Source organism: Perna viridis, chromosome 11 (assembly GCF_037379345.1).
Source record: "Perna viridis isolate PV_CMFRI_1.1 ecotype Kerala chromosome 11, ASM3737934v1, whole genome shotgun sequence".
In the NCBI taxonomy this organism is placed as follows: Eukaryota; Metazoa; Mollusca; class Bivalvia; order Mytilida; family Mytilidae; genus Perna; species Perna viridis.
Genome location: NC_142455.1, coordinates 659,010 through 796,302, shown reverse-complemented (window position 1 = coordinate 796,302; position 137,293 = coordinate 659,010). Strand labels below are relative to the sequence as shown.

Here is a 137,293-nt window from a genome sequence, read left to right as displayed (position 1 = left end):
AAAATACAGATTTTAAGCCATTTTGGTACCCCAGGTAGATACAAATGGACCTCAATATGACAGGAAAAGGATTTATTTCTTTAAAACAGATAACTATGATGCAAGAACAATAGTTTACTGGTAAAAATATTGTAATAACATTTGTCTGCTTTAGATAATTTTTGAAAAAAATCAGTTTTTATATAAAAAAAACACCATTATTTTTCTTGCCGCATTAGAATCTGTCCACTTGAAAAACTAAAACAAAGTCCACTAAATAATTGGCTGTTGTTTTTTGTGACATTTCTGTGTTTAAATCAACCACACAGTTATATGGCAACTCATTTTAGCTATTTATTTGACAGAAAAACAAAAAAATAAAAAAAATATTCATTTTTTCATATATAAGAGGCAATGTATGGAAAATGACTATTTTCAAGTCCTAACCACATACTTAAAATGTGTTGTAACTTGAAAACTATCCTTTATGCAGGAATATTACTTGCTTCAGGTTACCTGAATATAGATATGCTCATCATAAATAGTCAAGATAATAATTTTATTGAACTGATATCCTACAAATTCATGAAAACAAAATGCATTTCCAAATTTGGTAAAGATTTGGCCCTGTGTTTCTTTTTTATCACACGATTTATTGCTATGTTATATCAAGTTCAAGATCAAATTCACAAAATTTTTAAAAATATTGATTAGTAATTTTTCGTTGGCAGAATATCATTTTATCAATTTCATGTATTTGTGCACTTTTCCAAGTTATCTACTGAGTTTACAACTTGATACATGGTTAGACATGAATGATTTTGCCGTAATGTCAATAGTGTTTGATAATGATGGTCATTAATGTGTCTGTTAGTCGTTGTTTGACTTTAAGGTATATTGTGAAGAAGTTTTCATCGTTCCTTTACCGTGGATTTTAATACTTTTGTTGTTTGGGCCTTTCAGAGCTTACTTGAAGGTGTGCATATTGCGTTTCACAGTATCTGTTTTCATTATTATTATTATTTTTTGTTTTGTTTTGTTTTTTGACTTGTTTTGTTATGTTTGTTTTGTTTTTTTTTGTCCTGTTTGGTTTTGTTTTCTTTTTATGAATTTTTAAGTAAATCTATATTGTCAGATCGGTTAGGATTTGACAGGCATTTTTTTTTGTTTTGATACCAATCAAATGATTTCTTACAAAATTTTCACTTTATTTTAGAAACAAAGATACAATATTAAAAAATGCTATCTTCGAATATGATCAGACGTCTTAAGCTGTAAGAAATTCCCTTTTTTCTCCGCAAGTTTTGAACTTTAAGAATAATAATCCAATAACTCACAATGTATGTCAAAACATTCTATGACAATATGATATAATATTAATATGGTTCCTTAAGGCAAATGTCTCTATTCTTTACATTAAGACTTTTAAAAGCAGTTAGACTCTTTGTCTTCAATTTCAACAGTCTTACTGGTCTGAAACAATTCACATATTTTATCTTCATCTGATCGAAACCCGAGGCAGTTTTCACGCTGGACACACAACCATGAGCACTGTACATCTGTGACATTAAACTGTAATAACAAGTGTTGAAGTGGTCTCTTCTTTGTCTCCTTACAGAACATGGCGCCTAAACAAAAGACGGAACAAGAGACATAATATATGTATAAATATATGAATATATATTACCTTTTGAAGAAACTTTTTTTTTAAGTTCTAACACTAATTTTCTTCATGGAGAGACATACACAATATTTTCAATAGATTGTAAAACATATCGAAGGCACAACGTTCTCCGTCAGTTGCAAAACAACAAAGGCCAACGAATCAACTCCCCCTCCCCCAAAAAATATCCTTGTACCCATTGTGTTAGACATCACAAATAACATTCTAATTTGTTTGCCCAAATTCGGTAGCTGTTAATACCAGTATGTGTGTGGAGTGTTAATGTACCGAGAACATCGGAGCTTACAAGGACTGTTTCTTTACTTGTTCTGGTATGTGCTTTAAGAAATCCACAAAATTTCCTAAGAAAACGTGTTAGTTTAGATTAGGTAAAAAATTCCAAACCAAATAGCTCTACCATTCCCTTAACACTGTGTATTAGGAGGTCTGAAAGTGGTACTAGTAAATTGTACATGTCTATTTGATAACAAATATGTCCTCTTAATTAAGGGAACAGTGTTAGGGACAAAGTTGCTCCTACGTATGCCACGTTAGTGGTGACATTTCTAAAGAATAAGCTTATTAATATTCTCAAAGATAAATGTGATAAAGAATTTAGCTTACATTTAAAACAGAATTGGAAACGTTTTCTTGACAACTGTTTTGTATTTTGAAGAAAAAACCGGGAAGATCTCAACAATTCTTTAACACCATTAACATAAAACGTATAACGAGAATAGGTATGGCGAATGTAAAAAAGAGACAACATCAGGATGAAAATGTCAGCCTAAGGTAATCTATTTGTCCCTTTTTTTGAATGGCGAGGAAACCCAAGCAGACCGCAGCTCCAACTCCAACACATCATTATACACAGGTACAGCGAAGGAGTTGCAACTTTATACTCAAGTAACATAAAAATAAACGAAATATGAAAACGAAACAAGACATACACAGGCCAGAAATTTCAGACTTTGGACAAGCACAAAAAAATGCGGCGGGATTTTAAGAACTAAGGCGTTATCACAACTCTCCCCTTTAAAATCTGTCCACTGTGGACAAATATTACACAAACTACCTAAAATCATAAACCACTTGCAGAATTAAGGTCACTACAAGACAAATAATAACACCAACACAACGTTTGTCGTCACCCTTAATACATGAAATCATTGAATTCTTAAATTTGCTAAAAAGTATTTTCCATTTTACCAATCCCCAAAAATGAAATTACATGTGCTGGAATCATCTGTCATAAAAGTCGTAGAAACCTCTAAATTTAAAACAGAAGCGGAATTCTCTTCTAATGGGAACAAAAGCGTATTCTTATGTCATAACCTGTGTTATGACACATATCGTTTCTTGATGAAGGAAATATACTATTACTTAAAACTGGAGAGGTTTGTCAATGCAAACATGAACAATAAAACACGAAACCTGATATATTGTGCAACAGGTCCAAAATGTGGAGAGCAATATGCTGGCAAAACTGGGGATGCAATATTAGAGATATCACAATGTAGCCCTATGTCTTAGTTATACAATGGTATCAAGACAGTTGTGTTACAATATACTACTTATGGTTTTGGAGTTAAATGAACAATATATTATTACGCCAACGAGAATCATTTAAATTGACATTTTGTTTTCAATATCAAAGGCCTTGGAGTATTTATTCTTTAGTTAAAAAATGTCTTATTTGGTATTTTCTGTTTAGTGCTATAATGATTAATAATTTTGGGGTTCTTGTGAAGATTTGTGTCGATTTTCTCGAGACTGAGGACTTCAAGGCTAAACCACCTGACTTTCTTGCAAAACCTCTCCATTCAAATATGGTCCTTCTGGTCACGTCGATACGGGAGATTTAACCATTATCGATAACGAATCTCTGTGTAATATTCTCTCTAAAGGTCCCAAGTACCGTGAACCACGCTCCATAAATTGGAATTATAACTTTAAAGTTCTTATGGATGCCGTCGAGGACTATGCAAGAAAATGGATAAAACGAGAACAAGAAGACATTGATTCTCTGTCAGAGTGGTTAAAGGCCGTGAGGTCTTTAATTTTGAAACGAATGAAAGTTTTAAGTAGGTCAATAAGTGCCAAGGCTACATCAGTTTTCAAAGACCCCGATGTAGCAAAAACATTGTCTACTATACATGACAAGTTGTCGTACCAGCAGACAAAGCGCAAAACGACATTGTTTTTGTCTGCAAAACGTTTTATATCCAATGTTTATTATCAGACGTAGACACAGAAAATAATAGCAGTGATAAGACCTATACTGCTACCACTCTCTCCAAAGAAGAGATTGTGGAAAACCATAAATCTGTGCTATCCTCTTTTGGGGTTTCTACCAAGGACGATGATTGTGATTTACCGTCTATGTACTGGATTCCTAAACTTCACAAGAATCGATACAAACAACGTTTCATAGCTGGATCTGCAAAATGCACCACCAAACCTCTTTCAAAACTTTTAACTTCTATACTCACAACTGTCAAAGAGGGTCTGCAGGCCTACCACAACACTTGTTACTCCCGTAGTGGTATTAATTCAATGTGGATCCTTAAAAATTCGAAAGATCTTTTGGAGACAATCAGTTCAAGACTATTATCTGAATATAATAGCATTAAAACCACTGTATACTTCTATTCCCCATACTTAGTTAAAATCCCGACATAAAAACATTATACATCGTTGTTTTTCCGAAAAAAAAGATGGTATATCTAGATACAAATATATAGTTCTTGGTAGAAATTCGTCATACTTTGTAAGAAATAATTCCAAATCATCTTCCAAATATACAGAGGAAGATGTTTACAAAATGATGGAATTTTTAATCGACAACATATTTGTCCAGTGTGGTGGACGTGTTTTTTCAACAAAAGGTCGGCATTCCAATGGGAACAAATTGTGCTCCTTTACTTGTTGACCTATTCCTTCACTCTTATGAGGCTGACTTTATAGCCGATTTGATTCGAAAGAAAGAATATCGTTTGGCTAGATCCTTTAATCTCAGTTTCCGCTATATAGATGATGTATTATCTTTAAACAATCCGAATTTGATACATCGCATCTACCCCAAAGAACTTGAGATAAAGGATACTACAGACACTGTAAGGTCAGCCTCATATCTTGACCTGCACTTAGAAATCGATGATAAAGGAAAACTTTACGACAAACGTGATGACTTTTCATTCAGAATTCAGAATTTCCTTTCATCTATGGCAACATCCCTTCAGCACCTACGAACGGAGTGTCCATATCATACGTCAAACGTTATGCCAGAGCTTGGCGAAACTACACAGATTTTTTGTATCGCGCTAGAACTCTAACAAATAGGCTTCTAGAACAGGGTTATGTTGATACAAGATTGAAGTCATCACTACAGAAGTTTTATGGTCGTCATCATGAACTCGTGGATAGTTATGGTGTATTCATCTGCACCATGAAAAATGACTTATTCAACGGTTCATAGTTTTCCTTTCCTCGTTTGTCTACCCCGGACTTAACTTTTTATGAGCAACTCGGCGGATGTTTCTAGAAAAGCAGAGGACGCTTACTCTACCTGTGCACCTCGTCCATGCTCCCAGTTTTAATTGCAGTCCCAGTTACTCATTTGCTTTTGTTTTACTTTGAATGTAAGATTTAAGTTACTTTATGTTCTTTGTTGTGTATGTCTATTTTTCATGTCTGGTCTTTGTCCATGGATTACATTCTTTTGATTAAAGCTATTACCTTGGTTCCCTTGATTACACCTTCATAAAAATAAATATTTCCAAAACCTCCGCATTCAAAATCTCCATCACCCATTACACCATTCCCTTCTCTCATCCCCATTCCCAATCTCCTTTCCTCATTCCGCATCCCCCATACAACATAGCATGTGAAGCTTTCCCCATATAAATACTGTAACGGGTACTTGTCTTCTGATTTTCAACAAGTTTCTCATACACTGGTAAGTTTGTGTTGGACGAAAGAGGAAAGGAAAACTATGACACGTTGAACTAATCGGTTCTCATGATCCAGATGAATAAATCGTAACGATGCATGACATTATGATTACTGTCATCATGTCTCAAGGAGAGACACTGTCGTTACTGTCGTCCCTGCTGTTTTTTGAACGACGTTTTGTTTTGGCCTATCAAGGCACGAGGAATGAAAACAAATGTAGTACCTATATTCCTCTACCATGTCATATTATAGAAGTATTTTTTGTATTATGTGCTTACTTCAGGTAGAAATGTTGTCTGACCGATAATATCTCTTTAGAATAGAGGGAAAGTGTAAAACGATTGAGTAGAAATGACTTAATGTATTAATCATGCAACTAACCAATATTTTATTTTATTATTTTGCCTAATTATTACTTAATTTCCTTTAAATGTCTTAAGTGAACCATGTATGGGGAATTGTAATGCATTATCATTCATTCTGAGCCTGAGACCTTTCTTCTAAAAATGTTTTCATTTTCAATTTAAGTAATTATGAGTTACAATAACATGTACAATGACCGAAGGGATATATAACATGCCTTCACGCAAACCCTTTAAGTAAACATATGTTGAATGCTATTTAAAATAAATGCCATTTTTACCTAACCATACTTTTTACGTTGTGCTTGCCAACGTTTTATTAAGCCATATTTTGTCTACCTCGACGTACAAAGTGTTGTATTAGATATTTAATGTCCAAGTAAACATTATATATATTATTATTGCTAACTAACTGGAAAAAAAAGAGTCATCTCGCCACTATGCACTAAGTGCACGACACTTATGTCTGGCCTCATTACTCAGAGCCAAATTGAAAATTAAAATATACGAACTTTCAACCATTCACTTCATACATTATTTTTGTTGTGAACACATTACATTATTTATCTATACCTTGTCATTTGCACATTTTAACTAAGGACAGGACTTATGTCAATACATTAGTGTCAGTCCTTGTCAGATAAAGCAGTAGGTGAAACATGGCATGAAGAAATCCAACATTTTGATGGTGTAATTTGACTATTTGCACCATCAGATTCAAGGACAACTGGCAAGATTTTCCATATCATACTGGACCATTGAGTTACAAGTTCTTTGAAATGCACTGCAAATGAACATTTCAGGGGCAGATAATCCTGTCAAAAACTTTATTTTTCCAAGATTCTATTGAAAATTGTCTGAGCAATTCCAATGATGCAGATATGAAATAATGGTCTTTTCAGATAATGAAAGCATCATTGAGTGATAATTGATTGTCAGATCAATGGGGTTTTGACATGCATGTTTCTAATTTTTTTTCATTGTGCCTTAACACTTATAGTTGAATGGTAAATATTATATCCGTTAATTGAACAGTTAACACGGTTATACAAGGCACACCTTTAACTTTTTAAAGTTTAATTTTTGTTTTAAATGTTGTACGAAGCGAAGGCACCAGGAATCGAACTAGAAAATAAAAGAATATAATACAGGGATAACGACTGGGTAAAGAAAATAGACACACACATCAAAAGAAACACATAAAAGCATATGGAAACGAAGTTAATGAGCAATCCGCACTCCAAGTTTGGAGCATTCACCTGGTGCATTATTAAAAGGGAATTCCTTGCTTGTCTACAAACATGTGCTAATAAAATGTCACTAGAAGACGATAAATAATACATGATACCACGAATAGATTGGTTCACATTGTGTAAATGAGTACACTGTAGAAATAATCTTAAAAATGTGTTAATTAATATGAGTTGTCCTGTATTACTGAACCTTTGATGTTTTGTTATGTACACCAGTCTTTTCTTGATACATGTATATTTATTTGTACTAAGACAACATGAAAGACATTGACCTTTTTGAAATATTGTAATTGAAATGATACCATCCTTTCAATCTTATAATTTGGTCACATCTTTTTCTCTATGTCATTATCATTTCTAATTAACACTTACGATCTGGAGGTATGCTGATACACTGAATGTATACCAAAATACTATATGTTATTAGATTCTAGCGGAAATCAAAAGAATGTAATTCAGGGACAAATACCAGATATGAAAAATAGACGAATACAACAAAGAACAAAAAAGTTACTAAAATGATGCATATCATGTAACAAAAGTAAATGAGCAATTCAGACTCAACTAAAAACTGGGAGTATGGACCAGGTGCTTCGGTAGCTTAAGCGTCCTCTGCTTTTCTAGAAACGCCCGCCGAGTTGCTCATAAAATCAAGGGTAAAAGAAATAGGTAAGGAAACTATAACACGTTGAGCAAATCGGTATTCATAAAGCATTTTATATCATATGTATAAGTATGGCTATTTTGGTATAAAATCAAATAATAAAAGAACAAAAACACACTGATCAGACGTTTACTTAGTATGTTTAAACTAAGTTCCTTCTGAGGTCTTGTCGTTTAATATGGGTTTTCCCCAATCTGGCTGTGTATCTCTGTTTTGTCGTCCGTGTACAAAAAATTTAAAAGATCTAAGTATCGTTGTAAATTAGTAAATCTTATTTATCGTGAACGTGGTACATTCGCCTAAACCAAATTGAGTAAAATATTGAAATGTAAACAGACACTATTTGCATCTCTGTCTACTAAGGAACATTTTATCTATGAAATACAATAATAATCATGCTATATACACAAAAAGGCACATTGTACATCTGTAATATATTTGCTAGCCTAATTTTAGCTATTTGATTTATAGACATGTTCTTAAGCCATAGCCACATCAGTTTCAGAGAGGAAACATTATTTTGGTCCCAAAAAAAATGAAAGATTTGTACATCAAAGTGTCTAAATACAAGAAACTGACGTTAAAAAAAATCCTGATTTTGAAATTTCCGTCCGATTTTGTAGGAGCCGGAGGTGCAAATCTACGAACTAATTTTATTTAGTCTTAACAAAAATAAAATATCTGATTGATCTTAATCTATACTCCCTCGATATTTATATAATATTTCCAATTTTTTTGCTGTTCGTAAATTTGACTTGCAAAACAAATCTGCCGTATTCTTGAGAAAAAATTCTTGTATTATTGAAAAAAAAAACATTTTAAGAAGAACAGACAAAAAATATTAAGCAACACTAGAAATGTCAACTCCCCCTCTCAGTATAAAAATGGTTGGTGCCAAATAATTTACTGGTAATGCAGCTTACAGTCACCTCGAAAATTACAATTACTGAAACAAATTGTTACATCAAACGGGACGGGCATTTTTTAACATTCTGAAAAATGAAAGCAGTATCTCATTCGTATAATATTTTAAACAAATATTTCATTAAAAACATTAATACTTCTGTATGCCTGACAATAAATATAGCATGGGTACTAGAATAAAAGAAGTATATAACAATACATTTGTATGAAATTCAGTATGATTGCCAATGAGGCAGTCATCTACCAAATGCCAAGCAATTTCTTCCCGTTAGACATGCACATAACGTATATGGTGGGGTTAAACATGTTTTTAAGCGACCAACCCTGTCCAATAGACAAAACGTCAACCCGCTGCGCCGTCGTCTAAAGAATACTCTCTGTTCCTGTAAGCTAGCTAGATCAAAGACCAAACGCAGCTGATACGCACACCTAGTTTACTAAAACAAAATCAATAAAAACAGGCCCAATATTATGTAGTGAAAGCATATCATAGAACGTCTTAGAAAAACAATGTCTTCGCACGAATGTAAAGATAAAAGTAATGACAGAACGTACAATGAAATGTAATACAGTTCATTTGTTTTTAATTTATCAACAAGGGAATCAATATAAGAACCAATAAAACATGATTAAAAAATTTAACAGTGATGATAGGTTAATTCAAATATTTGTCCAGGCTAAAAGAATTCTGTTTACACTTTCGAGCCTTATTCATTGCATTGCCATACAATTTTGGAAGCAAACTTCTTTTTTTGTGAAGTAACGACAACTACAACCAAACCTCATCATCAAATCTTTGTATTTATGAAAGATTTTAGACATAGAGTTAACTTATTTATGGTAACGAAAACCTTAAGTTAACAATTTACTGGTAATGCAGCTTACAATCACCTCGAAAATACAATAACTGAAATAAATAGTGAAACCAAACGGTACGGGCATTTTTTTTAACATTCCGAAACCAATGTAAGCTGTATCTCAATGAACCATTTTAGAATATGATTTGAAACCTCAAACTGTCATTAATTCTTTCATTTCCGTCAGTTTGACGATAAAATTGGAAATTGTAATATATATAATATCATGCCATAATATCAGAAAGTATTGTAAAACCTTTGGAACACATTTCTTTTAACAAGTTTCTATGCGCTCCACATTAACACTTCATACTAGTGAGACACATTGTCTTCATTGTCGACAGTTTTTCTTGTCTGATGCAGGCTACATATTCTATCTTGATCTGTTTGAAACCATGCAGTTTTCAAGCTGAATACACAAAAGAGCACATTGTACATCCGTAATATATTTGCTGGCCTAATTTTAGATTATTTGATATTTTATGTATAAACATGTATAGACATGTTCTTAAGCCATAGCCACATCAGTTTTATAGAGGAAACATTATTTAGAAACTTCTGCCCCATTTTTATGATTAAAAAAAGTGATTTGGTAGGAGCCGGAGGTGTAAATATACGAATTAATTTTATTTAGTCTTAACAAGAATAAAGTATCTGATTGATCTTAATCTTTACTCCCTTGATATTTATATATTTCCATTTTTTTTCTTTATCGTAAATTTGACTTGCAAAAAAGAATCTGCCATATTCTTGAAAAAAATTCAATACTTTTGTTATTGAATAAAAATAAAATAATTTTAAGAAGAGCAGAAAAAAATCCCAGGCCCTCCAACATTCAGTATAAAAATGGTTGGTTTCATATAATTTACTGGTAATGCAGCTTACAACCACCTCGAAAATTACAATGACTGAAACAAATTGTGACATCAAACGGTACGGACATTTTTGAACATCCTAAAAATGAAAGCAGTATCTCATTGTATCAAACTCATTGTATGAAACCGCAAACTGTCATAAATTCCTTCTTTTTAGTCAGTTTGAATTTAATTTGGATATTGTAATGTAATATATAATGTCATTGCGTAGTATCAGAAAGTATTGTTAAAAGTTTGGAACATGTTTCTTTTAACAAGTTTCTCTGCGCTCAACATCAACACTTTTCATAGTAGTAAGACCCATTGTCTTCAGTGTCGACAGTTTTGCTTGTCTGATACAAGTTACATGTTTGATCTTGATCTGTTTGAAATCCAATGCAGTTTTCAAGCTGAATACACAAAAGGGCACATTGTACATCTGTGATATTGAAGTGTGATAACAAATGTAGAAGTGGTCTTTTCCTCGCCTCCTTGCAGAACAATGTACCTAAACATTACAGGGCAACAGAAGCTGATATGAGTATATATATATATATATATATATATATGTATTATCGATTATAGAAAAAAATAGTTGACAAATTAATATTTTCTAAGAGGACAATACGGTTGACTGTGTAAAAAATTGTGAGGTGAGTTGAGTTTAAACATTCAATCCTTACACTTATTATAAATTGAGTATAACTCATTAAATTCTTATCCTCAATTGAAGTCCAGTTTAACTCATTCAACCCCTACACGTTTTCTTAGTTTCGTTTAACTGATTCAATCATCTATCTCATTCTTGATAAAGAACAATCCGAAAATTAGACGCACAAAGACTTTTAATTATATTATTTAATCATCTCGATGGTTTCAACATTTATGTATCTTATCAATATCATTTTGCATGATTCTTGCAAATTAATTATATCAAATTTTTTGTATTGTTTCTAATCATTAATCCATGTATTTATTTAACAAGGAATAAGAACCAATGTGAAAATCTATACTCTTTCATGACTTAAGAAATGTTCTTTCAATGATTAAAACAAATGTTGTTTAATAAGTTCAAAATGAAACATAATGAACATTCACCTGACTGTGAACTGGTTGGGAAAACCAGAACTTCACACAATGTCAAAGCATCTCTGCCTTCTAACCATCTGTACGTTTTATAGATTTGTAGGTAACGGCCTGAAGTCTTTCTATCACATGATAAATTGAGTATGTCGGGACTTCTTCCTGCATGGAAATAGCAATGCAGTCTCAGACCGGCATTGAAAGTTGGCCAAGAAGGTACGGCAGGGTTGTACATATCGATGGAAAAATCATATAGTCTTTCACCTAAAATACGATGAATACAGTTCAATGAATATGCAAAAATAAAATTCATTGAGAACGAATTTTAATCATTATCATAGAGTCGTAAACTTGACATAATTATATAATTGAAAAAAAATTGCATGTAAGAACCATTATTTTAACATCTGCTCCGATGGTGTTATATCTATTTTGCCAAATTTATTTTCGACTGACTTGATTTATGGGTCGGATGAGTGTTCAGTAATTTTGTTGTTATCCTTATTCTCATATGACCAAATTTATTTTTCCATCAAATTTTCATTGAATATTGTTATTTCAAACAATTATCTAAAGTATTATACTTTTAGTCGTCCACATATATGTATAACATTTTTCTTTTTAAATTGATTAAGTATTTTTCAAATAAATGATTTTTTACAAAATGTATTACACAATCCAAAAATTTTAAATTCTCCACCCAATACAATGTTTCCCTTTTCATTCCCGTATTTTCACCATTCGCTAGTGTATTTGGTCCATGAACAGAGTGGAGTTCGCGAGGCTTATTTCCTTTTGTTACTTTGTACGTATTATATTGATGATTTAACGTCCTTTGTTCTGTATTTCTCTTTCTCATGTCTGGTCGTTATCCTTGGTATAGAGTTTTTTTGATAATCTGCACGAAGTTGAATTTATATGACATCTAAATGTTAAATACTCCACACTAGTACTGTCATGTGGTACATGATTAACAGTTGATAGTTAGTGCTCGAAGAAACCATTACAAGTTCAATTAATCAAATACTTTATATACACACACGCTATACTCAACGAGTTTCAAAAAAAATATTGCTTGGCCCATTTCATTATCAACTTAGCATTTACGGAATAATTCCAATTTCTTACCACAACAGTCCTTCCTATTATAAATGGTTATACTGTCGACATCATATAAGTGTCCAAGATCAACTGCCCACCAATATTCAGACTGGTCTAGATGAGTGTTAGTGCAGAAATCAGGACCCCTTCCGAGGTATTGATTTAATATACCATCATTTGCATAACTTGCAGAAAGAGGATAGGTCAAGTGTATTGCAGTTGTGCTCTGACTTGTGTCTTTCGAAAATGCAATATTCCCTCTACCACATGCTGTAACAAAAGTGAACGAAAATATACTTTCAAATTAAAAAAAAATGTTTTTCATCCAGGAATTTTGGAGAATAAATATTACATACAGTTTTGTAATAAGACATAATTTTCATCAAAATGCGTCAAACGTCTGTAAATGCATTTAAAATTCAGACTCATGCGTTCTACAAATAAACATTGTGCTTAGTATTTTCAAATTTAGAGTTTATTGTTAAATACATTTTCTGTAAGAGTTACATGACAAAATATTGAAGTAATTGTAAAGTCGGTAGTTACCATTGTATATAATTTTGACTGACCGAGAAATAAACATATGAATATTAGGAAAAAGATTATTTTAAGAAATGCATTTTCTAATGCGTTTGTATAGACATATAGACGGAATAGATGATTTCAAGTTTTCTATTTAAAGTAAAGATTAAGCTTGTAGGTTGATAAAGGTGCACTACGTAACAATGTTACTGTCGATAATCAGTGTTGTGAGAGTATTATTTACCCTCTGTAGTCTCGAAAGACAGATTTATTGAGGGCGTCGCTGACTAATTTCATATATCAACTTAATTTGTGTAATTCAATATTATCCTTTTGAGCAAATAATTGTATTTTAATGTGTCATGCAAAATTATCCAAATTAAATATTCGCTGCAAATCTTATATTCAGATGTGCGGCGTATACAATGAATCACTTAACATAAATGACTGCCATACAATGATTATCATTACATGCCAAAATAAATACAAAATACAATAAAACAAATGAATTATTAGCCGATTAAAAAAGCATCAAAATTTACTATTCATAAATACTTACAAACAATATTCATTCGTCCTAAAAATAGTAGCATCCATTTTACGATTTCCATTTATGTTGTTATTTGTTAACTATTGTCGATTTCTACCATTTAAAGTATAAACAGTTGAAGGTGTCTTACATCATTCAACTGTAGATTTATTATTGGAAAATTATTGTTGATTAACATATGGACCAATGATGTATTCCCAGAACAAAAACAAGAAAAAAAAACTAAAAACAGTGAAATAGACATCCGAAATTGACACTAACATGGCGGCATTCAACTGTCAAATTGACATGGTTGTCACTTACAGTATTCGAAGTATTTACAGGCTACTGATAACTTTAAAAAATATTTACTTGAATATACAATGTCGAATTTGATTGGATTAACGCAGATTATACCGTTTTGAACACTTCCCTGTCTAAGAATCGCACAAAATGTATGCACATTGTTGTACATAAAGGAACAAACACAGAGTTTATTGCATTAACCAATTAATTATACCTTCTAACCACTAGAAATAACCATCAAAGAGTTTGTAAAATTTGCCTTTTTAAGATATTGAAAGGTCAAATGTAGTTGCAGTACACTACGGAAAAATGGTTGGAAAATTGTCCCGCACTTTTTCCCTATATAAGCAGTAAACAAAAGTCTACGTAACAAATGCTTCAGGATGAACTTAAATAGTTTTTTGGTTGTTTGTTTAGATGTACTGAATATATTAAAGGTAAAAATGAACTAGTTATGGAAAATGATGTGCCCCCGATTGCATGATTCTTATACAGAATGGTACTTAAGCCTCTAAACTGCTGTATATTTTGTTGAAGCGATGTTTGATATGCTATTAACGATTTGTACATGGAATTTACACTGTCGTCACTGAGATCGTTAAAAGTGAACAACCAATCATAATGCACGAAAAGGCATATGCTAATTAACTTGACATTATCATACATTAAACACACAATTGAGGTAAAAACTAATACATGTACGCATAATGACATATCGTCAGTAAACTTATACAATCAAGAAGTAGCAATAGGGAAGGCCTAACGAGGTATATTGGCAAAAATACCGAAAAGACCGACGCGTCATTTCAAATACGTCACAATCCGAGTGCATTGCTTGAAAGTGAAAACAGGAAAGAGAACGAAATGAAATAACAACCGAAGATAAGGTAAACAAGAAGCCACAAAAATAAAGCATTGGCAAATTAATTAGTATAACATATCACCCCTTCCAAACTGAATAAAAAAATGGAATACCTAGTTTTTATGGTAATAAAATAATTTTATGGTAATATAATAAATGAAGCTTGAAAATTTAAACAGAATCCATCTAGTATGGATGGAAAATATTTGAATAAACTTCGTATCGCTGTGAAATCTTTGAATAAACTTCGTATCACTGTGAAATCTTTGAATAAACTTCGTATCACTGTGAAATCTTTGAATTATGTTTTATTGGTTCTAATATTAACTTCCTTTTCAATGAATTAATGTTATTGAACTTTTTCACATTACGTCAGACTTCCTGAAAGTAAGCTTTAGCTTGGCATTTGCATGAAACCATTGTCTTTCTTAAACATTTATGTTCCCGGCGGGTGTTGCGAGAAAAGCATAGGATGCTTACCCATACAAGTGTAGCTGGTCCATGCTCCCAGTTTTTAGTGAAGTCCAAGTTACTCATTTACTTTGTTCCTTTGTTTGCATTATTTTGATTATTTCGTGTATATCTGTAACAGGTCTTTGTTCCTGGGTTACATGCTTTTGATTTTCGCTAGAATCATGATTCCCTTGATAATTTTTTTTATTACATCCTTTTTGATCTGATTTTTAAGGTTATCTTTGCCAGAGAAAACTAGATGTGCTTATCAGTTGCTTTTGGATTTTGAACTAGCTTACCGAAACAGCAAGTACTCTTTCGAGGTACAACTTGTTGTATTTTGTCTTAATGTGTTAAGGTGTTTGTATTCAGTACCAATCTCAAGAGTTTAATCCGAAATTGACAGATTGTCATGGTTCGTACTATTATTGTATTTACAATCTACTGACCCGGGTTAGTGGAGGGTTGAGAACTAACAAACATGTTTAGCATCGCCGCATATTTCATCAGCCTTACTCAAGTCTGGAACCTGTAGGGTTTTTTCTTTCTTTTTTGTATCTTTTATTGATGGTAACACTTAATTTATTTTGGGATATATTACAACTTCTTTTATTATATTGGATACTCACATCATTCAAGACCGCGTGGGGTGAAACGTAGAAGTTAATTGTCATTTGGTGAATGCCTATCTTATGGGCAATCATGCCACATTTCCATTTTTATATCAGGTGCTTAGAACCCAACAAAATCTTTTTCAAGGGTTTTTTTTCGGTTACAAGGATAACTAGATGTTTTGATATAAATTCTGTGGAAAAGAACTGAGGATTAATTCCTGCAGTTCCAAAGGTTCAGGTTTTGGCTACAAATAATGTATGAATTAATACTTTATGTAGCAAAATTAATATAAACTGAAACTTTTTGCGATCATTTTGCGATATTTTGATAGTAGCTTACAATAGTTTCATTAACTTTGTTTAATTTCTAATGTTTGTTTCATTATATTTTATTTTGAACTCTGAAGAGGAAAGTTGATAATGAAAATCACTACACTATACTTTAAGTATTTCATATGTATGAAATATAGGTCTACTCTGGTTATAATTTTCACTTGTAATTTTGAATATTTAAATAGTAACTCAAAGAGTTTCAGTAGAAGACGAAACATTCATTTCTTGGATATTACATGGTTTTTTTTTAAATATGTCATTTTAGAACTAAATAGGAAGACCAAAATAATACGTGCAAAAACAAAGAATAAGCAATTCGGACTCCACCAAAAACTGGGAGTATGGACAGAGTGCATCGGTTGGGTGATCGTGCTTTCTTAAAATTTGCTTTTCTAGAAATATTCACCGAGCTGCTGATAAAAAAGTCAAGTATAGAGAAAAGGAAAGCTTCGTCATGATGAACAAATCGATTCTTATGGTGAAGGTGGATACACAATAACATTTCACGAGTTAACGACCAAAAAATTTGTAGTGATGAGTTCAATCTTTCTAGCAACATAGCCCTGTCTCAGCAGGCTGATTAGAAATCAAGCGCGGTACAAAAAGTTTGCGTAATTACGTCAAGCTGTATGAGTTGTGATATGAAAACTCCATACGCAGGTGCTGAAGGGATGTTGCCACAAATGAATCGAAAGTGGACAATACGTAATGAACAGTCGTCTAGTTCGGTCAATGATTTTTTTTTGTACAATTTCAATGATGAATGTTATGAAATTAATATAAGATTTTCTGAATTCAAATGTGTTAAATTTTTGAATAACTCCACCACTTGTAATGTGCTTACACTAGATCAGTTCCTGAAAAAGACTTGGAATTAATTGTCTACACTCGTAAGTCGTTATTCTGCTTAAATAAATGTTAAATCAAATGATATTTAGCACGTCTTTACGGCATGACATTAGAAACATTTCAACTACATTTCATCAGAGTGAATAGATGTTTTATACATATATGATGTTGTCTTTTTTTTTTTTATTATTTCCGACCTGTTTAAATATATGTTATTTGCGTGCAATAATTTACTTTTTTAACAATATTGACATTAAATAAGTTTTTTTATTATTAGACTTGCTTAAAATGTCATTAAAAAGTCTAAATCTTAACATTCACAAAGATAATGGGGTCGACAAATTTTGATTGCCACTGGAAGTAGGGAGAGGTGGGTAGGGTCGGTCAATTTAGCCTCCTGTGGCGGAGCCCTATGGTTCCTACTCCGGGAGAATACCACAGTAGGGTTCTTTAACGTGCGAGGAACGTGGAATCTTTCCCAACACGGTGCACCACTATGGTTTGCGGTCAGGTATTCAGAATTTAAATGTTATATGTAATTTATTTCTTTTTGAATCGTTGAAATTAATCAAAAACCAATTTTCAACTTTAAGTTAAGAGTAAACAAGGGAATCAAGGTTATAGCGGTAATCCAGGGACAAAGACAAGACACGGAAAGCAGACATATACAACAAAGAACATAAAGTAACTAAAATCATACATATAAAGTAACAAAAGCAAATGAGCAACTCGGACTCCACTAAAAACTGAGAGCTTGGACCAGGTGCACCAGTAGGGTAAGCGTCCTCTTCTTTTCGAAAAACATCCGCCGAGTTGCCCATAAAAAGTCAAGACCGGGGTAGACAAATGAGGAAAGGAAAACTATGACCCTTTGAATAAATCAGTTTTTATGGTGCAGATAGATACACCATGACGATCCACGAGTTCATGATGACGACCATAACACTTCTGTAGTGGTGACTTCAATCTTGTAGCAACGTAACCCTGTTCCAGAAGCCTATTTGTTAGAGTTCTCCGTAGTTTCGCAAGCTCTGGCATAACGTATGAGTTGTGATATGGACACTCCATACGCAGGTGCTGAAGGGATGTTGCCAAAGATGAAAGGAAAGTTGACAATTCTAAATAAAAAGTCATTACGTTTGTCGTAAATTTTGGTCAATAGTTTTCCTTTGCCATCGATTTCTAAGTGTAGGTCAAGATATGAGGCTGACTTCACAGTGTCGGTAGTATCTTTTATCTCAAGTTCTTTGGGGTATATGCGATGTATCAAATCCCCAAAATTATGATTGTTTAAAGATAATACATCATCTTTATAGCAAAAACTGAGATTAAAGGATCTAGCCAAACGATATTCTTTCTTTCGGATCAGATCAGCTATAAAGTCAGCCTCAAAGTGAAGGAATAGGTTAGCAAGTAAAGGGGCACAATTTGTTCCCATTGGAATACCGACCGTTTGTTGACAAACACGTCCACCACACTGGTCAAATATGTTGTCGATTAAAAATTCCAGCATTTTGTAAACATCTTCCTCTGTATATTTGGAAGATGATTTGGAATTATTTCTTAAAAATTATGAGGAATCTCTACCCAGAGCTATATATTTGTTTCTAGGCGTATCATCTTTTTTGGAAAAACAACGATGTATAATGTTTTTAAGTCGGGAATTTAACTGAGTATGGGGAATTACATTCAGATAATAGTCTTGAACTGATTGTCTCCAAAAGATCTTTCGAATGTTTCACGATCCACGTTGAATTAATACCACTACGGGAGTAACAAGTGTTGTGGAACACTACAGACCCTCTTTGACAGTTGTGAATAATAAAGTTTTGAAAGAGGTTTGGTGGTACATTTTGTAGATCCAGCTATGTAATGTTGTCTGTTTGGATTCTTGTGTAATTTAGGAATCCAGTACATAGACGGTTAATCACAATCATTGTCCTTGGTAGAGAAACCAAAAGATGATAACACAGATTTATGGTTTCCACAATCTCATCTTTGAAGAATGTGGTAGCAGTATAGGTCTTATCAATGCTATTATTTTTTACGTCTACCGCTGAAAATAAACATTGAATGTAAAACGTTTTGCAGACAAAAACAATGTTGTTTTGGGTTTTGTCTGCTGGTGCGACAACATATTTGTCATGTGTAGTAGACAATGTTTTTGCTCTATCGGGGTCTTTGAAAACTTATGTAGCCTTGACACTCATTGACCTACTTTAAACTTTCATTCGTTTCAAAATTAAAGACCTCACGGCCTTTAACCACTCTGACAGAGAATCAATGTCTTCACGTTCTCGTTTTATTCATTTTCTTGCATAGTTCTCGACGGCATCCATAAGAACTTTAAAGTTGTAATCCCAATTTATGGATCGTGGTTCACGGTACTTGGGAACTTAAGAAAAGATATTATGCAGAGATTCGTTTTCGATTATGGTTAAATCTCCCGTAACGACGTGACCAGAATGCAGAGTTTTTGCAAGAACAGTCAGGTGGTTTAGCCTTTAAGTCTACAATAGCCTTTTATAATTGATAATATTGGATGCAATGGGTGAAGTATAGGAATATGAAATAATTGGTATGGATTTGTCTTTGAAATATGAGGGAATTTTGTCGGGAACGTTTTTGTGATGGAGGATGTTAGCCAAATCAATTGCATCTATACATTTGTTGACAAACGATAGTGGAAGAAATGATCGTTTTTCTTCATCTTGATATTTCACACAAACTGGTTTAAAGAGTCTGTTGAAACCAATATCCAAAATTATGGCAACAAATCTGTATAATGATGGATGGGTCAGAAACAGGAGTGTCAAGACTTGTTTTGTACAGGGAGTGTAGTAAGGATGCATTTGCGACATGAATTGAGTGAACATTGTTGAAAAAAAAACAAAACAAAATTTGTAATATGCCATCCTCTGCCTGGCGTTTGCATGTACACCTCAAAATATAAACAGAGAAATAATCAATGGGCCATTTTATAGAATGGTAGGTTATACTTATGGTTTTTATTGCTGTATGTGTACCTGAAGTACATTCTATAATAATCAGAAATATCTATATTACAGATTCACTCTGTAACCTACACATGCTGTCATTTCATACAGGACATGCAGTGTGATAAATCGTTACGAGTTTTATATGTAGTAATTTATGACATGGTATATTACATTGATCTGTAGTTATTTGAATTGTGTATAAGTTTAATAGGTACCTAACATCCTCTCTAAAATTTAATTTGCTCGGTTTAAATTTCCCTGAATTTCTTGAGTGTTCTAATTTGATTAAAGAAGCATGATATATAAATTCAAGAAATTTTTACCTCATGTTTTATATGAATAATTTATACTTACAAAGTTATTTTTCGGGTGATATGAGTTCACCAACAGCATTTTAAAAACTACTGATTTATATTCATAAACTGTCGGCTTCTGATTTACAGGTTTGAGTTTGAACAAATAGATAGCTTTAGGTGACTAACTCTGAACACAATACCGTATATTTGCACCACATATGGAACTAAATGCATTTTTGTTTTGTGTGTTGTCTGCTGTTGTTTTTGTTTTGTTTTTGTTTTGTTATGCTTTGTCTACAATTTTGTGAGGGTAATTGTGTTCTATGCTGTTGTGTACTATTCACTACTTGGAACCTCTTTTCGACTATGTTTTCACGTTATTGTCATGTATTTGGCGTTTGATGTCCCTGAGCTGTCCTTTTTTGGATGTAGAGTTCTTGTTCTATACTTAAATGCATCTGTTAATGAAAAACGATAACGAATAAATAGAAAATACAATGCTTGTGAATAAAAAACAACTTTTTTCTAGATATTCGTTAAATTTCGTTTCCATATTACACTGTAGGTATGAACACCAGTGCACGGTATGGTATTCTACATGGATTTATACTCACATTAAATCGTTAGAGTCAACACAAGTGCACGATATCGATCGTGGTGTTGGTAATTGATGTATCTGCCTGTCTTCATCTGATCTTTTTTGTATATTTCAACATAGTTGTTTCTTTTTCTAAATCTTAAATTACATTCGACGTCTTAGGAGATTGACTATCCACAGACACCTGCCAACCCACAACAAGTAAATTATTTTACACTATACTAAGTAGCCAACATACCAACATTATAATTCCCTATTACTTTTTTTAATATATAGCTACTCTGAGATTCCGTTTAAATTACTTAATAACGTTTTATCTAAATTTACATGCCAACGTCTTAAGATGTAGATTTATTTTCTCTACTGGAAGTGATTGTGTTTCCGTTCTTCTTTTATCATAGTGTAGTTCAATATATGTATGGCTTTGCTCTTGTTTCTAGGCCGTGGTTTTTATGTTGTTTTTCTTCTTTCTTTCTTTCTTTCTTCATTTTGTTTGTTTGTTTGTTTGTTTGTTTGTTTTATTTTTGTTTGGTTGTTTTTTTTATCAAGTTCAAAATCAAATTGATATTTGTCCACTATTTTCAATTTATGTACTGCGATTACAGTATGATACATTGTTAGACATGATTTGGAGTAATGTCAATAGTGTTTGATAATGTTGGTCAGTTATGTGCCCGTTAGTCGTTGTGTGACTTAAATGTTTATTGCGAAGAGGTTTCATCGTTCCTTTACCGTGGATTGTATTACTTTTGTTGTTTGGGCCTTTCAGAGCTTACTTGAAGTTGTACATGTGTTGCGATTTCACTGTATCCACAGTCTCAAGCCTATAGAATTCTCTTTCTCTTCGCAAGTTTTGAACTTCATGATTAATAATCCAATCACTCACAATGTATGTCAAAACATTTTATGACAATATGATACAATATTAATATGGTTCCTTAAGGCAAATGTCTCTATTCTTTACATTGAACACTTTTCAAAGCAGTTAGACTCTTTGTCTTCAATTTCAACAGTATTACTGATCTGAAACAATTCACATATCTTATCTTCACCTGATCGAAACCCGAGGCAGTTTTCACGCTGGACACACAACCATGATCACAATATTTTCATTAATCTTCAACGTTAATAAAAAAAACCAATCAAACAAACGTCATAACCTTGTATTAATACATCACGAATAACATTATTGCACGATTTGCTTAATATCATACAGATTGTTCTGCATACGCGTACCATTGGCATCAACATATGGAAGAGCTATATCAGCTGTATGAAATGTACTACGAATACATCAGCACATTATTTATAAATCGAAACAAATTGGTAAGGTATTTTCGTGTCAACCACTTTGTACCTTTAGACGTAAATACAATTAAGGATATTACAGCAACATGAAGTCAGTCTTATATCTTGAAAAACAACTAGAGTTCGATGGTAAAGAAAAAATATTGACTAAACCACACGAAAAAGGCAATTAATTTTCATTCCATATACATGTAGTCAACTGCCTTTTCACCTGTGGCAACATTCCAGCGTATAGTGTTTTCATATCAAAGTTAATGCGTTATGCCTGAGCTCCCCATGACTGCGCAATTTGTTTTGTATTGAGCTAGACTTCATTCAGTTTTAGCTTCTGGAAAAGTTTAATGGTCGTCATCATGAACTCGTAAATTGTTATGGGGTATCCATCTTCACTATAAAAACTGATTTATTCAATGTTCCATAGTTTTCCTTTCTTTTTTATCTACCAGGGATGACTGTTTATGAGCAACTCGGCGGGGATCTCCAGAAAAATAGAGGACATTTACCCAGCTAGTACACCTGATTTATGCTCCCAGTTTTTTAGTACTCATTGCTTTTGTTACTTTGTATGTATCATTTTGGTTATTTTATGTTCTTTGATGTGTATGTTTTCCACGCCTGATCCCCCGGTGCAGGTCCGGATGTCAAAAGAATAGGCCTGCAGCAGCGCTAAGCTTGTCGTAAAAGGCGGCTAAATATCGCTCAGAAACCTAGCCGGGGGCTAGGCGCTCTGCCCATAGAGCAACTGGGATGTGTGTCCCAGGTGGTTGATGGGGTGTTACATGCTGGGGTTGTCCGGCTATAATACAGAAAACCTGTCCGAAAACCAAGTGGTGCACCGTGTTGGGAAAGATGCTGCTTTCCTCGCACGTTAAAGAACCCTGCTGTGGTATTCGGTTGGAGTAAGAACCTTTGCGCTCCACCACAGGAGGCTAAATTACCCGACCCTACCCATCCCCCCTTTTTCTAGTGGCAACCAAAATTTGTGGACCCTATTGACCTTGTGTCCCACCCCTTGTTTCATTTCATCATCATTCATATTCATTTTGTCATCCATTTCATATTCATTGCCTGAATATAGCTAAAATATTGCTGCTCGGGCGTTAAACCCCAACAATCAATCAACCATGTCTGATCTATTTTCCATGAGCTACATTTGATTGAATTTTGCTCCCCTGGATCAATTTTACGGACGAATTTGTCATGGAATGGTAATAACTAGATCAGGAGGTAAAATGTGACGAGTTGATAGAAAGCTACTCTTTAAAAATTCTAATTCTGTGTACGCAGTTTATCGTGCGGTTTGTAAGCATGTTGTTTCATAGGAGAACGGATACTAAATGAGCGTATTCAGAATCGTCTGTCTAATATAAGGAAAGGTAAATAGTGCAATAAGATAGGAATGTTTACACGAACTTAAATGTGATACACACCTCTGCCAAAAACTCACAAAAAAGATAGTTCTGTACGGCTTATAGTTTCTGCCAATAACCATCCAACCAAAAAGAAATTCTGAATTTTTTATTACCGTCTCAGACTCCTTGCTCAAAAGCTCTCATCATAATTACAAGACACCACGGAGTATATGAAAAAAATGGAATCAATGAATCCTCTACCTTCTGAAACACTTCTGGACTCCCTTGATATCACTTCACTCTATACTAATATCCCTCACTATGACGGTATAGAGGCTTGAGATTCACAAAAACTAACAAATCGTGATGCATTACTTATATCTATTAAAATCATGATGAAAAGAACATTTTACTTCAGTAACACAGTTGCATATTTTAATAATATATTAATAACAAGTCAAGTCAATGACCATTATTAAGGCTAAAACTATATAGTATATAGGCCTGATTTCATTCTTTAAGATAATTGTTTTTAATCATGAATTTTTATCGAAGAGAATATTCACAAAAACAGCTCTGAAGGGTGCTGAAAAATATCATCTAGCTCTGTTGGCTACGGACTTAATACAGGTCAGGGAAATACACTAATTGACATAAATATCTCAATTGACATGTAATCCATCAATTGGTATATGCTTGGATAGACCTATAGACATGTTATTCACTATTTTTTAAAAACAAACATCTTTAATATAAAATGGGCCAATATTTTCAGGAAACTATGCTGAGGTGTGATGACATTCCTATCATTTCAGGTTCTTAATGTTAAAAAATCTTTCGGCATTAAAATAAAAATAGCATTTTTGTGATCACCTATTATTATTTTATCCATTACTATCACCTTAATCACCTGTCAGTGTCAACCAAAAATGTTTGCGGTCAAGTGAACATGAGTTCAACTAAAAAGACAAAAGCTAGTATTGTTCAAATGAATAGGAATGTAATGAAGGTCATTGTGACTGTTGATACGAAACGAAATATTGTTAACAGGCAAGCTCAAGAAATGCGGCATGCTTCAAAAGGAAGAAAACATTTTTTTTTAGTTTTAGTAAGGGTCAGATATTGGGTTTTGTTTTGAAAAGAGATCAATCATTTTGTCATATGTTATTTTGTGGAATTGGGAGTAAATATATATACAATAGGAAGTGAGTGTTTTGATCCCATTTTTAATTTGAAATAAAGCAAGAATATCCGCGTAAATGCGTTATTAAGAATCATTTTATGAATTAAATTCGTTCACAGTTTATACATATATAGTTTCAAGAATATTTTGCATGATTATTTCTCATGCAGCTCGGAGTAGCGAAAATATACAATGCAAGTATGGCGTGATTTCAGTAATTCCTGTGGTCGGCTGCGAGATTCTTAATTCGATATTAATTGCAGAGAACTTTTAGCATTATAATGCATTATATGTGTTTATAAAACATTTACTTAATATTTTCTTTTCGGAGTAGGAAATGGGCAATGGAAAACAGGAAACAAAGCGAATTGGGCTATGGGAAATGAGACATGGAGCAAAGGGGAATGGTGTATGGGGCAATTGGGAATGGGAGATTTGGAAGTGGGGAGTGGGAAGTTTATCCAATAAAGGACTGTATTTTTTTATCCAAAAAGGTTCAACACTTTGCCAAAAGAACATAATCAACCATCGCTTTTAGAAAATTGCGTCTTCCCTCAATCTTATTTCTTCACAGATGTGCATTTATAGTAACAATAAGGCATTTTCTACAGATTCACATATATGAACTGACCTTTTCCAGTTGATTGACTTGGTTGCGTTTTTGTGTTAAGGCTCATATAAAGTTATCCGTCATTTTTAGCTGTTTTTCAGTACCTCCGTTTATGATGGGCGAATTTAAATGTTTTAAACATGTAAAAACGTTCTATTATTTCCTGATTTTAAAACCTCGGCGTAAAGTTGACTTGATATATTCCCTACAATAAATTAATTCACGATTGGTGAATTTGAATGCTTGGTGTAGTTTTCTGGTTTATAAAAGATCGGATTTTCTCAAAGATGCAGGTATTTATTAGATATTCACCATGTTGTTTTAAGACCGAAGAAAGAAGAAAGAATTGAATGTTGATGTCTGTTGACAAATAACCAAATCAAGTGTGTAAATAAATGAACTTTTTATTAATGCAGGTAGTACTAGTACTGAAGTGAATGTATGGTTAGTTAAGGCTGTTCTCATCATAAAAAGAATGTTATTAAAAAGATAAATATGAAGAATATCTTTACATGAACTTAATAATCGGTCATATTACATGTTACAGTATGATATGAAGTTAATACTTGACCAATCAAACATGTACATAAAGAATTGTGAAATAATATCCCACAAAATTATATAGAACTAGAGGATGCCCGCAAAATCGCAGTCGATTGAGCAAAGTGTGGACATAGTTCTAATTTGATGAATCCAAACAAAATGAGTAATCGTTGTAAAGGATCTACGGTAATCTTCCATACATCAATGGTGTATAGTCTTGTTTAAATTGCTTTAGTGGTTTAAGAGGAGTTGACCATTAAACTTTCAGGGGGACTTGGATTTCGTTTGACTGAGAACGCCCGTAACGAATTATTTTTTTCTCTTTTTATCCACATTACTTGTTTTTTTAACAAGGGACTTAAGAGCTGCTATATTGGTCTCAGGTTTAATTCGACGACGATGGCGACAAACGCAAAGAGAAAACTTTAAAAGTTGATATGGCCTGTTGACGAAAACAAACTTCATTGAAATATACTTGCAATAAACAATCTGTCTGCTCCAGATATGCGTTGCATCAATGACGTATTTTTGCAGCGATCGATTAATTCAAGATAAGCAGTCTCTACCTGTAACCCTGGTGTTATAAGCTGGTTATCCTGATGTTTCGCCCAAGTTTTCACTCCATGGCCAGTTGGCAGCAAGAGAGTAATCTTGATTTTTATTTTATCAAGAATTCTCCTTCTGTGCACATTATAGGGGACTTCTTGGTCTGGTATGAGTGTGTTCACGTTTTTTTCACTGTAACATCAAGAAGCAGAAGAGGCATTCTTAAAGCCCTGTTCCTTGATATTGGATGTTTGTGCTCCTCTACTTGCTGACCAATTCCTTTTCTCTTATGAGGCTGACTTTATAGCTGATCTTATCCAAAAGAAAGAGTATCCTTTAGCTTTAATCTCAGTTTCCGCTATATAGATGACGTATTATCTATAAACAATCCTAATTTCGGGGATTTGATACATTGCATCTACCTCAAAGAACTTGATTTAACGGATACTATAGACACTGTGAGTTCAGTCTCATATCTTGACCTACACTTAGAAATCGGTGGTAAAGGAAAACTATTGACCGAACTTTACGACAAACGTGATGACTTTTCATTCAGAATTGTCAACTTTCCTTTCATCTGTGGCAACATCCCTTCAGCACCTGCGTATGGAGTGTTCATATCACAAGTCGTACGTTATACCAGAGCTTGGCGAAACTACGCAGACTTTTTTTTTATCGTGGCAGACTTCTAACAAATAGGCTTCTTAAACAGGGTTATGTTGCAACAAGTCATCACTACAAAAGTTTTATGGTCGTCATCATGAACTCGTGGATCGCTACGGTGTATTCATCTGCGCCATGAAAACTGATTTGTTTAACGTGTCATAGTTTTCCTTTCCTTTTTCGTCTACTCCGGTCTTGACGACTTTTTATCAGCAACTCTGCGGGTGTTTCTAGAAATCTAGAGGACGCTTACTCTGCAGGTGCACCTGGTCCATGCTCCCAGTTTTTAGTGGAGTCCGAGTTGCTCATTTTGTTTATTTGTATGTATGATTTTAGTTACTTTATGTTCTTTGTTGTGTATGTCTGTTTTCCATGTATGGTCTTTGTCCCTGGATTGCATTCTTTTGATTACCGCTTTACCTTGGTTCCCTTGATTACTCTTAGATGAAGAAAATTTAACAAACAGTTCTTTAGAACTTGTGGCGAAACTTCTAAAATTTCCTACAGGATCCATATGAAATATAGTATAATATTGGCTTTAGTAAGGCTCGATTATCAAAAAAATTCTTAGTTCAGTGACCTAAGTTTTTAATATTAAAAATGTGAGTTTTTCAGATTCACATTCACTCCGATTGATTGATTGATTGTTGGGGTTTAACGTCCCAGCAGCAATATTTCAGTTATATTCAGACGATAAACATGAAATGGATGATAAAATGAACATGAAATGATAATGAAATAAAAAAGGGATGGGACACAAGAGCAACAGTGTCGAAAAATTTACATTGTCAGTAAAACAGGGAGGGATGGGTAGGGTCGGGCAATTTAGCCTCCTGTGGCGGAGCGCAGAGGTTCCTACTACTATCGAATACCACAGCAGGGTTCTTTAACGTGTGATGAGCGTGGCATCTTTCCCAACACGGTGCACCACTATGGTTTACGGTCAGGTTTTTCGTATTATAACCTGACAACCCCAGCATGCAACACGCCAGGGGTACCCCATCCCACCACCTGGGGCACACATCCCAGTTGCTCTGTGGGCAGAGCGCCTAGCCCCCGGCTAGGTTCCTGATCACTATTTAGTCGCCTTTTACGACAAGCTTAGGGCTGCTGCAGACCTATTCTTTTGACACCCGACCCTGCTCGGGTCCACACACGTCACCACCCAAACTGGGATTTGTTCGCTCGTAATTTTTATTGGTTGAATTGACAAGAGAAAGTCGAAAAGGGACTTTCTAGCATTTTGTTCTATTATTCTGCGAAATTTCCTGTTAGTTATCAATGCTTTCAAGTAAGTTATGAAAGTGGTCTCTTGCTAACTCAATTTTTTTTTATCTAGCTCAAAATCGACCTTGAATATATTTTGTGCATAATAATTGTACAAAGTCTTGTTTATTAAATGGAAAACTCAAGTAGACAGACCAACAGACGGACACTCAACTGAATGTTTATGCATAATGAAAAGTGTAGGCATCATTCACACTTTATCCGAACTGTGCATTTAGCTCGAAGAGAATTTTTATCATATACCATGTAATAAAAGAAAGACATTTACATAAGGATACTACAAGCTTTTATGACTTGAGACTAGATTTTAAAGTCATTCTAAATGTGTCATTTCCTGTTTGTTTCTGATCGATGAACCAGCCGTTTTTTGTTTGTTTGTTTGTTTGTTTGTTTGTTTTTTTTTGTTTTTTTTTTGTTTGGTTGCTTTTTTTTGGAGGAGGGTGGAGTGGGATGGAAGAAACTGGGTTTGTAATCCTTTCCGAAAGTCCTGCTCCACCCAGTTAAAAGGTGCATAAAAAACACATGTACACATAAACCGGACAGCACGTCGATTAAGCATGTGCGAAAGTTAAATAACACACGGACCGATGACGATCTCCGAAATTGGATATTTTCCCAAAAATTTGCGTTTTCCGTAAATAAAAGATTGTTTCAAAGACAAATTTAGGAAGTTCACTACATTTATACCTCATATCACAAATATATTCGACCTTTTATGGTTTCAGAGGAGTAGTTGCTCAAAGAAATCGGTCTCTTTATTTAGTAGTTTTGATAGAGTTCACTTCAGACAGAGACAAGGGATCATTATTGCATATGCAAATAAAAAAAAATCTCCAAATTGCAGTCTTTTTAACTAGGTATTAATATCGATAAAGTATCATGTACCATCAATAACAAAATTTGAAATTCCAGTTTTAAAAAAACTCACAAATGCAGTAATTGCCTACAAACAAACATCAAAGTACATCATGTCTGGAATTAAAGCAAGATATTTATTGTTAGTCGAATACTTCATGGATTGTTATTTGATGACCAAGCTAAAAACAATACAATGAAATCTGTCAAACCGAATCTCTTCCGGACTTTAAAGGTGTTCGGTTAAGAAAGGAGTTCGGTTTAGTCAGGTTAAACATTTATTAAAATTGATATAAAGTTACTTAAAAAGGTGTCTGGTTTAGACCTTTTTTTTATTATACTATACTATTAATATCTATATATGTTTTTTACAGAGGCCCATTAGTATCAGAGGGTGGTGGTTTTTTTTTCAATTTGTTAAAGCAGCTAGAGATAATTTGATATAACAATTCAACTCTCTTGTCATAGTAACTAAAGCTAACGTGTTATAACACCTTCACTTTCGGTAACTTGATATAACAATTTATTTATTTGTTATAATAAAAAGTTACTTAAGTTGTTTTTTAACAAGTTAATAAGCTCTTGTGTGGGACAAATTTTAAAATTCCTTTTAATTGTTATTATTATCAATATTTTGCATTATTAACTTTTCAGAAAAATGATAAATACTAAAGTAAACTCAACCATGCTTAGTTCGCCTCAACATAGTTGTTGAGGAACAATTGGAGTCGTCCCGGTGTCCAAGGACCTGCCCGCGTCCACACCATCCTGACAGATTGTTTACACTATCAGCCATATTTTACGGTTCATATATATATAAATTCCCAACGATGTTAGAACTGTCAAATTTGCGAAGCAAATATTTGGTAGTTTCCTCCGCCGGACTCGAACTCGTACCGCTGTGACATCTATAGCAACACCGCCTGCACAAAGTCCAGCGCCCTTGACCACTCGGCCAGCTAGGCTTTATAAAAATATAGCTTTTATTGGCTGGGTTATTGCTCCGCGTAGGAAACTCTATGGTTGTATCAGTTCATCTTAGAGTTGTTATGTAGGAGAGAGTAATCAAGGGAACCAAGGTTATAGCGGTAATCAAAAGAATGTAATCCAGGGACAAAGACCCGACATGGAAAACAGACATACACAACAAAGAACATACAGTAACTAAAATCATACATACAAAGTAACAAAAGCAAATGAGCAACTCGAACTCCACTAAAAACTGGGAGCATGGACCAGGTGCACCGTAGGGTAAGCGTCCTCTGCTTTTCTAGAAACACCCGCCGAGTTGCTTATAAAAAGTCAAGTCCGGGGTAGACAAACGAGGAAAGGAAAACTATGACCCATTGAATAAATCAGTTTTCAAGGTGCAGAGGATATGCAAATTAACGATACATATCAAAACAAGTCATTATCATACATGTCTCAGAATGTGACGCCTCTACTTGCTACACTGCTGCTTCGGATCAAATTGATACAAGGAAAATAACATATACATAGAAGGGTCTGAAAAATTCCCCATGATGTTAGAACTGTCAAATTTGCGAAGAAAATTTTATTCTGTTGTAAATGATAACACGATTTCCACAGCCTTAGTTGACACTTTAAATTTAACTGTATTCATTTCGAAGAAGGAATGTAAAAAGGCTCATATTAAGTTACAATATCTACGAAGTCACACATGAAAAATTGAGAGGAAAGCGATGACATAAAGTGTGACGGTTCTAAATGATTCAACATGCTAACAAAGAAATTATGATGCATTAATTATATCTATTCAATAAACATAAAAATCATGATGAAAAGAACATTCTACTTCAGTAACACAGTTGCATATTTTAATAATAATATTATTAACAAGTCAAATCAATGACCATTATTAAAGCTAAAACTATATATTATATATATCTCTGTAGCAAATATTATAGCAAAACACTATCGAAATGCTTTAATTACATGCTCTTCAAGAACACAAGCAAAACTTTATATCATTTTCGTCGTTGCGTTATGGAGATATTTAAAGATACATATAAATTTCCATCATTTATAGCTCTCATTATCTTGTAAAAAGAAGCGGTGAACTTTATAGATGTTTAGATTTTCATCCATTTTAATCTTACTTGAATGTCATAGACTAAACTGTGTATTGTATTTATATTTGACATGAGCTTTTAGGGGAAAAGACTTCTGAAATCATATTTATTTTTCTTTTTTCAATTAAATATATTAGTATTGAAACAAATGTCAAGTATTTAGTATGCTTTGAATCCAGCCTGAACATCTCTATAAAGCACTAAAAGACATTTTAAAATACGCACAAGTTTAATAGTCATATAGCAGGTACCAAAAAATGACATCTGTTTGTATCTGCGTAAATTGCCGTAAAAATAGCGTCGACTATTCCATAATCGTTTTCTACCAACTTGTGTGTGCTTATTTATGAAGAAACTGACAAAGGCTCAAACAAAGAGTGCTACTTGTTTCGTAACGACAGCATGAATAAATGTGTATAGATCTTTTTTCTTCTAATCGTTAATGTTTTATTTGTTTCATATTTCATATGACATTTTTTGTATAAGAAACATAAGAAAAGAAAACAAAAATATTGTGTTATTGAAATACTTTTTCTACAGAGTTCCTTAAGACAAAGGTCTTATCATAATACGTTTATAGTAATGTTACGTTTCCTCCTTCATAGCATCGTATTAAGTAGCCTCCGAGGAATTTCATTATCAATGAATTACCAATATGGCAGAAATGCAAAGAGACATAAGTGCATGTACATACATAGACATAAGTATGTTTAGGAAAATGAATTCGTGACAAAACGTTTCACGAAAAAACCAGAACGAAACAAAAACAAAAGAAAATCAAAACACAAAAAAAGGATTGTATAAATTAAATATCTTAAAGAAAAGATTTATGTAAAGATAGAAATTTAACATTTACTGTTAATGGTCAATTATATCGATTAAAGTCTGGAATGTTACCTTCATGTCTGAAGTATTGCTTTGTAGACTCGTTTTGGGTAACGTGTTATTTGCTTATGAACTGCACGTTCAGTAAAATGTTTAAATTGACCCTGGTTGTATAATGGCTACAACAACTTATTATATAGTAGTTTATTGTTCGGTCCCTATTAAAATTTAAAAATATAGCGTATAAAAAGAGAAAATATTGCATGGAAATGATAACTTATTAATAGTTAATAATCATAAATAAAGTTGAATAATATATAATGAAACTTGTTCTCAAGAAAAGCTGCTGAAAATGTCATACAAAATTCGAATATGAACAGTTTATAAGATAAATCTGAATAGCGTGTCTGACTTATACGATATTAAGTACATCTTAACAACGTGGTGTTAGTATCATATCTGCAAAGTTTCAATACAACAGAGAAGTATCGCTTCCAATGCAAAAATCATACTTTTTTGTCAGTATCCATTTCACCTTGAAAGTAATTGCACCGATACATTAATAACAATAAACTTTGATTTCAAATCAATATTTTCATGAAAAAAATCTAAAGGATAAGGACTGTGTATGAACTCCACATCCGCTGTTGAAAACGTCGTGAAACGTCTTTTTCGCCTACATTCCTAAATTATTCATAAGATGAAAACCTGTACAATTTGTCTGACTCATTAAATGCAACATTGAATTTATATATAAGCTATTTTAAAATTGACAGTTTGCGGTCATAAAATGTAACCGCTTTATAATGCATTGATTGCTTTAATTAACATGGACAACCTTTTTTCTTTTTCTTTTTTTTCTTTTTAAGGGCTTTCCCTACATGGGAAAGACCTTCTTGTTTTTCTGTTGTTTTTTTTTTATTCTTTCGTTATTTGCAAAATTTTCTTTGACATAGTCTCCCCTATTCATCTTTCAAGATATCGTTACCAAATTTAGATCATCGATAGAGCTCATTAGGGACTTTTATTAGATGACCCTGTGAAGAATTCCATTATCCATTGTAGAAGTTATTTCCCTTTTATTGGCATTTTTTTCAACATGGTCCCCCGAACTCATTTTTCAGGATATCATAACCATATTTGGTGAACATGTAGATATCATCAGGTGCCATTAGGAAATGATACTGTTAAGGATTTCATTACCATATTTAAGAGTTATGTCCCTTTCAAACAATTTCTTTTAATCGCTCATATCTTAAACACCATAATAGATAGAATAATTCTGGAAACAGTTTCATGTACATAAGCAGACAGCCTAATTTATAAACATAAATTTGTATTTTGTTATCAAACCATACGAGAGTTATATCCCTTGAAATATCATACTAAAGTTTCAAAAACTAATATTTCGAGAACCGCAAGTTGTAGAGACATGGAACCTTCATCCGTGATCTTTGGTCTATGTGACCGTTCATTTGCATCACAGTTCAAAGGTCATAGAGTGCTAGAAAGCTTTCTCAATGCAAACTACGGGCTTTGATATTAAGGAAACGATGAGAGATTAGTGCATACATACAGTGTATGAAATGTCGATAAGCCCTACATTTTGAGACCAAGTTTACATCTGTCTGTTCAAAAGTTATGACAATTTAAATGTTTTGCAGAATCTAGTTTGTGACCTTGACATAAATGTATGACCTTGACCGTGTTAGTTTTATCAAGGTCAAGTAATCCTAAGATGTAAGATGTATGGTGGTAGTTTCGTGTCTCTACGACTTCTGGTTCTGGAGTTTGCTATTGCATCATCTTTTAATAATCATTTAGCTCCAATTGAGCTTCAAAATTGCCCAAATTATTCGGTCATTTTGTTGCATATGTTCTGTAAATTATCATACAGCTTTCAGATTTGAGATATGTTGTCTAGTTTTTGATCTATTGACATTTTAAGTTTTGAGAGCGGGGTATATATTTTAAAATCCACAACAGACACACAAATGATCATTCCAAAAATTTAAAGATCTGCACAAGTACAACTATTTGACAAAATACCAAGGGCAAAAAAAAAACCAATGATACTACAACAACTTAAAATTTTCATATTTTTCAATTGTTTTATATATTTCATTAATACCTATTTATAGATTTGATATTGCATCATTTTTTCAACTTCGTCGAAGGAGGTCATGTGATATAGCATTTTGAAGGTCTAAATGAGCACATTTCAAATATCAGAGTTTCAACCATGACAAGTCATACATGTTCAAAGAGTAGGGTCATTAAGTGCAAAAATTTAAAGTTCTTAGAGGGTAAAGTTGTTGCATATCACATGAAAGGTTTAAAGCGTACATCCGAAATATCGATCTTTTGTCTCGAAAAAAAATGAGTTGGGTGAGGTCAATGAGTGCAAAACTTAAGTTGTTTATATAGTTAGGTTCTCGCATATCAAATGAAAGGTCATAATGTGTACATCTCAAGTTTTATTTTTTATACAGAAAAAAGAACCCAGTTGTGTTAGAAAGTACAAAATTCTAAAGTTCACAGAAAGTATGGTTGTTGTATATCTAACGAAAGTTCGTCGAGTTTACATTACAAAAATCATGATGGAGACATCGACAATTGCATTTGACAAGGTCACCAAGTGTAAAAAGTCAAACTGTTGTAGAAGGTTAGCATTTTATGTATCAAACAAAATGTCTTACAGTGAATATTAAAGGAGAAAGTTTTCAAGGGAAAGACCTTTCAATTGTTTAACAAACAATTGACATACTAGTTTGGTTTTGCTTTTTCATGCATTTCACCTAATTTGCCAAACCGGTATATTTGTCGTTTCGAGGGCCATTCAAAGGTAATCGTCACGGTTTGACAAAATCTCTACAATCATGGAAAGCCTTTTGCCAGTATTTTTCTGTCTTTTACTGTATTAATGGGTTATTGTTTCTTTGACTCATCCCTCTTACAAATTTCTTCAAACTGTACTTATATATGTTAAACATTACTCAACCGCATTTCATGAACAGCTAGTAAGTTTAAAAATAGTTAGTTAAATGCTAAGAGTACGATGGTATATGTTTTATAGAAGACCAACTTATTGTATGCGACATCAAGATGAAGGTTTAAATTGATTAAGAGATTCTGTTTTATAGATATGATAGGTTATTTTTATTTTCGGTTGCTGTATGTGTACCTAAATGTGATAGGGTGTATTTTAATTATTTTATACTTATTCCGCCATTGTGTATTGCTTGCCAGATATTGTGTATTCATTTTATTTTCCGTCGTCTGCTATATTTGGTCTCTAGTATGTTTGGGTTTTGATCAGTCATACTTCATTTAATCTGATTTTAATACTTTTCTGCCTTTACAATGCTAATTGTCACCCCTGATTTAGTTCTCTGTGGCCAGTTCTGATTGGTCAGACAAAACTAATTGAGTTTATAAAAATTACACTTGAAAAAGTTTGATCTTAATGCTATACATTTGAAAAAATTCACATTCTAAGAAGTTTATCGCACAACTGTGATATAGACTTGAGTGTATACCTTGAGTGCAGCAGACAATTTTCAAAGGTAAATATCATTATATCATCCATTTACTATGTGTCCTGTTCTATAGTATAATTACGTGATGTTTTCCATATAGCTTAGTTTACGGTCTGAGGCTACGTTTTTTGTTGTTGTTGTTGTTGTTTTTTTTTCTTTTTCTTTTTTTTTCTTTTTCTTTTTCTTTTTTTTTGGAGGGGGGAGGGGGTTCATCATAATAATATGGACAATTTTATTTTTTTTCCTTGATTCTGATGGTGCAATTAATCTAATGAAACATTCAAAATGGTGTTTCTTTACCATGTTATAGATATTGACACTTAGTGGGGTATTTAAGTATTTGCATTATTTGGTACTTACTTCAATGAGAATTTTAAAGTGACCATTTTCAAGTCAGTTCTTTCGATAACAAAATAATCAATAATTTAAGCTTCACTGATAATACAGTCACATTCTGTAAGAACACTTCGATTATTTTTTTTTAATTTACAGATTCATAAACAGACAATAGCTTAAGAATTACCATGCAAATAGAAATAGTAAAGTGGATCATAGTATTTGTTTTGATGCATTAATGTCGCTTGTGAGTAATGTTGAATCATAAAAGTATTATAATAAATATTCATATATTTTTTTAAGTTTAATTTCTCAGTGTTTTGATAGTTTCATCGACATTTATTTATTTATTATTATTTTTCTATGTGATGATTTAAGATTTTTTCATCATAGTGCTGTATCTTGTTGTTAAAAATATTTTATAACTTTTGCGGAGTATCGTTGTTTAGCAGTCAGTTATCCTACGTAAATTTGAATAAGTTGAATAAAATTTGAAATTACACTTATTGCAGGGATTTGTAATGATGATTGCACATCATCAAAAGTGTTAGTACATATATTTTTACAGATTTACTTGTCATGATATTGCATATATATGAAGTTGATACATATTACATACATAATATGGTCCTCCTTAAAATAATCTAAAGCGCGAACGTACTTGGAAACTAGTAATCTCACAACAATCATTAATGACAATTATATTGTCAAGTGAAATATTTATTCCTGTCTGTGTAAATTTCAAACGAAAGGACCCCGGTATTTAATTACCTGTTTTGTTTTTTTGTTTTTTTGTTTTAGTTTGTTTTTTGTTAACTTAAAGGAAATATTTCAATTCATAAATGACATCATTCAATCATAAAATTTTTGTCTCTAAAAAACTGATAATATTGTCCTGAAAGAAAATATGACAATAAATTTCATTTTGTTTTATTTTTTCCCAATTTTCAATAGTTATATTATTGCAGTCATATTGTTATTACAACTAACTCTACTTTATAGTGTCTTATTATAACATGTAATCACTAGATGCAGTTTTTGCAGAAACTTATTTGGACAATAATTTCTAAATACAATCAATATTATACTTAAAAAAGGACGAAAAAAATGTACCATGAACTTTGACACCGGTAAAATTTGACAACGTTAAAGCAAAATCTATTATCTGTTACCTTTATTTACTGATGTTAGACACATTATGATACAAAAAAAATGTTATATTACAAACAAACCTATGTTTTTTAAAACTTAATGATGGTTATGTGTAGGAATCTCTTTTGATATTTGTATTCAAAATTCCTTGATGCAATTAAATGTTTTTGTTTTTGAAGGCACTGATACAGCGTACGGTAGGGAGAATATTGCATTGTTGAAAGATACACGTCAGAGCTCAACCTAAGTACACGAAAGTTATCCTTTATCAGCACGTGATGCAAATGATGGTATATTAAATCAAAACATCCAAACCTGCGCACACAAGTCTGAAAATTGGTTGATCTTGGAGACATACATATATGATATCGAGAGTTTGACCATTTAAAACAGGAAGTAAGAAACCTATCATCGCTATTAGGATGAAAATGTGGTTATTGATAGAGTAGTTGATTAATTGAAATTGAGTAGATTTCTTAAAACGTTCTTGTTTTTGTTATTTATTCAACATAATGAAATACGGCTGTGTAATATATTGACAATTTTAGACATGTTTATTCCTTTTAATGTTTTACATCAACCAGGATTCATTTTCCTCATAACTTTATATAATTTTAATTTGAAAGCTTTTAATATTGTTTTTCTTGAAAATACGGAAGAAATCCTTACTCAGTGTTACTGATTGTCGACCGGGATTTACAACACACACTTATGTTATCTGTTAGGTTAATAGTTTTTCTTCCTCATGGCAATATCCTGTAAAATATGAATCAGCATTGTATAATATTAATTTTTTGTGACATATATATATTTATATATATAAGGGATGAAATCCTTAAATCAATAACGATTTCCATAGCCTTAATTGCCAAGTTGATTGTATAGCTTTCAACGTAGAAACGAAAAAAGACTTATATTAATGTACATCTTCTACGAATGAGAGATTTTCGATGACATGTAGTGTTACGGTGTTAAATGATTCAACATGGTAACAAAAAAAATCATAATGCATTAATTATGTTTATTCAATAAACTTAAAAATAATATTTAAAAACTGTCTACTTCAGTATTACGACATGCCATTGAAATCTACTACTATACATGCAATTAAATACAATTAGTCCACCGTGCAACCCCCACTCATCAACTTCATGGTAATTTTCAAGTACCTTATTTATCCATTACCGAATGAATTTGTCGCAAAAAAAATATTATCGAATTCTTATATTTGTAATCCGCTATGTCAAAAAACAAAATTTTGTGACTCAATTGCTCGAGCGTCGTAGTCTTCCTGGGACAGCATATATTTTATCATGTTTTTTCCTGACATTTATGTATAAAACCCGGATTGCATGTATCTTTGAGCAAGAGTACTTTATAAAGTTTGTATTGGCAGATTTTTTAATCTGTTTAAATGTGTACATTAAAACACACTTGAAAATAGTGGTTTTGAAGCCTTACCTAAACATGATCTTCTTTTAATGCAATGGGTGAAATTGATGAAACAAAAATAATTGTTCAACATAATGTATAAATGATCTATAAACAGCAATATTTTCTGCAATTATGTTTTTCTTGTCAATAACAGAGGCAAAGGAAATATGAATCAAATGTTAGTCTATTTTATCTGAATGCCAATGTATAAAAGTAATAGCAAAACTATACTAACTGGTATTAAAATAAGTGAACCGGTGTCATAACTTGTATTACTTGGGTTTATCTCAAGATGTTCAGAAATATATTATATAATAGTTTGAAACAACAAATCGGCTACGGTTTAGGAAATTGTTATACAAATAGTAATGCAACCACTCCTAGACTCTGAGTTGATTGGAATAACCCATTGATGAATGGCAATGCATTAATCATACCAAATTTACCTGCACAACCAGTTTTACAGTGTAAAAGCCAAACATAGTATATTTCAATAAAATTAAGATATATAGATCATGTTATAACAAATGGCATTGATATTTTTTTTCAAACGAGTTATATATGTCATATGTCAATATTTGATATCAATTAAGGGTCAATTACTGGTTTGATGAAAGTATTTTATTGTCAAAAATTATTCCATTTTGTATTGTTAAATTTTAATGCTAAAGTTATAGCTTGTTAGTTTCGTGATATTGAAGGCAATATTTGAATGTGGCTCCGTTTATACTTAGCAACATTCATTTGATATAACCTTGAGTTAAGATTGTCTGGTTTGCATAGAGGCAAGTATTATCCACAGGTCTCATTTCAGTACAATAAATATGGGACAAATTTGACCAAATAAATTTTGACATTCCAGAAATAAAAAGAATAATATAACATGTTTGTGCAATATTACATTTTATTACACTTACATGTAACATGTAGTATCATGCCATGATTACCCCATTTAACAACCTGAGGCTTACAACCCAGTTGCTCTTCGGGCAAAGCGCCATGGGTCTCACTTACCACTTCTAACGTTTCTATTTCTTTACATGTCAAAAAAGTAATTTTCAAAGTTTCACAGTGAATTCCCGGGACATCTTACAGTTAAATACCATTTCGAAGCTTGGTAAATAAGGCTTTCAAAATTATTATGCTAATGGTACCATGATTGTAGAAATTCTTCACATTCCACATTCACTTCACCCATTGCATCCAAAATTTTCAATTATAAAAGGCTATTGTAGAACCTCGCGATTAAGGACTTCAAGGCTAAACCACCGGACTGTTCTTGCAAAAGCTCTCCATTCTGGTCACGTCGTTACGGGAGATTTAACCATCATCGAAAACGAATCTCTGCAAAATATCCTTTCTAAAGGTCCCAAGTACCGTGAACCACGCTCCATAAATTTGAATTATAACTTTAAAAGTTCTTATGGATGCCGTGAAGGACCCCTTTCAAAAATTTTAACTTCTATACTCACAACTGTCAAAGAGGGTCGGCAGTCCTACCAACACTTGTTACTCCCGTAGTGGTATTAATTCAATGTGGATCGTAAAAAATTCGAAAGATCTTTTGGAGACAATCAGTTCAAGACTATTATCTGAATATAATAGCGTTAAAACCTATGATTTTTCAACACTGTATACTTCTATTTCCCATATTAAGTTAATATCCCGACTTAAAAACATTATACATCGTTGTTTTTTTTTTCAAAAAAGATGGTACACCTAGATACAAATAAATAGTTCATGGTAGAGATTCCTCATACTTTGTAAGAAATAATTCCAAATCATCTTCCGAATATACAGAGGAAGATGTTTACAAAATTCTGGAATTTTTAATCGACATTTTTGCCCAGTGTGGTGGACGTGTTTTTCTAAAACAGTAGGCATTCCAATGGGAACAAATTGTTCTCCTTTACTTGCTATGAGGCTGATTTTATAGCTGATCTGACCCAAATGAAAGAATATCGTTTAGCTAGATCCTTTAAACATCGCAGTTTCCTCTATATAGATGACGTATTATCTTTAGCAATCCCAATTTCGGGGATTTGATACATCGCATCTATCCCCCAAAGAACTTAAAATAAAGGATACTACAGACACTGTGAAGTCAGCGTCATATCTTGACCTATACTTAAAAATTGATGGTAAAAGAAAACTATTGACCAAACTTTACTACAAACATGATGACTTTTCATTCAGAATTGTCAACTTTCCTTTCTTCTGTGGCAACATCCCTTCAGCACCTGCGTATGGAGTGTTCATATCACAACTCGTACGTTATACCAGATTTTTATGAAACTACACAGCATTATGTATCCCACTAGAACTCTAACAAATAGGCTTCTGGAACAGGGTTATGTTGCTACAAGATTGAAGTCGTAGCAGAAGTTTTATGGTCGTCATCATGAACTCATGGATCGTTATGGTGTATCCATATGTACCATGAAAACATATTTATTCAACGGTTCATAGTTTTCCTTTCCTCGTTTGTCTACCCCGGACTTGACTTTTTATGAGCAACTCGGATGGTGTTTCTAGAAAAACAGAGGACGCTTACCCCACCGGTGCACCTGGTCCATGCTCCCAGTTTTGATTGGAGTTTGAGTTGCTCATTTGCTTTTGTTACTTTGAATGTATGATAATTACTTTGCGTTCTTTGTTGTGTATGTCTGATTACCGATATAACCTTGGTTTCCTTAATTACTCTTTCACAAAATTGACTTGAATAAATAATACTGAAAATCCACATTTTTACCTTTTCTGCTAACTGACAGCATGGAGACAAATTACTCACACATGTAAACAATATTCATCCACTTTTGTAGTAAATTACAAATTTATGTTTAATGTACACATTATCAGCTTTATTTTGACTACTTTTAATCAGAATACACACAAATAATGCACTTACAATGCATAGGTATATGTTCAGTGTATTTTTGGTACTACATAGAGGGGTTGGCCATTAGATCCGGAAGTGGTTAGTGAGACCAGGACCACAGTCGAGGGTTCTGATCGCTATTTAGTCGCCTTCTAGGACAAGCATAGCGTTGCTGTTGGCCTATCATTTTGACAACCGGGCCCTTACTGGGCTGGGATTTTCTGAATGATGGTGAAATTATGTATTTCATATATAGTTTCAACATCTGTTTATTTTATTTTTGTTTGTTTGTTTTGTTATTATATTCTACATTTATTTATTTGATTTTTCGTTTATTTGTTTTGTTTTGCTTTGGTTTTTTTTTCTATTATTTTGTCTCTTTTTGTTGTTGTGGTAGTCTTAATCAATTATGGGGTCTTCGGGTTATTGATTTTAATTTGCTTGGTCGCCTCTTTGTAAGATATGAATAGTAAATAATGCCTTGCAAGCGTCGTGATTATTTTGGAGAAATAGTAATATTATCTCTTAGCATATTATCCTATCTAAACAGCCATACTCCATCAGTAAATTAGGTGATTGGTCCTTATTAATATAAATTTTGACAATCGACCTATTATACTTAATCTATTTTCTTCAAAGATTGATCAATATCTCTTCTTCCATGTTCACGCGAACGTGGAAGAGAGCACCAGTCAGATATTCTTCCACCCTACTGCTTTGAAAAAAATAAATATCCAAAATCTGTGAATTAAGTTTTGCACTTGTTTAAATCGGACAACCCATAGGCCATGTTTAAAAAAAAGTTTAAAATGCAGGGTAAAAGGCATTCGGACTATTTGTGATGTTCAGTCAGATATTGGCAGTTGCTCTACATATACTCATATTTCAATACCTTCTCCCATTGGTTCCAATCTTTTGTTTGTCATTCGATGTTCACGAGCTTTCCTTTTATGTAGTTACAAAACCGACCACAAAAATGTCGACATTTACGGGCGTTTTGTAATCAAAAACGTAAGGGAAATAACTTAGTAACATCTCAACTAAAACCATGCAAATATAATTGTTCGGTACATACATTTGAAAAAAATTTACAATATATTATAAGTTTCTATTTGAATATGTTTGTATCGGTGAAGCAAAGTCACAAAAAAGTTACTTTTTATTCGTTCCATTGAAAAATCTTAAATTGAAACGAAGCGATCAACAGCAATAGCACATACATAACAAAAGCTTAATTAGATTTACCGATTGCCATTGGCTATAGACATTGTCTGCCACTAATTCATCTTTCAAGTAGTTGAGACTATCAGCACAAGGACTGTAAAAACCATTTTTTTTCACCATTTACTGTAATGTCTACAAATAAATCCACCAAGTAGTTGTGCGTATCGGTGCAGGTGTGAAACTGATTTGTTTTTACTTTTCGCTAAAAAAACAACCACTCGAAGCACATTTTAATCTTGGCAACAAACTGAAGCTGTAACCTTCTTTTGAACATATTGGAAATTCCTTAAATTTAACAATCACAAACGTTTCAGTGAAAATAAATAGAATAAATAGTCAACTGTTTATTTGTCAAAATTATTACAACTGATAAAAGCATGACCAAATATAATACATGCCGTGGACCATTGCCTAATGTGAGATATTGCACGGATAAAAAAATAGCAGCAATTATCTAATATTTCACAAAGATTAGCAAGTAAGTATGGGTCTGGGCAGGCGGGGGATTCATCATATCTAAAGGTTATTGGAAGAAACTGATCAAACACATTTGTTACGTCCGAAAAAAAATCTTACTGCGTTCATTTCATCAGTGCTATATATCGTGGAATGTTTTAGACTGTTTATAATGTCAAAATACTTGTAGGAAATTCGCCCATACTTTTCTGTAGTTGACCAAAACCTAATTTTAGTTGTGATTTATCCTGTGACAAACTTTCATTTGCATTTCTGTAGTTGAACAAAACCTAATTTTAGTGGTGATTTATCCTGTGACAAACTTTCATTTGCACCCTTATTGTCGAATATAGTTTATATGAGGCCTAATAAAGTTAGTTCAATCAAAACAGTTTTGGGGTAATAAATTGCATATCACCAATCATAAGCATCTGCCTGGTTTAAATGCAGAGCTGTGCGTAAAAATATACCATGCTTAGAAATATAATGGATCCTCTTTTATCTCAAATTGAGAGTCAGAAAGCACGTGCAACTACAAAACTATACTTTTTCAGCAAAATAGCACTATTATTATAAAATATTATTTTAAATCAACTACGTGTACTATTTTATAGCTATGTATAAAAGCAGTAAATCAACCCGACAAGAAGCTCGCGAACCATGGTTAGCTTGTATTTTGCACTTTGTTAGACAACGATGGGCAAAAGAAATAAGAATTAATAGTCTTAGATGGTGTAAGGGTAAATACCTCCTTTATCTGGCTAGATATCTGGTCACAATCATGCTTCTCGTTGAAGTCTGTTTTAGAGGATAACGTATTTTTATATCATAAAACGGAATTAGTTTCATTTTTGGCAATTAAGTCGTTAAATTACTAACACATGTATAGACATACGAACATACAAATAAACAGGCACTGGTTGAGACGACAATAAATATTGAAAGCATATCATTGGACATTATATGTGGGTACCGTCACTACCATTTGCCATTAAAAAACAAACATAGAAAAACTATGGGAAATATTCAATGAACAATCTGTACAGTTATATATACTGTAAAACCACTTGACAAAAACAAGTTGTAGCACAAAATCAGAACGTCTTTAAAGCTGTATTAGCGGCCAAATGTGGTCAGTACTGATTCTACTGAATTTTGCTGATTCAATGAAAAAAAAAGTTCGTCGTAATGCCGATAAAACCTGCAGAATAATTTGCATCTTTAAATAAAGAAACGTCAAAAACATAGTTGATATGGTAGGTCATTTAATAAACCATTTGTAAAATTATGAGCAGTATGATGATGACAGACCACATCGGCTTTATATTAAAAAAAATCGTTGTAAATACAATAAACAAACTTAAAGACTCTGCTGTGTTATGAATAAAGTTGGCTCACAATAATAAGATGAACATTTGGTGCACATATTGTGAATGCGGGCAAAATTGATACACTAATACTACGCGACTTAAAAACTTAAAACTTTGAAATTTTCAGTAGCATAAAGTCGAATTTTAAACTTCTTCGTGTTCAGCCTTCCGGAATTTGCATTTCTTTTCTATGATTGTTATTTTGTTTTTATTTGTTTCAATAAAACTTTAGTTTTGACAAGCAGATATTCAGATATACATCCAAATATTACTTTTGTTACAATTTGGAATTATGCTCACTCAGTTTGAGCATCAAGTCTGCATAGTGTAAGGAGACTTACTATTTCAAAATCACCTTGTTCATAGGCGTAATAAATGGGGGAATGACCATCAAGATCAACCAGGTTTATATCTATTGAAGGATGTTTCACTAGTTCACTCACTGTAACAAGGTCTCCGTTTTCGACAGCAACATGTAAAGGAGATTTTCCATATCTATTACAAATGTTGGGATTCAGTAAAGGATGTTTGAGAAGTTCTTTCACTTTACCGATACATGACATTTCTATTGACAAGGTACAAGCTACAAATAGGGGGGTTTCTCCATTTATCGTGCATAGGTTGACGTCTAATGATGGATGTTTTAAGAGTTCTCTGATCGTGAAAACATTTCCGTTGAAACAAGCGGCGTATAGAGGGGAACACCCATCTTTATCGCAAAGGTTGACTTTTACTAAAGGATGTTTCAGGAGTTCTGATACTGTATCAGCATTTCCAGTGAAACTACTTGCATAAAGTGGAGAGCTTATATTATTGTCACTCAAATTTATATCAAGGGAAGGATGTTTTAGCAGTTCTACCACAATTTCAGTATTTCCATTCAGACATGCAGCAACTAATGCAGAACATCCATCAATATCACATAAGTTTAAATCGAGCGTAGGGTATTTGAGGAGCTCTATCGCTGTTCTAATATTTCCATTGGAACAAGCTGCATGCAGGGGAGTAGATCCATTATTGTCGCTTAAATTAACATCTACTGAAGGATGTTTGAGTAGTTCTATCACTGTTTCAGCATTTCCCCTGAAACAAGCTACAAACAGAGGAGAACACCCATCTTCATCACATAGGTTAATATCAAGAAAAGGATGTTTAAGAAGTGCTTTCAGTTTATCAATATTTCCGTCATAGCAGGTAACGTACAATGGTGACCAACCCATACTATTACGTATGTTTACATCCAGTGAAGAATGTTTGAGGAGTTCTATTACTATATAAGGATCCCCCCTACAACAGCAGGCAGCGTACAGTGGAGACATTCCTTTGGTGTCAAATACGTTTACATCCAAAAAGGGAGCGCCGTCAATACGGCCAACACTTTGTTTATAATATAATTTATTTGAACTTATCTTGATTGACAGCATCCATCGAACGAAGTGTTTATTGTCGTACCTACAAGCCTCTACTAAAGGTATTGCATCATCACTTTGCTGGTTAACAAGTAGTTTGATCCGATACTCGGGCAGTTCATTCACCTGGTCTATAAACTCGCTAAAAAATCTTTCCGACTTTATGTTTTCATTACCTAGTATATACCCAATACCCATTTTCTCCCATATATTTATCAAACGTTCAATATAGGACTTGGCATAATCAAGTGGGAGTTTGATCAAATCGTTGTTGCCCCTTTGGATGTCGTATAAATTAAACCGCTCCTTTATAATCTGTGGATGTGCATGTTTCAGGCAGAGCGCAGTATGTTTCTCACCGAAATATTTAGCAAGAAAGTCAAACAGTTTATCATGAACAATTACTATGGACTCGTCTTCAAATTTTACATAGGTGCTCTCAAGTACCCTCATGGCTTCTAAAATACTTGATTCTTGGGTCCCTTTATTAAGTCTGCAAATCTTAAGTGTCGCAGCAACAATTTGTTGTAGGTCATTACTTATGTAATCCAAGTCTTTAACTTTCAGTGTGTTGTTCAGTAGAACACATAAAAGTAAACTGCAATATTTTAATTTTCCATCATCGTCACCTCTCTGTAACTTGTTCAGCTCTTCTTGAAAAATGCCAAACGGATTTTCGGACAATGGATGCACATCAATGTGTGTATTTCTACCATACAACTGACATAGAAAGGGGAAAAAATCGTACTTTTCAAGGTGTTTGATGTTGTCAATGTTGGTTCCGAAATATTGTTTTGTCAGTTCTCTTTTTTCTTCATAACTCATTAATAGTTCATTTGAGATTAAATTGCATTCACAATTTTGAAATAAAGAAAGGTCTTTTAATCTTTCGTCCCTAAATATCTGAAGCCTACAAGTTGCTAAGACCTTAATTCTGTCATTGTTTTCCATTTCATCCAAATCTTTTAACACTGAACACCACTCATTTAATTCCATGTGATTAACAGTAAACTTACCACAAAGATCATCTACCACAAATAACATTTTAATATTTGGAATAATATAGTTAGTAATATCTTCTGGTTTCACAGTTGGTACAATGTAATAACCCTTTTCTTTCATCTCTAGGGCAACATGATGAGCCGTGAAAGTCTTACCACAGCCAGAATTACCAGAGACAACTACACAGGCTTCGTGATTTATACATTGCAATACATGATCAGCGGCTCTGGTCGATACAAATTGTTGATCTTGCACTTTCCACTTCTTTATCTTTATTTTTATTTTTTCTGAAAAAAAATATTGAATATGTTTGTCTACATTAATTACCTTTCATACATGTTAAAAAATAGTTTTCAATTGATAAACATGTACTCAGTCCACAAGAATAACCTGCAAAATTCTCTATTCAAATATCAGTACTAATATGGAGTAAACTTCCTATTCTATATGATATATAGTTCTTATCCACCTTTGCCAAATTATGCTTTCTTCTATATTCGTATTTTGAAATAAAACATCGACATTTCCCATGACTTTATTCACTTTGTGTCTTACATTCTTTTATAAGATGTTTACATTTTCTTCGCTTTACTCCCATTATAACAGTTAATGAAAAACCGTTGTATTATACTTATACCTCAGAGGTATATCTGTAAGGATTTCATATTTTTATCTTGATTTTGGTGATATTTTTGTACTTGGCCTAGATTCAACAGGACCTCAGTACAACCAAATTATTTTTACTTAACATCAGGAGTATACATTAATCTTATACCTCTTATATTTCTTGGTATTGACCTCTCAATGTGTTTCCTTTCTTTCGATGATTCTATACCTAAGAAAAGGCATTACTATTAACTACATCAAAGTGAAGGTAAGTCATTAATAGAAAAGGTAATAGTAATTGATTCAAGATTATTCTACAAACAACCAATCACAAGATGTTGAAGGATGTTCGATGGTCATAATAAGATTTCCAGACTCCCCTGGTTTTATCCATTTCACAGCGTTTATATTTTTTTACAAAGTGACCCCCACTTTTCATTTCATAATTTCATTTTTTTTTTGTGGATGAAATCTGCGTACTTTCTTAGTGTTTTTAATAAGTATTACTAAGATAAAAACTATTGAAAATCAAGAGAAGTCCTTTTCCCGCCAAAATTGCCAATGCTTATATCTAAAAACCGAGCATACTGACCCATCATTTTTTGTTTCATCTGATATTTTTCTAGTTTAAAAGATCTTATTTTTTAAATAGGCAGCGTAAATCCTTGAACAACATAAAATCCATACACAGGTGTTCTTTAAATCGACTGAAATCCATGTCTCAAAATGCCACTTGAACATCACTTTCAATCGTTCTCAGATTACCTATCAAATCAAGTATTTACCTATTTTGTACAGTCGTATCTCTTCCAATGATATTTCTGTTGACTGTATATTGTTGGCTATTTCCATGTAATATTCATCTGTATTAAGAGCCGCAATGAATTGATTAAAAGCTTTATCGTCTTGATAAACCAATGTTGACAGCAATCTTCTATTACTTTCCTGTCTGGTAATGCCTTCTTTACATATGTTTTCCTGTTCCTCCTTGGTAATGGTAGCCTGTGATATGAGGTAGTCTAAGATCCCTGTTGTAAAACCCACCGAATGGACGATTTTCTTAAAATTCTTCTGTAGTTTGATCTTGTGAATCTGTACCACTAAAAAGTATTTTTTGTCAGTTTATCGTTCAGGTTTCTGATTTTTTTCCCGGGTTTTTTATATTGTTTTGTTAGTTGCTTTTTAATTTTTTTCGCTGTTTTTGTTTGTGGTTTCATTTAGTTTTTTTTTGTTTTGTTTTGCGTTGTTTTGTTTTTGTTTTGTGTGTTGTTTTATTGTTTGGAAAAGCATTAATTACATTATAACCCCTAGAAAGGTGTATCCTTTCAGCAAGTACAATTTATTACAACTTGAAATATGATACGTTTAATTATATACTGTGAAGCAATTGTATATGATTTCTATTGTTGGTAATATATTAGTTGCATTTCTTCGTATGTGTTCATGATAGATTCCAGATGTTCGTTTAAACAAAAGTAAAAATTTTAGACTTATAGAAGAATTAATATATTTGAGTAAGGAGAGTCCCTGGCTTTGATAAATATCATACAATCAAACTTTTAAAAATTACAAAATATTGCATTGCAGAATTAATTTGAAAATTAATGATCTCACTTGATGCATCTGTGTCTTTTCCTTTGATGAATACTTCCTTCTTTGCGGATAGCTTCACCATATTAGATAACTTATGATTACAATTGTTTAGTGCGTCAGCCAAGTAGCAAGTTGTATCATACGGACGGCTTGACAATATATCAAGTAAGGTCTCATTGCGCTCCCTTTGTGTTGACTGATGCAGTATATCTTCTCTGTCTTCAAAAGTTAAAATTAACTCGGAAATCAGTTCGTCTAAAACTTCTTGATCCAGTTTTGTCGAACAACAGAGGTCCGTGTAGAAACCTGCCTGAGATTCATTCATCTTCCTTACTGATATTCTTTTAGATACCTGTACATGATTCTTTCCTACAACAAAGCAATGTCCATTCACAAATTGTACTTTTAAAAAAGTTCAAAAGTAATAACACTGTCAACTAAAACTATGCGGAATGTGCTGTTCTTCCAATAGAAATTTAGAAAACCATCAAATGTAATGTTATAAAAATGTAAAAAATAACAATAATTTTGAGGTGATATGTGTATTCGGATGCTTAGAGATTTCAAATTAGTGGTGTGAATAATTGTATACCTTTCAAAACTTTACAAAATGTTATATATCCATTACATCACTTGTAGCTTTGTATATGTTTCAGCATTAGACAATGCTAGGTACATTGTAGCAGTCATCATGGATATAGCTTACTTCCAACTGACCGGAACTATAATAATATGTACCCATACGTACTCTAAAACTCTAAAACATAAACATCAAAGTCACAGATAAAGGGAAATTTGAACAGTTACTGCTTTTTGCTAAACATCCAGCGTTTTGCTTTTCAATATGAATTCCAATGATAATTTTCAGTCTTTTTCTCAGCTGCGGGTGTATAACAACTGGAGAAATGACAGTATTAAATAAGAGATTCTAAATATTCTTTGAAATGGTGTTATTTTATACACTTGATTAAAAAAATTAACACCTTTTTTACCAGAACGTTGAAGATATACATACAATTTTATGATAAAAAGTGTCGATGTGTAATTGCACAATGATTTTTAAATTGGCTGCAGTATAGCTTCTTTGTAAACCACATTTGGCTCCGACTTTGCCATAGTGTAATGCAATAAGCATCGGACCGCGATGAGCCAGTATGATATTGCTACCTGATATATGTTTTGTTTTTTTTAAATAAAGTACAAATTTAAAAGCAATAACATCTAACCTGAGTTAAAGATCATTGGTAGCTTTGTAAATTAACAAGCCCTGGACCTGTACTAAATCAGAACAATTGCATATACTGAAACACAATTTCACTTACGATCGCCACCTTCACATAAGAGTTTGCATCGTAGTAAAGTAAACCAACTTCCTGATTAAGTGTATATAGATGTCTATATACATTAAGGTTAATTCGTTGTATGCAGACCGCACGGGAAAAACGTACTTTTGTATTGTCTTTCTACGGGGTTATTGTTTATAACTAATAATCCAATAAAAATATTGTGGTTATGTTAGAAAAAAAAAAGAAACTAATTTTATCCTAACCCGAAAACAAATTAGAGCATCTGTTTGTTATGTGTTTTCCCATATTTTAAAATTGCAATGAAAAGCATGTGAAAACGCATATTTATACTGACAATTCATGAAAACACGTAAATAAAACCTATTTGGTGATTAAATATCTTCCTAGGAAAAGTATGGTTTGCATATGAAACTATCGTTCTATTTTGCGATTATTAGATAAATCCACAATTATTGCTGTTATACAATCTAAAATACCACTTTGAATAATGTCTTACAAACGTTGTCACATTTCGTCACTCTATTTTCAAAGTAATAAAACCTTACAATAATAGCTGATTTAAACTGGAGTATCAGTTTTTTTTATATTTCGTTTAAATATAGAATGTAATATTACTGATCTCGTGACCTGAGGGCAATATTCAAAATGAATAGTGTACAAGAATATAAAAAAAAGCGTGAACGGCTCACCTGGCCAACCATGCCCTCTTAACTAAGGAAGTTAAGATATCATGCTTTGTTATCATGTTTGACAAACAATGGCTGAAAAAAACCCAAATATTGAAGAATACTGTAATTTCAACGGAGTACATAACATTCTCTAGGAAAAATAAACAACGGAAATGTGTTAGTTGTAGCATACATATATTTAATCAAGACTCTAGAATCGATGCGAGGTTGCAAATTTGCGATGCAAATTTGGACGATCCTTCAGCAGGATTCGAACCCTTTCTTTACTCTGACACCTATGGCAACACCAACTGCACTAAGTCCAAAGCACTAGACCATTCAGCTGAGTAGGCTTTAAAAAAGTTTTGCTTTCGTTAACCAAGTGATAGATCCTCGTAGGTAAATCTAGAGCGCGAACATTTGCACATGCTGTAACTGAATAGGACTACCTCTGATGGCATCGGGTAAGACAGTAGAAGATTTGTAACGATATACAAATACAGCCACACCAAGTATATAAACATATAAGAAGTTTAATGGGATGTGGCAACAATATTATCTTACTTGATAGTGTATTACAAATAACCTAACATGCACGGTAAAGACAATATGCGATATTAATACAAGAATACATAGTACAACTCGATTAATTGACGAAAACGAAACAACGTAATACTTTTTATAGGCAGAACAAAGATTTTGACGTTTTCCTTTCCTCTTGACATTTTGGTCGAGAATGAAGAAACATCGTCAAACCGTGTTTACGAAATTGTTTTCTGGTTTTGTTTTTTTGTTTTTTTTTTTTTTTTGTATGTAAAATTGCGTACAAATTAAACTGCACATGCGTATAAGCTGCAGCTTATAACAAGGAAAAGCAGGGAAGCAGAGGACGTTTAATCTACCGATACACCTGGTACCAGTTTTTAGTTGTTCTTTGTTGTGTGTGTCTGTTTTCCTAGTTAAGTCTTTATCCCTGGCTTGTATTATTTTGATTTCGCTTAGTTGTCTTGATTATTCTTCCACATGCTGACAATAAAATGTCCTTCAATATCCAATAGATCAACGTGTCTACTGTTGGGATGTGTTTCACAAGAAACTATAGGTATGATTGTTTCTTTTTTTGCGCTGGTCTCATTATTACGTAATGTTTAGTAGCAGTCTTTATAAAAATCAGACAGGAGGTGATTCATCTATATCAGAAACCCAGCAAAGTCAGTTTGCTCAGAAACAGTTATAGACCACATTACAAGTCTTAGTTCTTCATTTAGATGGTGCACTTTACTGATAAAATGTATATTGATCGATAGAAGGTACATGAAATTAGCACTTTGGAAGAGTAATTGTTCTTGATTTGGCTTGCTTTGGTTGATTTAAGTGGAAGGTTAAATTGTAGTTTTCTCAAAAGTACATGTTTAAATACATAAAGGATAATGGTCACATACCAATAACAATATAGTATATGTAGACCAATGGGTTTTTCTACAATATAACCACCTTACCATAGGCAGTGTCTGGATTTTACATGGACTGGTACTTAAGGCATTTCTTTCTGCATAATGTTTAGCACAACTCATTGTTTGTAGATGTAGAGGTATTTAGATATAATCAAATATTTTAAATGTTTGATTCAGTAATTTTTTAATGAAATTTCCACATTGAAGTAGATGTATTCCCATGTATGTTTAGTTCAGATAAACGTGTATCGAAAAAAGATGTGATATTTAATTTGGCCAACGTAATTTTGCGGAGTTCTCCGAACGAGTGTGTATGATTCATTTTTATGAGTGGAACTTGATTAAGTTTTAATGGTCTGAATCTAAAACTCTTATATATTGCCAGATTGAGCAAATGAACATAAATTTAAACCGTTTGCCGAACAAAATAATTTACAACAGCAAATATATTTTGACAGGACAGTTTTGTATATATTTGTTTCTTTATTTCAGGTCCAGGTGTTGAGGTTGATTACTTTAAACTGTAGTCAATAAAAGTATATTTACAATGCTTAAAACGCTATTTATTAGACGATTTTTCCAATCTATGCAAATGGCAATCAGATAAGAATGTAAGAAGTCAAAAATTTAATTTGTATCTGAAGAATAGGTTTAAGGTACATACATATTTGTTTTCATTATCAGGGACAGCAATCGTCAATACGCCACACTGTAAAAATTAGGATCAAATGCACAGCAACTGAAAAAAAAATAGGAATGAAATATCCAACCGCAAGAGAACATAATAATTAATACTGTAGAACTATTTTGTTCCGAGTGGTGAGGTTACAAATGGAACCGGAGACATAAGGTTGATGTGATCATGTTCAGCAATCATTCTGGGAACTAGCATTGAGGTCCAATTCATCTCCTGAATGTATGCGCCCTTGACTGTATAACCAAGTTCAGAGTAGAAATTTTTTTCAGTTTTTAACACTACTATTGATATAAAAACATTAAAAGCATATTTAACTAATTGTATACTGCAATTGAACGGTAATGTTTAAATAACATGTCACTGTAATGTTTTTGGATCTTTTCCTAAATCATATTTTGGATATGTTATAAAATGTTTTTATGTGTTACGAAAAAAATATTTTCTGATAATGTACATTCCTTTGAAACAGGTTAAAAACATGTCCAGATATGGTTTTAATACGGTTTTCTGAAATATTCAATAAAAGGTTGTAGAAATGGAAGAAAAACATTTAAAAATATTATTTGTTGAAAGAGTAATCAAGGGAACCAAGGTTATAGCGGTAATCAAAAGAATGTAATCCAGGGACAAAGACCCGACATGGAAAACAGACATACACAACAAAGAACATAAAGTCACTAAAATCATACATACAAAGTAAAAAAAGCAAATGAGCAACTCGGACTCCACTAAAAACTGGGGGCATGGACCAGGTGCACCGGTAGGGTAAGCGTTCTCTCCTTTTCTAGAAACACCCTCCGAGTTGCTCAAGTCAAGTCAAGTCCGTGGTAGACAAACGAGGAAAGGAAAACTATGACCCGTTGAATAAATCAGTTTTCATGGTGCAGATGGATACAACATAACGATCTCCACGAGTTTTTGATGACGACCAAACGTTTTTAAAGGAAGTTAGAAAATGTTTCTAAACTATTTTAAATTACATATTAAAAAGCATTTTTTCTCATAAATATCGAATATAGAATAAAAATTGAATAGGCAGTGAAATTAAAATTCTGGTAATCTAGCACTATGAGACAATAGAGGCTATATATAATTACATAATTATTTTAATTGACCGAACAAGGATACATCTATTATACACATGCATTATACATGTACGTGTAATAATTGTCTTCTTAATTTGTCATGTATATTTGATTTGTAATTATTCATCCCAGTTTACTGTTCCTTGTCTTTTAATTAACCAACATCGATGATATATAGATGATAGCACTCCATAGAAATAATAAGATAATAGAGTAAATGGTGTGCCCCATGCTGCTATTGAAAAAGGTTAGAGCAAATCTTTATCAGTGTGCATATTATCCTACACACGTGTGCAAGGAGCATACACTGTTTTGAAGACGATTTAAAGAACTGGATCTGTCCAATAAGATGTAAGTACAATTCTTTGTAATTACATAGTTAAAAACTGTATGCCAAAGTACTTTGAATAAATACTAGTCTGTGTAACTTTGTTTTATAAACATAGCTAGTCAATAAGTCATTGTACAATTTCCCAGTCACTAGACAACAGCACGCTGTGAAGACAAACACTCAAGTGATTTCTGATTTTGTTTTTATTTTGTTTTTGTAATGCCCCGAAAATTTGTACTGCTCCGGAAAATTTACGAGTTTTTCCGTTTCCGGTTTTGTATAATATTGATTCAATTGGATGTCCGGAACATAATTACAAATTAACATGTCAAAATTTATATCAAACAATTAGGTGTTGACCCCGCACGTGTGAGTTTTTAACTTTTGATTATTTTCTTATGATAGATTTTGTCAGAAGACTGGAGAGATTGCATGTTTAAATTGTGAGAAAAACACATTCTAGTTAGGTGACCTACATGTTTTGCATTAATGACTTTATGGGTACTACGTTATCAGTTTTCGATAGTGATATGTATGGAGGGCATGAGAGACATAATTGGAAAGTGAAAATTAAGAAAATAGATGATTCAATATATTTTTATCAATATTTTATATTTTCAGGGTCCATACATTGTTTCCAGTGAATGTTGTAGTTGATTAACTTTCATATAGGGTAAAAAAAACTTTTAATCATATATTTTTTTTTAATTTGCTGTGGTGTTCCAAGCATAGAAGCACAGATACATGAATACAAGATTATTCGTGTTATAATTCGCCCAAAATTAATAGGCTTTTCATATTATTGCTCTTCTATACCTCTTAAAACATTAATATTGATAGCGTCGTGATGTTTTTAACGTTTTCTGGTAAGAAATATTAAGAATGTGTGTTGTGAGAGGTGGGCGCTTAAAAGATTAAATAGATAAAGGTTAATAAAGGTTAAATAAAGGGGTACTAATGTTTATTGGCATTATACATACCTTGATACGCAGCATAGCGAAATCAAAAGCCCGATAGAATCGAGGAAGTCGTGCAATTTCGCGTTTTATGTCATATTGCCGATGCACATCGCTATCGAGAACAAATGAATGCATGATATAGATAATAGTGTAAATGATGTTCTACATGCTGCTATTGATATATGTTATTGCAATTTTTTATCAGTGTGCGTAATATCTTACAAAACAACGTCCTAGATATTAACCCGGTCACTAGTTTTGCCAACGTTTACATTCAAACTTTACGTTAATTCCTGACCAAACTTGGTACTTTTAAGGTATGTTTCAATGAGAACAACTATCTTCTGAATGAATGTAGATGTTTGTTGTCAACAGTTTACAATCGTTTTGAAGTGTGTATATTCTTATTCTGTTGCTGGATTAAAAATGTCAGTGCATAGGAAATGAAGAGTAATTGAATTGTACTTTGTTTCCTTATAAATGTGAATATCTAAGTATGGTTCTGCTAAAAACTAAACAGGGAATGACTCATCATATCATAAGATAATCAACGAAACTGTACTAATACATTTGCAAGGTCCGTAAAACAACTGTTCCTATGTTCATGTCCTTGGATTTGCTTCTTATCATGAAATAAGTTTTGACTGGTTTAGTGTAAAAATTCTGACGGGAAGTTTTCCTATACTTTTTCTGTAGTAGAACATAACCAGAACCTAACTGTTAATATCTCCACTGAGTAATTTTCGTTTGCAATTTTATTTCTGAATGCAGTTTCTATGCGGTTTATTGCAGGATTTCCAATCAAAAACTTTGGATTTTCCTATATATCTATAAATAATTTTTGACTGGTTATAGTGCAAAAATTCTGAAGGGAAATTGTACAGTACTTTTCCTGTAGACATAACCAAATTTTAAGTTTTAATATCTCCAGTGTACTACTTTTATAAACACTTTCCCAATACAGTTTCTATGGGGTCTACAGAAGGATTTGTTATATATAAATATATGGGATTAGGATATGTATGAAATACCTTATATAAGCCTTTGCCTGGTTTTAAGGCTGAGCTGTACCTAAGAATTGTTCATACAATTTATCCTCGAACATCATCATTGTATGGGTTTTCGTCTGTTTTCAATGTACTAACAAGGATGGGTTTAACAAATGACATTTTAAGGAAGTTCCTTACAGCTCAGTTAACATTAGTGGCTACAAAATTGGTAATCTCGGTAAAACTATTTGGTGTCTTTAGCGGTGTTGCAAAGATATAAACATGTTTACTTGGATGCATTCATAGTTGCCAAATTATTTTCTGAATTTGCCAATACCAGTGCCAGAAGATTTTTGTAGAATATTAAAAGCAGAAAAACACCCTGTCTTCTGTGTTTCAATAATCACAAAAGAATGACATAAAAAAAAACATGCGCATCCATTTTTATCCAAAGATTTAGAACTAATGCAGATGTTGTATGATTGCCTGATCTTTGCAAGACGAGTGCCTGTAAAAGGTGAATGTAGATCTAGCCCTTAGTCATATTGTGTACCGTTTGAATATTTGCAATGCTGAAAAGCATAATTTTAATATGTACATTGTCAGGTGGTCTAATATAAACATCGGTTTTCGGTTGAGTTACAAACATATGATGAATTTTGTGGCTGAGATGGTCACTTGTGAACGTACACAATGGGAAAAGGAGAGCAAAATTCGAATTTGGGACTTCCAGATATTGTAAACAATAAATGCATTCAGGAAAGAAATGTTTTATGTTCAAAATTCGTTTATTTTTTATACCAGCTGTTTCCGTTCTCTTGATTAGCTTACATAACTGTAAAAAAGGGTAGGTCCACGACTAAGTAATCGGTGATGACAGGCGATACTTTGTAGCATAACTCATAGTTGACGAGTTTCCCCTGATTCGTTTATGCTTGCTGGCCTACGAATTTTCAAAATACAATGAAATCTTAATCTAAACAAATCTCTCGCCAATTTCATCCGGTATTCTTGGAATTTGGATAGGTTACAATCGTAAAAATGAAATTAAGAAAAATCCGGACTGTATGATGAAGTATAAATATAATATGCATGTACAATGCATGTGTACTTTCTTTTGCAATACGTTATGCCTAAATGAAATACAAACCTGACCACGCGCCAACGTTATGAAAATCAGAAATATCAATAACAATTATAACCAAAACGCCATTTAATACACTTGAAATTGACTATATGAATTAATTTTACATCCAACTTTTGAAAAAAAAAACAGTATGCGTTGTCAGTTTGTTTTACAAAAGTATACAAGTTCAAAATAAGTATCTCAATTTAGCTTTGCACGGTAGAATGTGAAGGACGTATATATGGTCATCGATTCACCTTGATTTAGCTTTGTTTGTTAAAACTAACTTGATATCGAGTATTTTGAACTCAAAACTCGTGTACCTCCCCAAGAATCAATTATTTGCTTTTTTCTCAACCAACCTTCAACTAAACGTTAGACCGTGTGATTGTAAAACATTTGAAAATTTTTGTGCAAGTTTGTCGTATTCAATTAAGGTATTAGCCAATGCATATATTTGTGAAACAATGAAAAAAACTCTAAACCGAACCCTTATAAAGCCGGTAACATGTCTGAACCGAATATTCTTTAAAATTACGTTCAACTTATTAATACATGTGTAAACTGAACGCCTATCTTTATCTAGCCTTAACCTTTCAGTGCAGAAGGTGTTAAAACAAGACAACTATGGCACGTAAGGACGTTTCGTACGCGGGTTTGGACAATTTACGCCCTATTTTAGGATACATCAAGAGAAAATGTAAAAAATGCATGTGTTCTTTACCTGGGGTTCTTCGGCGACTTTGAAATTCAAGTTTATACTTTATATGTATATTTTTTTTATATGTAAAATGTTTAATTTGAAATCACTGTTTTGGTCTGTTAGTACTTTATTAGTTTGACGGGACCAGAGTTGACAGCCCAGTTGTCATGAATACAGTTAAAGGTACCAGAAACTTTATAAAGCAGATTTTTATATATTTCAATGTCTTTGATTATATTATGCTGAAAGCCCTGGTTCTCGTCCGATCACCGAAATAAAGCAGCGTCGAGTCCTTTTAGGTATGAATCATGTCAAACCGATCGATGTTGTAAAGGAAGAGGAATGATAAGGACTGAAGTTACATTATAACTGGTATCTACTTTATTGAATTATTTTTAAACATGATAACGATAAAGTTGTATCATTTTCATCTAGCAAATGACAATATCGTTTTAAATATTAAAATTTACAACTTTTTATCGTATTCAGTTCTTACAAAACAATTATCCGAGCTTCTTATTTTTTATGTCAACTATATATAACACCTTTGTAATAGAATACAAATCATTCAATCAAAAGAGGTTATTACATAAGTTAATCAGAGAATATTCCCATACAGTCCAAACAAAGTGAGGTAAATATCTATTTCTACATTCCACAAATCAACACAAAATTCAATTAACGCAGTGGAAATCGTGCATATTTTGAAGTATAGTTTTGTTTGTTTGTTTTTAAGTACCAGTCCATATAAAATTCAGACACTGCCCATACTAAAGTGATTCGTGGTGAAGAAAACCCGCACAGTAAACAATGCTCTTCCAATCTAAACATGCTATATTTTTACACAACAGATGTCATTTCCATATTCAGATCTCTACTTTTGAGAGAATCATACACTTATCTCACAATAAAATCAACCAAATCGAACAAAATCAAGAACCATAACTCTTGCAAAGGGCTATTTTCATGTACAATCTATTTAAATTTTATCACAAAAGCGAAACACCCAAATGAAAAACTATGACTGGTTATGTGGTCTGTAATAAATTCTGCGTAGAATTAAAACTGAATTCGATGGGTTTCAGACATGCATGAATCACCTCCTGTCTGATTTTTATAAATAAATAAAAGAAAAAACATTACTTAATTGGAAAAACATAGCTATGATTTCTGAATGTAAACCTGGGATTTCGTAATGCGTTCTGGCATAGTTATAATCAGTTGTAGTTAAAACAATCACTTCAATTTCTAGTTGTTGGTACTTTCAGTCGACTTCGTTAACAAATCAGTTGGTGTTTCACACAATATAGAACAATAAATAACAAAACTAACGCAAACAGAGAAACAAAAGTAAATGAGCAACCCGGACTCCACTAAAAACTGGAAGCATGGTCCAGGTGCATCGGTAGAGCGTCCTCTGTCCAGTCCAGCGGAGACGAAAAAGAAACGGAACACTATGACACGTGGATCGGTTTGATGACGCAGATTGATACACTATAAGGATCCACGAGTTCATGACGACAGTCATAACGCATCTGTATTGTCGACTTATATATTGAACTGTTCCAGTGTCCTAGTTGTAAGAAGTTTAGCATTTTACACAAATGCCACGTAGTTACGGCAAGCTTTTATGTTTACTGGTAGGTAGAATAGGTGTGTGACAAAAGTGTTGCTCAATCTTAATATGACCACTTCATACCTTGCAAAGCGTAATCAAAGAGTAACCAAGGGAACCAAGGATATAGCGGTAATCAAAAGAATGTAATTCAGGGACAAAGACCAGACATGGAAAACTGACATACACAACGAAGAACATAAAGTCACTAAAATCATACATACAAAGTAACAAAAGTAAATGAGCAATCCGGACTCCACTAAAAACTGGGAGCATGGACCAGGTGCACCGGTAGGGTAAGCGTCCTCTCCTTTTCTAGGAACACCCGCCGAGTTGCTCATAAAAAGTCAAGTCCGGGGTAGACAAACGACGAACGGAAAACTATGACCCGTTGAATAAATCAGTTTTCATGGTGCTGATGGATACACCATAACGATCCACGAGTTCATGATGACGACCATAAAACTTCTGTAGTGATGACTTCAATCTTGTTGCAACATAACCCTGTTCCAGAAGCCTATTTCAAGCTCTGCCATAACGTATGAGTTGTGATATGAAAACTCCATACGCAGGAGCCGAAGGGATGTTGCCACAGATGAAAGGAAAGTTGACAATTCTGAATGAAAAGTCATCACGTTTGTCGTAAAGTTCGGTCAATAGTTTTCCTTTACCATCGATTTCTAAGTGTAAGATATGAGGCTGACTTCACAGTGTCTGTAGTATCCTTTATCTCAAGTTCTTTTGGGTAGATGCGATGTATCAAATCCCCGAAATTAGGATTGTTTAAAGATAATACGTCATCTATATAGCGGAAACTGAGATTGAAGGATCTAGCCAAACGATATTCTTTCTTTCTGATCAGATCAGCTATAAAGTCAGCCTCATAAGAGTGAAGGAATAGGTCAGCAAGTAAAGGAGCACAATTTGTTCCCATTGGAATGCCGACCGTTTGTTGAAAAACACGTCCATCACCCTGGACAAATATGTTGTCGATTAAAAGCATTTTGTAAACATCTTCCTCTGTATATTTAGAAGATAATTTAGAATTATTTCTTACAAAGTATGAGGAATCTCTACCAAGAACTATTACAAAAGAATGTAATCCAGGGACAAAGAACAGACTTGAAAAACAGACACACAGAACAAAAATAAACCATGAAATAACCAAAATAACACACACAAAGCAACAACTGTACATGAGCAACTCTTCCAATAGCGAGTTAAACAAATTGGTTAGCATAATGGATACACCGTAACAATTTACGAAAACAAGATAAGTAATGTAAGTCTGATGTGATATGAAAACAAGATTTGTAATATTAGTTTGGTGTGATTGTAATATTGGCTTTTAATATGTTGATGTAATTAATATGCCCATTTCATTGAACGTTCATGTACTTCGTTGAAGTGACCCTACTCCGGGAGTGGGTGAATACCATGCTGTTCATTAAACCATAGAATTATTTTTGAGGAATTGAGCGGAGTTGTTGATTAATAACACATTTCCCATTTCCATCCACTATTCAATTCATGTATTGATATAAGTAGTAGTAGTAGGCGTAGTTATTAATATAAGAAATCATATTTAACATACATAAAAGAGTAATCAAGGGAACCAAGGTTATAGCGGTAATCAAACGAATGTAATCCAAGGACAAAGACCAGACATGGAAAACAGACATACTCAACAAAGAACATGAAGTAACTAAAATCACACATACAAAGTAACACAAGCAAATGAGCAACTCGGACTCCATAACTTGCATTTTCTTGTTTTAGTTGTCACATTTAACGATTAATGTAACAAACAGAGGTCAATGTCCGATACACTCGCCCGAAAGTCCACATTCCAGGGACTGGATTCCTTCAGCACAGCTGGCATAAGAGTTCACATTCTTAAGACTAGCCCCCTCAATATATATGTGCCCGACGCGGAAGTCCAATTACCTAGAATGTTTCCTTTAATAAGTACCCGATCAATGAATCTACATATTAATAATTCTTACTATCTCCATGCAAACATAATTAATATTAAATATTCTATTGTGCACCTTTTATTTTAGATATTGATCAAATCAAAAGGTGATTTGTTATAAAATGGGGAATGGAGTATCAAGGTATTGAGTATTGCTTAAGTATTTTTTTTAGTTACATCAGTTATCGTTTTCATCGTGTGTTTGATTTGTAGCGCATACTAGAGACAACATAACTCTTCACGAAGAATCATTGTCTGCTTCGTATGCTATAGATGGTGCATTGTACCAGGCAAATAAACGGTTTAAAATGGAGCCTTGCACTCACACAAAGCACAATGAACCAGAATATTGGTGGGCAGTTGATTTTGGGCATGCATTTTTATGGTATAGAAAGTATGACGATCTGCAACAGAGTAGAGTGTTGTGGTAGTTATAATTGTTATCTTACGTCATATATTCAAATATTAGTCGTTTAAAAAGTTAAAAAGGAGGTGATACATGCAGGTAAAAAACATAAACATTTAGAGATTAAATCGCCAGTCTCAGTTTTTTTTATATTTTTTGTTTCATTTTTGAAATAAATATTTAATAAATTGTGTATAAAAAGAGCATAGTTTGGTTGATTTAAGTGGGAGAGGAAACGATGGTTTCTTCAAAATTTAAATCTGAATGCAGAAAGGACTGTGTTTACGTTAAAGTATGTATGTGCATTAGGATAGACAAGTTATCTTTTTTGACGGATTTTTTACACTATGAATGTATCAATGAAAGACTAAAAACCGTATTCAACGATCATGAGACACTTGAATGCCTTTCCTCACTGCATTATGTTATTGTCTGTGATGACAAAGCTTCAAACAACATTGTACTTGTTTGTGAAGCCCATTACCTCAATTTTCTTATAAAGAAATTGGGCATGAACAGTAACACGTAAATTGTAAGTGTAAAATTAATCGTTAGTTTTGGCGTTATAGCAGATCAAAGTATTTTGACTTCATAACTTACGACTGCCTTCAATCTTATGATTTTTTGTGAAAAGGACTCCAGGACTTAAATCAGATCCTTTGATCTCAGTTTCCGCTATATATATATATATATATATATATATGGCAACACCGCCTGCACTAAGTCCAGCGCCCTAGACCACGCGGAGGGACCGACCAATAATTTGCATCGCAAATTTGACAGTTCTATCATCGCAGGGAATTTTTCAGACCTTTCTATACGTTTACATATCTTCCCTGTATCAATTTGATCCGATGGAGCAGTGTAGAGAATAGAGTCATCATATTCTGAGTCGTTTGTATAATATTGATTTGTTGTGACATGTATCATTAACTTGGTCCTCTATCCTACATAATAACATCTAAATGAACTGTCCCGTACTACCATACATCGTGTACTAAGTTACAGCCCTAGATTAATCCTACGAGGAGGAATGACCCGGCCAGCGAAAGCTATAGCCTAGCTGGCCGAGTGGTCTAGGGCGCTAGACTTAGTGCAGGCAGTGTTGCCATAGATGTCACTGTGGTACGAGTTCGAGTCCCGCGGAGGGAACGATAAAAAATTTGCATCGCAAATTTGACAGTTCTAACATCGTTGGGAATTTTTCAGACCTATATATATATATGAAATATTACTGTTAAACAATATTAGATTCCTGGATTTTATACATCGCATCCACTTCAAATAACTTGAAATAAAGGATATAACAGACTCTCTGAAGTCATTCTCAAATCTTGACCTACACTAAGAGATCGGTGGAAAAGGAAAACTGTTTACTAAACTGTACGTAACGCGATGACTTCGCATGCCGTATTGTCAACATTCCTTTCATCTGCGGCAACATCTCTTCGGCACCTACGTATGATTTTTTCATATAACAACTCATACGTTACGTAACTACACGGATTTTTGTATCGCGCTGGACGTCTTACAATGAGGCTTCTGGGACAGAGGTATGTTGCTACAAGATTGAAGTAAATTGGGTTGAAAATTACGATACATCATAAGTCATACAATAAGGATACAGCTAGCGTCATTCCAAAAACTGCTTTAAGAAATAGCTTTTCATTTCTATGTGAAGACCCTATGCGCGAATCGATGTTAATACCAAAAGATGTTATCCTTAACAATTTGACAACAATATCATAACTATATCCCTTACGAATGAGCCTATTCAAAGGTTTATTTAACTTATTGGGTGAGTATCGAACTTTCCGTGCTTTGTGTAGAATATTACCGTAAAACAAAGGGTGAGTGATACCTGCACGTATTAATACTTTACAAGTACGTCTGTATTTGAGAGTGAGTTCCTTGTATTGGTTAGAAAGTTTTGGGAATATTTTTACGGGCTACAGATATCAAAAACCTTGATGTAGTAATTTGCTCACAATTTTATTACAATTTTGATTAGTTTAATGCAATAAAAGATTATATGTAGTATTAACTTCAGTCTAGAAAACAACTAACTACCGTGATACATGGTGTACTTCTTCAACTCCACGCAAAACTTCAATACTTAATATTATTTATGATAACAAAAAAACCTAAAAGGATTTTGTGAAAACTTTTGATTTTATATGTTTAAATGTGTTTTTAATTCTTTTACAGTGACCAGGTGCTGTAGAGATGCATAGAAAATACCATTGGCTCACCTGGAAACTTATTTTCATGTCCACAAAATAGAATGTTTCCTATTGCATGAACGTAATCTTGGTTTTGAATCAACTCCAAATATGACTTGTAAACTTTACCAAACTTGTATGACTGTGAATGAAGTTGACAGCGATTTATATTACTTCGAGAAATGGTAAGCAAAGGAAGTGTATTGTGGTTGCATAAAATTTCTCAGTTTTGACTCTATACAAGATAAGTTTTTATTACCAATTGAGCACAACTGAAGAGGTTGATATAACATTATCAGCCTAAAGTGACATTAAGTATATTTTAGCTTATAAATGTTTAGACTTGTTGTTAAGAAGTCGTCTCGGTACATATAATTGGTAAGAGTTGGTTACTCTTTTTTGTGGATTCAACGCAATTCGTTTTTTCCTACCTTATTTGCCTAAAAGTAGAAACGAAGAATCATTTATCTCACGCATGATTGGTGTTACTAACAAATGAGTCCATTTAACAAACTTTTGATGCCAGCTATAAACTTACTCCATTCAACAAACTTTCTTTGCCAACTTTTCGCTAATAATCTACAGAGCAATGTTTTATCCGGTATGAGTAAGCATACGTATTATGCCCTCGTGATGAAAGAAAGATGTGTGTTATATGAATGGTTAAAATGATGATAATACTCTAGTTTATTTAAGATATTCGTCATAAATATCAGTTTGTTCTTTTGCTTTTAGCTAAAGCATGCTGTTTTTTCATAACTAGGGTATTTGCGACTCTAAATAGGCTATAAATAAGTTGGCGAATGAATGAGTGTGCAGTTGAGAGCACCGGTATATATGTATAAATAGTTTAAAAGTGCTTTAAGAGTCCTATAATTACCAATACCACCCCTTCAGCACCTGTGTATCAAAAGAATGCAATCCAGGGACAAAGAGCGGACATGGAAAACAGACACACACAACAAAGAACACAAAGCAACAAAAATCATATACACAAAGCAGCAAAAGCAAATGAGCAACTCGGACTCCATTAAAAACTGGGAGTATGGACCAGGTGCGCCGGTAGGGTAAGCGTCCTTTGCTTTTTCTAAAAACACCCGCCGAGTTGCTCATAGAAAGTCAAGTCCGAGGTAGACGAAAGAGGAAAGGAAAACTGACACGTTGAACAAATCAGTTGTCATGGCGCAGATGGATAAACCGAAAGGTCCACGAGTTCATGATGACGATCATAAAACTTCTGTAGTGATGACTTCAATCTTGTAGCAACATAACCCTGTTCCAGAAGCCTATTTGTTAGAGTTCTAGAGCAATACAAAAAGTCTGCGTAGTTTCGGCAAGGTGTGACAATGGGAAATGTGGTGTTGGAGCAAAATCGTAAATGAAGATGAAGATCATGTCATATATATATTCGTCAAAAGACTTCTTAGTCTGATTAATAAAGTAGCATTTCCAAAGGTACCAACAGACCACACGCGAAACATAAACACAAATAGCACGACCCTCCGTGATATAAAATAATTTCTATTCAATTTCAACATTTCTATTGTTTTTAGTGTCATTTACAGAGTTATTTCCCTTCATTTTGAATTCTATAGTACATTATATATGATTTTATCTCCTAAGAACAAGGGTTATGTGAAAAGACACATGTTAATTTCTATTGCTATAACATTTTTAACAAAATATCAAAAATAATATTGTAGTCTTTCCAACCATGAATCACATTTTGCATGATTCTTATCTGGAGTGCTACTGAAGAAGAATAGCATGCGTAGATAATAGATAACACCGTATTGCCATTCGTTACGTATTCTCGTGGTAGTATTAAGTTTGCATTATGAATTACCTTTGAATCTATGGTGCAACAATTCTCACAAAGGTACATAGAAAAATAGAGTGAAATAATTTTCGACACCTGTAAAATAAATTCTTAGTGGATAAACATTTGTGTTACTGCTTCTCGACGAATTATAAAAGTATCTTACTTTGCAAATATTTGTTTACCTGGGTCCCGTCGTGCCACATCAAAAAATATTATACATATGTCTCAGAATCAGGCTAATCTATTCGCTACATTACTCCATTGAATCATGTTTGATACTGGGAAGATAATATAAGCATATAAAATATGAAAACCACAAGTCTCTTATCTGCAATTGTTCAAGTATGTCATAGAGTGTTGATATATATATAAATACATGTCATATCGAAGAAATACGAAGAAGTAAATGTCATTTTGGGTTTATGATGGGAAATCAGCGAATTGAAATGAGATTTAACTTTTGAAACTTTTTACTTTCAATTTCAATATTTGACAATAAGTTCCAAACTGCGTAATCAGAGTAATCAGAACATCATTTAAATTATCAATTACATTTGTCGCTGTCTTTTTTATCAGTTAGGATCAATTTTTGAAATAAGTGAACTTCATAATACCGTTTATTGTAAAATCTGGCGATTTTTAGGCCAAAAGGTATACATAATGTTCGCCTTTCTTATTTTAGTAGATTCTTATTAGTGTACTGAGTAATCATCTCAGAGAAGAATATATCCTGGCTTGTTTAGATAGACCAATAAAATACACCCTAATTAGAAACTCGTGAAAACTACCCGCTACATTTTTCGATAAATGCGTGACCAGAAAATTTTAATCATCAATTAGATGGTTCCGTTATCATTGATGATCTAATTTTGAAAATACCCAGTTTTTACCTCTCATTTCAATGTCAAAACATCATTAAAGAGTAATTTGTTATACGACACTGGCATCTGGCCTCGTTTGACAGACAGAAATACATATCACATAATTATAATACACAGAGAAGAGCAGAACAAAACCCACAGATACAAAAACAACGAGGATGAACTGGGGCGCATCGCGGAAGGGTGAATTGTACCTGTCTCTTCAAGATGGCATGCTACCGATTGAGGTCATTTCTGATAAAGAGGAAACTAACCACAATATTTTAATGCATGATTTCAGGAAACATCACGCTTTTTTACGGAAGTTTTAGTACGTCCTTCCAGTTTTGCCTTCTTCCGGTACTAATCAAGGAGAACACTTGAGAGTTGACTGTTCAGAATGGAAGTGTCTCTCATCATGTCGATGTTCTACAGTCGATGAACCGATATTTGGAGCTTAGGTAAGTTAATTCTGTGTTTACTCTGTTACGAGAAATAACGTTATTTTTACGTAGCGAATTTTTCATAGTGTCCTTAATATGCCAATGTCTTGTGATATTTGCATGACGCAACATCAGAGGCCAATGTGGTGGGAGATGACCTTAAACTAAAACACAATAAAAATCACTGCGTAATACTACTATAATTTTCTTTTATCTCACTCAGAGAGTAAAAAATAATAACAACAATAATAACAATAATAAAAATAGTAAAAGTAATTTTAATGTTGTTCAGTGGAAATGAAAATTGTCTTTATTGGTCTTGTTAACTAGATTGGCATTGTATGATACATTAATTGATGTGTCAGTTTTACGTTTACTTAGTGAAATATTATTTTAGTTATTTAACAACACAATTAATGTATATGTCTAACTTTTGATTGTAAACTGAATGTATTGTTTGTTTAGTGATATCTATTTCAATCAAACCCATTTTAGGCTAAATTCGTTTGTTTAGATAAAGGCAGGTTTTCGGTTCACACATGCCCAAAATGCATTAAAACTATCTAGACAAATTTCATTGCATAAATAATTTACCTAATAGACAATAAACGATTGCATAACTATCTTGTGTCCTTTATTCTAAATATGACCTATGGCGGAAAATCATGGTATTTCAGCTGTTCAATTGTGAAGTAATTGGGAACATTTCAAAATATCCATAGAAACAGGATGGCGAATAAACAATATGTTCAGTGCAAAATTCTCGTAGAAAAAATAAATATGGAAATACTTCGATCTCGGAGGTAAGAACGAGAAATAATTGTTTGAGAGTTGTAGTACAGAACGACATGAATAAAATGGCAATTTTTTAAGGGAACGTATGAGTAATTTGAAAGATAATTTAAAAAAACTGAAAACAGGCTGAGGTGAATTCGAGTATACAATACGATCGATCCCGGATTCATTATTTTACCTGGACTCAACAGAATGATATTTCTCACAACTACTACTATGTCAATCACTTGTTTTATTCACTTCAGGCTTTAGGTCAAGCTATGGAAAAATGTTTTTAAAAAATGCTCATTTTGTTTTATATAAAAAGCCCTTCTGGGTCCCCAGACCTTTAACTCGAGACTGGAATAAACCTTACTCGGATATGTTTTTTTATTGGCACACGCTATCGGATAAATGCACTTTGGATACTGAATAAACGTTATGGACCTAGCATCAGGCAACACCTGACCAAAAGATGGCCACCAATGACCTATTTGTGGGTGACGGTCCCATTTTTCCGCTTAAAAACCTACTTTACAATATCACAGTTATCATCTAAATTAGTACAAGTACTTCGGAAACAAGCAATCATAGAAGAAAGAGAGGAAATTGCTGTTTATTAGTGATAACTGATAAGTGTACATGTACGAGGAAATAGTGTAGGCAAAAGCTTTTAAATAAGTTATGGGTGTGCAATAAAGATGTTGGATATAAATTGAAAAGTGTCCGAAATCGATAAAATATATTATATATCAAATCATGGTACAAAACGTATCCCAGCTTGTAGCTTTCAGTTCGTATTCATTATCCAATATTTTCACGTTTCAATATTGTTCTAAGAATTATTTGAAACTCAAGTAATTTGATTCATGTTTAAGACATTTTATGCAAAATAAAATTATCTAGAAAACATCCACTTATATACACTTTACGATTTGTGTTCTTGATTAGTTTTCTCATCTGTTTTAAACATATTTATTTTTCACACAAAAATGTTTTCAAATTTCATTTTTCAATACTAAAGTCAACGTTTCGAAAGTAAGGTATATAAAATATAAGACTAACCGTATCAAATGTCATAATTAAAAAATTAAGCCTTGAAATGATCTATGTTGTCCTGTGTTTTAAGACAGTGGATTGGTGATTCTAAATAAATTGTCCACCCCATTACAAAGTTAAAAATCTTTAAGCTTTTAAGTGTTATTCTTTGTCAGAATCTGGCAATGGATGAATCATGGTGAAAAACAAGTTTTCATATGAAATCTTATCTAACATGTATTCATTTCGTTTTTAAGTGTCAGTTAATCGAGGTATAAATGATATGAATGCATTGCAATTTTCAAACGGACATAACTCACGTTTGTTTTGTTTTTATTTTGTTGTTTTTGTTGTTGTTGTTGTTATTTCGTTGAATTGTTCTGTTTTTGTTTTGTTTTGTTCTTTTGGTCTAACAGAACATAGAGGTTAAATAGTAGTCTTTGTAAATCATGCAAATGTTCTAATATGTGATTCAATATAAAAAAGGTTACAATTTTTTATTTTTGTTACTAAATTGCAATATTTGTCTACATAATTAAATGTGTAATTATTCATTCCAATCTGTTGGCTCATAGGAGATAATCTGCATTGAAAATCCAACTGTTTCTTTTGTATTTCAGTGTCGTTTACAGAGTACTCTCCCTTAATGTTGAAATCCACAGTACATTCTATATACTTGTCTCCTAAGGGGTTATAAGAATAGCCACATGTTTGTTTCTGTTTACATTAACATTGTAGGTTTTCCAACCATGAATCACATTTTGCATGATTCTTATCTTGAGTACTACTTAATTAAATGTGCAAATAAACAAAAAATACATGACATGTATGGTTATTTATTTTAAAGCATCGCGGATGAAGAAAATGAACCTAAAACACTTCTAAAAGCACAGCTTGTAACTGAACATGTCTTTTGCCGGAGGAAAGATGAACCAAATACATACAGACGTTTACACGGATATCTGTTGTTCGACGAAACTTGATGCAGAAGTTTTAGACGAGCTGATTTCAAAATTCATCTTGACGTTTGAAGACAGGGAAGATGTACTGCATCAATCATCACAAAGGGAGCGCAATGAAACCTTACTCGATATATTGTCAAGTCGTCCCTATGATACAACTGCCTACCTGGCTGAGGCACTTGGGAATTGTAATCGTCATGAATTATCAAATAGATTGACGCTGTCTACAAAGAAAGAAATAATCAAAATAGAAAATGAATTAGATGTACTATGTAAGTACTTGAGGATATATAAAAAAACAACGGACAGTAATTGAATTCTAGTTTTATCCAAAATCCTAATGGAAGTTATTAATCTAGAAAAAAATCTGTGTCTTTGGGTGTTGATAAAGTGTTCTTGCAAAGAGTGTTCTTTCTATGTACTTGGCATTTGAGAAAAACAGTTAAGTACTGTCAGTGTAAGAATCATACAAAATGGTAAAATTAGAAACACCTACCAATCTGAAAATCTAATTTCACTCAATGATGCATTCTCAATTTAAAAGGCACTTATTTGATCCCTGCATCTCTGAATTTGGAATTTTTGTTAATAGAACGTTAGAAAAATGAGGTTTCTAACAGTGTTTTCTGCCCTTAAAATGTCCATTGTCAGTGCATGAAATTATAACTGAATTTCCCGTGAGAACTGATTTGGTCAACATGGTATAGTTCTCCTTTAATGCCTAATGCCTACCCCGGACTTATTTTTATGAGTAGCTCGACAATTGTTTCTAGAAAAAAAGAGGACGCTTTATCCGACCGGTGTACCTTGTCCACGATCTCAGTTTTTAGTGGAGTTAGAGTTGCTCATTTACTTTTGTTGCTTTGTACGTATTATTTTGGTTATTTTATGTTCTTTGTTGTGTTAGGTGTTTTCCATGTATTGTCTTTGTCCTTGGATTACATTCTTATGATTCCACTTGAATATTGGTTCCCTTGATTAATCTTACCAAAATGCTACGGAAAATTAGACTTTTAAAATGATTTGGTTTTTCATACCATCTTTCATCCAAATGTCTTTTTCTTACAGACTGTCCCTTGAATATTATTCATATTTGAATACTATATGTTTTTGTATCATATTTATAATTGATAATTATTTTTCCAATTCATATTTGCTGGTAGGATACAACTAGTTGCTAGCTGTCAGACTTGAGACTTATATGTAAATATGTTTTCTCTTGAAACCAAATGTTGATATGGATTGTTTTTGCTTCTCTTTTAAAACTAGAAAACTAAAATTTATTTTATATCTAGTTACACAGAATCATGCGTTCAAACTACAGAAGCATTTTAAGAATATCGTTCACAATCTTGACTGTACTAAAGAAATTATGGACTACCTTATGACACAGTCTACTGTTACCATGGAAGAAAAAGAGAGAATTTGTAAGGATGGAATCACTAGGCAGGAAAGTAATAGATAACTGCTGTCAGTATTGATGTATCAAGGCAAAGAAGGATTTTCAAATTTCATTGCTGCTTTAAATGAAGATGAATGCTGCAGGGAAATTGCAAACGATATACTAGCGACTGAAATATCACAAAAGGAGATGCAACTGTACCAGATAGGTTATTATATTAGTTCGAGTCTCAATAAATTTCAGATACTGCCAATGGTAGCAGCGTTTCTTGGTGTAGAAAAACAAACCGAATAAGCAATGCTTTTTTTCGCCTACATATGATATATTGTTTCACAACGGTAATTCTTCCTGTATTCAGATCTGCATTTTAACAAAATCAAATATTCATCACATAAATAAGATGGAAAACACCGAATTTCATTTTAAAAGAGTAATCCTTAATTATAGCAAAATTTGGTATACAGCTTTGTTGGATATCTTTAATGTTCCGAACCATCCATTTTCGCTTTAAATAAATCTGCATACTATTTGACGTTCATATGATACAAGCATTACATTGGAACAAAAAAAAATGTTAGTGGGGCAAAATTTACCCTGTGCAACCCTTATCATAGCATCTGCCTGGTTCCTACATGGACAGTTTCTTAATACTAATCTGTAGGTCAATCACTTTATCTTTACATGAGATCATGTTGAACGTGTTACTAAAGCGGCGAGAGCTAATAGGCATGTCATGCATATTTTATGTATAAATGGCAGGTTCACTACTATATAAAAATCTAACAATGCATTTTAGTCTTGAGCTATTAAGAAAGCACCAGTATTTTCAGAGGATATAAACACATTGTTTTAAATCTTGTTTTATGAAGAAATAATTTAAGAGTCTATGTTATAGGAATAGTTGCATCCAGAGAGAAGAAAAAAATAGAAAGGACTATACCACAAAATATCAGAGGTATGCGATACATGTATGCAATTCTTTTCGATAGAGTACATGTAAACGTCTTAATTTCCTTTTTCCCCATTTCCCATGCCCAATCCTCCAAAGTATCATAGCAAATAATATCAGAGAGGTTTGATATTTGTACTAATTGTAATCAAGGAAACCAAGGTATAGCGGTAATCAAAAGAATGTAATCCAGTGATAAAGACCAGACATGGAAAACAGACATACACAATATTTTTTTTAATACAAATACTTTTTTGTTATTCATATCCACGTTAACTATGTGTAGGTCGTTTCAAACATACACGGACGCTTAGCTTACCCTACCGATGGACCTGGTCCATGCTCCAAATATTTAGTGGAGTCCGAGTTTTGCTTGTGTTGCTTTGCCTTGTACGTTATTTTGGTTATTTAATAACCTTTGTTGTGTGTGTCTGTTTTCCTCGTCTGGTCTTTATCCATGAATTGCATTCTTTTGAATTCTGCTAGAATATAGGTTCCCTTCATTACTTTTAACATTTTTTTTCGTTTTAAAATGAGTTTTGCATTTGCCTATAAGGGGATGAGGTACTTGTACTCATATTGTGACTTCCGAATCGCGTATGTCATTTCTGATAGAACGATTTTGATTTGTTTCAAACTCCCTTCTTATATAATACATCGCCGACGCTCCTTCCCTTAAACAGTCGTTCTACACCTCGATACTTTGAAGGTATAAAGTTAGAGGAAAGAATTAATTCTAAGACTTCTTCTACACACATTCGTTGGCATCAGGCAAAGTTTTAATAATGGAATGCAGCCTATTTTTCGTTATTGTTGATGTTAAATTTGATATGTTCAAACGAAACAAAATAGCAAACATACAAAACAAATATATTGAACTGAAAACTTTTGCAATTTGTTACGACCATATATTTAACAATTAAATAAAAAGTGTTAAGGAGCTATAATACGAGGAAAACTAGATATTTCATTCCAATGAAATCTAAATGGATACGCTTTGATGGATATTTTGCATTGAAAGAAAAAGAAGTATAGACAATTGAAGAATCGAGAAAACTGACGTTTTTTTTTTACCTTCTTGCAAAGAATTTCAAGTGTTATATAATGAATTGTATGCACCCTGTGAAGATTTATATTAATTGAAATACATTTCGAAACCTGTTAGTTTTCATCAAGTTATATGCACTTAGAAAGTGAAAACCTCATTTTTAAATTGTGCTTGAAGATAATCAATATTCATATCATATTTGCTACTGTTACAGAAAAAATAATGACAAAATTAAAGAAGTGGAAGATGGACGATCAACGATTTGTAGCTACGAAAGCAGCTGAATATGTATTGCAATGCATGCATCACGAGGCTTGTGTAGTGGTCACTGGTAATTCTGGCTGTGGTAAAACATTCACGGCTCATCATGTTGCCCTACAGATGAAAGAAAAGGGTTATAACATTGTACCGATTGTAAAACCAGAAGACATTACTAACTATCTTGTACCAAATATTAAAATGCTATTTGTTGTAGATGATCTTTGTGGAAAGTTTACTGTAAATCAAATTGAATTAAATGAGTGGAATAGAGTATTGAACAATTTGGATGAGATGGAAAACAATAACAAAATCAAGATCTTAGCAACTTGTAGGCTTCAGGTGTTTAGAGACGAAAGGTTACAAGATCTTTCTTTATTTCAAAATTGTGAATGTAATATTATTTCCAAAGAACTGTCCATGAGGTGTGTCGAAAAGACAGAATTGGCAAAAAGATATTTCGGAGACAATATTGATAAGATAAAACACCTTGAAACATATGATTTTTTCCCATTTCTCTGTCAATTGTATGGTAGAAATTCACAAATTGGTATTCATTCATTGCCTAAAAATCCGTTTGGCATTCTTCAGGAAGAGCTGAACAAGTTGCAGAGAGGTGACGACGGTAGCAGATTAAAATATTGTGGTTTACTTATATGCGTTCTGCTTAGCAATACACTACAAGTTGATGATTTCGATAAAGAAAATGACGACGTCCAACAAATGATTGCTACGACACTTAAGATTTGCAGACTAAATAAAGGAACCCAAGAATCAAGTATTTTAGATGCCTTGAAAATACTGGAAAACACCTATGTGACAATGGAAGACGGAACAATACATATTATTCATGATAAACTGTATGACTTTCTTGCAAAATATTTTGGTGAAAAACATACTGTTCTCTTCCTTCAATGTGCGCATCCACTATTTTTAAAAGAACGCTTTGCTGTACACGACTCTGAGATTTGTAACAACGATTTAATCAAACTTAAATCAGAACATATAAAGCCATATATTGAACGTTTGATCACCAAATGGAAAGAATTGGGTATTGGCTTTATATTAGGTAATGAAAATTTGAAGTCAGAAAGATTTTTTGGCGAATTTTTCAGCCATGTGAAAAAACTCCCACAGTATCAGATTAAAAATCTTGTAAACCAGCAAGTGGATAATACAATACCCTTAGTGGAAGCTTCTAAGTTCGGTACCACAAACATTGTTCGTTGGATGTTATCAATCAGGATATCTTCAAATTGTTTATATTACGAGGAAAATGATGATAGACGGGAAGGAGATTCCTTTTTGGATGTAAACGTATGCGATAGTAATGGAATGTCACCTCTGTACACTGCATGTTATTGGAAAGGAAACCTCAATACAGTAATAGAACTTCTCAAACAGCCCTCACTGGATGTAAACCTACGAAATAGTATGGGCTGGTTTCCATTGTATGTTACTTGCTATACAGGAAATGTTGATGTACTTAAGGAGCTTCTGAAGCACCCGATGCTCAATATTAACTTATGTGATGAAGATGGATGGTCCCCTCTTTATGCTGCTTGTTACAGAGGAAATTTTGAAACAGTGGTAGAACTTCTCAAACAGCCTTCGATTGATGTCAACTTAAGTGACAGTACGGGCTGTACTCCTCTGTATGCAGCTTGTTCCCATGGCAATGTAGAAATAGCGATAGAACTTCTCAAATGCCCATCACTTGATGTAAATTTATGTGATAATGATGGATGTTCTCCATTATATGCTGCCTGTCTGAACGGCAATACTGATACAGTGATAGAACTCCTAAAAATGCCTTTCCTAGATGTAAACCTTACTGACGGGAATAGAAGCTCTCCCCTATTTGCTGCGAGCTACAAGGGAAATGCTGATACTGTATTAGAACTCCTAAAACATCCAACACTGGAGGTCAACCTATGTGACTATGATGGATGTTCCCCTCTGTACGCTGCTTGTTTTAACTCGAATTCTCTTACGGTCAAAGAACTCCTTAAACATCCTTCATTGAATGTAAACCTATGTGAGAGAAACGGGGGATCCCCACTGTTTGTAGCTTGTTCCTGGAAAGGAAATGTTGATAAAGTGAAAGAACTTCTCACACATCCATTACTGGATCCTAACATTTGTAACAAAAGAGGCCAGTCTCCTTTGCATGCTGCAGTCGAGAACGTAGAAATTGATACGATTACAGAATTACTAAAACATCCTTCAATAAATACAAACATTGTTGATGAGGATGGATGTTCTCCCCTTAATTATGCCTACAAACAAGACAACATCGAAATAATTAATCTTCTAAAAGCAATGCCATTTGATTTTTCAATATAGATTTGTGTTCGGTAATTGGATATCTCATTGGGTACCTTTCTGATTGTATTACAAATATGTCCATCATTTTGCAATGTGACACAGACGTCATCAACCTTTTTATTTATTTTAAAAATTATAATATAAGAAATGACTGTTATATCTTCTCGGTCTATTTGAAATAACCTCAATGCCCGTGGTGAACATTTTAAAATAACCTGCTACGTATACGCAGGTTATTTAGTGTGCACCACGTGATTGGGGTATTTCCTTATACATCGAAAAAATATCACAGTCGTTATTTCATTGCATTTGTATTTATTATATCATTACATTATCAACCTGAATTTTATAATTTTAATTTTTGTTCACAGTTAAACTAATGTTATTAACTAAATTAAATAAATTTTATACAATTTACTATTTTAAAACTTATTTTCCAATTTAAACACCCCATCCCTTCGCACGACCTCCTCGTTCCCATATCATTATCCCCTTAGAAGTTTATCCAAAACGAGTACTGTACAGACCTCATTATGTTTTTATGGTTCAAATGTGTTTTTCTTGCATGCTCATCACAGTCTACATAACTGCTATACTATCAATCATTGCCAAGTCCAATGTGTAACTATCTTGTTCTGACTAACAACATTACGTATGCATATACAGGTATAGCAACAAATATAAAAGATGATCTAGGGATGAAAACGAAACAAGACATACAGAGGCCAGAAATTCCTGACTTGGGTCAGGCGCAAAAAATACGGCGAGGTTAAAGAACTTTGGCGTGATCTACGGCTATCTTATTAGTGGTTGCGTGAAGAAATATTCATGCCTTGTACGGATAATTATTGGCTATAATAAATGATACAAGGTCTTCTTGCCAACGCCAAGATAAAAAGCAATGACGTTCACATGGCACATTACAAAAAATATGTTAGGTGGGATTCCGGGTCAATCTTGAACTTTGTGAAACACATACATTTGTATATTTTTTTAATTTATATTATTATTTGATTTTCTTATTTTTTAAATAACTCTATTTTATTTTTTTTATTTTTATATTACTATTTTTTCAACTCGATGTTCAGCCTCTAGGTTTTAGCACAATCCGGAAATTCCTGTTTATATTTTAGAATCGCCAAAGCGGGAATTCCGAACTTATTCGTTTTTGTTTAAAGAATGGAAGATAATCACTGCAGGGTAAACGACAAAAAGACATGTACACTCCTTTTATATTATTTGTTGTAGGCATGTACATTGTATATAGAAGCGAGCACCGCGCCGTGAGGTTCAACATACTCGAATTCTTATTTTTACCCACAGGAACCGGCCACTTTATCAGTAAAATCATTTAAAATCTAACCATTGAGCGAGCGAAGCAAGCTAAAGCCTCAGAGTCAAATTTGAGTTGCACTCTTGTCGCTTCCCTCGCTCAACATGCTCAATGGCTTCAGCATTTACTGTTAAAGTGGCCAGTTCCTGTAATTTTACATCTAAATATGTACCTTATGTCAAGTTACAAGCAGCACAAGTAGATCTAATTCATATTAAGTACAAATTCTGGAAGTATAACAGTTCTCTACTGGTGGCAAAAATACACATAATCTGTGGAGTAAATTAATGCTCAAACATGCACAACTAATCCCTTAAAATAAACAATAGTGACATTGTCGTAACTTTGTAATTATATTTCGGACAGAATGTAAACACAACAACGTACTGTAGGTCATTGAAACACTTTAATCTTACACCTTCCCAACTCGAATCTGACTTGCTCGGTCGGGCTACGGACATTTAAACTGTACTAGCCTGTGGCTGATTTTACTAGCCCCGGGCTTCAGGCTAGTGGCTAACGTCGAGGACTGTTCTTATCTGGATTTAAAATCTCATTGGATTTGAACAATTCACATTTTACAGAGAAGCTGTTTTTGATATAAATGAGCAAGTATTTAATTTATTTTAAATATTGGTGCATTTGTACATGTAGGTGTCAATAAAACTATAAAACTGTAGACTAATTTTTATTTCAAATTTGAACGATATGTTATGTATGTGACACTGATTATACATTTGTACCTTATTTTTCAACCTATAAGTTGTTGATGAGTGAAAAAAATCAATATTGCTGATTGTTTTTTTTACCAAAATCAAAGAAAATACATAGATAATTAGAGGGCAAGATATTTATCTTACATGTAAGTTGTCAGTATGAACCATAAGTGTCTGTGGAGAGATCCAAGGTGAGGGTTTTTTTTCTCAGCATATTATTTCAGTGAAGTAACAGTAAGTATGTTTTAATTTTAAATGAAGTGAGTTTAATTATTTTTATTAACTTGCATGTCAATTGCTTTGAATCCCTCAGAGCAGGCATACAAATTGTAAACATGTCAAGCATGGGCACCCAGATGTGAAATTAGTCTGATGAATACATTTAGAATGTACATGCATGTAGGTCATAATTATGACCCATAATTACTAAACAGTATAATTTATATTTAAATGTATTAAAATTACAATAAAAGAATTGTTACCTTTAATCTGGTTGCAATAAGTGATAATTTTAATATGTACCACATGCAAATTTGTCATGACATGCTTTAAATGGACATAAATTTCCATATTTTAGGACCAATAATTCTGGAATGCAAAACAAGATTGTGCATTAAATTTCATCGCTGGTATTTACCCCTTGAATTCACCCCTGGTATTAACCCCTGGAATTCACCCCTGGTATTTACCCCTGGAATTCACCCTTGGTATTTACCCCTGGAATTCACCCCTGGTATTTACCAGTATTTAGTGAAAATGTAAACTTGTTATTTTCAGTAAACACAATGTATGTTCACTGTCAGAACCATTCAAACCTCCACATGCTGTCTGTAGCTATCCTCCATGATCATATCAAGTTGCATCCTACAAAGTATTTTATTAGTTTTATATTTTGTTTTATTTTATTAGGAGCTTAAAGAGAAGCTAAAAACAGAATTTAAGAGAAAAAGATTTCGACTTCGGGAATTCCAAGATGAAGTCGACAGGTTAACAACAGCTCTTTTTCAAAATGAGTAAGGTTTAGTTTTCAGACAGGTTATTCTTTGTTTATCATTCATATTGCTTGTTTTGAATTTTTAGTCAGCAAATGACATGAAGAATCATAAAGGTTAAGATGATTCTAAATTTGTACTCAAATACATTACCAGTGTTCTCCCTAGGATTTTTGGATAGTTCTGTATTCAGCACATATGACACAACATTTATAGATTAGTTTCTGATTGAATAAATATTGTTTGGGATTTAATACATTCTTTTATAAGCTGAATCAGTTTCTAAATGTCAAAAATTGTGCAATATTTGACGGTTCTATTATAGGTAGCCACATGCTTTTTGTCAGAGTAGACTTAGAGTTGCCTTTGACAATAGTCAGTATTGATTGGCTTAGTACCTAGATAATGTATCTGATTGACACCTCCCTTAGCCTTGGCCAAGATGGGGCGAATGATTAGGAATCTTGGCAGCGTTATTTCATAATTATGATTGGTTTACAACACGTGTGCAGTCATACGGTGATAAACATAAACTATAGCGTGTTCACATTGATTGAGCTAATTATCTTGTAGGATGCTGCAAATGACCTCAGGGTTTCCTGTCATATTGATTTTTAATCCTAATTTTGAAGCATAGCGCAAGATAGTAAAGTACTGACATCAATAGTGCAGTGCTCAAACTCGATAGTATAAAGTGCAGTGCTTTAAGGGCTTGGCGAGAACATTCAGTCGCTGAAAACAAAACAAAGAAACCAGATACAAACAGAAACACAATGAAAACACTCAGAAAAAGACCAAACAGAAAAGGAAACAAATTAAATTACTCAGAAAAATATCAGAAATCTTTAAGTATAATTAAGAGAAGGCTGCATGATAAAATGAATCATAGTTTATATGTATGGAAACAAAGTGTCCACATACATGTAACAAATATGATCAATGCAAGTGATAAATAGTATTCCGTGAAAATTACATGCGCATACATTTTTAGAAAAAGATGTAAATAAATCTTAAGAAACAATAAAAGCATATTACCTCACTTTCAGAATAGCAGAGGATTTCTGACTTACAATAGCATCTGGCTCACAATCCCATGTTTCCTGAGTTGTTAAGGGATACATGTGCCTCTGGTTATAGGGAATTAACAGTTGACCTTCTTCACTCTACTTTGAAGAACCTATGTGCATAAGAAGTGATTGCATTCATAAAGATGGTATCAAGTTACATGTTTATTTTTTTAATGACTTCATTTCTACATGTACTCTTTTCAGGCACCACAAGCAAGAAGAAACTATGACTTTCAGACAAGATATTGATAGACTTGTATCAATTAGACGAAAACTTGATAATATTTCCAGCAAATTGAAGGGTATACACACAGAGGGTAGTCAGGAGCATGTGTAAGTTATATGTATTATGTTGAATACAAATAAAAACAAAGCAGGAGTGAGTCCAAAATTTACAAAAAAACAGGTTCCATCCAGAAACTTTATATTTTGACTTCCTATGTATGTAGATACTCTTAAACATGAAAGTCTCAAAATTGTTTTGATGGAAATAACATATTCTTGTAATGATATGTGCATTTTGGATGTGGTTGTTTGTACTTTGAAGGCAGACATAAAGGGTTTGTTGTAGAAAGCCTTGTAGTACTATATTACTATTTTTTTCCATCAGAGATATAAAAAAAGTCATGTGTGTACAATATATGTATCTCCACCCTTATAGGCAAAGCCTGATTTCATATTAAAAGGAATAAAGTATTCTGATTGGGGGGGTCCAACTCATAAAATCCTTCCTCTGGATCTTAAAGTATTAAAGTATTGGAGGTGGTAACAATATCTCAAAAACTAAAGACCACAGCAAACTAAACATATACATGTAGAAAAGTGAAACTAAATCTTAATTTGTAGGAAACTTATACTTCTTGGAAGATGTTATGAGGGCTACATGGAGGTTCTCTATTAGAGTATATGTTGTGTATAATATCCTGTGCATTACTGGATAAGATTGCAGAATATATAGCTCAACTGACCAACATACATGTACAGTTTACATCTGAATGTATCTTGCTAGTTTAATTGAACAGATCAGTGAGCATGACTTAGTATTACTAGAAAAATGCTTAATGATTAAGCTTTCGGCCGTGAGACTAATGTTGAAAATGTACATGTATTTTAAATTACGGTTGTTAAATAGCAAGTCACCATAAAATGCCTTCATCAGTAAACTTTTGGTAAAAAGCTTTAAATTTATCTTTTTATCCCCTGTTACATGCCTATCACAACTTATATACATGTACATGTTTGTTTATTGAATTTTGAAACAAATCAGGGATGATTTATTTCCTTTTTTCAGCAGAATTCCTCTTTTTCAAATCTGGATTTTACTGTTACAATTCTTTTTTTACTGTATATATACTTGCGATCTTGCCAATTTCTGCTTTGGTTGTAGACCTCAAATCATCCCTGAAGGAATTCATGTTTGAGCATTGACATTTTGTTTTTATTTATTTTGCTAATGATTTATTATTTTTGAGCATTGACATTTTGTTTTGTTTTTTTATTTTGCTAATGATTTGTTATTTTTTAGGCATTTGAATGCTGTTCATGAGGAGTTGATAGCTTTACACTCCAGAAGAGATGTGAATACATTAAATACCAGTCGAGAGTTTCAGAAACTGATAAAACTGGTCATAGGTATTAAACAATAATCAAGTACTATTCTCTGTTAGAATCAGGCAGTGGGTGAATCATGGTAAATAAAAAAAAACACAACTCTTTCCATGAAATTTTATTCATTCAAAATGTTAGCTAAAAATCCTGACATGCAAAAATGGCATTCATTTCTTTTTTGAGTTTCTATAATTTGAGGTATGAATTATTTAAAATGAAAATGCAGTTTAATTATCAAAGGAAGCTAACTCGAACTTCCCTATCATTCTATTGAAACTTTTGTTCTTGCTCTTCTGCACCCTCTAACATATCTTAAAATAAGAAGTGTCAATTCATCTTCAATAGGCCTTAACATTTATGCCCACGTTGTCAAATTTACGTGTTGTTTTTTTTGGGGGGGGGTCTGAGCATGATTCATTATTTTTCAATATTTCCTGATTCTTCCAGATTCCAGGACTCAAATCTCATAATGTCAAAGGGTCAAAGAGCTCAAGTATCTATTTCATAATGTCATTGAAGAAATAATCAAAGGGTCAAAGGGCTCAAGTATCTATTCCATAATGTCATTGAAGAAATAATCAAAGGGTCAAAGGGCTCAAACATCTATTTCATAATGTTTTTTTATGTTCCATTTGGACTCATAGTTAATGAATTACAAGAAAATTATGTAAATCTATTTTTGTGTTAAAATAAATCCCATGTTACAGTATGTGATTAAGTCAAGCAAAAAAAAGAACTTGACTGTTTATGGTTACCCTACCTACCCTAGCACACTTTACCCTACCTACCCTAGCACACTTTATTGGTATTTTTTTTATGGAATGCTTGTAATCTATAATTTTCTTAGCACTATTAAAGCCCAGAAATCAATGTGATAATATCTATCTACCTATCCCAATTTTTTCATCCATTGTAACCTTAATCAGGCATAATTTTTTTCTTTGACATACATGTATAGCAAAGACATTTCCTTCATTTGTACAAGATTTATTTGGTTGCTCATGTACATGTATATAAACCTGAATAGTTTACGCATGCCAGACATGGACATGTATGAGGCAAATGTAATATTGTTAATGCATGTGACAAGAATTTCAGGGCAGAAAATAAGAACTGCTGAAAGGGGAGATAACTCTTGGTTTTTAAATAAAAGGAGATTATAAATGTAACTTTAAGTATTATAGAAAAATACTAAATTTTTATCATGTCTGAGTCAAAGCATCATTTAAAGATATTTGTTAGGCAACTCAATTTTACCAGATTTATAAAAAAATAACTTATAATAAAAATTGCTTGATTATTAATAATAATTATTATAGTTGGATATTGTTATTTTAATATTTTTTGTATGTAGATCTCCAGTCAGACAATGAATGGAATTGCCAACTGAAAGAAGAAATTGAAAATAAAATAAATAAAGGTTTGTATCAAAAGAAAAATTGTAATTCATAGAATATTAAGGGTCAGTAATCAAAATAATACTTGCAAACAATTATAAACCTACTGAAGGATCTAGAAAATTTTCATTTTCCAGCACAAGAATTATTTGTGATTAATTTTTTTCCTCTCTTTGATTCTCTTTTGAATTGATATACTTTTTATGTCTACTCCTGATCTGTCATAGCACATTAATAGGTATGTCACAATCAGCTGTAAAAAGTAGATCATTTCAAAACAGTTTCAATATAACAATTGAATCCTGAATCAGAAATGAAAAAAGGATGGAAAGTCATGTATCCTCTTGCTTACACTTTTGCCAATGGTTAAATTCAGGCATCAATGGATTCTAATCAGACTTAGGACTTATGTAAGTCTGGAAACCTACCCAGGATTATAGATTTGTGGTCAAGAACAGAAAGTCCAATATTTGCATGACCATGGCATGGCAAGTTTTTTTTGTTTAGATTTATCATCGGGCTGATTGCTTCAGCCTTTTAATGAGATACTGTGAAAGTACTATTGTTTGTGGAGTACCAATTTTCATGGACTAAACCATGAATTTTGGTTCCAAACAAAAAGGAAATTTCCATTGATGTGTATACTGAGTACCTCAAAACCATGAATTAAAGAATCCACAGACATGAGTTTTTTCCCTTATCCATGAAAATTGGTATTAAATTAAAGTACTATCACCGTATATGCAGAATCTCCCTCAGTAGATTATCACGTGATATGAAAATTAAGATTTCAACATGACTCTTAGCTTTAACAAGCATGTTTGAAATTTTATCATTATGGAGAAATAGGATAAATCAAGAATAGACGAAAGGAGAATTGGCTTCTTCCATAAAATCTGTAGGAAACATGGCAAATTTGAATTGGTGAGAAACTTTTCACAAGAACTTAAACACTGCCAAGTTTTTAAATGTTGTATGCATCTTTAATTTCTAGCTTAGAAATGGGGAGAAAGTAAAGGTTAAAAAAAAATTTTCTTTAAAACAGTATAACAATTTTTACAGGATTTGAATTACTTAAAGGTGTATCTAGTATATCCCTTTTGTTGCCAATTGTAGCTTACAGAAGATTAGCCAAGCAAATGGCATTTTTGTCTTGGTCAGAGTTTAAAGAAGATGAATTAAATGATTTAGAACAGTTCATCATACAACATGTTAGTCCACAGAAGCTTCAGAGTTGTCAGCATAAAAGTTCAGATAACATCTCCGGCAGTAAAGAAACTACATGTAACTCTGTAGATAGGGAGCATGGGGAACCTAGTTCTCTGAAGGGGGACAATCAGGTTGTTAGTACTAGTACTGTTCCTCAAGTCTTACAAGGTAATGCTGCACTTCAAAACACAGAAATGAATGCTGATTCTCCTATCCCAGAAGTAAGAGTCGGACCCCCACTTCTAGAACACAATGTAGGTTTACCAAGCCCAGCAGTAATAGTTGAGCCTTCATTTCTTGAAAGCATTGCAGGTTTACCAAGCCCAGAAGTAAGAGTTCGGCCTCCACCTCTAGAAAGCATTGCAGGTTTACCAAGCCCAGAAGATAATGCTGGTTTTACAAGCCATAAAGAGCTCATTGGTTCTCCAAGCAATATTGAAAAGACTTGGTCATCTGGTCCAGAGTTTAGTACTGGTTCCCCAAGTCCAGATGGTATTGTAGGATCTCAAAGCCTGACATGTAATGCTAGTCTAGCCACACAAAGCTGTAATGTAAGATTACAACAAAATATAGCTTCTCCAATCCCACGACTGAATGTAGGATCTCTTTACACAGAATGTAAAGATGGGTCTTTAAACCAAAGATGTAATCCAAGATTTCCAGTTCCACTTTTAAATGTAGAATCTCCTGTCTCAGATTGTACTCATTATCTTAATCTTGATGCCATTAGATTTGCTGATAGTCCCATTAATAGTCCAGAGAAAAGTCCCTTGAAAATGTCTGGTCCATACAAAAGTACAAATCTGAGGTATAGTCCATATAAAAGTCCCAAGAATAGTTCAAAAGGGGGTAATGAAAATTGTCCATTTAGTAGAAATACCTTGAATACTTCCATAAGAAAATCATCTCAATATACCCAGAATAGTGCCAAAAGACAGCCATTTCAAGATTGTCGCAATACCATTCATAAGAAGAGACTAGTCTTTACTGACCGAAAGGTTTCATACCCCTAGACAGAAATTCTGTGGATATATATACATATATGTATTTGGAAATAACCAAAACTGAAATTTTTGTTCATCTGTATATTGTCTTCAACATTTGATTTTGTTGGAATTCTTGTGTTAGATATTCTCTTTTTTTATATATCTTTAGCAATTTTTTCCCCAAAATTTGATTCGTTTAAAATTCTCTCAATTTAGATACTCTTATTTTCACTTTTTTAATTTTCAATTGAAAACACATTTTATTTTTGGTAATAATTTTATCTCTGAATCTACAAAGCCATGCTTAGGCCAACTAAAATGATTTTTTGGTTCTCAGGTCCTTGTTGTCTCTTGTAGGGATGTCTCATACATTTTTTTTATTGCCAGATAAAAAAAATACAGCAACTCCCTTATCATTTTTATACCCCCCGCCACAGGAATTGCTGTATTATTAGATACTTCTGAAAAGTTGCATGACCATCTGTCGTCCCTCGACCGTTTCCAGATGATAACTTGAGAACGGTCCTATGATACATTTTTTTTTTAACTTCACATAGTTTTTTTATACCATAAAGTATAAGTTTAATGTTCAGTAAAATTTTCATTGCAGTTTTCTAGTTAGACAATTTTGAACATTTTGCCCTTCTTTTACCAATACATGTATGTGGCAGGGTATCAATGTTCCATTAATGCTCTACTTTTTTCACTCTTTAAACACCCTCATCACCCTTTATTTTGAGGGAGATAAAACATAAAGTTAAGAAAATGTCTCCCTCCATCCCTAGGAAATGAGAACCAAGTTATTAACTTTTACTGGCCTTACTTAGCCTAGTCTGATATAACTCTGACATGCAACGGCTGATTTGCCCGGCAAGCTGGTGCTGTGAGTGTCAGAGCTCTTCCCATTTAAAAAACACAGCATTTTGGTAAAAAGTCGAAATTCTGTAAATTAATTAAAAGACAGTTATTTGTTGTTTTACATCAGACAACACTTTTGACATGTTTTTCAGTCTGTATGAAATTTGCACACTGCTGAGTCATGTTAGTTTTACAAAATTTCACAATATTTGACTCTGATCTTGAACATCATAAAAATTCAAGATTGTGATATTTCGTTATTTTTTTTTTTAATTTCCAATCTAAAAACACCAATTACTGCAGAAAAGCATAAAATTATATTGTTGTAGTAAAAACTTCCATTACATACATAGTTTCAACTTTTCAAGAACCTAAAAAGTAGTAAATTTTAGTCTCAAAGGGTGCACCAAATCCTGTGTTTTTTACATGGGACAAGCTCTGAGGTCCAGCAGCCCCAGCTTGTGTGGCAAAACTGCTGTTGGACGTCAGAGAAAGCTCGGACTATACTTAGCCTTGTTTTATTTTGATAAAAGTTTGTAATGCTCACACTGACCATTATATTAGGTGTCAAGTTTAATCTCTATTTGGTATTTATAATGCTCTGTACTTCATTTCATCAGCATGTACATGTATGTTGACCATTTCATGTTCACAATTTTTAGCTTATTCATATTCTAATTCAAACTGAGAATTTACTTTGAATTATGGTATTCAGTATTAAAGGTTTACAAATTCAAGTGGATTGTAGTACATGTAAGTACATTTCTATATGTATTTCTGCATTTTATGTGAAAAATTTATGCAATGAACCCTGTCTAAAAGTGATCTTTCATTTGACCAAGAAATTTGATTAATTAACGAGGTAGACCTAGTGTAAGGGACACCACTCTTACAAATCATTTGAATGTTTGTATTCAGCATTTTACATCAATCTCATGTAAGCATCAAAGTAATTTGGACAGATTTCATTTTTTTTTTCAAATGACCGCTTGATAGGCTTTGGTGAAATTGAATATAATACAAACATATCACTGATTTAAGAATGATCTCCTTTACCCTAGATCTACCTCCTTAGGGCATATATTTGGTTTATACATGTTTACAATACTTATAAGTTGTTATGAGTAGTCACCAGAAGATGTCTAGTTAAGACAGGTCATCAGTTTTTTCAGAGTCCAGTTTAGACAGGTTTTACTATACCGATATTTACTTGAAAGAAGGTGTAAGTTTTTATAAGAATCAGGCAAAATGGGAAAAATCAGAAACAAAAACCCGCCAATCTAACAATATAATTTCAGTCCAGGGTGCTTTCTTCATTTGAAAAAAAAAACATATGATCTCTGCATTTCTGGATTTGCTCAGAAATTTTTTGATAGAATGTTAGAAATATGAAGTTTTTGGCAGAGTTATCTGCCCTTGAAATGTTCATTTTCAGTGCATTTCAATGAAACTATAAATCAATTTACCGAAATAATATGGAAAATCTATGTTTCACCCAGTGCCTGAATCTTACAGAGACTGACATTTAAGTCTCTGTGTGACTGAACTATAAAATCCATGATAATTTGTATCAATGAAAAACTACATTCACGATACTATAATGTAGATTAGACATTTTTATTTCCTTTTTGTTGTACTAATTTTATTTATATATTTATATCAATTTTATATATATTTTTTTTTTTTTTATTGTAGTTCATTTCTTTAGTATTGAATGAACGTTTTTATGTTTGTTTGTTATTAGCTTTTGTAGAATTGCTAGTCTCTTTTATGTACCCTGCTATTTACACAGGATCAGTGCTTACTACATATACATATATTAACTGATAAGTTGTATGTTAGGCCTCACTAAATTAATTGCTTGTTTCTCAGACCTATTTGCACTTGTCTGTATGAAAAGGGCTGCTCACAGATTTCTTCACATTTCTTTTTTAGTTTAATTTTTGTTTACAGTTGATGTGCAAGGTTAGAACTGAATGTTAAAATTCTTAATTTTGAAACACAGTCATGAAGAAAATAATAGCACTTCACATGCTGAAAAAAAGCCTTCTTCCAAAGTTTTCACCAAATTTGATTTTAAAACTTTAAAACACTTCTTATAGTAATATTTTCAATTAAATCAAACTTTTTGTTTGAAAAAAAGCAAAAACATTTGTTTTAATTGTCCTTAGAGTAAGTAAGTTGTTAAAAGGGGTCACAGTCTTTGATTGTTAATTTGAATGTTTTTATTTTTAATGGGCATATTGTTATAAAACAAGCATATTTATGTCTACAGTTTTATGAATTAAATCCAATGGCCTACTTTTGCAAATATAGAATTTTTAGCATGCAAAATATGGGAGTATTCTTGAAAAAAATGACATGAGCCAACAAAGTTATTAAAGTGGTTATGGAGTTTTCTTTACTTTCTGTGTATTTTAATTGTTAATTATGCATCACATATTGTAAATCTTTAGTACTCAAAGTGTGAAAAATCACACCGTATTCAAGGTTATAACTGGTGGAACATCACACTAATTTCAAGATTATAACTGGCAGAGAATTACACAAAGTAAAAAAATAATAATAACTGGCAGATATACACTCCTTGAGACGTTTAGGTTTCCTGCACGCATGATACCTAAACACACGCTAAACACTCACTAAACGCACGATAAACAAAGGCTTCTATTGTGCGCTAAAACGACCGATTCTATCATGAGTTTCAACGAACGCTCCTAGTGTGCGTTTAAACACTCGATAGACGAACGCTCACAGCGTGCATTTAAACGCACGATACACGAAAGATGAAAAATTATAATATTAACATATAATGACGAAAGGGAAAATAGGAAATTGAATTAATGAAAATATATAAATTAATAATTGTAAATAATATAAAAATAACATTTGAATTGAGGAAAAAATCAAAGTACAAAAATAAACGAACGCTCCTATCATGCATTTAAACGAACGCTTCTATTGTTTGTCCATTGTGCGTTTAAACAAACGTAAAACGAGGTGTAAATGAACGATAAACGATGCACAAACGCTAAAATGGGATACCTAAATGTCTCGAGGAGTGTAATACATTATGATTTAAGTTAAATTTAATCTGGGCTCAGTCAATTTTGATCAGTCATGAAGCTGAATTAACATTCAGCAGTAAAGTTTGTTATGAACCTGCTAAGAAGAGGAGATATGTCTTCCAATGTAATGTGTAGTTTTTGATGTAGTTTGACAGCCATTTTCAATGGAGCATTGTTTTGTAAATGCTATCCTTCACATACCAGTAATTTGTAAATGCTAACCTTTACATACCAGTGAGTTATAAATGTTGTTCTTTACATATCAGTGATTGGGTAGTACTTTACCTCGCATATTTATGATTTGTAAATGCTGTCCTTTGCATACCAATGTTTGTAAATGTTGTTCTTCACATATTTATGATTTAGAAATGCTGTCCTTCACTCACCAGTGATTTATAAATGTTGTGCTCCACTTAACAATGATTTGTAAAAGGTGTCTTTCACATATTAATGACTTTTACTTGCAGTCCTTCTCATACCAATGATTTGCTAGTGCTGTATTTGACATACCAATTACTCGTAAATGTTGTGCTTCACATACCAATGTTTGTTAGTGCTGTATTTGACATACCAATTACTCGTAAATGTTGTGCTTCACATACCAATGTTTGTTAGTGCTGTATTTGACATACCAATTATTTGTAAATGTTGTTCTTTACATACCAATGATTTGTTAGTTCTGTACTTGACATACCAATGATTTGTAAATGTTGTTCTTCACATACCAATGATGTGTCATTTATCAATGATTTTATCATATTTTTATAACTAATTAACTGGTTAATTTTATATATAATTTGTTATTATTCAGTATTGATTCTTAATGATTGTTGAGTTTAAATGATGAATAAATGATGTTTTATAATTCAGATTTTTTTTAATATGACTTTTTTTTTTGTTTTAAGGTGTGTCTGTTTCTTTAGTCAAAATGTTTTTCACAAACACATTGTTGCAATAACTTTTAAATTAGTGAGTTAATCTTTATACACGGAGAAGTGAAGGTTGATTTTGGATGTTATGGTTCTACATGTTAAATAACAAGTTCTAGATAGTAACTAGTAAATTATTTGAATCTTTAAAAAATTTTGCCTAAATGATATCTTCCCACAAATGGAAGTTTTCGATTCATTTAAGGGAGTTGTCTTAGAAAAAAACAACCTCTATAGGGCAAAATGTTTTTTTCTGAGACAAGTGCCTGTGGTTATGACCTGAGGTATTTAGGACTGAGATAAGTGCCTGTGGTTATGACCTGAGGCATTTAGGACTAAGACAAGTGCCTGTGGTTATGACCTGAGGTATTTAGGACTGAGACAATGTTTGTGGTTAGGAACTAGATGCTAGAAATAAAGCACTTTCTGAAAGTTAATAACCTAAATAAGTTTGTTTCTAAAGTTTAATTGCAAAGTTTATTTTATTCAAATATTAATTTAGATTTGTTTAATCCAATGTTAGAGCTGTGAAAATCTTAAACGAGTGTATAAATGTAGCTGAAACTGTTCTGGGTTCTCCTTCTGCAGTTGTAGCAAGCTGCGTCCTGCAGAATGGTTTAATTTTTGGTTGTAGAAAAAGTACACTCTCGTAATTGGTATTAGTCTTTCGTTAAAAGAACGGACTAGACATTGCCCTTAATGGGACTTATACCCCCGCAGCCTATTGAACACTGTGCATTGGGAACCAATGTGGACTCGGGATTTATTTTGGACACAATTTTTATGGTTGGTAGACTAAGCACTTACAACGCACAATTTGCTACAATTTCTAAAACACTCCAAACCACAATCAATACTATTTTTTGTTGTTGACAGAATATGACTGCAAGTTTACTTTAAACATCAATTCCTGACATTATGCACATCCCAATGTGGTAATTTAACACAATTTTGTTTCATAACAATCCTGCATATTGTAAAGGACGAGTTGCAGACAAACGCATAGGACCAAATTAGCCATCATTTCTACAATCTTTGCCCAAACATAAATTCCTGACAGTATGAACATCCCAATATGGTAGTCTGTCACTCCACTGAGTCCCATTACAATCCTGCAAGTTGTTAAGGAGTTGCGGACGACACATCAGCCACGTTATCCGCCACTCCTACAATTTTTGTCCAAACTTAAATTCCTGGTAGTGTGCACGTCCAAATATGGTAATCCAACATCCCATTAAAAATCATAACAATTCTTCTACTCGTTGAGGAGGAGTTGCGGACAACGCATGAGAACATGTTATGCTGAAAACGCCCAAGTTCAACAGCCGTCGTTTCTTAAATTTGTGTCCTAACATAAATTTCTGGCAATATGCAACCTCCATCTGGTTATATTCATGTACATCCGACGAAGTTTCATAACAGCGGCGCAAGAAAATAGTTTGGACATGCAGATAGGCTGAAACCTATATACAACACAAACTTTGTTTGGGGGGATATAACAAGTCCATATTTTATAGGAGTCATTTTCAGGTACGGATCCAAGGAGGCCATACAGTATGTAAAATTGTGTTGTTTTATTTTTTGCATGAAATCTTAATTTTTCAAAAATTTTACCACCCACCCAGATTTTCTGGCCTCGCTTCGTTAGGCATTTAATTCTATTTACCACCCCACCTTCAATCCTAGACCCGCCCCTGATTTTTATTTCCAAATGTCTTGAAATTTCCTATAATTACGAATTTTTAAAAACTTTTGACGTGAATGGTTCGATATTGTGCATGCTGCTTAACCATGGCAGGTTGAACCAAGATTGAATCTTTTTATTTAAAAAACGATTTTTCGCTTTAGAATTTCGGGGATGAAAAAGCCGATATTGAACAAACCAGGATAGCCACGGCTCCTATGATATTTCATACCCCGACTAAGTCGGGTAGGGCATATAAACTTATCCTGGTCTGTCCAGATAGGGGTGCATAACTCGTTTGGGTTTCTTTACCCAGTTTCTGAGCTAGTGTTGATTTTGTGCGTTATGTTCATGTTCTACATCAGTGAAAGTGTACAAGGCCAAGAGATTTAGTACGAAATCTAGAGATGTTTGAACATTGCGATTTCAATACTCCATGGGGTGCATTGGCTGTTTAACGGATACTGTGAATGGGTTACTTTTTTACAGATTATAACTTTTGCGGTTATTAAAAAATACTTCGCGCTTCAATGTGTTAAAATCAATTTTCCTTTTTTCGCGCTTACATTGTATATGTCCACCGCAAAAAATAGCGACAATCAACCCGTTAACGGTAATGGATATTGTATTTTATGTGTATTCACACATGAACATGTAGCGTGCTGGGGCATCCCTTTGTACAGTGTTTTTTTTTTTTTTTCATTTAATCACTTTGTCGATCAATTACAGGTGTTATTTAATACAAATTGTTAAATGCTGTCTGTTTGTATTTAACTCAGCAGCCGGCGAAATCGATTTTTAAATAGATTTACCTATTTATTTTAAAATATTAACCACGTTTTTTACAGTTAGTTCAGATAAAATGAAAACAAAGATTTGTAATAATTAAGACTTAGCAGCGTGAAAACGTGAGTTTTTACTATAGGTTTTTGATCTGGCAAGGATTATGTAGTGTAGATACTATAAAAAACCTTCACATGGTGGAGGGGTGCTGCCATGTTTCTGCATGGCACACTACATAGGTTACATTGCAATCACTCAATGAAATTTGGAAGAATTTATCAGACTATTATTTAAACAAATAGTAAGTTAATATTTGTTGAAATAAAGAATTAAAATTGCATCTGATCTCCTTGGCAGGATGTAGCTCGGTTGATTTACAAGGACAGATTGAATGTTTTGAAGTTATTTTCAACACTAGACCGCAAATTGCAAGAAAACGTATTCATATTATTGACGAAGATTATTTCTTCACTTTTAAACCAAAGTCGTAATTAAAACCGATCGATAATACTGCACTTAGCCAATTTACCAAGCATGCGGTGAAGATCCCTGGAAACCAGTTTAATTCGAAGATCATACATTCTTTATAAACGACCGCATATTGTTTCTCTACACCTACTTTATGAACTGTTGAATATTTGAATAAACTTTTTCATAAAATACAATAAAAAGACCACATGCGGTGTGTAGTCATGTGGAGGACATAACCCCCTCCTGTGTGTATGAAAATAATATCCTAGAGAATAAAGATATTTTTTAATATACAGACATGTACAACTCTGATTTACTGAATAAATATATATGGAGTTACTGCCTCTAGTGCAATTACATGTTATTTACATAGATTTCATATAGACGTTATACACGTCATGCACTACATCTATCTTGAATAGGACTTCTTGTGGTACAGCTATTGCACGATGACGGTAAGAAAAATGAGTTCAGCAAGCAAAAATTATAGGTACCGTTTAATCGAAAAAAAAACTAGTTCACAATCGATAAACTGACTTCATCAACCTAAACTATGGTTTAGTTTACAAACTTCCTTTAGACGCTTTAACTGGTGTAAATCTTGACGATCAGATCAAACTTGTTAACATTAACCATCTTCCCAATAACGTAACTATATTCTTCTGTGTGCAAATACATAGAATATAACGTGAATGGATCAGGTGACAACCGTGCACCCAACCGGTATAAAAACACCCATAAACCCTCACACTGCAGGTGACAACCGTTCATCCTACCGGGGTGAAAAACACCCATAAAGCTTCAATGAATGACGAGGAAACTCTCACACTACAGGTGACAACCGTGCATCCTACCGGGGTGAAAAACACCCATAAATCTTCAATGAATGACGAGGAAACCCTCACACTACAGGTGACAACTGAGCACCCTACCGTGTGAAAGACGCCTATAAATCCTCAAAGAACGACGAGGAAATCCTCACACTACAGGTGACAACCGTGCATCCTACTGGGGTGAAAAACACCTATAAATCTTCAATGAATGACGAAGAAACCCTCACACTACAGGTGACAACCGTGCACCCTACCGGGGTGAAAAACACCTATGAGTCTTCAGTAAACGACGAGGAGACCCTCACACTACAGGTGACAACCGTTCATCCTACCGGGGCGAAAAACACCTATAAAATCTTCAATGAACGACGAAGAAACCCTCACACTACAGGTGACAACCGTGCACCCTACCGGGGTGAAAAACACCCATAATCTTCAATGAATGACGAGGAAACCCTCACACTACAGGTGACAACTGAGCACCCTATCGTGTGAAAGACGCCTATAAATCCTCAAAGAACGACGAGGAAACCATCACACTACAGGTGACAACCGTGCATCCTACTGGGGTGAAAAACACCTATGAATCTTCAATGAATGACGAAGAAACCCTCACACTACAGGTGACAACCGTGCACCCTACCGGGGTGAAAAACACCTATGAGTCTTCAGTAAACGACGAGGAGACCCTCACACTACAGGTGACAACCGTTCATCCTACCGGGGTGAAAAACACCTATAAAATCTTCAATGAACGACGAAGAAACCCTCACACTACAGGTGACAACCGTGCACCCTACCGGGGTGAAAAACACACGAGTCTTCAGTAAACGATGAGGAGACCCTTACACTACAGGTGACAACCGTGCACCTTACCGGGGTGAAAAACACCTATAAAATCTTCAATGAACGACGAAGAAACCCTCACACTACAGGTGACAACCGTGCACCCTACCGGGGTGAAAAACACACGAGTCTTCAGTAAACGATGAGGAGACCCTTACACTACAGATGACAACCGTGCACCCTACCGGGGTAAAAAACACCTATAAAATCTTCAATGAACGACGAAGAAACCTTCACACTACAGGTGACAACCGTGCACCCTACCGGGGTGAAAAACACATGAATCTTCAGTAAACGACGAGGAGACCCTTACACTACAGGTGACAACCGTTCATCCTACTGGGGTGAAAAACACCTATAAAATCTTCAATGAACGACGAAGAAACCCTCACACTACAGGTGACAACCGTGCACCCTACCGGGGTAAAAAACACCTATAAAATCTTCAATGAACGACGAAGAAACCCTCACACTACAGGTGACAACCGTTCACCCTACCGGTGTCATACGATATTTTGACCCCCGCGAAATATTGACCCCTGGGTTAAAATATCATAGCGAAATATTGACCCCCTTATGATAATTTGCCCCCCCTCCACCCCTGTTTGATATTTTGACCCAACCCCAATTGCAAGTTGAATAAAACGAAGGGGTAAAAATATCACAACAGGGGGTTAAAGTATCATAACAGGGGGGTTAAAATATCGTAACAGGGAGTTAATTTATTGCAGCAGGGGGTTAAAATATCATAAAAGGGGGGTTAATTCATCGCAGCAGGGGGTTAAAATATCAGAGCAGGAGTTTTTAATATCATAATAGGGGTTAATTTAGCGCAGCAGGGGGAGTTAAATATCATAACAGAGGGGTTAATTTATCGCAGCAGGGGGGTTATAATATCATAATAAGGGGTTAATTTAGCGCAGCAGGGGGGTTGAAATATCACAGCAGGGGTTAAAATGTCATAACAGAGGGGTTAATTTTATTGCAGCAGGGGGGTTAAAATATCACAGCAGTGGGTTAAAATATCATAAACAGGGGGGTTAATTTATCGCACCAGGGGCGGGGGGGGGTAAGTATTGATATGACTCCATTGAGCAACTTTCATTTGCGCTTATTTTTTTTTTTATATTTTAACCCCCTCCTGCCATAAATTAACCCCCTTTTATGACATGTAGTTTTCCCCATATACACTCCAGAAACAAAAGTAAACTGACAGTGAAAACAAAACAAGACATACACATCTAGAGGCAAGACATTACGGACTTGGAACAGGCGAAAATGCAGCGGGGTTAAAGTACACATTGGCATGATCAAAATCGTCACCTTTTTTTTGTTTTTGTTTTGTTGTTGTTTTTTTTTAAATCTTGCCACTATGGAAAAAAACTTCATTCAGTTAAACACACCTAAAATCAGTTTAAAAAAGGCCGGAGTCACTTGTTATATTAGTTGTACGTTACATAAATGGACAAAGATTTTTAAAAGTGTCAGTATCTGTAAGAATCAGGTAGTAGGTGAAACATGGTATGAAAACCCAACCATTTTGGTAGTTTAATTTGACTATTTTCACCATCAGAATCAAGGAAAACAGACACGATTTTCCAAATTATGCTGGCCCATTGAGTTACAGTTTCACTGAAATGCACTTCATTTGAACATTTCAAGGGCAGATAACTCTGTCAAAAACCTCATTTTTCTAACATTCTATTGAAAAATTTCTGAGCAAAGCCAGTGATGCAGAGATTAAATTATGGACTTTTTAATAGAGAGGGTATCCTTGAGTGATAGTTGATCGTCAGATCGGTGAGATTTAAACAAGTATGTTTCTGATTTTTCCCATTTTGCCTGATTCTTACAAACACTTACAATACATGACATGTCAGATCCAGACCAGGTTGGACCTGCAAAAAGTTACGTCATCATAGTGCTTCAATAAGACTAAGTTTTTTACAGATCATTTTGAACTTGCTTACGTGCGTCTAACAAAGGATTTATAATCTTCAATCATTGTGCTTGAATATCACAAAAATCCTCATACTGATATTTTTCAGTGCAATGCAATCGAGATCAGAATTTGGGCGAAAATAGACCATAATTACAAACTAGACGGCACATCGATTTCGTAGCATGGGTTATTAATTTCATTACAAATACAAACAAACTAACAAACGTAGAAACAAAAAAAATAAACAAAAGTACTAAGGAAACTTATGGACCTTTTTGTCAACCTTGTGAAATTGTATGAGTTAGCGACATTCTTCCAAACGTGTTCTTGCAAGGCTATATACGACAGACCAATTCATGATTACACTTGTCTATTTGAACACTGCTCTCTATCAAGCCAATGGCCTAGAAATGTTTTAAATTCTGTCTTGAGACGAGGCTTCAAGAAGAGATTATATATATTTTTGCAGAAAGTGTGCTTCGTTCATTCTGACTTTACCATCTTTGTTGAGATGTTTGGTATTACAGTGAAATGACTTCAGCTCATTCGTCTTCCCGCCTGAGCGATCGTTGTTCTCCCAAGCACGCATGCGTCCGTTTCCCCGAGGATGGGTGGCTGATATCGCCTTATGACAGCAGCATCTCCATACAAGGCACAAAATAATAATTACTCCCATAATCACACTGAATCCTATTGCCAACCCCATGTACATGTCTTCTTTTTCAATATTGAATGACCCCATCTGAAACAAATTTAATTGATGCTCTCAATGTCATAGGCGTATCCAAAAAAGGGAACCTAAGCCCCCTTATGAATTTAAAAATTATGAAAATAACACATTTTGTGAATATAAGCACGCATAAAACGTGTTAAACAAATATTTTTGTATCACCAAAGGGCCCCCTCCGCCCTTTGGTGATACTCTGGATCCTCCACTTATATGTACATGTACTTTATATTCAGGATCGAATCCACGATTTCAGATCAGGGGGGGGATAAAAAATGAAGGGTAATAACAAAATTTTCAAATTGACTAAATCTAGGTAGTAGTAAAAAGGAATGATCTAAAAATGCATAACAAATGCCATTATCAGGTGAAAAACCGGGATGCTGGAAAACCACCGCAGTGGTCCGGTCCCGACTTGGTACAGGCATTTCAAAATGAAATTAAAAAAAAAATGACAGTACGTAGATTTGTGAAAATCAAAGTTTCATGCTAAAAAATAATTTCCCAATTTAGGGGGAGGCGAACGCCCCATCCTTCCCCCTCTGTATCCACCAATGACATTTCAACATTTAGTAAATCACCATCCATTACATGAAGACGTTCATTTATCAAACTTCTTAATGAGGTACAAAATTATGATTTATCAGAAAAGTAGGATTTAGGTGAATAGATAAATGAATACCGGTTGTTCCTAATGTCCCTGTATACAAGTCTCTTCGTCAGAAATATATTCAGTAGGAGAACAATTAAGGAATCGTTAAGAATTCTGACATATACGAGAGGAAAGTGAATATTATAGCAAGTAAAATAGCTAACTACAGAAAATACAGGTTGAATAACCCATCATTGATCAAAGATCTTTAATTGGTACACTAGACGATTAACAAAGTGATTTTTTCAATTGAATAAATAGTTGAATCACCTTGTCAATTGCCCAGTTTTATATTCTTAATATGCTTCTTGAAATTAACTAGTCTACTTGCTGTTATCCTCTGGCAGAGTTAGGGTCTACAGGAAATATAAATGTTTTTTTTTTAATATAAATTATCATTTATGATGAAATAAAAATGTACATGTAAATACTTTGATTCAAGAATTACACAAAATAGCTATCATCTAAAGCAACATCTATGGTAATCGAAATGAAAGCAAACTTTATCCGCGATCTCCTTTTTATTGATGATGGTGGATCGGGGTAGTAAGGGGGTTCCATAAAAAAGGGGGTTCATCCTATTGTTGGTTATTTTTATCCCCACAAAATGCAAGAAATGGACATTTAAAGAGAGGAGGTAGGATTCTTAAACTGGAACCCCTGACAGTCACTGTCTTTTCGCTTTCCTCGTTATTTGCATTCACGAGTCCATGGTTTAAAAATATTTACTTCAAAATATTTAAGATGTGGTAAAGTTACAGAAAAAGGGATTCGGAAACAAGATACATGTACTTCTATCGAAGTAGCCAAAATATATTTTTACTGTTCACAATTGACTAATACCAAATGAAAACATCATCGCCAAAACCTAAAAATTTTTATGACGTTAACGTTGATGCATGGATATTTTAAGAACTGAATTTATATTTGTAAAATTGAAAGAAGAGATTTAAGAGTTTACAAAATTTTAAATTGACAGATTTACATCTTTGGACCCGCTTGACTCTTACTCAGTGATATTATTTTTAATTATTTCTTTATTTAAGTTCATAAAGCTATATTGGCTGTCTACATCAATTAGACTGCCCGTACAAAATATTTATGAGAAAGACATTAAAAGAAAAATTATTATTTCTTGTCCCTCTGGTCGAATGATTAAAATCATTAAGCGAGACGGAATTTTTTATCACCAGACCCAAGTATATGGTTAAATAGTGTTGCACAAAATATACTTGTAACTAAATAAATGGTTTTAAAATATCAAAAGAGGATAAAAAAAGACAAATACAAAATCAATGTGTAATTGTTATGGTCTACAAACTTAGTTCGCTTATTAACGTAGATTAAAGTTTAAAAAGATTGCAGGGTAGAATGGTGTTAATATCCTAAAAACATGGGAAAACGTGTTCCAAAAACAGATTTTATGAAGAATTTATTCCAAACATTTTGCAAACGTCTTTCTGCGTGGCGTTTTGTCCCCACATTCCTTTCGAAACTAAGCCCCCCACTTTGAAATCATACATGTATACTACCTTTTTATATCACAGTCTAAATCTCCAACAATATATGCCTAAATTGTATTACATGACTCCAGATGTGTTCATGTACTATGTCTCGTAGATCTACAACTACTGTTAATCTTCTCGGTGCATTCGATAGGTATATACAAAGAAGAATGGTTACTAATGCCGGAACTTCCGGTGTCTGTCGGAATGCGAATTACCTTTGTTGTAATACATCATGAAGTATAAATTATACATGATTATTGCCACAGTATATTTAACGATGACAAATATTGATTTTCCTGTTAATTCAAATTTTACAATTACACGAAATCTATAACTGTTTAAAATTTTAAAGTTTACTGCTAATGAAAATTTCATCACTAGTGTCGTATTTCATTAAAAAATGTATTATTATACAATGCACTTTACTTTCACAAACAAAGTTTGGACTATCTGATAAAATATTGCTTTGTGTGACATTCTACATTAGTTAACAACAACTCTTTTCATTTGTGATTGTGCTTACCAAATTATCATTACATGTATATTATCTACAAATGTGTTCGTTTTGCTTTGTAAGGTGGAGGATAGAACATATATTCCATTTCCGTAAAAATCAAAGTAGAGCAAAGTAATCCATGGTCTGGGAAGGCCCAATGTGCATCACCCACTAATCAACTTCATGATGATTTTTAAGTACCTTTATACATCCCATTCCAAAATACAAAATTAATTTTGTCGCCAAAGAATATTTTCGGACTCTTTTTCAGTATAATCCTATATTTGTACCCAAATGACACAGTCAAGATATTTTGTTCGAGCGTCTAAGTCATCCTAGGACATCACAAGTACAGAAACTAAATATAATGGTATTATCATGTAGCCCAATGTCTCAGCTTTCTAATCGTACGAAAATAAATTGGGTAACAGTTAGTGTTACGGGGTAAAATGAACATTCTGTACCTCTACCCCACCAAAAAACGCTTAAATTTGCATCAAATCGTTCAATGTCAAAACCCCTAGAGCATTTATGCTTCAGTAAAAATGGCCAATTTGGTATTTCATGTTTAGTACTATCACAATTGGTAGTTCTGGGTAACCTTTGGCGATTCTCTCAATCAGAATTTATCATAAATTGCAAAAAAAATGGGATTTTCGATTTTCCCATAAAAAGTCAAATAAATTCGACTCTACAAGCAATGATCGCTCTACCAAAACGTCTCAAATTTGGTATTATTCGATAGGTAATTTAATTTTCTATATAGTAAAATCATTAAACCTAATTTTCATGAAAAACGATCATTTATCAGATTCAATGTGACAATAGTAACGTTTTCATAAAAAGGGGAATTTTCGGAATTTCATATTTCTTCTATTTCACCTGAAGTAGGCAAATGTTTTCAAATATCGTTCTTCAATCAAGCTTTTGTAAATCCAAATATATTAATATAGCATCTCAGCTTTATAGTGTGAGCCAAATTAATTCATACATTTTTGTAATAAAACTTATTCAAGGCCATTCATGCGAAAGAATTGTACCCATCACCCCAATAAAATTTGCTCCAATATCAAAGAAAATAATCGTATATAGCATACAAAACTGTACACTAATTCAAATGTACCCCTTGTGCATTTATAAAGAAAATGTTTATGACATATTATTCAGGACAGGGACCAAAACCCCGCTCTCTGGTCATATAGATAATGAAATAATAAAAAGGAGGAATTTTCAGGATTTCAATATCTTGCCATTTTGTCAGTGAATTGTGATTCGTTTTCTTATATCATTGTTTGAATATGATGGTCGTATGTGCTAACAATTATACTAATAGTACCTTAGGTTTAAATTATCACAAATGATGAATGATTGACATACCTATACGCCACCTAGATATAGAAATGCTATGGCTACTCCATTATTACTATGATTTATCAAAAGTATATATTGTTTATTCAGACTATCAAAAAAAAATTAATGGAATGGATAACTCTTTTAAAATGTCAATGGAAACACATTTTGGACTAAAATTCTAAATTTGATTACAAGAGAATGAAATTAAAAGTTTAGGAACTCTGAAATTCCTAATAAAAAGCCAAACGCAGCATGATACGACCACAGCCAGGTGAACTCGGATCACTTGAGACAAATGTGGACACAATGTTAGTTTTTGACACACTAACTAGTCATAGGGACTTACAGTTTGTTATGGACACAACAGCTAATTTAGACACAATATTGCAAATATTTTGAAATTCTATGTAAGTAATTTCAAAATATTGTGCACTATTGTGTCTGTCTGTGTTTCTGACCCAATTTTGGGGGTCTTTACCCCCAAATTTTGACCATTTTGAAATAGAATATTTCGGAACAATACCATAGACATTCCTCTGCCTTTATTTTAGTTATATACATGTAGTAAGGATCAACCAATACTCAAGTTATTGCACAGTGTCTACGGACCACGACGACATCGGCGACAGCGCCACACCAATATACCATCGCAATTTTTTGCGGTCGTATAAAAAGATTTCCAATTATTTCAACTAAAAGACTAATCTTATGGTAATAAAAGTCAATTAGGAGCTCTAAAGCAATTGAAACATCTTAACTGTGCTTTTTTGGTTGACTGATTGAGAAAATAATCATAATTTCCTTGAAAACCACATTATTGAAACGGTGTGGGGTATAAGTGTTCAATAATTCATCGTAATTGCTTCTTTGAAACCTTACAGGCTATCAAAGTAGTGATAGCAAACAAAATCATGTTTAAACTGTGATATTTGAAACAAAAAAATGCAGTAACACTGGTAAAATGAGTGATAATCTGTAATTATGAAAACACCCTTTAATATTTTGTTGTCATTGGGATATTTAAGCAGAGAAACTAAGCATCTATGCTAGACAATGCAATTGATACAAAAAATCTTCATATTGAATGCCAGAAAGACATAATATACAGTTTATGTATGCTATAAACGATCATTTTTTTTCATATTCGGGCAGATTTTAGTGGGGTAAAGGGTACAATTCTTTGGCCTTGAATAAGTTTAATTATGCATTATTTTGGCTCATTATAAAGCTAAGATGCTACATAAATGTATTTATCATACAAAAACTTGTTTGAAATACGGTAATTGCAAACAAATGCTCATTACATGTAAAGTGTAAGAAAATATGAAAATCCGAAAATTCCCTTTTTTATGAAAAAGTCATTATTGTCTGAGTTATTTCCACATGAACTGGCAGATATATTGAATACATTAATAATTAGAACGATAGTTCCCAACCAGTTTTTTTCCGTCGTTCATATGCTAAATAAATTGTGTTTCATGTTGAAGTATTCCCCCTAATTGGACTCGAAAAATTTCAAATATTTATCACATGGCTCAATTGAAAGCTAAGATACTATATAAATGCACTATATCATTACAAAAGCTGGTTTGAACTACGGTATTGAAAAAAAAAACATAAAAATGGGTGATGGGAAAATCTGAAATTCTGAAAGTTCCCCTTTTTGCGATTAATAATAACTGTAGCCCCAAAGGAAAATCTAAGGGCCAGAAATGAAAAGATATGTTGAATTCATCATTTATAGTTATCTTAATTATGAATGCCTAAAAGCTTTACAGTGTCGGTATTTGAATGAAGATTCTGCTTGATACTGAGACCAGTTTTCTACAGCTAGAGTATGGGTAATATTTCTAATTTTTATTTGAAAATTATTTAATAGAAATTAGATTTTCGCGGTTTTATTACGTAGAAAATAGAATTATCTATCGAATCATACCAAATTTGAGACGTTTTTGTTGAGCAAAACTTGTAGAGCCGAATTTATGCGACTTTCTATGAAAATCCAATTCTTTGCAGTTTTTGATAAATTCTGATTGAGAAAATCGCCGAAAGTCATCAAAAGCACCACAGTAGTATTAATTGCGACAGTACCAAACATGAAATATCAAATTAGCCATTTTTTACTGAAGCATAAATATAAATACCATAGGGGTTTTGACATTGAAAAATATGTTAATTTAAGAGAGTTTTCGGTGGGGTAGGGGTATATATTTTTCATTTTACCGCACAACCTTAAGTGTTATCGGTACGATATTTGGGTTCCTTTTGGGTTCCTTTTGATACCTAAATATGTCAATTTTCTTCGTATTGTAGGGCGCAGAAGTAAGAAGAATAAAAAAAAAAACAAAACAAAATTGGATTTTTGCCACGAGGAACAACAAATGACAAAAAAACAAAAATGTTTCAGTTTATTTTTTAGCGACAGAAAGATTCATGAATGGAAGGTATAAGGGTACCTGTAAATCATATTCTGGAAGATGAGTGAGGTGCACGGGGGTTATCACAGCTCACTTACTGAAACGAGGGAAGATAATAATTGGGGGTAGATTTTGTGAGGAAAAACATTATGTTATGCAAAAATATACTAATTTTAGGGGGGCATATGGCGGGTCCGCCACCATATGACCGAGTCACACCAAGGATAAAAAAAAACCATTCTCCTGCAAGGGTGCGACATATAGAAGATAGAGTAGCGACTGGTTGACCCCGAGTCAGAATTATGTGTCTGAGCCTAGTGTAGTGGCTACTTGTCGGCTGTTGTTTCCCTGAGCACGCACAATAGGAAATATTGTTCAAGGTGTCTGACTAACACGAAGCGGATCTGCTCGATTGATGAAAAGTTTCCGTCCTGAAATGCATGAAATATCTACCACAGGACGTACAATCCCAATCAATCAATAAAAAGGAACGTTAATACTTTGAAGTTATCACAACACATATAAGTTTTCTTTCTGAATTATACATGTACTACATTAAGCAGTTGCATTTGCATAACTAGTTACTGCATGGTTCACAACAGGAGTAAGACATCAAGAAATAACATACCATAACTTCTTGGGCACGTGGACAACATATTTCATTAAGTAATAATCAGAAGTTTTGTTTTACTTCGAATCTATAAATTGTTTATGGGTGCCGCTGGATTCAGATATTTTTACGGAGAGGGGGTCCATTCCTGAATTACTAGTATATAGAACAGAAAACGGAATTCACTTTTAACAAATGTGGGGTGCATTCCCATTCATTAATATGAAGTTTGGCTGTTTACATCTGACTCTACATGTGAATCAAAATTAGATTTTCCTTAAATGTTTCCCTTGCAGATTTATGTACTATACATCGGAGGAAAACCCATAAAAATGAATATCTTTTTAATGTCCATATTCCACAAATGTTACCCCACAGACTTTGTTCTACTCGCGCAACTTGGAGTCTACAAGGCTACACAAGATTTAACGGTGAACTGTCATTGAAACTAACATATTTAAGTTACTGGCAACATAAGAATAATGCAGGAGGGATTTGTTTGGCTGTAGTTATACATCTGGATAACAGATATTTCATGCATGTCAGGACAAGAACATAACAGACACTATCGCATACATGTACTTCACTTCATAATTGCAATATGTGGGTATTGAATCGGTAATAGTTTTTCTTTCAAGTAGTTGTCTATATAAACATCATACAGGCGCTTGTCTTAGAAAACAGTTAACCCCTGTACCTTTTTCTCCCGAGACACTTGCATGTAATAAAATACTGGAAGTGATTCATGCAGGTTGATAACCCATCAAATTCACATTGTATTCATAAACAAAGATCTAAACCACATAACCAGTCTTAGTTTGTCATTTGGTTAAACTTTGTTGCAACTCTTAGATAAAAATCAGATTGTGTATGTAATTTACAGTTAGTGTTATTCTTCTTGGTTTCAGTGGGATATGATAATGAACGTATAAAGTTTTCTAAAAAAAATACAGAGCTGAATACAGAAAGGATTAGTGTTAGGTAAGAGTAATCAAGGGAACCAAGGTTATAGCGGTAATCAAAAGAATACAATCCAGGGACAAAGGCCAGACATGGAAAACAGACATACACAACAAAGAACATAAAGTAACTAAAATCATACACACAAAGTAAGAAAAGCGAATGAGCAACTCGGACTCCACTAAAAACTGGGAGATGGACCAGGTGCAGGGGTAGGGTAAGCGTCCTCTGCTTTTCTAGAAACACCCGCCGAGTTGCTCGTAAAAATCCCGGGGTAGACAAACGAGGAAAGGAAAACTATGACCCGTTGAATAAATCAGTTTTCATGGTGCAGATGGATACACCATAACGATCCACGAGTTCATGATGACGACCATAAAACTACTGCAGTGATGACTTCAATCTTGTAGCAACATAACCCTGTTCCAGAAACCTATTTGTTAGAGTTCTAACGCGAGACAAAAAGTCTGCGTAGTTTCGGCAAGCTCTGGCATAACGTATGAGTTGTGATATGAACACTCCATACGCAGGTGCTGAAGGGATGTCGCCACAGATGAAAGGAAAGTTGACAATTTTGAATGAAAGTCATCACGTTTGTCGTTAAGTTTGGTCAATAGTTTTCTTTCACTATCGATTTCTAAGTGTAAGTCAAGATATGAAGCTGACTTCACAGTGTCTGTAGTATCCTTTATCTCAAGTTCTTTGGGGTAGATGCAATGTATCAAATCCCCGAAATTAGGATTGTTTAAAGATAATATGTCATCTATATAGCGAAAACTGAGATTAAAGGATCTAGCCAAACGATATTCTTTCTTTCGGATCAGATCAGCTATAAAATCAGCCTCATAAGAGTGAAGGAATAGGACAGCAAGTAAAGGAGCATGATTTGTTCCCATTGGAATGCCGACCTTTGTTGAAAAACACGTCCACCACACTGGACAAATAGGTAGTCGATTAAAAATGCCAGCATTTTGTAAACATCTTCCTCTGTATATTTAAATGATGATTTGGAATTATTTCTTACAAAGTATGAGGAATCTCCACCAAGAACTATATATTTGTATCTAGGTGTACCATCTTTTTTGGAAAAACAACGATGTATGTTTTTGAGTCGGGATTTTAACTGAGTATGGGGAATAGAAGTATACAGTGTTGAAAAATCATAGGTTTTAATTATATTCAGATAATAGTCTTGAACTGATTGTCTCCAAAAGATCTTTCGAATTTTTCACGATCCACATTGAATTAATACCACTACGCGAGTAACAAGTGTTGTGGTAGGACTACCGACCCTCTTTGACAGTTTTGAGTATAGAAGTTAAAAGTTTTGAAAGAGGTTTGGTGGAACATTTTGCAGATCCAGCTACGAAACGTTGTTTGTATGGATTCTTGTGGTGTTTAGGAATCCAGTACATAGACCGTAAATCACAATCATCGTCCTTGGTAGAGAGACCAAAAGATGATAGCAGATTTATGGTTTTCCACAATCTCTTCTTTGGAGAATGTGGTAGCAGTATAGGTCTTATCACTGCTATTATTTTCTACGTCTACCTCTGATAATAAACATTGGATATAAAACGTTTTACAGACAAAAACAATGTTGTTTTGGGCTTTGTATGCTGGTACGACAACATACTTGTCATGTATAATAGACAATGTTTTTGCTACATCGGTGTCTTTGAAAACCGATGTAGAATTGGCACTCATCGACCTACTTAAAACTTTCATCCGTTTTAAAATTAAAGACCTCGCGGCCTTTAACCACTCTGACAGAGAATCAATGTCGTCTTGTTCTCGTTTTAGCCATTTTCTTGCATAGTCCTCGACGGCATCCATAAGAACTTTAAAGTTGTAATTCTAATTTATGGAGCGTGGTTCACAGTACTTGGGACCTTAAGAAAGAATATTACGCAGAGATTTGTTTTCGATGATGGTTAATTCTCCCGTAACGACGTGACCAGAAGGACCATATTTGAATGGAGAGTTTTTGCAAGAACAGTCAGGTGGTTTAGCCTTGAAGTCCTCAATCTCGATGTTCTGCAATAGCCTTTTATAATTGAAAATTTTGGATGCAATGGGTGAAGTATAGGAATATGAAATAATTGGTATGGATTTGTCTTTGAAATATGGGGGAATTTTGTTGGTAACGTTTTTATGATGGAGGATGCCAGCCAAATTAATTGCATCTATACCTTTGTTGACAAACGGTAGTGGAAGAAATGATCGTTTTTCTTCATCTTGACTTTTCACACACACTGGTTTAAAGAGTTTGGTTCTAATGTGATGAAGTCCAAGAGGTTTTTGTATGAAAGGAAGGAGACCATCTATGGAGATATCGTGTAACTTAGGTGACGTATAGTGGCGATGGCCATGACTCCTTTATCGTCTTGGATTTTTGTCAAATAAATTCATCACATTTATGCTATTGTTATATTGGCTTGAGAGGTTACCTATACTTTTGATGTTGTCATTGCATCCGTAAGGTATTGCAGTACCTAGTCTGCATATCCAGTACTCCTCTCTTTCCCTACGATAGTTTTTACTTAGAACGGGACTATTCGTAGGATGGTATTTTTTTTTCTAAAAGACGAACTTTCATAGAGAGGATTGAATGATCTTGTCGATTAAAGTGTTGATAAACTGTCGGGAATTTGGTGGTGTTAATTCCCGAACGATGACCGCACATTCTTTTGTTTAATCGTTCTTGCGTTTCTCCGACATATACTAAACCAAATAAGATGCATTCTAATCCATATATTAAGTTTGTTGATTTGCAACTTAAGTCATCGTGACTTCTTGTACGGAAGGTTTTGTTTGTACGGGAACTGGAGAAGTAAGAGTCGGTTATAAGAATGGTGCATGTTTTGCAATTTTTAATACCACCTATTGATATGGTACAATGTGGTTCGTCATCGTTGTGTCAAATATATCATTGAAAGTGATGGAACATGGTTTGATAATTTTGAAAGTCAGGATTTTTGTGCTGGAATAGATGGTCTACAGACTGAACGTGTGATTGGGTACTTTTTGTTGAATTGGTCGGGGCACTTATGGCAAAGGTAGATTAGAAGTGCATTGTTTCTTTGGAATTTTCTGCAATCACAATTCATATCACCCCTCCTTTTCAAAATGTCTGGATCTGCCCCACATTTCATAAGAATTGATACTAAGTCTTAATAAAACGGCAGGTGATTGGTATTTTATCAATAAAATATCATGCAACTTGTATAAAAGCCTTTAATTTGTAAAGATTCTTCTGTAAACAGAGTAATGAACATTGATATTTCATTTGAACATTTTAAAAAACTTACAAATTATGTAAATCACAAGAAATCTATAAAAAAAAAAAAGAAATGTTCACTAGTATAAATGCCTAACCCATTACCATCATCATAGTGTGAGGAGGTCTGTGGTACCTTAACCAGCACAGGGCTCTATGAAAAGCAGCTGGAATTGCATATATACACATTTTAGTCAGCATACATGTACTGGACTTAGTATGTAGAGGCCATTTTGGAAAAAAATCAAAATTTTTTGACATTTTGTTTTTATCTTTTTACAAATGTGCCCTTTACAAATCCAGGCTTCAGGTATTAAGAGATGTTCATATCCAAATATGATTCTGTATTTATTTTGGTTGTTTCTGGGTACATATTTTGGGTGATTTCCTATTTAAACAAAAGATGCCATCCTAATAATTCACTGAGTTTAAAAATATTGGTCAACTCTCAAGGGACCACAGACAGACAGACAGACAGATGATCAAAAACATTTGAAGATGGCCCAACAAACATTAATACTGAGTGCCAACAGAATAATTGCTTCTTTCTCAGCATAGTAGATCAAATTTTGATAGTGAGAAAATGTGAAAACGAGGCAGTGAAGTCAAGCATCAAATTGGTAGGAATAATCCTATAATAGTATGAAAATACAAATAAATGGATTATGTTTGTTTTTGTAGATTTTTTTTGTTTTTTTGTTTAGTACTTTGTTAACAAAAGGCTGGATTTCAAACAAGCATGCCATATGAAAAACCTTGTACAATTATTTATGAATAAGAGTTATCTCTCTTTGACTGTTGGCACTCTCACATAAACTTGAACACACCTATGAAAATGTAATTCTTCATGAAATGACAAGATTGCACAGAATTCAAAATGCTTCCTGATTTTGGAAACAAAAAAGTTACAAAAACAATTATAGTCCTACTGGATCTAAACTTTCAAAAGAGTTTTTTGTGGAATGTGGAATGGTCATTCAAAATTGTGGTGTACACTTTTGTAGATACCATAGCTGCACTTTTGACTTTCAACCTGTAACATGATCTTTTCAATGTCAAGAAAAAGAAAAAAAGAAAAAAAAAACAGAAAGAGGAAAACAATTACATTAAATCACAAGAACAAATCAGTACTTATTTGTTCATGAAACTGTTGGATGGTTAGTTCCTTCCTGAAAAAAAAATTGAAATAAGGAAATACTTTGTTGTACACCACAGCTATTATCTAATTTGGGAATTACAGTTGCTCATAGTAAACAAATCAAGTGGTCCACTTATTACCTACCTATATGTCCACTTATAGGCCACTATGCAGGGTTTTCCATAAGAAGTGACTGGAGACCAAATTGCATGGTTCAAGCACACTTTTTGGCCTGTTCAAACTGAGTTTTTTCTTTAAAATTGAATGCAACATTACATGTATTATTTTTTTACCTGTTCATAGCTGTTTATAGCCCATGTCAGCAGAAAATTAGGGAAAATTCTGGAGTGTATAGTGATCATGTCAAAGGAGTCGGATGGTTGACTCATTTATAAAAACTGACCCATGGTCACGATTCAATTACAGACAATGATTTGGGCATAGGATTAATGAACTTTTTTTGGTTTTTTTTTTGGGAGGGGGGAGTGGCAATTTAGAAATTAAGAGACTGTCCATGTAGAAACCAGGCAGTTCAAATGATATGGATGGCACATGGGAAATTCTATCCCACAGAATTTTTTGTTGCAATGTAAAGTTTATTTCATATGGGAAATTCTATCCCACAGAATTTTTTGTTGCAATGGAAAGTTTATTTCATAACTATGTCAAATAGTTTGATGATTTTTTTAAATTCAATGATGGGTCGCTCAGAAAATGATTTTAAAGTTCCATAAGAGGGCAACTAAATTTTGCACAAAATGAAAGAGTTATCTCCCTTTCTAAATGAATTTCAATGCTTTCTACTTCATTTAGTTTTCTTTAACCATCCCAGTTAATCAAAAACCTACATAAAGGTTTGAGAAAGGATGTACATATGTATATGCAATATGAAATGGATAATTTTTTTTTTAAAACAAAATTTGTCACATGCCACTCACTGCCTGGTTGTTTCAAGGACATCCTCTTAAAATAAAAAAAATTAGTGGTATTTTTAAGTGGCTTTAGAAGAAACCCAACTATCCCAGATGATTTGCTGTCAAGTTTGCAAAATTATATATGACAAATGGTTCAGAAGAATAGGAGCTACATGTAAATCCATAAAAATAAAACATATGAAATATCTTCTTACCCATTCTTATTTTGGAAATGTTACTTGAATTACAACAATTACTTCAAACAGAGCTGTATTAACTAAATCTTATAATGCCCAGTCACATGAAATTTTGGTTAAAAAAATTCAGTACAAAGGGGGATAATCTAATTTCCAAAGTTCAGGCCTGCCCTGTTTTTTTTCCACTATGGACCACATTATTTAATCAGATTGCAAAACAATTTGCTCAATTACAACCAAAGATTATACAAATACATTTAAATGCTAAAAATCTATAAAATAAGTACATATTTCACATGTTTACTTCTGACAATATTAAACATTTCATCAAAAGATGCAAACATGACAGAGTGATTGGGTGACTGGTATCGCCTTCATATGTAGTCCCTCACACTTTTTCTTTTTGATTCAAAAGTCTCCCCTAGAAAGATAGAACAAATTAATTCTATTACATGTACATATGTACATACTGTGTACTTCCTTGGGGTAAATTTTCAGTTTCAGTTATACAAGTGGTAATCTAAGGGCTGTTCCATTTAAATTTACATGGGGTTGCAACTTGTAAAAGAGCCCCCCCCCCCCAACCAATATAAAAAAAAGGTTGCCAACCCCCACTCCTAACATATTGTAGATTCTTTAGATACCCCCCACCACCAGAAAAAAAATAAATATAAAAAAATGATTAATCTGTTGAAAAATGCAAGTGTAGTATTAAATTTTGAGAAATTTGAGTATCAAAATCTCCCAAGCCCCCAAGTGTATTGAGTTTTAAGATGAAATTTCATCCTTACCGACATAATTCAATTTATCAAACATAATCCTACCAACATATAAAAAATTATTGTTTACCCCCTACAAAGAGAGAAAAAAAAATTGGCATCCCCATTTCCATGTAGATTTAAATGAAACAGTCCTAATGGATATTCCACCAAATTCTTCACACCACCAATTTTCTAAAGTCTATATACATGTACTTATTTTTTTACTTACTTATAAATTATAAATTAAATGCCATATTTTCCTTTCAATTCTTCTACTTTAGCAATATATTCTTTTTCAGCATCTTCTTTTGATTTTCCTACAAAACAGATCCATGACAGAAATAAGGCAGACTTGGTTAGGCTAAAACAGATCAATGATGGCGTTCAGCAGAAATAAGGCTGACTTGGTTAGCCCAAAACAGATCCATGATAATGTTCAGCAGAAAGACTTGATTAGGCCAAAACAGATCCATGATAAAGTTCAGAAGAAAGACTTGGTTAGGCCAAAACAAAAATTGTGTTCTTTCCTGCTACCAACAAGAAAAAATTAAATAGGGTAGGTAAGTAGGTAGGGAAATCATTTTTTCTTAAATATTTCACATTGAGTTAACGAGGAAACAATCTAGACTTTAACAGTTCTTGAACCAAAATGGCCATAAAAGGTTTAGGGTAGCCACAAAAAAATGAGTAGCACATCATAATTCTCAAATAGTTCTTTTTTGTCTCAAATATATTCAATACATCAAGAACAAAACAACTTAAGAGCTATTTAAATTCATCCTGAAACATCTGTAACAGATATTTCTTTACTGCTTATTTCAGGAAAATGTGTGGGAAAATTTTCCTGCCATTTTTCCTTAGTGCATTTCAACTAAATTTGACCTACAGTACAGCTCGCAGCATGGTCTAATAAATGCCAGGTATACCTCCAATACCTGGCATAACTCTTAGAAGCTTACCTCAGTAATTTCTAATATACAACTCAACAATTAATTGAAAGGTAGTTGTTGTACCCCAGGTAAATATACTTGTTCACCTGGAGGGATCAAAGTAGCTTAGTTAAATATGTGATTAGTGAAATGTTATTGAGTTATGATAAGAAATTTACGACACAAAAGCATGTTAAGAAATTAATTCAATGGTTTATCATAGAAAAAGTGACAAGAATTAGAATATAGATTGGTCAGTCCTTATTAAGGCTTACAAAAATATATCAGGATTACTAGCCATTTGTTTTAAAAAATACATGTATATAAAATCACAAACAAGTTGTATTTTTTGCTTTTCTTCCAATTCAGACAAATGCTTTTATCATTCAATTCAAAAAGGAAACGTTACAAATGGCATGGTCTTGGTTTTCCATTTGTTCTCAAGATCAATTTTAAAATAGAACAATAAATTAATAAAAATCTAAATAATAAGTACATGTACAACAATGTATATATGTATTTTATATGTCACTGGTAAAATCAAGTTCAGACATCAACATAACCATCAATAACCATTAAAAATCATAACCATTAACCATATTAATAACTGTAAAGGTTTTAGGTCTGGATGGTTATGTATGTGACAATGAAATAAAGTGTTTAATGGTGGTAAAATATGTTTTCATTTGACTAGAGTAATGCTCTCAATGTGCAAAAAAATTATACCCCTCTTTGAATTAATAAAAAAATCTGAACCCCCCTTTTCCACCTACAGAAAAAAACTTGATCCCCCCGGCATTTTGACCAGCCCCCTCCCAGGCAAAAAATGATAAGTCCCTTATACTCAGTCAAAGTGTAACAAATGTTATAATGTCATTTTCTTCCCAGGAGTCACATTTTGAAATAACCCCAATGACCATAGTGTATACTTGAAAATAACCCCAATGTCCATAGTGTATACTTGAAAATAACTAGTTATGCAGGTTGTTCAGTGTGAACCATGTGATTGAGGTTTTTTCTTTAGAGACTGAATACATATAACTGTCATACCTTAAGTCAAATATTTTATTTAGATTTAATAAGTAAAATCACCTATCATGTCTATTAATAATTCTGTATAATCAGTGACTGTGTTTTATGACCACCTTTTATGACCTTTTCCACATCCTCTCAACCTGGCTCTAAATTATCAATTACAAGAATACTGAATGTATGAGTTGATTACAATTAAAAGATTGAATATGAATTTTTCAAAATCTAAACCAGTAAATTTCTACATTTAAAATTTTAAAACAGCTGATTTTATTGCAATTAAAATCTTAAATCTGTTACAACAGATTAAAAAAGATACAATGTAATTATACTAAGATTTCCTTTCTTCATTTTCGTTAAATTTTAGCATCCAAGTATAATTTCGAAGGGATATGTTCTGTGCTCAAAAGTAAAATGTTTCAAATAAATTCGAAAATTGCATTACTCACTAGTTGAATACAGGCCTTCATTAAAAACAAAGTTTGATTTCAGTTCATGCATGTGTTGCATTTAAATTGAAAACGAAAATTAAGCAAAATTAGAAAAAAAAAATTTGTGATGAAATTGCTCATCAAGTGGGACAGTTTAATGTAGAAGATATAGAGTCAAGCTCTTTGATATATATATATAATAAGAGCCTTTAGCATCATTACAACTCTTAACAAAATATTTAGTTGTTCAAAACTTGATCTCTATATTTATGGATTAAAAACCTACATGTACCTCATATCCTTTCATTTATTGTAAAAATTCTTTGAAAACTGAACAGAAACATTACTTTTTTACCTTAATGTGACTCAATTATGACAGAACAGCTCATATTTTTGTGAATAAAAGGGTTCATATATATTTTAAGCTTTTGAACATGCATATAGAAAATTTCAGAAAGTAAATCAACTTTTCAACATAATAATAAGCCTGAAAGTAGTGTTAGTGGATGAACCCCTTTAATATGATGATGATTTTCTAAACATTTTTTTTTTAGCCATGACAGTATTTAATTGGGGTAATAATTATCATGCATGAAATATTTTATTTATTGCACTGTTTATCTACATAATTCAACCATCAAAGTTTATTCCTGTTAATTTTTAAAATAATGGTCACATTTTGGAAAATATACATGTACATGTATTTAAACTCTTAAAGAGTACTTTCCAATTCTTTCAATGTTTACTATATTAAAATTATATGCAACATGGGCATATGGAAATTCATTCTTTTAAAATAAATTTTAACATAATAATAAAAATAAATATTAAAATTCAAAATAATTATAGAATAAATCTAATAAAACACTTTAATCTCAGTAAACTTTCAATTCTAGAATGTATATAAATATATACATATGCACACAAAACATTAAATGCATTTGTTAATTAAAAGAACTATAAAGAATTTGTTTCTTTTGTAATATGTGTGACTCAAATGAAACATTGATCTGAAAATATTTTTTAAATGAAACCTAATAGAGGGGAGTCACCTGTTGAAGAAAGGTTTTACCTGTACAGTTAATTAGACACTTCCTGTTGTATATTGGAACCACAGGTGATGCTGTGGGAATCTGTTAATTAAGGAACAATAAGCAATAAATACCTGGCATTGGATGCCAGGTATGAGGTATACCAGATATTTATCATACTATGCTGCAAACTGTACTGTATCAATATCTTAAAAGGGCAAATTTTACAAACACTTTGATGGTATTTCTAAAGATTATCAGGTACATCTATAAATACTTTGTTAGTGCAATAAAATCAGTTTTCTTCCCTTCATTATATACATTTTGCCTAACAAAAAAGGACTTAAATATTGCAGTTCAATTCTATAACACAAAGCAGCTTTTCAGTTGACTTGGGCATGACCATGCAAGGCTATTCAATAAAAATATCCATTCTAATATACATGTAACCACCACCCTCCCCCTGAAAAAAATGTAATAATGGTTATCTTGAATTTCATTATTGTTTTATATTTTTGTTTTGTTTTGTTTACTGTTATTCTATTATCTAAATGTGATACTGGTATACTGCCTTTTGATACTAAGTTTTTCATTAGAAAATGATGAGTCTCAGGATTACTCAGATCCTATCAAGAAAGAGAACTATAAATAAGAATAGATTTCCTTAATGCAAGCAGATTTGTAAAATATGTGTATTTACATGTACATTTGTTTATGGTAGTCACTCTGACCATAACCATAGTTCAATATCTAGGACAAACATTTTCATGTATCTTTATGTTTTTTTTTTTTTTATTATTAAATTTTCCTCAATCTGCTAGCATGCATTATTTAGTCTAAAAAAAATCAGGAGCTTAGATGATATTGAACATACCTTTTTGTTTTTCCCAGGCATCCCATTTTGCCTTTCCTGTCAAATCAAGCATTCCTGGTCTGTCTAAAAAAAAGGGGAAAAAAATGCATGACTTGCTCATCCACCTGTATGTTACACTGTAAATCCAAATAAAAGTAAGTAAATAAACTGTAAAATAAGGAATCTCAAATGTTGAAAAAGAGGAAATCTGAAAAATAGGGGAAGAAAACCATAACCTAAATTGATACAATGCATGTGTATTATAAACTCAAAATGGTACAAGTGTGAGATTAGGCCACAAAAAATAGTGTGTGTTTCCTTTTACACCTTTGAAAAAAATGGTAGGTACATGTACATATATGTGTAAGTGTCATGTAAGTAGGGATTTTGTTTTATTTAAAACTTTTTTTTTCTTCACTGGGTCTAGGGAATAAACTTTCTGACTTTAACATTTCTTATCGATAAATGACACAAAACACTTTAGGGTACAATAATAAGTATTTCTAGCTGAAAAATAGGATAGGTAGGCTAATAGGAAACACACATTGTTTTCAATTTGACCTTAAATGAATAAAAAATATATTGCATACCGAGATAAAAGTCAGTGCTACACATGTAATTGAAGAAGTCAATAAGATATGTAAAAGTACATACACTCTGTACAGTGCACTTTAATCTATACAGAATAGAAATGATTTGAGCTGCTTGGTTAGCTTATATAATCTTACCAGTATTAACATCTCCTACTGTAGCTTGTTTAAATAGACTGTAAATATCTAACATTTCCTGATCACCTGGCTTACTTTTCAAATTCTTTACTTCTTCAGCAGCTTTGTTAAATTCCTGAGAAAAAAACATTGAAGTGTTGTCATTAAGAGGTTGACTAAATGTATTTGAAAATGACAGTATGCAAAATCCAGAATCAAACCTTAAGTTTACAGAGGAATTTTTTTTCTGACATTTGAAAATAAACCTCTCAAGACCACATACATGTAATTACATACATGTATATGTATTTGGACTAGCCATTGATAGATACAGTGTACACAGATCTCGCCATTTTCAAGACAAAAGCACTTAACAAAAATTTTAATCCTCAATGAAAATTATTGTATGATATACTACGTCATTTTTGAGCAGTTGAGAACAAAATATCACCAGTCTAAAATTTGGGCATGAACTTGTTTCACAAGACGAAAAATCAGTTGGTGAAAATTAGTTGCCACCGAGAACTACTTGACCAGTATTGTACATGTACAGAAGAAGAACTAGTATTATCTATATGAATAGGCCCGTGAGGATATGATACATGTACATTACATACACTGTATATTAAAATTATAACATCACATTACAATGAACTTACATTATTAACATAACAAAGAACTGTAATGACTGATTAACCACATACAATGTAGTACAATATAGTATAAAAATGTTAGATACAACAGATACATGTAAGGCAGGGGGGCTATACATGTATATATATGTTCCAACCATAGCTAACTACACATGTATTTATGTTCAGTTGTTAAGATAGGAACTTTGCCCATTTCAAAAAGATTAAAATTATGAGTTCCTTGTACATGAGATAATTCTTTTTTTGGAATGTAGCGGTGGAGATGACCATCATGACCACCCCGACAAAACAAAAAAGTATCTCCAACGCCGAATCCCAAAACGGATTATATGCATGAACAGGAGCTGTCTCGTATTTAGCCGGGTGTGGCTTACACTTAGCATGACCTGACAAACTCTCTTGACAAAAACCCCATAAACTTACCGCAGACATTGTTATTTTCCTTAAAATCTGTCAAACGTGATGAAATGCTCGTGGTGTTCGTGCAAATCGATTTTTTGATTAGAACACGCGTTCGGTTTCCAAAGTCCAATTTTCAAACCGGAAGTGGTGCTATCAATGATAACATCCTGTTTCTAAGACCGTGAACTTTAAAATAGCTGGGGGCAACAAATATGTCGTGTCGCAGTCAGGTACTACCGCAAGGATCATGATATAACCACAAAAAATTATTCCATCAAGAGGACAATATTTTGGAAAAATAAATTCTATTCATATTGAAAAAAAAAACATGAGAAATTAAGTGCTTAAATTCTGTTGAAAAGTTGAAGGCCGGACCCAGTCACTTTGAAAAAGGGGATGGTGTTGCCAGCCGAGATGCCGCAGAAAGTGGGGGGGGGGGGTGCATTATTTGCCATTTTTGTCAATTTTACCTGTGAAAATGACACATTTTGTAATGAAAGGGGGTGCCTACCCCCTCTGGATCCGCCATTGAAAACTTACAGATCGTATTTGTTCTGCCGATCTGTCGTCGCATTTTCGCATTTTGACTGCTAATATATATATATGTTATCTTTAACGTGTGAGGAACGTGGCATCTTTCCCACGGTGCACCACTATGGTTTGCGGTCAGGTTTTCCGTATTATAGCCTGACAACCCCAGCATGTAACACGCCAGGGGTACCCCATTCCACCACTTGGGGCACACAACCCAGTTGCTCTGTGGGCAGAGCTCCCTAGCCCCCGGCTAGGATTCTGAGCACTATTTAGTCGCCTTTCACTACAAGCTTAGAGCTGATGCAGGGCTATTCTTTTGACACCCGGGCCTGCACGGGTCATTTTTGAGTGTCATCGTTCTGTTACCTTTTGTTGTCGGGCATTTCAGAGCTTACTTAAAGGTGTGGTTACTCTTATTGAGACCTTTTGGTGGTCCTTGCAAGTATACATATTTACTATTTTTATAAAATATATTTATACAATACTGAATTTGTTGCGTTTCACCATATCTGTTCCTTTTTCCTGTTACATGTATTAGCTTTGCATACTTTTGACTCTTCCACTGGTAAGCCTTGTCATATCTGTCTTCCCAAAGGGACTGTCAATTTCACTGTTAATCTAGGACAGTGATGACCATATCATTCTATCAGGGCGTAGAGTTGTGTGGACATCATATCTGGAACACCACCTTCTCCTTAAAAACAGTCTTGATGTCCCAGTCCCTACCCTGGTCCAGGATGCTTTTGTAGTAAGATTTTGATGTATACACTTTCTCTCCTTCTCTGACAAACTGAATCTCTCTTCAAGTCTGTTTTGCTGTTGGTTTATTTAATTTCCTCTCAATATCAAGAATCTCAGCCATTTTACTTAAAACTTTGTCATGCCGCCATCATCTGTATCGCCGCTGCTATCAAAACCCCCATTAGTGTATATGCTTAGATTTGTGAGTGAGGATAGTGTGTGGTAGACTGATCACAGCATGATGAAGTTCCTGTACAGTTCTAAATGTACTTTCTTGATACTCTGCACGGCATGTTACACATTTTTAACCCTGTGCTAACACCGCTAGCGAGCTACACTGTAGCTATACTGTTAGACTATAAATTCAAAGAAAATACATACAGTTATATTCATATATGTACATGTGCATGCATGGTATGAATATACTGACTAAAAAATGTACATATGAATAGAGATATTTCATTTTCTTTTACGAGTAATTTCTTTTTTGCATGTTTTATTATTTAGGTATAGGTCTTATCTGAATGCTAATGCAGAAAACACTAAAATTTTAATCAACCACCGAATAAATTCCCCTCTTCAAACATATCTGGCAATAACTTTTTCATATGCTTACATATAGAAATTTCCGTGTTCATTGTCTGGAAAAGGCCAATCAACAGCGTGTCTGGTACACATACACTAGAATAGAATGAGAATCTCACTTGGTTTTAAATTGAAATTAAAATATTTGAAGGATTTTAACGTCACACATGTATCATTGAACACGAAAAGGGAAACTAAACGTGATGTGTATTTTAGCAAGATACCTTCTGTCATGACAAAGTGGAGTGTTACGGACGAACAGATGGACGGACAGAGAGACCCATCCAAATCCTAGACCTGCTTCAACCTTTAGCGACGTAGGTAAAAATGAATTACAGAGCCAACAAGATAATGTTATATTGCAAATACGACATATAAAGCCAAAAATAAACGGAATTACGACAATGAATTTTAAAACAAATGTACGAATGATATGCACAAATAGCAAAACAATCTGATAATCGAGAAATTATGATTAATAAATGTAAAAGCGAAAAGAACAGAACAAAATAACACCGATCTTATTATGTATGAATAGTATATATGGTGGTATTTTACATTTAAGAAGTATCCTCTCATTAACAAAATTAAAATTCTGAGGAAGATCTATATCAAAATAAAAAAAGTCTACGAAATGTAACTGTTTATAGATAGTCACGAACTAAAAATGCAATAAAATATATATGTCCTTCAAATTCGACGAAAATATTTGCAACCAGAAATTTTAATATTCTAGTAACGTTAACATCTGCAGACTTAGAGTACTTCAAAATCATTGTGGTTGAAAAAAACAACGTACCCTTTTCTCAACTTAATATAAAAATAGGAAATGGAAACATCAAAATCCAGAAAAGGACAATTAAAACTCCATATTAGCTTAAAATCAAAGCCAATTTCAACAGTGTACTTGAAAACTCAAGGTTATTCAGCTCAAAAATTTCAAGGTAGCGATAAATATTATGAAATTTGTCCATTCAGATTGAGAAGGATCTTTATGAAAATTGGCCATAAACTAAGATCCAGAACAAAACAGAAATAGATCTGTTATCAAAGCACAATTTGTGCCCATTGGAATTCCTAAAATGTGCCTATACATTTTTTTCGCCTATCGGATATAAATATTGTCAAGAAAAAATTTACTGAAATAATCACGTCCTTATATTGTCTCGTTCATCTAAGAAACATGACATTTTATATTATAGCAAATATATCTCGTTACAACAACATAGTAACTCTTTTAAACAACTTAGTATCTCGTTATAACGACATATTAACTCGTTTAAACGACTTGGTATCTCGTTACAACGACATAGTAACTCTTTTAAACAACTTAGTATCTCGTTATAACGACATAACTGGCGTTGTTAGCTATGTCGTTAAAACGAGATACAAAGTCGTTTAAACGAGTTATCTATGTCGTTATAACGAGACACTAAGTCGTTTAAAGGAGATGTGGTGTGATGTAAACTGTGGGGAAATCGTAACTGTCCACACTTTCTACGGGATTATCAAAAGCATGTTATTTATCCAAAAATTCCCGCGAGTTAATGCATATGTTCTAATCCCTCATTTTGTATTGACAAAATGTTGAATTAAATAGTATTGCTTAAATGGTCTTAATGTTAGATATTTCAATGACCTTCTTAGATAATCGATAATGACAATTTAGAACTCTAAAATGTGGAAGATAAATAGACTTACATCTTATAAGGTTTATAAATAAAAAGACAAAACATAGCCTCGATCCCTAAAGATGAGTAATGGTCAGGTTCAAGAACAATTCGAACTCTAATAAATTAAAATCGATTTTAATACGTAATAAAAAGCATCTTTGGAAGAATATGTCACTCTTCATCTCCAGGCATATACTGTTTTGTTTACATTTCTTTTTGGTTTACTACACGTAGTTTCTGAAGAAGAAATAAAAGCAATTACTCAAATTAGAATTTGAAATAAATATATAAATAATGGCAATTCACTTTTGTTCTCTCAACATTATGTGCAATTGTTACTTAACCAAAGAAGATGACGATTACGCGCCATAATGAATTGAGGTTGCCGTTCGAATTATCCCCCTTTGACCGTACGTTCTTAGGTACACAGTTCCCGGTAATGTCGACATTTCTGCGGTTGGTTTTTGCAGCGGCATGAAAAAAAAAAACAAATTAAGCTTGTCACCAATGAATCACAAACGGAAGAATGGAATCAAGAGAGAATCAAAATTGAGCTAAGGGTTCCCTCATAGCAACTGTTTAGAGTCTGGCTATACACACCTTTAGTCCGAATTCCTGAATTGAATGACCCTGCTATCTTTCTTTTTTTATTTTGATATTGATATGTCGGATGGGTTTCTCATAATAATGAATAATAACCCAAACTTTTATTAATAGACACTGGGTATTCCTCAAAGCAATTACTCCTATCTAACAATGTTTACCTGGCGCTTTCTTCCAATTATCAACCATTTTTTACATAAATAGAAAAAGTCGTTTGTCCAGACTTACATGATATTCCAAACTTTCAATAGGGAACGCTTACTTAATTCACTCCGGGAGTTTTTTTTTGTTTTTTGTTTTTGTTTTTGTTTTGTTTGTTTGTTTGTTTGTTTGTTTCTTAGATTTTTTCGTGAAAAAAATATAGGCATCTAATTTACTTAAATCCATACAAAACGATTTCCCGGGTGCAAATCCCCCCTTGCGCTTTACCGTGTGACCTGCCATTTTACCCCAAATAATGTATACCGGATATGGGGAAAAGTCTTAATTAATTAGTGTTCCCAATTTTGGAAGGTCTTTTGTTATGACGATGCCAAATTTAGAGAAAATATTTACCATTAGTGCAAATAATCATGACGCTTGCGAGTCATCTTTTTATTCACATCTCACAGAGAGGCGACCTAGCAAAATAACAACTATCCTCCGAAGAACGCAAAATTAATTAAGAATAACAAATAAAACAGATATAGAATTAAATGTCCTAAAATACAGGACACGGAATTACAACATCCTTGAGAAAATTCCATATAACATATAAATATATAGCATATATACATTTTGAGAGAAAACAAATGTCAATGATATGACTACCATTAGTCTCACCATCTGTCCAGTAAATTTGCTGTCATAAATCCGGGGCTGAAAACCTACAAACAGAGAGCACTTTTTCAGGAGAAAAGTTAGTATTGATATCTATCTGAAATGTTCTATGTACCGGAAAACATACAAATTTGAAAACATTTCAAAAGTTAACAGACATTTAATGGTGTGATCAGAGTCTGTGGTAAGGGGTTTGGTGTGTACACATTTGAATCTAACAATCCAGAGGGGTGGTCTTGATGGCTTGAAATCAGTTAATGAACTCAGCGAAAACGAAAATTCTAGATAGAATTCCGAAATTAAACTAAGTGATAACACTGTGTATTCTGTTTATATGAAGTTAACTAATGATTTGGTTCTAAAATATTTCTCCAACCATTATTAACTCAATTCGATATTTCCATGTATCAACATATTTCAAGTTAAATTTGGCCTGGTCTAAAATTAACGTGTTCGATGTACATGTACTAATAGTGTCTAACAGGCAAATACCTGAGAGTTAATGGTAAATTTTGTTGCTCGAAACAATAGTTTGCAACGCTGCTGTTAACATTCACTATAAAATTCACCATTTTAAGGTCAAATATATTGAAATGTATGCGTGTTTCCTGAAAAAAGATGCTCCATTGGACTATTTGAATTAAGTTTGAAAATTTTTAAAAAATGTATACTGAAAAATATCACAAATAATTGTTTTACTTCATAACTTCACATCGAGGATAAATGCCTTGCAAAATTGTATTCTGGTAATGTCCAATATAATTTCAGATACGCTGGAGAGCGTTTTGATACCTTTCACAGTAGCCGAAAAACTTTGAGATTTCATACTTGTATTATTTTTTTTAGAAGGCAGCAAACATGAAAGACAGACTCATTGAATTAATTACTCTTTATATTTTAGAACTTCTTTCACTGGACGCTGTGACTAAGCATATCATCTAACATTTTTATCATGAATGTTTCAACTACTTCTTCAGGAAATTCCTGGTCCATTCTGTTTTTTTTTTATCAGGCGTACACGAAAAAGATAATAAATAAAATGTGTCCGATAGTAACAGTTTATATAAGTTTTGTATTGGATAAGTAAGATCATAAGAAGTTGATGGCTTAAACTTTGAGTAATTAATTTTGGCAATAAAACAAAAGTGAACAATAACAAAAGAACTTCATGTCATAAACACAAAGTTTCAGCCGTGTTTTCCTTTCTATTAAAAGATAATAAAATGAGAAAAACATTTGAAACATTTTCTATTTTCTGATAATCGGTTGTTCTTACTATATATTGAACAGTATCTTAAAAATGATAAATCAAAGCAATACATTCAAAATTAATGAGTCGGACAAACTACAACACATATAAGAAATAATAAAAACAAGCATACAAATAAACAAAGCTACACAATTAAAATTATTAAAGCAGACGTTGTATGATTAACATTTACGTTATTCTAGAAAATATATGTGATCTATACAATTTATTTAATTAATAACAAAATACAAAAACATACATTGAAAGCAAAATCGTATAATCATGATAATATTTGTTAGTATTAGCAAAAGCATGTTAGATATATTATAATGCATGAAGTTGTACTAATGATGATCTAACTGCATTACTAATAATAGTACACGAGTATGAAAACCCTTTACGTAATGTTATTGCTTAATTTCCTCTCTACTGGGGTTGAAATTTTGTGACCAACTTACAAACTGCATTTAGGTGTTTGCTTAATGTCTGTAGTTTCGATGTAACAAAACGAAGCAAGCGTTAAGATTCAAGATCTTATTCGATAGTTAGGAACTAAAAAAGAGTTAATAGACCACTTTCAACGAGAAGCCCCATCTAACGCTTAAAAGTCCCCCTCTAGTTTCTGTTTCATAATGAAGGTCAAAATAGCCGGTATGTTTCTGTATTTCTGCATATTTCATTGTATCACGTTCGTTGGAAATGTGGTAAATCTCCATCTTAATATATACAAAGCTAGAACTTATGACAGCAGAATTAATTGCAGTGTTTTTAATTTCAAAGTTAGAATAATTCTATATTAGTCGCATTGCGTCCGAAATACAAAACAAGAGGCTCACAAGAGCCTGAATCGCTCACCTGGTTTAATAATTGCCCTTCAAGGGCAATACCTTTAACAAGTTAAGGAGGCGTCCTACAACTTTGATGACCCTTGGACCTAAGTAGGCCTTTTCATTGGAATTTTTTCATCAAATAAAAGTTATAAACTTAATCTATCATATTTTCGAAGAAATTGGATAAAATTGCCATTTTTGTCCTTTAAGGGACAATAATTCTAAAAAGCTTAAATATGTCCGTTGTTGTAAAGCTATGCAAAGCAAATGGCCCACTCCATCTGAAAACTGTTTCGTTTCCATACTTCGTGTACATCTCAAACTGGTAAAATGTTGACCACAATAGGCCTGCAATCTCATATGACGTAGCATTATCCTCTGTTAAGTAATCAAATGATGTGTTATTTTTAGACGGATTTTGATTCCAGTGCGTTCATAACGCGTATGACTGATAAGAACAGAGGTTTGGGTGATGCTGTCAACGATGATGTCGGTCGGGCTGTTGTCTGAAAAACAATGGGTTTGTACAACTTAATTTTTGTTATCGAAAAAATTAGAGGTTTATCTATTCAACGATCAATTGACCGTTCAAACCAAATGCATTGACCTTGTTGTAATTTTGACGTATGATCTTAACCTTCGACTTATAAATCTGGTCACAAAACTGTATTCACCTATGATATCTTTTACGTCATTTTTCATTTATTTCTGTACTGTTTGTTTTATACTAAAATTTTGTAAAAGAATTATTATGTTTTTGTCTTGCTGTTTTAAAGTTTCGTTATAGCGTAATGATCAAGTATCAAAGGTCTCATCCGATTATTAGGGGCTTTTTCATTGAGATGAAGCAGATAGAATGAATTGAAAGAGTAGTCAAGGGAACCAAGATTCTAGTGGAAATCAAAAGAATGTAATCCAGGGACAAAGACCAGATATGGAAAAGAGACAAACACAACAAAGAACATAAAGTAACTAAAATAATACATACAACGCAACACAAGTAAATGAGCAACTTGGATTCAACTAAAAACTGGGAACATGGATCAGGTGCACCGATAGGGTAAGCGTCCTTTGTTTTTCTAAAAGCATGTTATCCGTTGAAACAAGGAATTAAATTACACAAATGAATTTCACATTTAACCAGTTATGAACTCCAGAACCTGTCGATATATTTTGTGCTGTTGTTTGCAAGGCAAGTACATTTTCTACCAATTAAATATCATATCCAAGAATTTTCAAATACGTAGCTAAAATATATATCGCATATATTAGTAATTTCAAAGAAGTGCCATTTGGTTTGCATGAAAGAAAGAGTGGTTTGACCGCAATTTATATTAAGATATGCGTGCTTTAAGAAACCTTACACTCGTAAGAGAATTTGTTCTTTATCATTGTAAAATATTTTCCAAAATTCATGAAAGAAATCACGGGTCTTCAGTGAGGACTTTTGTAAGAAAGACTATCGTTCTAACAGGTATGCAGCTCGTTCTTTACAGCTTCTAGAAAGTATGCTCATTATGCATAATGTAATAAAACAAAACAACTTGTTTCGTTACAATCAAATGCAATTTAACCATTGATCCAGCACAACAATAACGTTATAGAAGTTTGAGATGTTTAGCAATAATTAGTGGACTTTTTTTTCGCAAAAGTACAGACTACCCAATAATGTTTATCTCATAAGTACAATACGAAAAGATTTGGAATATATTTGGTATGGTGTTTGATTTTAAATGTGTCAATCATGACAGGAAACTGTAATATTGCAACATCATAAAATGTCTCTGATAAAGAATTAAAGAGAGAAGAAAAAGCTGATATGAAACTACTTACATTCTTGGAATTTATCAAATATTCCAAGCTAAATAAAAATTCAGACAAACTTTATTCTCTTTTTCCTTGTGTGTGTCACCGGAATTAAAATGGATCATATAATCTTTAACAAAAAATCTCATTAACAGATGTTGTTGAAAGCAAAGTTAACTTACACATTAACAGGCTGTCATTGATATATAATAAACATTAATAGAACTTACACAAGTACATGCAACTCAAAACACTCATATCATTCAGGTTTTAACATACCTCAACAGCACGTTACATTGACAACATAGCTGAGTTATATAATGTAATATCAAGTTCATAAACATTTTCTTTGACTCTATCAATAGAAACCATAAGCCAACAATCGTTCATTTCCAAAACAGTTTTTTGTTCAAAACAATTATGATTAATGCAGTAACAGTCTGGTCGTTGTTCACAACTGTCACCATGAATAAAAAAGAAATGTCCAAACAAAATGAGAAATGTCAGTGCTTATTAAATACTTAAGCAATGGTAAATGTTTTTATGACAAGTTTTCTTATAGTTTCTGTTTCTACAGAAAGAGTAAAGGATGCACAAAAACCTGGATTCCTAAAAGATAAAGCATCAAATGAATTTTCTGTTGTTTTATATCAAAAACTATCTCTACTGATTATACATCAGTATCAACTATTGTTGAAAAACAAAATAATTACAAACGGATAGCCTGTAAAGAGTTTTATAGAAACATATATTAGATAGCGTGATCCGTAGGTGATTACATTAAAATCGTTATCCGAATTGGGGAACATTATACTCCAAGTCACCTCAGATTGTTTGCGGTTTTTGCGTTTATTTATTTTTTTTTAATTACTCGACGGTTCCTTTCAAAACTTGCCATTTTATTCATGTCGTTCTGTACTACGATTCTCATACAATTATTTCTCGTTCATACCTCCGGCCCCGTGCAGGTCCGGGTGTTAAAAGAATAGGCCTGCAGCATCACTAAGCTTGTCGTATAAGGCGACTAAATAATGCTCAGAAACCTAGCCGGGGGCTAGGCGCTCTGCCCACAGAGCAATTGGGATGTGTGCCCGAGGTGCTGGAATGGGGTACCCCTGGCGTGTTACATGTTGGGGTTGTCAGGCTATAATACGGAAAACCTGACCGCAAACCATAGTGGTGCACCGTGTTGGGAAAGATGCCACGTTCCTTGCACGTTAAAGAACCCTGCTGTGGTATTCGATAGGAGTAGGAACCTTTGCGCTCCGCCACAGGAGGTTAAATTGCCCGACCTTACCCATCCCTCCTTTTTCCAGTGGCAATCAAAATTTGTCAAGTATATTGTCCTTGTGTCCCATCCTTTTTTTTTTCATTTCATGTTCATTTTGTCATCCATTTCATGTTCATTGTCTGAATATAGCTGAAATATTGCTGTTCGGACGTTAAATCCCAACAAACAAACAAAACAAATTCTTACCTCCGAGATTGAAAAAATTCAAAATTTATTCTTCCTACGAGAATTTTGCACTGAACGTATTATTTATCCGCCATCTTGTTTCTATGGATATTTTGAAATGTTCCCTATTATCTCACAATTGAAGAGCTGAAAACCATGATTTCCCGCTATATTTCTGCTCTTTACCTTCAGTAAAAGAAAAAACCAGAAGTTCCGAATGAAAATGCTACAACTGATAATTAATATGAGACTTACCATATAAAGTATTGAATTAGCAGGGAACCAGAAATATGTACAATATGTAAAAAAAGTACAGTAATTAAATATGGTGAATACATGTTGCTAAAATAAGAGATATGCTTATGAAAATCACAATTGATACTGTATAATGCCTGGTAAAAAAACTTAACAAATCCCATTCGGGATATGTAAATTACTGTTACTGTAGAAATCTTACGGGATATATTCTCGTCGTTTGCTACATGAAATAATTTGGGAATTTCACTGTCAAATATCTTAAGCAAGGGATATTTCTAAAACTAAAAAAAAGTTACACTTTTAATATAAAGCACTTCATATTCAGATATTAATATTTGCTTGTACAAATATGATGCTTTCGCTAAATATGTATGTAATTTTGAACTACTGTGAAGTACTAAAATAAAGCAAAACTAGTCCTAATTGGACTCAAGTAATCATTTTCGTTCATACCGCTATTAACTCTAAAATAAAAGCATTATTGTCATCATCCTTTTGTCAGATTAAAAAGGAAATAAAACGCATTTTTGAATCATCGGAGTTTTTGGGTTCCGGTAGTTTTTAGTTGTCGAAACTTGACTCTAATGGACAAGATCATGGATTGTTGTACTAAGGTGTTTAAGGGAAGCTCTGATAACATTTGTGATTTTAAGTTATATTCTGAGGTAACAAAATAGCTAGCGTCGGTGTAAGTAGACCTAACGATGATATAGAATGTCGGGAAGGTGATTTATCTCCTGGTAAAGGCCTATCAAATATATAAACAATTATTCTTGTGATAGTAAACAAAACGCTGAAACAATGGCGTCGTATGCATCGGTTACAAAAGCAACACATACCCCAATAGTGACAATGACCCTGATACAAGTAATGACCAAATACTGTAGAGCCTATCATAGATATTGACATATTTGGTAATGTTTGATACACAGGTAGAGGTGTATACGGCTATTGGCAAGTAGTTGAAACCAGCACCGTTAAAGGTATTCAACGTATTAACAAAATGTGGGTGATATATATGAACAATCCTGAAGGTAATAAAGAACTGTCGTACTTGGGGGAAATTAGTTTGTTTTAGAACGCACAATCCTCATGTGTACGTTCAAATTTCTTGCATTTTGTATAAATATAGATGTAGCGATTTTACTTGTAATTTATGTACTGAATAATATATGATATGTGATAACTCGTGGTGAGTTTGAATTACATGCTTTTGCAATTCATTTTTATGGCAGAACAGTCTTTAATAAATTTGATAACTTTAAACGTAAATGGGGTTAAAAATAAAGATAAAAGAAATATGGTATTTAAATGGATGAAATCACAAAAATGCCGCGTTTTTTTTGTTTTGTTTTTTTAACAAGAAACGCATTTAATGAACATATGGAGCAAGATATCAGAAACAAGACACATTTTGATATGTTTTGTAGTCACAGATCGAGTGCTAGGATCCGATGGCATTTCTTATAAACATAATATTGAACTATGAGCTTCCTGATAAATTTGAGGATGATGAAGGAAGAATAGTATTATAGTGAATGTTGAAATAGATGATGATATATATGTAATAACATCAAATGCGTTACATTGTAGATCTGCGCAAAAAAGTTTTTTTTCCAAAAAGCTTGATTGTACATGTATGAACACATGTCGGAACACAAAGTAGGAATCCCGGTAATAGAGAGAGACTTGAATGATACACTGAAAACAAAAGATAGGAAAAGCTCTCCCAATTCTCAAATTACACAACCAGTAAACAGTTTTAAGCAAATACAGGAAGAAAAATAAATTAGTAGATTAGTGGCAGCATTTTTTAAAAAAAGAAGTAAAAAAAAGATAAAACACAGCTAAGCGGGATAGACATGTTATTATTAAGAAATTATTTTTTTCCCGCTGATAGATTGCTGCAAAAAACACCACTTAGCATCATAGTGTGTTTATTAATTTCAAATTAAACTCAACTGGTAAAGGTGTAGGTTACTGTAAATTTAATAATTCAGTGCTAAAAGAAACAGAATATGTAAATTCAATACAGCTAAATGTTGATCCTTAGATCCTTTAACATGTTCTGGCCCAAGGACGTAAGAAACTATAAACAAATATCATAAATGAAGATCAAACAGGTTAAAAATAGATTCATTGGATTCAACAATAAATAAAGATGTAATTGATTATGCAGAAACTTATAAAATCGAAGGTGCTACAGTTTTTGTTGACTTTGCTAAATCTGTTCATTTCCTCGAATGAAATTTCATGTTAACTATCTACTCTAACACATTTCAGATTTAATGACTATTCTATCAGATTGGTAAAAACTTTATACACGGAAGTTCAAACTGTAATAAATAATAAGTGAATATCTTAAACATATAAAAACTCAAGGGGCATTAGACAAGGGGTTGTCCTCTATCTGCCATTTTATCTGTTCTGCCCGTCGAAATAATGAAACAGCGATTAAGTGCAAATCACAATATTTTTGTTTAAGTATAAGACTTGATAGTGGTACACATGGTATAAAAATTTCTCCGTTAGCTGATGATACTACTAAACTTTGTAATTCGAAATAGACGTACAATTAGCAATGAACGAAATAGAAATATTTGGATCATTTTCGGGGTTGATTTTAAATATAAATAAAATAGATGTTTTTGGGTCGAATTGAAAACAACAAGGGTAAAAATTGAATGGACATATACATATACAAGATGTAAATAATTTAACAAATAAATTGCTATACAACTCCATTGTATCTAAGAAAAAGAAAGGCTCTATTAGTGGAAGTGATTGGTTATCAATTTTGAACCTAGAAAGTAGAAAGTAATTGTTTTAAAACTATTTGACAAAATATATATATATGAATTTATATTATTTTCTCTACAGGAAAATGAACTAAAAGTGTTAAGTTGGAGACAGTTATAGCAAATTGTTCCAAACAAAGCAAAAATGTTACAAATTTAAAATAACTAACAGTAACCTATGTCACTACTCTAGACAATTGGAAGACTATGAACACTTCGTTATGCCGTATTCATTCCTTACAGATTTTGTTAAGAGAATACACTACATTATTTTGGTTTATGAATATAAAAATTTAAGCTAAAGCATTTATTATCTGGATATACCATTTCTGATTAAGTGTACTTCTGGTTTAATTATTTTCTAACTATAAACATTTTCTATATGCAAATCATATTTTGTATCAGAGCAATGAAAAAATACATCTAAAATGTTTTTGAAGGACTTTAATCAAAGTATTAGAGTCAATTCAGGTAATGCAGTTAAGTCAAAAGCCTTGAGGCAATTTATAAATACATGTTTACGGTATACATGCATATTATTTTATAAGTGTTCTACATGAATTGTAGATTCATACCTTCTGGATACACTTCTTTATATAATTATTTATTGCTTTTGCAGCAAGTTGTTTCCTTGGACAAGTGGTGGAAATGAAAGGAAGCATCAGGACCTCGGGATCAGCTTGGGATCCTGATATTATCCGTAACAAACAATTTTGAAATACATTTTGATATTATTGTTAAAAAAGCAAAATATTCGCAGTCGAATTAGGAACGCTTAGATTTATTTCTGCAAAAGTAATTAGAATGTATAGCTTAAATGCAAAACAAGGACAATTTTCATATTGAAATTAGCCACCAAATTGTTATTACTGTATAATGACAGTTTTATATTACATCATTGTGTGCCGACTGCATGATGATTTACTTACCTTTGGTTTTGGCTGTATCATAACGTCATGCTGTGACGTAATTTCTCGGGTGTTCTTTTCAATAAATTTGTAGGATACTTTTCTTATTCCGCTGTGTCGATCCTCACCCCTTACCGTTACTCTAAAAAAAAGGGGGGATGATATATAAATATACTACGTTAATACACTTTATATGTCATAAAAAGTGTCTTAAGTAAACGGTTACAATTGGCTCTTGCATGCATGTTTTGGGAGAATGATATACAGTTTCAGGCACGCTTACTTGAATCTTAGAATAAAGATATTAAATTCGATGTAAATATTTGTCCTTCCCGATCCCCATTCCTGGACATTTTTGTTTTTTTATGCCGATAACTATTTTATAAGGAATCTGTATGACAGCACGTATTTAAATTCCTTTTTAATATCATTATGACTCACCTGCTTGAAAAGGGGTTATTTCCATCTTTGATATTTTTTTCTACAGCACTAGAGATGTCGTAAATTGTCGGTGGAGAGTTATCAAAGCCGATGACTACAGAATCTACTTTTGTATTCCTCATAATGTCATGAGCCTTAACCCATATCTTGAGGAAGTCGCCGTGGCGTATTTTTTCTCCTGTCAATTCTAATGTTTTATTTTGTGTCTGTACGGATATTGCTTCTCAACTAGGTATTATAATGGATGAACTAACTGGTCCATGCTTAAACTCAAATTTCACAATTGAGTTGACGTTAGGAATAGCTGCAAAACTCCACTCTCCTTCATCGTCATCAAACTTTTCAATTTATACTACGTCTCTAATGTAATTGAGTAGACACCCGGCAGCTTAGGTTCAAAGTCCAGACGAGTGGTGTTTTCTGCATCCTGACTAATAATAAATTCCGGGACAGGGTTGGTGTTAAGCCTAATTTCTGGCTCCCTCAATTCTTTAAACTCAAGGCTGCACTCCATTTTCCATACTTCAAATGAATACCGAACGACTCTTGATAATGTGTCAAACCATTCATTCTATTTCGGCTTCAGAAGACTCTTGAATTAAGTAATTAAAAACATCAATGATTTTTTTTATTAATGCAACATTTAAGTGAGTTACATATGTCATAACCTCTGTTTCTAGGGGGTTGATAGAAGTAAACTCTAATTTCTAGGGTTCTATTCTTTATTGCAAATAAATGTTGATGCCCTGTAAAATGCAATTATATTCAATATACAGCACAAGATGAATAATAGCATCTTGCACATAAAGATAACATTAAAAATTAACCATGTGTGTGAATGTATATTTTAGTACATTTACATATCATAGGAAAAAATATAATATTTGAGTAAATTTAATTTACGGTTTCATCAATCTGCTTGTGAAGTATAAACCAACTAGCGCAATATGTAGCTTGACTCGGGGATGGGGGGGGGTACTCCATATTCAAATGTAGCAAATTATAAGAAAATGGTAAATTGTCCAATCAAACATATGAAAGAGCAAAACAACAGCGTTAGAGCATAAGCGATTTAGTGCATACAATAAGCGTAAAAAAATACATAAGCAAAGCAAAAACTCAAGAATACAAAACACTTAGCTTACCTCACATATCGTGCAAGAGGCACATTTGTAAATGGTCACGGGTATATTAATAGTCACCAGTAATACTGTATTGTACCTGAAGTATCAAAAATCACAAATTGTATTTACATTTAAAAAAAAATACTTGATGACCACAGTGTGTGACTTACACTTTTACTTTCGAGCGGTCCACTCGAACTGTTAAATGAATCAATCATTAATCACTATTATTTAAGCATAGTAAAATATTATTACAGATTTATGTGTTTAGGCAAATTATTATGAAAGTTACACAATCAATCAATCATTCATACCGGACTTTCATGCGAGGTAAAATATTAATTTCTGGACCATTAACGTGCGCAATTATTCAAGAAATGTTAAGGAAACTAACCTTAGTAATGGTTAAGTTGAAATCAGATGCGTATATAAGTTGAGTTGATAAGAATATAGGTTGCTAGATTCAGATGAACATAAAAACCAACATGTCCGTTCAGATACTCAGGTAAGAGTGTTCAAATGAAAAAGAAATTAACCCGAGACAATTACCAACCAATAGATGACGAGAAAAGAAGTGCGTACTAATCAAGCATGAAAAAGAATATGGAAGATTACGACTAGATTGCAATATAATCACCAGTTCCCGAAAGCTCGTCTGTCAATCGGTCCAAGTCAAATAGTAAAACAAATAATATTTTATTGCACAATACATAAAATATTCATATAAAACAACATTGCAGACTATTACACATATAAATAATAATGCAACATTTGTTTTTATTCAAAACAAATGTATTCTAATACAGTGACGGGATACATGAGTATCTTACCATAAACACAATATTGATAGATTATCGATATGTCCATATTCAGGGATTTTGTTATAGAAAATATCGTTTTCATGTTTACAACTTAATATTCTAAACCAAATGTTTTCATTTCATATGTGAAAATACGAATATATTCAGGATGTCTTATAAGATTAACATATTCCAATATATATATTGCTTATGATTGTTTTTTTTTTAACAACTTTACTTTTAATGGATACCATTACTTATAAATAAATGGCACAACTATGTGCAAATGTTGCAATAACTTTTTTTTATGATAGTTTTGTACTCGTTGCTCCTCACTGAAATGTAAAAAGCTGTTGGAAATAACAAGAATTTTGTAGCAACATAACCCTGTTACAGAAGCCTATTTGTTAGAGTTTTTGCTCGATACAAAAACTCTGCGTAGTTTCGGCAAGCCCAGGCATAACGTATGAAGTTCTGAACACTTCATACGTAGGTGCTGAAGGGATGTTGCCAGTATCTGTTTTTGCTAAAAAAAATGTTCCTCGAGTATTTAAAATTTATTTTTTTTATCTTCACATTAGCTGGTTTGTTTGTTCGAATTTTTGTGTGACCCTTTTTCGACAATTAGTTTAATTGAATTTTTATCGAAATCTAGCAATTATCTATAATGAAAAATGCCAAATCGTTTAGACGAAATGCATACTTACCCCACGAACTGCTACAAAGTAAAGTGAAAAAGATTAATACAAAACTTACCCTGATCATGGTTGGACTTATAACTGACAGACACAATAGAAAAACAACGTTTCTAAGGAAACTGGAATCCATTTTGTCCGTTATACAATGCCAGCTCAATCCTCCATTACAAACCTGTAACCAGGAAGTATTAACTTCTTTTCGATAGGTTAATAATTAACAGCAATAGTATTGATATATCAAAGTAGTATTTACAATGTATTCTTTGAATCTCATCTATATTAAGAAGGCAATAACGAGACTGCAGTAAATAATTAATATTATTACGTAAATTAAACTGCGGAACCTTTGTTATTTTGAAGGTTGTACTTTAGGATACTGTTTTTCTTGACACAAGAATAGATATTCAAATTTCAAATACTTTCTTACGTAATATAATTTTCCAATATTATTATATACACAACTAAAAAGACAAATTGTGTACTTCCTTTCAAAATTACAATACAATCTAGATTTAATTAACTTCGTAGGAGAATGCATCCGATTTGAAATACACAAGCAGAGCATTAACATATCTTCCAACAGTTAAAGGACAATCAGCATAATTGTCAACACAGTTGCACTGTATTTTTTGGACTTAAATTAATGATTGGTGTCTTAGCAAATGATTAAAAATCCGTTCAGTTGCACTCATTTCATTGTTTATAGCTTTAATTATAATGTCCAACAATAAGTTGCTATTTCGAATCTTAGTGCCCCTTATTTCCCTTAAGTTACTATTTTATATAAAATCACAGTTATTAACTTTGGGACAATACATTTAGTGTACGTGGAAATTATTGTTTTCTCCTTTTGACTATCGACAATCACGACAAACCAGCAGATGTAATAGGCGGTGTCAAATACACATATATCGAACGTAAATACGCATCCGATAAGTCTTAGACTTTGATGATTTGCGGTGAAGGAATAAATATTTTACAATTGGTAGTTGGACAGCAATGATTAAACTAAGGTTAAATTTCTTCAAAAAAAAAATTTACGAGAAACACTACTTCCCTTTTTGAAGACAAGAACCATTTGTCTTATCATGTTTTGTGTTAAAAATATCGAAGTAAACCCAAATTTATAATATATTCAAACAATGTCAGACTTTTCTGCCAATTATATCAATGAAATAAAACATAATAATCCACATAGTGGATACATAAGTGCTTGTAATATAATCTCAGATAAAATATTTCTATTTATGAGTACACTTATTGTAATCATGGTTAAAACTAAGTCCTAAGATTCGCCGCTAAATGTAAATACATGTATGTATAGTACAAATGAACAGCTTTTGGACATTGAAATGAGAAGTGTCCGTGTGTTGTTAATATAACCAGATCATTGATACAAAAGTTCAGTAGATAACTAAAAAGAATTATTATTGGAAAAAAAAGTTCAGTAAGTACCT

At 33.0% G+C, this 137,293-nt stretch overlaps 6 protein-coding genes and 2 long non-coding RNA genes across 25 annotated transcripts; 3 read left to right on the top strand and 5 right to left on the bottom strand.

The window, feature by feature from the left end:
* Positions 1 to 1,176: 1,176 nt before the first annotated feature.
* On the bottom strand, positions 1,177 to 14,248 carry LOC148602246 (fucolectin-1-like). 2 transcript variants are annotated; one of them, XM_088552870.1, is made up of 4 exons: positions 13,776 to 14,248; positions 12,722 to 12,964; positions 11,609 to 11,857; positions 1,177 to 1,607 (listed from the first exon to the last, which is right to left on the bottom strand). In XM_088552870.1, the coding sequence occupies exons 1-4, from the start codon at positions 13,825 to 13,827 to the stop codon at positions 1,405 to 1,407; spliced, it is 747 nt and encodes a 248-aa protein (XP_088408996.1). In that variant the 5' UTR covers positions 13,828 to 14,248; the 3' UTR covers positions 1,177 to 1,404. The 2 variants fall into 2 exon arrangements, with proteins under 2 accessions (XP_088408996.1, XP_088408995.1); XM_088552869.1 differs by lacking the exon at positions 1,177 to 1,607 and adding an exon at positions 7,991 to 11,018 and having other exon boundaries at positions 13,776 to 14,206.
* Positions 14,249 to 35,593: 21,345 nt separating this feature from the next.
* On the top strand, positions 35,594 to 38,479 carry LOC148602245 (uncharacterized). The gene is made up of 3 exons (XR_015916636.1): positions 35,594 to 35,886; positions 36,352 to 36,442; positions 37,527 to 38,479. It is a non-coding gene; the product is annotated as an uncharacterized LOC148602245 (long non-coding RNA).
* Positions 38,480 to 43,212: 4,733 nt separating this feature from the next.
* On the bottom strand, positions 43,213 to 50,735 carry LOC148602244 (uncharacterized). 3 transcript variants are annotated; one of them, XM_088552961.1, is made up of 6 exons: positions 50,642 to 50,729; positions 49,912 to 50,076; positions 49,341 to 49,688; positions 48,512 to 48,826; positions 47,896 to 47,955; positions 43,213 to 47,407 (listed from the first exon to the last, which is right to left on the bottom strand). In XM_088552961.1, the coding sequence occupies exons 3-6, from the start codon at positions 49,642 to 49,644 to the stop codon at positions 45,006 to 45,008; spliced, it is 3,081 nt and encodes a 1,026-aa protein (XP_088409087.1). In that variant the 5' UTR covers positions 49,645 to 49,688; positions 49,912 to 50,076; positions 50,642 to 50,729; the 3' UTR covers positions 43,213 to 45,005. The 3 variants fall into 3 exon arrangements, with proteins under 3 accessions (XP_088409087.1, XP_088409088.1, XP_088409089.1); XM_088552962.1 differs by having other exon boundaries at positions 50,546 to 50,642; XM_088552963.1 differs by lacking the exon at positions 49,912 to 50,076 and having other exon boundaries at positions 50,642 to 50,735.
* Positions 50,736 to 67,793: 17,058 nt separating this feature from the next.
* Positions 67,794 to 77,157, top strand: LOC148602243 (uncharacterized). The gene is given in 5 exon segments (XM_088552208.1): positions 67,794 to 67,999; positions 70,641 to 71,027; positions 72,051 to 72,365; positions 73,053 to 73,112; positions 74,369 to 77,157. Coding segments are annotated over 4 exon segments (3,093 nt in total). The 5' UTR covers positions 67,794 to 67,999; positions 70,641 to 70,699; the 3' UTR covers positions 76,759 to 77,157.
* A 62-nt stretch (positions 77,158 to 77,219) lies between these two features.
* On the top strand, positions 77,220 to 90,808 carry LOC148602242 (uncharacterized). The gene is made up of 6 exons (XM_088552207.1): positions 77,220 to 77,940; positions 79,699 to 79,802; positions 81,053 to 81,181; positions 82,374 to 82,480; positions 83,811 to 83,876; positions 84,970 to 90,808. Exons 1-6 carry the CDS (start codon positions 77,920 to 77,922, stop codon positions 86,073 to 86,075), a joined length of 1,533 nt encoding a protein of 510 aa, XP_088408333.1. The 5' UTR covers positions 77,220 to 77,919; the 3' UTR covers positions 86,076 to 90,808.
* Positions 90,809 to 94,109: 3,301 nt separating this feature from the next.
* Positions 94,110 to 100,578, bottom strand: LOC148602241 (uncharacterized). Its single transcript, XR_015916627.1, has 2 exons — positions 100,374 to 100,578; positions 94,110 to 98,204 (listed from the first exon to the last, which is right to left on the bottom strand). It is a non-coding gene; the product is annotated as an uncharacterized LOC148602241 (long non-coding RNA).
* Positions 100,579 to 109,404: 8,826 nt separating this feature from the next.
* Positions 109,405 to 118,691, bottom strand: LOC148602240 (acyl-CoA-binding protein-like). 2 transcript variants are annotated; one of them, XM_088551328.1, is made up of 5 exons: positions 118,535 to 118,691; positions 117,480 to 117,594; positions 116,773 to 116,835; positions 112,705 to 112,792; positions 109,405 to 112,135 (listed from the first exon to the last, which is right to left on the bottom strand). In XM_088551328.1, exons 1-4 carry the CDS (start codon positions 118,541 to 118,543, stop codon positions 112,719 to 112,721), a joined length of 261 nt encoding a protein of 86 aa, XP_088407454.1. In that variant the 5' UTR covers positions 118,544 to 118,691; the 3' UTR covers positions 109,405 to 112,135; positions 112,705 to 112,718. The 2 variants fall into 2 exon arrangements, with proteins under 2 accessions (XP_088407454.1, XP_088407453.1); XM_088551327.1 differs by having other exon boundaries at positions 109,405 to 110,634.
* Positions 118,692 to 122,165: 3,474 nt separating this feature from the next.
* On the bottom strand, positions 122,166 to 136,073 carry LOC148602239 (uncharacterized). 14 transcript variants are annotated; one of them, XR_015916269.1, is made up of 9 exons: positions 135,895 to 136,072; positions 134,360 to 134,435; positions 133,215 to 133,806; positions 132,795 to 132,915; positions 128,831 to 128,995; positions 127,633 to 127,661; positions 125,853 to 126,053; positions 123,472 to 123,515; positions 122,166 to 122,283 (listed from the first exon to the last, which is right to left on the bottom strand). XR_015916269.1 is itself a non-coding variant. In XM_088551324.1 (6 exons), exons 3-5 carry the CDS (start codon positions 133,334 to 133,336, stop codon positions 123,468 to 123,470), a joined length of 291 nt encoding a protein of 96 aa, XP_088407450.1. In that variant the 5' UTR covers positions 133,337 to 133,806; positions 134,360 to 134,435; positions 135,895 to 136,073; the 3' UTR covers positions 122,166 to 122,283; positions 123,460 to 123,467. The 14 variants fall into 14 exon arrangements, 2 of the variants coding, with proteins under 2 accessions (XP_088407450.1, XP_088407451.1); XR_015916268.1 differs by lacking the exon at positions 127,633 to 127,661 and having other exon boundaries at positions 135,895 to 136,056; XR_015916271.1 differs by lacking the exons at positions 125,853 to 126,053; positions 127,633 to 127,661 and having other exon boundaries at positions 123,460 to 123,515.
* Between the last annotated feature and the right edge of the window lie 1,220 nt (positions 136,074 to 137,293).

Excerpts from the sequence above, each read along its gene's own strand:
- LOC148602246 (XM_088552869.1), bottom strand. The coding sequence starts at position 13,827 with ATGGAAATCGTAAAATGGATGCTACTATTTTTAGGACGAATGAATATT. Across the intron at positions 11,858-12,721 it reads TAATAGGAAGGACTGTTGTG|GTGAAAGACTATATGATTTT; the intron begins GTAAGAAATTGG and ends ATCGTATTTTAG. Across the intron at positions 11,019-11,608 it reads CCCAACCAGTTCACAGTCAG|GTACATTGTTCTGCAAGGAG; the intron begins GTGAATGTTCAT and ends TGTAATGTTTAG.
- LOC148602244 (XM_088552963.1), bottom strand. The coding sequence starts at position 49,644 with ATGAATGAATCTCAGGCAGGTTTCTACACGGACCTCTGTTGTTCGACA. Across the intron at positions 47,956-48,511 it reads GATACGACTGTACAAAATAG|GTATAGAATCATCGAAAGAA; the intron begins GTAAATACTTGA and ends GCCTTTTCTTAG. Across the intron at positions 47,408-47,895 it reads AATACCAAGAAATATAAGAG|AAAAAATAAAAATAAAGATA; the intron begins GTATAAGATTAA and ends ATTTTTTTTCAG.
- LOC148602242 (XM_088552207.1), top strand. The coding sequence starts at position 77,920 with ATGGAAGATAATCACTGCAGG. Across the intron at positions 82,481-83,810 it reads ACTGATAAAACTGGTCATAG|ATCTCCAGTCAGACAATGAA; the intron begins GTATTAAACAAT and ends TTTTGTATGTAG. Across the intron at positions 83,877-84,969 it reads TGAAAATAAAATAAATAAAG|CTTACAGAAGATTAGCCAAG; the intron begins GTTTGTATCAAA and ends TGCCAATTGTAG.
- LOC148602240 (XM_088551328.1), bottom strand. Across the intron at positions 116,836-117,479 it reads AGTAGGAGATGTTAATACTG|ACAGACCAGGAATGCTTGAT; the intron begins GTAAGATTATAT and ends CCTTTTTTTTAG. Across the intron at positions 112,793-116,772 it reads TGCCTGGGAAAAACAAAAAG|GAAAATCAAAAGAAGATGCT; the intron begins GTATGTTCAATA and ends TCTGTTTTGTAG.
- LOC148602239 (XM_088551324.1), bottom strand. The coding sequence starts at position 133,336 with ATGAGGAATACAAAAGTAGATTCTGTAGTCATCGGCTTTGATAACTCT. Across the intron at positions 132,916-133,214 it reads AATAACCCCTTTTCAAGCAG|AGTAACGGTAAGGGGTGAGG; the intron begins GTGAGTCATAAT and ends CCTTTTTTTTAG. Across the intron at positions 123,516-132,794 it reads TGATACAGCCAAAACCAAAG|GTTTTCAGCCCCGGATTTAT; the intron begins GTAAGTAAATCA and ends CTCTGTTTGTAG.